This window comes from Hyperoodon ampullatus (assembly GCF_949752795.1).
Source record: "Hyperoodon ampullatus genome assembly, chromosome: 3".
NCBI classification, from domain to species: Eukaryota; Metazoa; Chordata; class Mammalia; order Artiodactyla; family Ziphiidae; genus Hyperoodon; species Hyperoodon ampullatus.
Window position 1 is genome coordinate 10,210,930 of NC_136916.1, and position 121,896 is coordinate 10,332,825.

At 45.0% G+C, this 121,896-nt stretch overlaps 2 protein-coding genes and 1 pseudogene across 3 annotated transcripts; all 3 read right to left on the reverse strand.

The window, feature by feature from the left end:
• Nucleotides 1–11,124: 11,124 nt before the first annotated feature.
• GJD4 (gap junction protein delta 4) lies at nucleotides 11,125–16,564 on the reverse strand (the record flags this gene model as incomplete). Its single annotated transcript, XM_079699048.1, has 2 exons — nucleotides 11,125–12,047; nucleotides 16,501–16,564. The coding sequence occupies 2 exons, from the start codon at nucleotides 16,562–16,564 to the stop codon at nucleotides 11,125–11,127; spliced, it is 987 nt and encodes a 328-aa protein (XP_079555174.1).
• A 22,055-nt stretch (nucleotides 16,565–38,619) lies between these two features.
• LOC307049469 (cyclin-Y-like) lies at nucleotides 38,620–53,706 on the reverse strand (annotated as a pseudogene). Its single transcript has 4 exons — nucleotides 53,541–53,706; nucleotides 42,675–42,925; nucleotides 39,131–39,293; nucleotides 38,620–38,670 (listed from the first exon to the last, which is right to left on the reverse strand). The product of its transcript is annotated as a cyclin-Y-like (transcript).
• A 1,459-nt stretch (nucleotides 53,707–55,165) lies between these two features.
• Nucleotides 55,166–121,675, reverse strand: GAD2 (glutamate decarboxylase 2; the record flags this gene model as incomplete). The annotated part of the gene is made up of 16 exons (XM_079700655.1): nucleotides 55,166–55,339; nucleotides 60,371–60,460; nucleotides 60,994–61,101; nucleotides 67,221–67,370; nucleotides 70,515–70,593; nucleotides 77,286–77,350; nucleotides 79,491–79,607; nucleotides 80,963–81,017; nucleotides 96,370–96,449; nucleotides 109,598–109,713; nucleotides 113,835–113,947; nucleotides 114,482–114,572; nucleotides 119,202–119,435; nucleotides 120,488–120,637; nucleotides 120,833–120,892; nucleotides 121,600–121,675. The coding sequence occupies 16 exons, from the start codon at nucleotides 121,673–121,675 to the stop codon at nucleotides 55,166–55,168; spliced, it is 1,758 nt and encodes a 585-aa protein (XP_079556781.1).
• Between the last annotated feature and the right edge of the window lie 221 nt (nucleotides 121,676–121,896).

Below are 121,896 nucleotides of genomic sequence, written 5' to 3' on the forward strand. Positions count from 1 at the left end.
GTTTTGGGAGTCAGATCTATTAATAAATTCCTGCTGCAGTTTCCTTCACTGTGTGGCCTTGAGAAAGTTACCAGTGAGCCTTGGTTTCCTTATCTGTCAGATGGTACCCTCAGGGCTACTGAGACGATCAAGTGACCAGACCTGTGCTCTTGGCATGCAGTAGACACTCAGTTAATGCCCTTCTCCTCCAGCCAGAGGGACACAGGCTGATCTCTTGTGCGGGTCCTTGGTCAGCTTCCTTCTCCGTTCCCTACGGCAGCTGTTCCAGACTTTCTCCAAACACACTTGCCCACAGACACTCCCCACGCTCCCGTGAGCATCCCGGCTGCCCCGCCCTGACCCCCTTACCTCTGGTCTCCAAGGAGACGTCCCCCCTCCACTCAGGGCCGATCCCTCACCTGCATTCTTTGTCTGATCCTCCATCAGGTCGAATAGCTGTTCTGTGACTGATTCCTCTTTATCTCATGTCTTCAAACCTTCCTTCTGTGCTGCCATCTCCCCATAGTTTTAAGTTTCTCCTATGTTAAAATTAACTTGAAAAACTGCCTATTGAACACCTACCTGGCGCCAGACACTATGCCCTATATTGGGGCTACAGTGGGGAACTTGGAGTTTATTGTACCTTCCCTAACTTTTCATTTGTACACTGAGCCCCACTATCTATCCTGTAGGGGGGTTATGACAGATTCAATCAGAAAATCCAGACAGGGGAATTCCCTGGCAGTCCAGTGGTTAGGATTCATCATTTTCACTGCCAGGGCCTGGGTTCAATCCCTGGTCAGGGAACTAAGATCCTGCAAGCCACATGGAGCAGCCAACAAAAGAAAATCCAGGCAGGGCAGGTAGTAAGCAAGGTCACCAGCTAAGGTGGGAGTAGGGAAGAAGAGTTTAAAATGGTTGATGGGAAGCTAACTAAGAAAACATGGAGTTGGGGGGACAGTGGTGGGGACCCTACTGGAGACTGTGACTTATAGTGGCACCAGTTTGGGTGCTTGGACCAAGCTCTCCAGAAAGGCCAGCCGCTGGGCAGCCCCTTTAGGCCACCGCCCTGGCCCTCTTCTCTCCCCAGCACTCTACCCACTACTGCTGGGGCATCATGTCCATGTGTGTCTGGAAAGTAAAAGTGGCAATAAAAGATATCAGCATGATGACATTTAAATAATATTTCCCCCCCAAAAAAAAGGTAAATTTCATCTGAGAAAAAGACAATCTGGCAACGAGAACAAACAATGGAAGCAACAACATAAGGACACTTAAACGAAAGACCAGGTTTGGTATCAACTCATGCCTATAGAAATAATGTTCAGTAAATAAGTAATTCTGCTCTATCCACCAAATCAGGTGCAGGATGCCAGACCCTTCCCCCTGCCAACGACACAGAAATACAAGGAATGGGGGACACGGCGCACATTGGGCCGCCCTGGGGTGTAGTAAATATGATACATCCCATCAGAGGCTTTGGGTGGAGACCCAGGTGGTGTCAGAAAGGAGGACACAGAAGGAACGAGTTTAGAGTTTTAAAGGAATATATAACGGATATCTGACAACTTCTGGAATACTGCGGATCCGCTGTTTGTCCCACCGACTCAGTCTCTGCTCAGGGTGAATAATCGGGGCTGCTTTGCTAGGAGGTCTGGTTGTTATGAGGAGACAAGGGACTCACTCCCTTAGAAGTGACCATAGGGATCCTGATGGTCTTGCTGACACCGTTGGCTCTCTTCCTGTCCCTTAGGGGTTGCCAGAAGCAGAGGATAGAGCGTGGGCACGAATGCCCAAGGATCTGATAGCAGCTCTACGTTGATTATTCCCAAATCTGTCTCCTGCCAAACACCTCTGAGCTCTGGTCCAGTAAGACCGAGTTCCAGCTGGGCATCTCCTGAACGCTCCACAGACAACTCAACCTCGGCACTTCCAAACCAGAAACCATCAGCATCCATCTTCCACCAGGGTTTCCTCTTTGGCGAAAGTTACCAAGTACCCAGGATCTCATCCCTCATCCTCATTCCCCAACCCCACCAATCAGAGCGGTGCAGATTCCACCGCCTCTCGACAGCTCGACAGCTCGTCAGCATCCTTACTTCCAGGCATACCTGGGTCTGGGGGCTGCCAAGTTGAAATAAAGTAGAGTGGCAGAAGAGCCCATGTACAGGGCAAGACTAGCTCTTAATCAGGACAGCTGGGAGCCACAAGCTGAAAAACACAGAATTGTGTTTTTGAGTTTAATGTGGACTGAAATTTATTCCGGAAAGGCAATTTCCTCAAGCATGAGGGAAAATCGTGATTTAAATAATTACAACCTGGAATGCACTGAAACACACCTAGCTGATCAAGTTCTTTGAAAAGTTGGCCCAACTTATAAATCTTACTGGATTTAAATTCTCTAATAGGTAAGGATGACTATTTTACTAACTGGTTAATTACTAAAATGTAACTAACATGTGTCACTGTGACTCAGTTCCATGCCCAAGGTCAACTTCACTGACAGACTTAGTGGGGAACTCAGATATGCCATCTACCTGGAGGGAACTCCCCCAAGTTCTAGACAAAGCATGACAGAGAAATGGCATCTTCAGGGTTAGCATTTTAAATTCAACCCACGAAATTATGGAAGCATCACAAATGGTCTGCCTGGAGTCAAAAGTGGTTTAATAGTTGAGAATGTATGCAAACTTTAATAAAAGTTTCCTGGAAATTTATCGTAAAGAAATAATCTAATAAGAGAAAAGGGCTGTGTGCCCATGCTATTTTATTGTCTAATATCAAAAAGCTAGAAGCACTTTATTCAACAGCAATCGGAATATTCCATAGCAGAGGCTGGGGTTGATGACCAGCATCGTCACTTGGTAGATTATTCCGCATCCATTCAAACGGCTGATAAAGATCAGAGAATCATAAACAATGTGTATGATTGGTGAGCAAGGGGGAAAAGCAGAATAAAAGTATTACAAGTGCAGTTATAAATTTTAACACCTAAGAAGCTAAGACTACAAAAAGATGATGATGTTGTGTTATAGAGGGAGGCTAGGGGCATTATTACAAAACTTCTATGTTCTTATATTTCCATTATAACTGTTTTAACTTCAAGAAATGTCTGCCGCTCTAACTTGTAATAAGAGAACTGTAGACCTCTCATACGGCCTCAAATACCACTATTCAAGACTTACTCAAAACCAACAAGGTCTTACTGGAGAGCACAGGGAACTATATTCAACATCTTGTAATAAACTATAATAGAAAAGAATATGAAAAAGAATATGTATATACGTATGTGTGTGTGAATATATATATGTAGGACTCACTCTATGGGGACTGTGCACCCTCTGTTCATTTGTTAACCTCCTAGAAAGCCTACACTATTGTCAACGTTCAGCTTTGTGAACAACAACCCCTTCTGTCTGACTGCCTTCAAGAAGGCATCCCGGAGCGATGGAAGGACCAAAACCAGCTGGGAGTGGGAAGGCTTGGCCACCAGCTGGCCAGATTTTATTAGATAAGTGACCTCACCTTCCTGGACCTTCATTTACCCAGGTGTAAAATTAGCTCATTAAGTTTGAGTCACTAAGGCCCCTGGCAGATGGAAGATTCCAAGATGATGAGATAGGTGTTGGAGGGAATGGGCTTGGTAGGCCTCCTGCGGGTGCAGTCTAGGGGAGGAGCCGCGGCCAGCAGGGCAGTGAGCAGGTAAGTACCTGAGGGAGGGGCACCTGAAGGGCCCAGGAAGGTGCGGTGGCTTGGCACCCGAGGCTCAGCCACCACGTGCGTAACGGAGGTGGCCCAATTCCTCTACTTTGAGAAGTTTTGCCATTCAGCTCAATGGTGGTTTATTTATAAACAACAGAAATTTTATAATGAAATATCCAAGTCTGAACCATGACATTTAATTTTTAAGCATATGTTGCCTGCATTTATTCCCCAATTGTCTCATCAAAAGACATCCTCCAAATCAAGGATGGTCTTTCCTTATCTTTCTCTTGTAACTAATCTCTTGCCTTGTATAAGGTACCAGACATATTAAAGATGCTCGATAAATACGTGGACATAACAAGTCATCTTCCATATTTACATTTATCTTTCTTCTGAAAGGTGACATTTTTTTTTAATAGATGAGGAAACAAAGACAAACAAAAAAAGCTACTGTTCCCAGAGCCCTCAGCTGGTGGGAGAATGGAAACATTTCCTTGTCCCTGGAGTACAGGCTTCATGATATTCTCAACTGCTCTCTGAAGAACAACTCTGGGCACAGAACAAAACGTGATGATTTTGTTTAGCATAAGACTTTATTTCCTTCTAATGGCCAGTCCCGCAAACCACGTCTATGAAATGACTGAATTTTTGTTTCTGAAGGAAATGGCCCTAGATATGCTCAGTGTAAACTTTAATAATGCGTGAGGCTTTTTTCAGATCAAATACCCCAGGTGAAGAAGACCAATTTATAGACATTTAATTGCCTCTCAAATACTATTTCTGAGGTCAAAAGCACTTTAAACTTCTAAAGCACAAGAAAAGGAAAACAAATTCTTAAACACAAAATAACACATCATTTCATAAACCCAGGGGGAAAAAAACCTCAGGCACCTTTGCAGATACCTTATTTGACAAGTTACAGCCGCAAGGGAATTTTTGTGGCTGTTTAGCAAGCAGCTGGAAGGAAGAATAGTAAATGAAGAGAGAGATTTGCATCTGTTGGCATGTCCACTACACAGCTTCCTGGGTAGTCACACTGCAAGGTTTGCAGGATCCACTCTGAACTCCACCTCTGAGGGTCTCAGCTGTCATCTTTTATTACAAATCCACATCTCAGGCCAAACGTTTGCAGTTTGCAGCCTGATCACGTGAAAGCCAGGGAAGTGGGCAATCAGACACCATAGGCAAAAATAAAGTAAATTAGAAATAAGGGGCTGCCTCTCAACCCCAGGAGGATGAATCATTGTCTTGTTAAATTATCTCTTTCCCAGGAAGCCAGAGTGCCCACAATTTCTCCATTAGCCCTAATTTCTCACCCCGTTTTCCAAAGTTAACCTAATACAATTCCCAGATCTGCTGCTGAGATTTCTGAAATCCTGCTCTTTCTGGGCGGGGATAAGCAAGAACAGAACAGAGTGAAAATGGTCAAGAGACCACCACCAGAAATAAATTACCATTTTGGTGCTTAGAAATATTACATCCTAAATATGGTCCAAGAGAGGCCTCTGCTGGTCAGAAAGGATGTGGGGAGGAGGTTGGGAGCATCCCTGCGTCTGCGGACATCTTCCTCCTCATGCAAATGTCATATCAGCACAAATTCCTGGAGAGACCTGTTTAGAGTCATCTGTCAAGCATGGGTGAACCCACCGCCCCGGACACACCTCACACAGGGCTCTGTTCTCTTGCCGGGGGGCATACACTTCCAGGATCTCATCTGAACTTCCCAACAAGCCCACAAAGGCAGTCCTTACATGCTCCTTTCAGGGCGGAGAAAATCAAAGTTCACAGGAATTGGAGGAGTTATTTGAACTGGAACAATGGCCTTTAGCTAGAACTCTTCCCATCGGTTTGCTGGCCTCTCAGGTGATAAGCTGATTTTCTTTTTTCTCTTAGCCTCATAGAAAGAAACAAAACCAAGAGATTAAATGCGAGGTGCAGAGCTGATGCTCAATAAATACTGGTTAATCAATGTAGCTCCATTGATTTGAAATCTCATTTCTCACCCTATTGATAAAGCACACACAGGGGCTGTGTGGAAAGCAGGAAGCACCTGCCAGAGGAGGGAGGGAGGGCTGCAGGGAAAAGAACCCTCCCCAGCAACCTCTGGGCAGGGCGACTGGCTGGGAGCCTGGGATGTGGACGCCAGTCGGCCAGAGGCACATGCTATACTATCACTGCATCCTTTACACGGGTCATGTACTTCTGTGCTCCACCTGTCTGGGGAAGGAGGAGACTCTTCCTAAAATCTAGTTTTTGCATTTGATTTTGAATTTCCTGAATTCTCCATGAAACGCATTTCATCCGAGTTAGCTTCTGAGAAAACTTAGTCATTTCTTTCGGCCCGATTTTCTGCCACTCACATCTCTCTCTTGGGTCACAGCGCAGAGGAGAAAGCTGCCTGAGCAAAGTCGTCCATCACCCTATGATGGACAGGAGGGAGGAAAAATATACATTCATCTATTTCCAATGTGCGGGGTGGGGGTGGGGGAGAGACATCTGTTTCCTTTCTAGGAGACATTTCTCCCACAGAACAACCAAAACACAGCTGGCAGGGCTCAGGGGCTCGGCTGCCAGCGGGGTCCAGCAGTTGGGATGCTGAATTAGTGGTGGCGGCATCTCCACAGCAGGGGGCGACCCCGGACAAGCCTTCACTGCAAAACACCAGCCTCCTCCTCACTTCCTGCCAGAAACCAGATTCACACTCAGAAAATTCACAGTGGTTCTCGCAGCGGATTTTAGCATCCTACGAAAAAAGAGTCGTGTTTACTCATTCCGTAAATAATCCCTCTCTCGGCCGAGCACGAGTGTCATCTCACTGATGCTCACACTCTCTCTTGCGCATCTGTCTCAGGGGCAGCCAGGGTCAGGCGTGGTGGTTCAGACCTGGGCTCCACCAGCTGGTGCCCACCACAGCCAGGACACTGACCGGGAAGATCTCTGGAAAGCTAACCTAGAAAGCTAGACTTAGACAGCATCTAACGAGCCATTCATACTGAGCAAAGACCATCGCTGTGCACTTAAACCCATTAAGATCCTTTCTCATCTGAAACGCACATATCTGAGACGGCCGTTCCCAGTACAAGAGACTTGGGTCCCAGGCCCTTTTCCATGAGCTCTCGTCATCCTCGTCACCTGCTTTCTCCTCTCTGCGGGCCCAGTGCGTCCTGTGCAGGGACCCGAGCCAACAACCTCGCTTAGCTCCCCTCCTGAGACTGGTTCGCTGGCCACTGAGAATGCATTAAATCCCTCCCACGGGGCAGGTACCCAGGGCATGGGTGCCACCTGAGGCAAATACTGGACAGCTGTTGGCCCCAACTTTTCCTCCTTCTTCCCAGACAGTCATCTCTCACTATCCGCTGGGAACTGGTTCCAAAATCCGAAGGTGCTCCAGTCTCGTATATGAAATGGCCTAGTATTCACATGTAACCTAAGCACATCCTCCCTTATGCTTTAAACCATCTCTAGGTGACTTATAACTCCTAATACGATATAAGTGCTATGTAAATAATTATAAATACAATGTAAATGCTATGTAAATAGTTGCCTGCATGCGGCAAATTCAAGTGTTGCTTTTTGGAACTTTCTGGAATTTTTTTTTTTTAATTCTTAGATCCATGGTTGGTTGAATTCAATCCATCCATGGATGCAGAGGACCAGCCGTATACCTAGGCCACCCTTCACAGCCTTCCAAGCAGTCAGGACCGAGTTCTAGCCAAGTGTGCCCTGTGCCCTCTCCAGACCTGGCCTTGGAACCAGTCTGATCTCTTCCACAGCAGACGGAAGATGGTAGAGCCTGGGATGGAAGGATCCCTGAGTCACCACACAGAGGAAAGCTGCCCATCAATCAGATAACTTGACTCTGTACTTTATGAAACTTCTGTGTTAAATGTTTAAGACTGGGGTGACCTGTTGCAGCAGCTACAATTACCTTACCTCCTGCTGCCTCTACCTTGGGCACTGGGTGACTCAGAAACACTCTGTGGGAGGAACACAAGCCCGTGAACCATCCTGCATTCACCCAGCATGCCAAAGGTGCAGAGAGGCAGACCAAAATCTTGGAAAGGAGGATGATAGCCACACGATTTTCACCGTTTTTTACCTTTTGGATACAGCCTGAGATTTTTTTCCCCTCCCCTTAGATGACTAGAAAAGATCTTCAGGACTTCCCTGGTGGCGCAGTGGTTAAGAACCTGCCCGCCAATGCAGGGGACACAGGTTCAAGCCCTGGGCCAGGAAGATCCCACATGCCACGGAGCAACTAAGCCCATGCGCCACAACTACTGAGCCTGAGCTCTACAGCCCATGCACCACAACTACTGAAGCCCCCACGCCTACAGCCCGTGCTCCAAAACAAGAGAAGCCAGGGCTTCCCTGGTGGCGCAGTGGTTGAGAGTCTGCCTGCCGATGCAGGGGATGCGGGTTCGTGCCCCGGTCCAGGAAGATCCCACATGCCGCGGAGCGGCTGGGCCCGTGAGCCATGGCCGCTGAGCCTGCGCGTCTGGAGCCTGTGCTCCACAACGGGAGAGGCCACAACAGTGAGAGGCCCGCGTACCGCAAAAAAAACAAAACAAAAAACAAAAAACAAAACAAGAGAAGCCACCACAGTGAGAAGCCCGCGCACCGCAACGAAGAGTAGCCCCCGCTCTCCACAACTAGACAAAGTCCATGCGCAGCAATAAAGACCCAACGCAGCCAAAAATAAATAAATAAATAATTTTTTTAAAAAAAGAAAGAAAAGATCTTCAAAGGCTTCAAAACCTCAGTTCTGAACCAGGGGAGATGTACAGTGGCCCGTGAGAGCAAAGAGAAGAGGAGGGTCACCCCCTGTGCGTGTTCTGACAAGGTGGCCACCATCATGCTGACACCACCAACCATGCTCCAGAATGCTTGAAGCCTCTTCTGCAACCTTGCTCTCAGAGCGAGGGGTCACAGCAGATGACCCCACGTCTGTCCACGCAGCCTCTGCCATCTCTCAGCAGAGTGGGGAGCTGGTGAGTCGTCCTCATCGCCCCCTTTCATGAGGTCCGCATCTCTCTTCCATGGCAGCTCTCCCCGGGACAAGCAGGTCTCTCCTGCTCTGACCATTTTCATTTACGGAAACCTGTGCTCAGGCAGGTAGAGGATGGACAGGTCTGATAAACCAGCCCCTACTGAGGTTAAAAGGATACCCATCACTGGTGGATTCCTAACCATGTAAGAACACTAAGGAATCATCTAGTCCGGGCCCTCATCCCTTAGAGAAGGAAATTGAGGCTCAAAGGAAGGGAGTGACCTGCCAAGAAATGATGCACATGGGGGCAGAACCCACATGTCTTATCCTTGACTCCACACCTCTCCCCCTCTCTTGGCCTCCATCACTCTGAATGGATTTTACAGTTTTCCATGGAAAAAACTTCAAGGCTCTGATAGTGGGATTTGGGACATCAGCAGAGAGGCCAAAGCAGCCCTTCCCAGTGCCACCCAAACACAGGCACCATCTGTACACCCAAACCCAAGCATGGACTCATAAGACTCATAGGAGAACAGGGCCCAGTTTTCTCTGGGGCCATGGCTGGGAGGGAGTCACCGCTCAGGCCTCACCACCTTCCTTTCCTAGCTGTCATCTGGGAGCCCTGCGTGGGCACACCTACCAATATTTGTTAATTTCATTTCCTTTCTTCACTCAACATTATCAAGGCTCACATTGGGGTATTGAGGGGCCTATGGAACTTATTTTTAAAATAGCAATGAAGCCCCTAGAGAATTCTTATGTCTTTAAGACTGTGGCCAACCTTGGAAGTCCACCAGAACTGTATGCTGCAAGGGACAAGAACCAGATTTGGCCCTGAATACTTCAGGAATATCAGGCACAAAAATCACACTTACTGAGCACTTGCTATGTGCCAGACGTCAATCCAAATACTGAAGGAAGGGGTCTGAGTCATGGTTCGCGGTTATCGATGGATCGAGAAGCAATTGAGAGACAGAGAGTGGGAGAGAGATTTACTGCAGGGGCTAAAAGCAGGTACATCAGGGCTTCCCTGGTGGCGCAGTGGTTGAGAGTCTGCCTGCCGAGGCAGGGGACACGGGTTCGTGCCCCGGTCTGGGAAGATCATTCATTCAAGGAGCTTTATGCCAAAACCAATTTTGGATGATTTTTTTTAAAGTTTTAACCAATGGCTTTGATACCCTGTAGATAGATCAAGGAGGATGTCATTCCCCATCCCAGCTGATATTTCACTGTCAAAGTCATCTTTAGAACAGTTAAAAGTGCCCAGTGGTTCCCTGGGTGCCTTGGTTCACTCTTTTTTTTTTTTTACTATTTGCTGGCATGGAGGGCAGTTCCTCTTCCTCAGCGCTGGGGGTTTGGGGACCAGAGGTTCTTCATCCGTTCTGGGGGGACACCCAGTGGCTCTTCCTCGCCGGAAGAGGAGCAGGCTTACCCCCTCTTTCTGCTGCACTGTGTCTTCCGCGTGGCAGCTGAAGGCAGCACGGAAGCTCTAACAGACTCACGCTCCAACTGGACAGCACCTGGACCGAAACCAGGGCAAGCGGAGGAGAGCACAGGGGCTCCCCTGAGAGGTGAGACTGTTGTGACTCTAGGGTACCCCCACCCCCAGAGCATCAGCACAGACCACAAGGCTGGAACACCCGCAGCATTCCACATCTGCTCCCCTGGGACATGAAGCTCCCCCCTCAGGGCAGCCCGCACTGTATGACTGTCTCAAGGACACAGAGCCGGGACTGGAAGCCATGTGGCAACTCTAGGCCTGTCAGCAGCAGCCAGAGTGCCCCCCTCTGCTCAGTGAGGACAGCCACCCAGCCAACAGCCCAGCGACAGTAAAGCAAGCCAGCGGCCACCCTTCATCCTGTGCACCTCACACCCACATGCAATAACAACCCAAGATGCCCCCCAAAAGACCCCAAAGTTTTTAGTCATATTTCCTGCATTTGTGGTTTCTCCTTTAACACAGTGAAGTAGGAAGTGTGATATGGCAACGCAATCAGCATTAATTTTATTAAAGGGGTTTGGAGAAGTTAAACTAATATCCCTCTATGGATGACGTGCATAACAGATGCCCTTTTTGAATAAGCAGAAAAACAAACCAAAACAAACAACAACAACAAACCGTCAAAATAATTCACCCGAAAACATTAAAATATTCATGAGCTCTGTAAATCCAAAGAACGTGCTTTTCAAGCCCATACTGCGGTAAAATAAGACAACAGAACTGGAGTGCGACAAACTCATGGACCTGAGGCTCGCCGGTTAATCCTTGGAGCTTCCATCCGCATTTGAACGCCAAGTGCAGGGTTCCCCAGAAGGCTTCATCTACATTAAATCCCTGCTGCGCTGCACCGGAGCCTCTCGGGAAGTCGGTCTGTCCCGCCAGCTCACCTTTCTGCGGGTCGATGTTCTCGGTCCTGGTCGCCGCGCTCCCGGGGCGGGACGCCGGCCGCTCACACCCACTCGGACTTGCTGGGGCCCGGGAGCGCGGCGCTTGGCGCGCAGGGGCGCTCCTCCCACCCCGGGGCCGCTGCTCCCGGCCCGGCCCCGCGCGGCTGGTTGCTGGCTGAGGACAGCGCGTCGCTCTCGTCCTCCCCTGGCAGCTCCGGGTGCCCCGGCTCGGTGGGCTCCGCTGCGGGGCTGTACGCGCCCTGCCCTCCAGTCCGCAGGCCCCGGCGAGCGCGCGCCCCACGTCCCTCGTGCGCCCCGTGTCCCTCCCGCGCCGCACTCCCCGCCCCTTGACATGGCCTCCTCCGGGCCCCGCCGTGTCGCCTGCGCGTCTCCCAGCGCACGCTGCAGACCAGGTCGGCGACACTGAGCAACAAGGACAGCGCGCAGACCGCCCAGACGAAAAGCATCAGGATGGACTTCTCCGTGGGCCGAGAGACGTAACAGTCCACCACACTGGTGCAAGGAGGGTGCGTGCACGAGAATCTCTTGGGGACCAAGAATCCGAAGAGGAGGTAATGCAGGGCACCGAAAGCTGCCTCCGTCAGGGTCCGGAGGCAGAGGTGGACCACGTAGCCCGAGGAGAAGTCTGGCACCGGCAGGCAGCGCCTGGCCCCCGGGGTCCGTTCAGGGCCGTCGTGGTCCTCCGAGTCATCATCCAGCCAGCGGGATCCACGTGCCGCCAGCTCGGCTCCTTTGTGCAGCACGTAGACACTGAAGACCGCGGATGGAAGGAGAACAGACACGCTCTGGATCAGCCAGAACCGCAGGTGGGACACGGGGGCGAAGATGTCGTAGCAAACGTTGGCGCATCCGGGCTGCAGAGTATTGCACACGAACCTCTCCTGCTCATCCTGGTAGACCGGCGACCCGGCCAGGATGAGCACCCCCATCCTCAGCAGCACCATGAAGATAAGCCAGATCTTCCCTGGAAAGAGGAAACCGGAAGGGCACCATCACAGCCATACAAACACATCTCCTCCCAGCAACAGTTTTAAACCTTTACTGGTGCTGAGCCTGGAGAACTAAGTGTGTACGCATGTGTTTTAGTCACAGCAACAGTATCAGCCTGTTAGCTCATTGGACGAATGTCTAATGAGCACTTACAAGGTGTCGGACAGTGTGTTCAACTAGGCACACCTCGGAGATACGGCGGGTTCAGGTCCAGACCACCCCCCAAAAAGCGAGTCACACGGATCTTTTGGTTTCCCAGTGCACATAAAAGCTATGTTTCCACTATACCTTGGTCTATTAAGCATGCAATAGCATGATAAAAAACAATGCACATACCTTAAGTAAAAAATACTTTGTTGCTAAAAATTGCTAACCATCCTCTGAGCCTTCAGCCACTGGTGGTAGTAACATCAAAGATCACCGATCATCAGAATAAATGTAATAACAATGAAAAAGTTGGAAATATTGTGAGAATTACCAAAATGTGACACACAGACATGAAGTGAGCAAATGCTGTAGGAAAAATGGCGCCAATACACTTGCTTGAGGCAGGGTTGCCACAAACCTTCAACTGTTAAAAAAAAAAATGCAGTATCTGAGAAGCACCATAAAACGAGGTATGCCTGTGCGTGTTTGTAAAATGCTTTGAAATTGGCAGATTTAAAGAAGCATGGATACTAAAATGTTTAATCTAGGTCGGCTAGTTCAGAGTTTGGGCTGAAAGTTCTAGAAAGAAAATTGGGTGGATGTAAATAAAGTCTTCCTCTTAAAAATAGTGAACTTTTTCAAGGATGTTAGTGCATTCCTATAACTGTGTGTAGCAAATACAAGCTACTAATTTCAGTGAGTTTTCTCTATGGTAAGAGTCCACACGATCTTAATGTAATTGGTGGGCTCTGTAGCCCTTTCATGTTGCTCTGTAGCCCTTGAAATCGAATTTCTTGAAGAACATTCAGTTTTTTAGACTCTTCAATAATTCAGAACTCCTTCCCCCCCTATTCCAGCTATTATGAATTGAAGTTTGTCTTTCTTCAATTTATCATGAATAAATGAGGCTAACATAGAAATCAAAATAAACTTCCAAGTCCTATTTTCATTTCATGAGTCAACTATTTTGGAGTGTGTTGAAGACCCAGTCAAAATAATTTGTAAATATTCTGTTTTGTGATGAGATACAGAAATCACCACCTGACATCAGAAAAACTAAACTCTTATAAATGAAGGCAGTTCAACTCAAGGACTGTGTGACCATTATGTGATAAAGTCATTAACTCAAACTTTTAAAACCAAGTTGGCTTCGTCTAAAAAGCAATGAGGGTCTGAGCGAAGAACAGACGCCCTCCTGCGACCTACACGCAGAGGCGGGGCCAAATCCAAAGCTGAGACCCGGGAGCTGTGAGAACAAAGAAGAGAAAGGGAAACCTCTCCCAGCAGCCTCAGAAGCAGCGGATTAAAGCTCCACAATCAACTTGATGTACCCTGCATCTGTGGAATACATGAATAGACAACAAATCATCCCAAATTGAGGAGCCAGGAGTCAGTACTGTGCCTCTGAGGTGGGAGAGCCAACTTCAGGACACTGGTCCACAAGAGACCTCCCAGCTCCACATAATATCAAACGGCGAAAATCTTCCAGAGATCTCCATCTCAACACCAGCACCCAGCTTCACTCAACGACCAGCAAGCTACAGTGCTGGACACCCTATGCCAAACAACTAGCAAGACAGGAACACAACGCCACCCATTAGCAGAGAGGTGGCCTAAAATCATAAAAAGTCTGCAGACACCCCAAAACACACCACCAGACGTGGACCTGCCCACCAGAAAGACAAGATCCAGCCTCATCCACCAGAACACAGGCACTAGTCCCCTCGACCAGGAAACCTACACAACCCACTAAACCAACCTTAGCCACTGGGGACAGACACCAAAAACAACAGGAACTACGAACCTGCAGCCGGCAAAAAGGAGACCCCAAACACAGTAACATAAGCAAAATGAGAAGACAGAAAAACACACAGCAGGAGAAGGAGCAAGATAAAAACCCACCAGACCTAACAAATGAAGAGGTAATAGGCAGTCTATCTGAAAAAGAATTCAGAATAATGATAGTAAAGATGATCCAAAATCTTGGAAATAGAATAGACAAAATGCAAGAAACAGTTAACAAGGACCTAGTAGAACTAAAGATGAATCAAGCATCGATTAAAAACACAATAAATGAAATGAAAAATACTCTAGATGGGATCAATAGCAGAATAACTGAGGCAGAAGAACGGATAAGTGAGGTGGAAGATAAAATAGTGGAAATAACTAATGCAGAGCAAAATAAAGAGAAAAGAATGAAAAGAACAGAGGACAATATCAGAGACCTCTGGGACAACATTAAACGCACCAACATTCGAATTATAGGGGTTCCAGAAGAAGAAGAGAAAAAGAAAGGGACTGAGAAAATATTTGAAGAGATTATAGTTGAAAACTTCCCTAATATGGGAAAGGAAATAGTTAATCAAGTCCAAGAAGCACAGAGAGTCCCATACAGAATAAATCCAAGGAGAAATACGCCAAGACACATATTAATCAAACTGTCAAAAATTAAACACAAAGAAATCATATTAAAAGCAGCAAGGCAAAAACAACAAATAACACACAAGGGAATCCCCATCAGGATAACAGCTGATCTCTCAGCAGAAACTCTACAAGCCAGAAGGGAGTGGCAGGACATAATTAAAGTGATGAAGGAGAGAAACCTGCAACCAAGATTACTCTACCCAGCAAGGATCTCATTCAGATTTGATGGAGAAATTAAAACGTTTACAGACAAGCAAAAGCTGAGAGAGTTCAGCACCACCAAACCAGCTTTACAACAAATGCTAAAGGAACTTCTCTAGGCAAGAAACACAACAGAAGGAAAAGACCTACAATAACGAACCCAAAACAATTAAGAAAATGGGAATAGGAACATACATATCGATAATTACCTTAAATGTAAATGGACTAAACGCTCCCACCAAAAGACACAGATTGGCTGAATGGATACAAAAACAAGACCCATATATATGCTGTCTACAAGAGACCCACTTCAGACCTAGAGACACATACAGACTGAAAGTAAGGGGATGGAAAAAGATATTCCATGCAAATGGAAACCAAAAGAAAGCTGGAGTAGCAATTCTCATATCAGACAAAATAGACTTTAAAATAAAGACTACTAGAAGAGACAAAGAAGGACACTACATAATGATCAAGGGATCGATCCAAGAAGAAGATATAACAATTGTAAATATTTATGCACCCAACATAGGAGCACCTCAATACATAAGGCAAACACTAACAGCCATAAAAGGAGAAATCGACAGTAACACAATCATAGTAGGGGACTTTAACACCCCACTTTCACCAATGGACAGATCATCCAAAATGAAAATAAATAAGGAAACACAAGCTTTAAATGATACATTAAACAAGATGGACTTAAAAAAAAAAAAAAAAAAAAAAAAAACAAGTGGATTCTCACAGAACACTGCCACAAGCTGAAAACAGACAAGCCCAGCAAGATGCAGCTGGCTGACCAGACTGAGGTCTAAGATCAGGGAAGCACTCTGAGAGCAACTCCAAGCCAAGCAGGAGGAGATCACGAGGAATGAGACCAACAACTAAAGCTCTCCATCTCTTGTCTGTACACAGTGGCCTCTGCAATTGTATAGATCCAGTGTTCGATAAAACAAGCCTTTATCTGCCTGAGGTGGAAAAAGTGAATTGCATTTATTTTTCTGTCAGCTCTTTGGATATATTGAACATTCAACCAATAAAAAATCTGTGTCTTTTTCAAAAAAAAAAAAAATAAAAAAAAATAAAAAGCAATGAGGAAGAAAAATATCAACCACTTCACAGACATATTTTAATCCTTTTCTCAATCCCCTTTACTAGGATACCCATACCTCTCTGAAAAGTTAACTTGGCTGCACCAAAATCAGAAAATGTATTACTTTCTTTGTCAAAAAAATAAAAATTAACTAAAATTGGGATTTGGTTTAAAGTGCACAGAGAACTTACTAATCTTTACAAATGGAGCTTCAAGGATAAACCCTAAAAAGACGAAAAAGAAAGCTTACTCAAGGCATGAATTTCTCTTTGACTGTATTGTTCCTTTTCCTTAATGTAGCCAGAGAAGAGTCACACAAAGATACCCCTCCCATCTGCTCAGCCCCCAATGTCAGCAAAAAGACTCCCCTTGAGAGAAACATCGCTCACTCCCAAAACGTCCTTAAAGGATGGGGGAGCCTCCTTAAATAATGGAGAATTAGAGGAAAGCTTGAGCCCTGGCTCCCTGTCCTCTAGGGATAGGCAGGCCTTACTCATGGGGGAGGGCCAGGAAAAGTGACCCAAGGCAGAACCAGTGTTCTGCAGGGCTTGGCGCTACTCACCCACCATGGTCACGTTGCAGTTTAGGGTGATGACGAGGAACCCCAGCAGGTCCAGCTGGCCCATGCTTTCAGGGGGTCACAGACTCAAGGTGGCTAGAGACTTCCAGAGCCTGTGTTCTCCAAGGAGGTGGGAAATCTTTGCAGGGAAAAATGTATCTTAGCTATGAAAGACTCCCAGGTGAGAGCTGGAGATACAAAAGGGAAGATTCAAGCCCAGGAGCACAAGGTCGTTCTTCTGTCTCCAATGGAGACGGTCCCGAGCCGTGTGAGGCAAAGCCTTCCTGACAACTGCAGTGACCAGAGGCCAGAAGCAGCCGTCTCTCATCGCGGCTATTCTTACCCTCTTGGGACATTCCAGGCCCTTGGCAGTGCTCACGTGTCTCCACCAGGAGAGCTGATGCTTCAGGATATAAGAGAAGTGATGACGTTCATCCCAAGAAAGAAAAGTTCTGTTAACCAGCCAAGTCTCTATTAAAAAAGGCGTTTCCTCCTTGAAAACATTTCCACACCCACTTCTTCACTGCTGAAAGAAGCGCTAAAATGTCCATATTTCGTCTCTTCTATGAAGCATAACCCACCATAACTCGAGCCCCAGAGGATCTTGTCCTCAACTCTGAATTCCTATACCACGGGCGCCAGCAGGAATCTGCACCTGGGATGCGTGCCCCAGCGTTAGGCTGTGACACAGTCATTCCGTAGCTGCCTCCTGTCTGGCTTAGTGACGAGAGTCCTTCACTCAGAGACAAAGGACCTGGATGCAAAACTGGGGGCAGCCACCTGGTCACCAGGAGTCACTGAATCTCCCGATAGCCTTGTCTTGCAGTGGGGTTTGTGGGAGACAGACATGAAATGATGGTGTTAAGAGCACCTAGCATGCAGAGGGTGTGCAAAACTCGAATCAGTGGCATTTCCGTCCCTAGCTGGCCCCAAAGACCTTCATAGATGATGTCCTCCTTTTGTATCTCCCGGCCCCATCGAGCCCAGGGCTGGTGCCATTTAATCAGCTTAACAAATGTCCATTAAATTTGTCATAAAATATCACCATCTGGACCTGCTGACATCAATCACAGTTGTATCAAAATCCTCTCGTGGCTGCCACCTTTCTATCTGGGAAGAGCCCATCCTGCAAGGCTGGGGGTCTATCCTCAGAGTGGAATTTGTGAACTTTAAAAGGAATGATTTCAATTTTCCATGAAAGCTATTCTTGATATCCTACCTTTTCTCCATTTCTGATCTATTCTTGACTTTAGTAATAACCCTAGAAAGAGTCCCCAAGGAAGAGTACAACAAAGATGCTTTCATCTTCATGCACAGGACGTTTCCACCCACAGAAAACATTTTGACCCCCTTGAAAGGAACAGTAGTTTTGCTATATTTTAGTCAAACGCTTTGACACGAACAATGAAATTTAGAGAGATTGTAGTCACATTAAAATTTTGAAGTACTTGTTTCAAGGGTTCAAGTATAAAATAAAGGAAAATATCTTCACTTCCTAATAGACCGTTCAGGTTATTGGCTTAAAAATGGAAAGACCAGGAAAGCAATGACTGAATTTTGCTGTATGATATAAATAGCCTATTCTGCACGGGGATTGAATTAGAATGTTGAGACCTTGAGCAAATCACTAGGGCTTTTCGTGCCTCAGTTTTCTCATCAGTGAAGTAGAAAAAAAAAAGTGCCTTTTACCTAGACAGAGTGGCTGTGACATGCAAAGTGAGATCATAGGCATGAAAATGGTTTTAAGATATAAAGAATTACGCGTGGGAGTGGCTGGTGGTGCATCTCAGGGTCTGCTCCTCTGGGTCCCCGCCCTCAGCCTCTCCTTTTGCTCCCACAGCATCTTCTGGCTGCCAGTCCCCTCCCCCTCCTTCATCACTTTGCCCTCCCTCCTCTAAGTCTACCTGGTCCCCATTCTGTCTCTCTTCCTCTCTCTCCTTTGTTTCCTCTCTCTCCTGCTAGAGGGCATCTTGTTTTTCCTGGAAATACTAACCCCTTGTGGCTGCCAGAAACAAGATGGGGACAGAGAAGAGGGGCTGTAACTGAAGCATCAGATACTACCTCTCCCTCCATAAAATCACCCCAGAATCGATGGGGAACTCTGATTCGCGTGTCTGTGGGGTGGAGAGAATATCCAGGGGAGTCCTGCACTCGGCCCAATGGAAAAGAAACCCAGCAGGAGTCAGGGACACTTCTGCCTTCCCCCTTTTCCTTTTCTTTTTCCTTTTTCCATACTGACTTCTGAGATGTGCATCTGTCCACTAAACCATATCACCCACAAGACAGTGCAGACTGGTCCCCATGGGGAATACAAACCCCCCCAAATTCCATTCTCCACAGACTTGCTGATTCATGCAGATTTAGAAAATACCTTAAAATCCACTCAGTCCCCTTTCCTTATTTTCCTAATCTTGAAATTAAAGGTATAGCTCAGACCACCAGCCTCAGTAGAGCGCTTACATGACATTCGGTGTCCCTGCCCTGGCCAGAGAATGTTTGAGCCATGAAACATTAAAAGTACAAAAAAGTTTTCAACTCTCCAGAATGTGAAAGAACTTCAATTATCTGCACAGTACAATGTTAGCACTTCAAGTATTTGAAATTGTACTTTTTTAACTTTTTCATGGAAGTCTTTCTAAGACACCGTTGGAATCTAAGCAGAGGGGCAGGACTGGCTATACAGGTAGAAGGGATGCCCGGGTACCAAGAGTCACTTAGAATCAGGCTTTCCTGATGAAGAAAACACAAGTCTCCACCACCAGCTTGCTTTTTGTTCCCAGGTGTCGGGCAGTAAGTCAGAACACCCTTCCTGAGCGCTGTGGTCTGAATGTTTGTGTCCCCTCAAAATTCAAACTTTGAAATCCCAACCCCCAAGGTGATGATATTCGGAGGTGAGACCTTTGGAGGTGATTTATGGAATGAGTGCCCTTTTGAAAGAGGCCGGAGAAAGCTTATTCTCCCAGAACTGTGAGAAATGAATTTCTATTGTATCTGAACCACCTAGTGTATAGCATTTTGTGATAGCAGCCCGAATGGAATAAGACACTGTGGTATCAGCTGAAATGGAATCCAACAGATGTTCTCACCATCCAGGCAGGAGGGAGGCATCCTCTTACTCGCTACTGTTACTATTGATGTGCTGTGAGTTATGGGTGCCTTTTAAAATATGATTGCTAGTGTGACAAACACAGTTCAGTCCATATTTGCTAAGCACCTACCACGTCTCAGGCACTGTTCTCGGCACAGAGAATGAAACAAATTGCTGCCCTCGTTGAACTTACATTCTAGTGGAAAGGACAGACAGTAAACAAGGGAAGTATCTTCAGCAAAGTGAATTACTCATTCGATGGTGGTAAGTGCTGGAGAGGAAAATAAAGTGGAGATGGGAGTAAAGGATGCCCAGGAGTAGTAGGGCGGCCAGAGACAACCTTGCGAAGGAGGGCACATCTGAGCCAGGACTGAGGCAGGGGAGGGAGGGAGTCCTCGAAATCCCTACTCTCTTGTCTAATTTGCCCAGACCCAGGCCTACGTAGCAAAAGTTACTAAATGGTCCCCAATCCTTTCCAGGGCCTGTGTGTGCACCATGTGACACAGTGCAACCTCTCAGGACCCTCACTGAACATGTGGGTCCGAGGGTGAAGCAGTGGGACCACCCTGCAGAGCAGGGACCAGGGACGCAGTGGAGCCGTTCCCCGGCATCCAGCATGGGGTGGCTGCACCTGCCACAGATACACCTGGGGGATTTTTTGTTTTCAGTTCACATCCAAACAGTTCAAAATTCTTCATCAAAACAGTCGCCGGTAGTTAGGGAAAGACTACAGACTTCCAGGTCAGAGGGTCTGGATTCTGACCTGGTTCCAAACACATACCAGTGTTTGACCCTGAGCAAACATTAACCCATCTGAGCTTGTTTTCTTGTCTTCACAGAACTGAGGACTCATTCCTTCCAAATGTATTGAGGCCCCTCCTAAGAACTCTGTCAAGTCTTGAGAATGCAAACTGAAGATTGGGATTGAGACATACACACTACTATATATAAAATAGATAACTAATAAGGACCTCCTATATAGCACAGGGAACTCTACTCAATACTCCGTAATGGCCTATATGGGAAAAGAATGTAAAAAAGAGTGGATATATCTATTTTTTAAACATCTTTATTGGAGCATAATAGCTTTACAATGGTGTGTTAGTTTCTGCTTTATAACAAAGTGAATCAGCTATACGTATACATATATCCCCATATCTCTTCCCTCTCGCATCTCCCTCCCTCTCACCCTCCCTAACCCACCGCTCTAGGTGGTCACAAAGCACCGAGTTGATCTCCCTGTGCTATGCGGCTGCTTCCCACTAGCTATCTACCTTACGTTTGGTAGTGTATATATGTCCATGCCACTCTCTCACTTCGTCCCAGCTTACCCTTCCCCCTCCCTGTACCCTCAAGTCCATTCTCTAGTAGGTCTGCATCTTTATTCCCGTCTTGCCCCTAGGTTCTTCTGACCAATTTTTTTTTTTTTAGATTCCATATATATGTGTTAGCAGACAGTATTTGCTTTTCTCTTTCTGACTTACTCCACTCTGTATGACAGTCTCTAGGTCCATCCACCTCACTACAAATACCTCAGTTTCGTTTCTTTTTATGGCTGAGTAATATTCCATTGTATATATGTGCCACATCTTCTTTATCCATTCATCTGTCGATGGACACTTAGGTTGCTTCCATGTCCTGGCTATTGTAAATAGAGCTGCAATGAATATTTTGGTACATGACTCTTTTTGAATTATGGTTTTCTCAGGGTATATGCCCAGGAGTGGGATTACTGGGTCGTATGGTAGTTCTATTTTTAGTTTTTTAAGGAAGCTCCATACTGTTCTCCATAGTGGCTGTATCAATTTACATTCCCACCAACAGTGCAAGAGGGTTCCCTTTTCTCCACACCCTCTCCAGCATTTATTGTTTGTAGATTTTTTCATCATGGCCATTCTGACTGGTGTGAGATGATACCTCATTGTAGTTTTGATTTGCATTTCTCTAATGATTAGTGATGTTGAGCATTCTTTCATGTGTTTGTTGGCAATCTGTATATCTTCTTTGGAGAAATGTCTATTTAGGTCTTCTGCCCAGTTTTGGATTGGGTTGTTTGTTTTATTGATATTGAGCTGCATGAGTTGCTTGTATGTTTTGGAGATTAATCCTTTGTCAGTTGCTTCATTTGCAAATATTTTCTCCCATTCTGAGGGTTGTCTTTTCGTCTTGTTTATGGTTTCCTTTGCTGTGCAAAAGCTTTTAAGTTTTATTAGGCCCCACTTGTTTATTTTTGTTTTTATTTCCATTTCTCTAGGAGGTGGGTCAAAAAGGATCTTGCTGTGATTTATGTCATAGAGTGTTCTGCCTATGTTTTCCTCTAAGAGTTTGATGGTGTCTGGCCTTACATTTAGGTCTTTAATCCATTTTGAGTTTATTTTTGTGTATGGTGTTAGGGAGTGTTCTAATTTCATTCTTTTACATGTAGCTGTCCAGTTTTCCCAGCACCACTTATTGAAGAGGCTGTCTTTTCTCCACTGTATGTTCTTGCCTCCTTTATCAAAGGTAAGGTGACCATATGTGCGTGGGTTTACCTCTGGGCTTTCTATCCTGTTCTATTGATCTATATTTCTGTTTTTGTGCCAGTACCACACTGTCTTGATTACTGTAGCTTTGTAGTATAGTCTGAAGTCAGGGAGCCTGATTCCTCCAGCTCCGTTTTTCTTTCTCAAGATTGCTTTGGCTATTCAGGTTCTTTTGTGTCTCCATACAAATTGTGAATTTTTTTGTTCTAGTTCTGTGAAAAATGCCAGTGGTAGTTTGATATGGATATATATATTTGTATAACAGATTCACTTTGCTGTACACCTGAAACTAACACAACACTGTAAATCAATTATACCGTGATGTGCTCCTGCTTCAGCAGAAAAAGAATGTGAAAATGCAGGAAAGGAGAGGGAATGCGGGAGGGGCAAAGTAGGGGGAGGGGAGTAAGAGGTACCAACTACTATGTATAAACTGAGCTACAAGGATGTACTGTACAACACAGGAGTACAGCCAATATTTTATAATATCTGTAAATGGAGTAGAACATTTAAAATTGTGAATCACTATATTGTACACCTGTAACATATAATATTGCACAGCAACTGTACTTCAATTAAAAATAAATAAATAAGCAGTAAAGGAGCAGTTACAGTGCAGCGTGATGGGGGCTGCTTTGGGGGAACACAAGAGGGCACCCTACTCCCAGGGTTCAGGGAAGACCCCCCCCACCCTGGGGGAGGTGGGGGAAGAAGCCAGGTAGCCAGGATCTGAAAGCAGGTTGTGAGGTTAGTCACCAAATTCCTCCCCAAGTTCATGACTTGCCCTTATTATTTTGGAAAAGTTAGTGGAAAACTGGAAAGTGAAAGCGATACAACAGTGACCAGAAGTGAAGTTCTGAGTCAGAGGTGGGGTCCCTGGGGAGAACCAGAGAGATGCTCGGGACTCCACCAAGAGTTACTTAGACCTCAGCCAGTTAGCTGTGTTCAATCTAGAGGAGAAAGATCAAGATGAGAAGTGCCTCTTAAACACAAAATATGTTTAGGGATTCCTTTTTAAAAACCCTCCAGGAACAATAAGATGGTATTGATCTCTCCCATATGGAATGGAATGCGCATTTGCAGACAGGCGCTGGGTAGGAAAACAGGAGCTCCTTTCTAGACAGACCTGGAGAGCGTACACTTCAAACTCACACGTCCCAACAGTCCAAGCTTTTCCCCAGTCAGTTCTCTCTCTGGGTGAGTGACACCAAGATCCATCTCACCCAAGCCAAAATCCCAGGGCTCAACTTGCTTGAAACACTTAAACTTTTTTTATTTTTACTGCTTCCCCTCTGCAGTGGCCCACCGCCTCTGGGACCAGGTTCAGCTGTGCCCACCAAGCCCCAGAGGCCTGCTCCACTCCCACATCCCACCCTTCGGGCAGCTCCTGGGATCTCTGCTGCTTCTAGACCTGCCACAGCTGTTGCCTCCTTTCGGGGCGTCTTGCCCTCTCTGGCTGGTTTCCAGAGACTTCCTTCCCCTTCGCCAAGGTCAGGGTCGGTGCCCTAGTGGGCGCGCAGGTGGCATCCGTGCTCGTCTCGTGGCTGGGACCCTGGACGTCATCAGTGGTTGGTTTCCCCAGCCCCGCCATCACCACCCCGGCCCGGCAGACACAGCCAGAAGCCGGCCATTGAGCCTTCTTTACCCTCTGCTTCTGGGCTGGGAGTCAGTTCTCCTTAAGGATCAGAAGAGAGAACACAAGAAAAGATGTGGATTTGAGTCTTAGGCCCATCACTGATGCTGGGTCTTATTTCCTCTGCTGTAAAACAGAGATAATCATAGCACCAGCCTCTCATGTCGTTAATCAAATGAAATGAGCTAAACCATGTAAACTGCCTGACACACTGGCAACGGTCAATCATGGGAGCTCAGAGTTCACAGTTTCCTGCCTCTCCTACTTCTCTCAATCGTACATCTTCTGCGTAAAGGGTTGGCCCTTGTTTGGCGTGGCCAATGCGCTAGAGGGGTTCTTTCCCTTTGCTCAGTGACAGGGGCACTCACCACACACCAGAGGTTGTGTCTTGCACTTTGAGCTCTTCCTGACTCAATATTCCTTGGGATCAGACATTTGGCATGAATTATTATTATTTTTTTTTTGTGGTACGCAGGCCTCTCACTGTTGTGGCCTCTCCCGTTGCGGAGCACAGGCTCCGGATGCGCAGGCTCAGCGGCCATGGCTCAGGGGCCCAGCCGCTCCACGGCATATGGGATCTTCCCGGACCGGGACACGAACCCGTGTCCCCTGCATCGGCAGGCGGACTCTCAACCACTGTGCCACCAGGGGAGACCTGGCATGAACTCTTTTGCCCCAACTTTCCTGTGTTGAGCCCAGAAGCTTTAGGGGTCCTGAAGTTTGTCCAAATCCTAATGGCCCAGAGCCTCTGTGGATTGCATTGTTTCTCTGAGAAAACAGAATCCTGTGCCCCTGAGGTTCCCCAGACATCACTGGAAGCCCCGCTGCATGGAGCAGACTTGTCCCAGAAGGCATGCCGACCAGCCCTATGTCTGGGCCACCTGCGTGTAAGGCAGAGTCTGACCACACTGGGCCCCAAATGTCCCACAGATGACTAGCTCGTCTCTGGGTTTGGAACAAGTGTGTGCTTTGTCTTTGAAAACATTTTGAGTCACAAATATTTGTTTTATTTTTACATTTGTTTTTCTCCAATAAAGGTAGCTGAAAGAGAGAGAGAGAGAGCTGTGTTCATTATTTCTCTCTCTGGATAATGGAGAGGCGGTTTCAGGCCCTGAGTAGGACCTCCTGCCTCAGAAACCTCTACCTCTTGTTCAGTATCACATGGTAAATGCTTGCCGTCCTTTGGCTTTTACAAGTGATGACAATGAAAGCCTCTGGAAGAGGCAACACACAAATCCTCACCAGTCACCTTCACTAGAGACTGAGTCCAGAAGCACCGGTCCTGGAAGCAGGCTTTTCTGTGAAGGTGAGGATCTCGGTTAGGGAAGAGGTGTCAACGGAGTGTCGTCATAAACACGCACCCACGTTACCAAGCAGTTCAGGTTTGTTAGCGCTTGTATTTTCCTTTTATGTTTTAGGTAATGGGGGTTGAGGTGGGGAGGAAGGGAGGGAGGGAGGAAAGAATGAAGGAAGGGAGGGAGGGAGGGAGGGAGGGAAGGAGGGAGACACTGGGTGGCTGTGACTGTGAGTCCAGGATTAGATGGACAAATCTTGTCAGAAGCACACACTAGTCCCCAGTCCCCTGTGTGTGTGTCTCTGCCTGTTCTTGACCATGAAATGCTAGGAGGGGGAATGAAGGAATTCAATCTATTTTAAAACTCAACAACTGTTAAACGCTAACCCCCCAAGCATTCAAAACACTTTAATTTGGGACGAGTGATGAGCCTGTTTGTTGAATGAAGGATATATTCGGAAGCCCCCGACAGTGGTGTCTGGACGAGCAGGCGACAGGGAATTCCTCTCTGAGCCAAGGTCCTCCCCACCCACTGGCGATGGAAGGGACAGGGGTCTCCTCAGACAGTGTTTTCAGGTCAAGTTTTCTCCTACGGGAGAAATTAAGGAAGGAGGGAACATGCATCTCATTAGCTGCAGTGTGGCTGGTTCCACCTGGACCTCCAGGGAAACCGGCCAGGCCATGACCACACTGTACTCACCTGTGAAAGCGAAGACAGACCACAAAGCAGAGAAAGTCAGTGTGAGGAAATGGACAGGAGGGAAGATAGAGTGATGGGTGATACGGCAGAGTGGGATCGGACGGCAAAGCATCACTTTATATCTAAGGGTGTGATCCAGGTAGGAGCAGGGTCCTCACAGAGACAGGAGGCAGGCCCGCCCCGGCCAGGGCACACATTCCCTCCCTGGATGGTGCTAGGTCACCCAGCTTGTGGGCGGAGGAGCTGGAACTCAACACAGGGCCCGCTATCAAAGCCCTTCGCCCTCCGCCCCTTAAGTGCGATGGCCTCAGCCAAGGAGAGAACAGATTCTGGGAGGGGCCACGAGAGGAAGCTGGAGGAGTTGTTTTGTTTTGTTTTCTAAAGAAGGTACTAGAGAGCTTGTTGAGTCCTTCTGAAAAAGAGTGAGGGTTTCATCCAACAATAATATATTGACATCTACTCCGTGCCAGACACTGGGCCAGGTTTAGGGACGTAGGTGAGTAAGACACAGCCCTTCCCTTCAAGGACAGGGAGACAAGGACTTTTCTACCCGTAAGAATAGTGACCAACTTTCCAGATTCCAAGAAAGCTAAGACATGGTCAAGTAACAGTAATGAATGATGGGCCTGTAATAGAGGCACAAAGAGGGTGCGAAGGAGAAAATGAGTATCTGCAATGTGTGCATGTGTGCGTGTGTATGTGCGTGTGTGTGTGCACACTAGAGAGAGAGAGAGAGAGAGAAAGAGAGAGAGAGATTATAGATGAAGAACACAGGGTTCTTTGACATCACGTGACTGCCTAAGCCCACACGCTGTCAGTGCAAGGCTGGGACTCCACCCCACATTATTTGACCCCAAAGTCCCTGGTGTTTCCATGTGACACAGAGCTGGGAACAACTGGGGAAACTGGGGAAGATCCAAAGAGAAGCTCTCACTCTCAGCCGAGCCCAGAACAGACATCCCTCTGGGCCTCTGCTTTTCCTTTCTGGAATGAGCTAAGCTCACAGAAGTTTTGTTTGGTGAGCTACTTTCATCTTTCTTGGAAAGAAGTGGCATAAATAAATTCAATCATTTATTAAAAGGCAACAAAGAGCCCCTCCTGTTAGCTGAGTTGGGATTTCTGGAAAGGCTCTTTTAGGGGGTAATCCATTCTAATCCCAGCACTACCTCCAGACAGTTTCCTTGAAAAGATTGAGTTGTGTGTACAAAGTGAATCTTTAAGAATGATTTTTCCCAAGGTGTGGCTCTGGTCTCATCTTAAGTGGGGCTTTACTGGCTTAATTAACCATAATGAGTGTGAATCACCCCGAGAATGAATCTTTTTTTATAACTATTCTCCTTATCTGAGTGTACTGATGCCTCAGCCTGCATCGAGAAGAGTTGAAAGCAAGGGGCCTGCAGTAGCTCATCACAAGCCTTCTTGGGACCCCAGCGTTGATCTCTGGTCTCATGTCATGTTAACAGTGATCCTCCTCCAGTTCTGTGGGTTCTAGCTGAACCTGGGACGGGGGTGGTCATGTAGCCATTTGGGCATAGCCTGGATGACTAAGCAGTTACTATGATGTTTGTAAGGCCGAGCACTAATCCTTCAAGGTGGAAAACAGCCAACAAGAGCTTAATGATTTATTTGATTCAAAAATTGAAAGGCAGAAGTTTAAGGAAAATACATAAGACATACCTCTTAATATTTTAATCTGTGCGTATGTGTTCTGTATTTCAGCCCTATTGTGAGCTCTTTGAGGTCAAAGCCAAATCTGTTAAGCTGTTTTCCTGTCACCCCAAAAACATCCCAGGGTAGTTCCCTTAATCAATCTATGGTGATAAAGATGGCCTTGCAAATAGCTGTGTAGTATTTTCCTTTTTAATTTAAAACAGCCACTACAACTGTTGTTTTTTCCTAGTTGACTGGTTTCATGTAATTTGAAATTTTGTTATCAGATGCATACATATTAAGATTTTTATGTCTTCTTGATGAATTGACCCTTTTATCACTGTGAAATGTCCCTGTTCATCTCTAGTAATATTCCGTTTCCTGAAGTATATTTTTCTGGTGTTAATATAGCCATTCTCCTCATTATATTTGTTTTCTCTTAAATTCTTGAGTATATTTAGAATAACTGGTCTTAAAGTCCTTATCTGCACATGGAAGCAACCTAAGTGTCCATCGACAGATGAACAGATAAAGGAGATGTGACACATATATACAATGGAATATTATTCAGCCATAGAAAGATACGAAATTGAGTTATTTGTAGTGAGGTGTATGGACCTAGAGTCTGTCATACAGAGTGAAGTAAATCAGAAAGAGAAAAACAAATACTGTATGCTAACACATATATATGGAATCTAAAAAAAAGAAAAAAATGGTCAGAAGAACCTAGGGGCAAGACGGGAATAAAGATGCAGACCTACCAGAGAATGGACTTGAGGATACGGGGAGGGGGAAGGGTAAGCTGGAACGAAGTGAGAGAGTGGCATGGACATATATACACTACCAAATGTAAAACAGATAGCTAGTGGGAAGCAGCCACATAGCACAGGGAGATCAGCTCGGTGCTTTGTGACCACCTAGAGGGGTGGGATAGGGAGGGTGGGAGGGAGATGCAAGAGAGAGGGGATATGGGGATATACGTATACATAGAGCTGATTCACTTTGTTATACCTCAGAAACTAACACAACACTGTAAATCAATTATACTCCAATAAAAATGTTAAAGAAAAAAAAAAGAAAAGAAAGAAAAAGATTATATTCTTGATGTGGGAGCTAATCCTGCCTGTCCTCTCCCTTCTCCGCATCGCTGACCCCAGACCCAGGCTGAAAGATGAGGCACTCCTCCCTTCCCAGTGGTGTTAACATTTCAATTGAAAGGTGATCTAGTAACATGGTTAAAGGCATAAATATATTTTGAAACCAATGTGCCAAGCTTCATAATCCAAGTTTCATCACTTATACTATGTTGGACTTTGGAAAAGTTACTAAACATCTCTGTGCCTCTGTTTTCTTGTCTAGAAACATGGATAAGTAATAATGCCTTATGAGGGTTGTGGTGAAAATTAAACGTGTTGTTAATTTTTAAGTGTTTAGAGTGGTGTTGGCAAACAGAAGCTTCTGTGTAAGTTTTGGCTGTTATATCCTGCCAGGTCTTAGTTAATGCATATATGAACATAAAACGGTCCCACTGATTCTGACCATCTCAACATTCACTCTGTGTCCTTGACAAACCTGTGTCTTCGTTTAAAACTCAGAGCAGACACAGAAAAGTGGAATCATGCTTCATAAAAGAGGAAACCAAAACAGAGGAAGGGATTGGCCTTCCCAGAATCAGCAGGTTTGTCAATGCTGGACCCGGGTCTTGAGCCCACATCAGCCTGGTGCCCAGGCCATGGCCCTTCCACTGGGCTCCAAGTCAACATAGGGAGGCCCCTCAGACATAGTCCTCAGTGTATCTCAGGGGTTTTCCGTTTTAGTCTCACACAAAACTGCAAGAGAACTTATATTTTCCTACTAAATATGTTGCATAGAGAAGGAAACAGAGGCTCAGAGAGTAAGAAATTTCCTCAAGGTTAAACATCAAGCAACCATAGGCATTTGAACCCAGGTCAACAGAATTTCACAAGCCCATGCCTTAAGTTCTTCACTATGCTGCTTCCATCTATGTTGAATTTTTAACAAAAGTAGATTTGCACTAAATTTCATGTTCTGGTATCTTGCTCTTTTGCTTAATAATAAATTGGAGACCTTTTCCATGCCAAATTAAAAAAAAAAGTCCTTGTCTGTTAATTCCATCTTCTGGAACTACTATGTCTGGGTCTATTGACATTGAGTGGTTTTTCTCTTCAATATGAGTCACACATTTTTCTGCTTCTTCACATGTCTAGTTATTTTTATTGAATGCTGGACATTGTGTATGCTACATTGTTAGATGTCTGGATTTTATCTTCATTCAAAAATGTTGAATTTTGATTTGACAGACAATTGAGTTATTTGAGGATTAGCTTGATATTTCTGAGACTCATTTTTTTTAACATCTTTATTGGAGTATTATTGCATTACAGTGGCGTGTTAGTTTCTTCTTTATAACAAAGTGAATCAGCTATACATATACATATATCCCCATACCTCCTTCTGAGACTCATTTTAAGCTGTCAGAGTGAATTCAGTTTGGCCCTACTACTAAGGTATTACATTTCTAGAGCCTTTATTGAATTTCCCAGGGGTTTAACAAGGTATCCTCACTCTGGCTGGATGGAATTTAAATGTCTTCCTATCCTATGTGAGACCTAGGAATTGTTCAGCTTAAAAAGCTTCCTCGAAGTTGCTTATTTCCTGACAGTATAGAGTTTTTCTCTTTACATGTAGAGCTCAGTATTCAGTCAAAGACTCAGGGAAATTCTATGCACATTTCTGGGGTTCTATATAGCTTCCTCTAATCTGTCTTCTCAACTCAGTAAGGCCTCCATGCTCTGCTTAGGTTTCCCCTGGGAGCACTCCAAAAACTGCCTCCAGACAAAAAGCTAGAAGTATCATCAGGGTGACTTCATTTGTTTCCCTTACGTCAGGGACCACAGTCTTTTGCTGTCTATTTTCAACATCTGAAAGCTTTTACTTCACCTATTGCATCCAGTTTTCTAAGTTACTCACAGTGAGAGGTCTAGTCCAGTATCATTTATTCTGTCATGACTGTGGGCAGAAACCCTGCTTAATGGTCTGTGTCAACCTTGACCCCAATTTCCCTTTACCCTGAGGACATAGAGAAACAGCAAGATTTTTCCTCCCATTAATCTTTCATCTATTCTTGCTATATGGAGCTGTGTACTTGCTGTCAGGGCTCTGCAAACAACTTCACCTGAAGCATTCTAACCAGGCCGTGAAAATGATAGACGAACCTGGGTATAACCACCTAGGGAGCCGACCTGTGTACCCTTAGGAAAGAAAGAGATATGAAAAGCGAGAGAATGAAGAGGAGGAAGAGCAAGGGGAAGAGAAAGAGGCAAATAAATTACAAAAGAAGAACAGACAAGGAAAAGAACAAGAACTTTAAATCTCCACGAATTAAGTTTTTCAAAAGAATAAGAACACTTACGCCTCAGCCCTGAGGCTCACCAGGATTGCTGTGAGCAGTAGGGACTAGAAAAGGGGCCAAAATATGTCTTTTGGATCATTGCATTTTCTCCCTTTTGCAAGGAAGGGCATATTTATGCTAAGAAATCCTTACAATAAGACAGTGAAATGTGATGGTGATAGGGAAAATATTCTAACTTAATAAATTTTAAAAAATGCAAAGTTATCAAATGAAGACAACGGATTTTGGAATTGGAGTGAAGAGGTGTTGAGTGCTGGAGACATCGGTTGCGACTTGAGCCTGTTTCTAAATAAGTGTTCTAGCTGTGCTGAATAATACAGCCCAGGCAAAGTGGCTCCTCTCAGCTTCCGTAGCAAAAACGGCTCACTGCGTGTACTTTATGACAGCAGTAAATAACCCACCCTAAAAGACAACAGGGATTGAGTTATTCCTTCTTACTTGCATTTCTGATTTCTTACTTGCATTCCAGACTTAGCTCTTTGGAAACAAAACCCATACTGTTGCCAAAGTTGCTAGAGTTATGCTAGTTATCAAAAGTGATGGTATTTTTTCTGACAAAAGACAGCTGGAAATTTAATGTGCTTTTTTTGTTAACATTGTAGTTTTTTGTTTGTTTTTGGCTTAGTGGGGGGAAAATTGCCCTTCATCGGTAAAAAGCCTCAGCAATCGGACTGAACAGTCTGGGAATTGCAGGGAATTTCCTGGGAGTGTTTTTCTACCATTTTTCAGGGACAAGCAAAATCTAAAACTAGTTGTTTCTTGTTTCTCCTTTTTTGTTAAATTGGGTCACTAAGGCAGATCAGGAGTTGAAGATGTGAAACGATGTCTCAAAGTACAGCTATTTCAACATGGCCGTTGTCAGCAGTTTAAGTGACCAAATACATGCATGAGCTCCTGACATTAACTATATGAATGCTTTCTCTATTTGGAGCTGAGAAAAGAAAAGCCTTCCCTAAAGGACGATTTCAAGCAAGAATTTCTTTTAGCCACCAACACGTGTGTTTGCTGGATCTTCCTGGTCCATCCACCCCTCTCCATAGTGAGAGCAGCTCGGAAGGAGGGAAAACTCATTGATTCTAAACTAAGGCTGGGATCACTGAAGGTGTGGGAGCCGGTCAGTACCTGCGGGGGTGGGTGCATTTTCTGATCCATACCCTCAGAAGGAGGATCTAAAGAGAGCAGGGGTATGCCGGTGCCTCCTGTCTCTAACGCGTCTGTGACCGGTGGCACCCTAACGGGAATGATGCCTGTGTCCTGGGGGAGCTGGAGCACACAGCGGCCACACCATGACTGGGCTCAGGCCCTAATGAGTGCCGTTCAGTTCCTGACTTCCATTCTGAAGTCCAAGGCGGAGAGGAGCCAGCTGGCAACACCAGCAGCTGATAGTGGAAGGGGAGGGTGGTATCTTCAGGTGGGGAAATACATGAAGAAAGAGAACACCACGGGCAGTGCCATCTAAGTATTTATAACCTCATGAGAGAAAGGCACACACTAGACAGAGAAAGGAGTCAGAAGTCACTGTCCCAACGCCTTCAGACATCAAAGAGCAAAAGTAATGAAGTTAAGGAAAGTGTCATGGGCTAAACTGTGTCCGCTCCCCGCCACACCCCAGCCCAGACATTCATATGTTGTAGCCCTAACCCCCAGGACCTCATAATGTGACTGAATTTGGAGATAGGGCCTTTAAAGAGGCAATTAAGTTAGAATGAGGCCACTGGGGTGGGACCTAATCCAATCTGACTGCTGTCCTTATGAGAAAAGGAGATTAGGACACACAGGATATAAAAAAATTAATAAGTAACAGAAGCCTCAATTGAATGGAATCAGGAGACCAGCAGGGGGAGCCCTCACAGCCAGCGATGATAGCAGATCCCAAAAGGAAGAAGAAAGACTCCGCCTCTTTCCTGGCAGGGCTCAGCCAATGAGAAGCCACGGACTCTTTGTTTACTGTAGCCATCACACCCACTTCCTTTTCCTCCCTATAAAAGCATCCTCCTTCCTTTGCTGTGCAGGGTCTTGCACACGGCTCACCATGGTTGTGGACCCCAAACTGCAATTCTCTGCTGATCCGCCAGGGAATTCCTGAGGGTAGAGGGATTTGGAGCGAGAATTTAAGAATCTGACAGGCCTGAGTTTGAATCCTTGCTGTATCACCCTCAAGTTCATAAAACTTCTCTTCATCTAAGTTTCCTCAACTAGAAACTGGGGGAAATAAAAGCACTGCCCAGGAGAATTGGGGAATTTGAAAATAGTGCAAGATGTGATGCTCAAAATTGTTTCTTTGAAACTTAAGGTCTGATGGTGGTTTTTCAGGGCTTGCTAAGTGGGTGGAATGTCTTCCACTAAAGCAGACCCATCCTTGTGTCTCTGTCCCACATATACTGGGGTTCCAGAGGGGAGTACGTCGTGGGAAAGGGCCATGCAGCTGGCATTAGGCAGTGACAGCCACTGTCGTGCCCATCTGGCATGAGCATGCAGGGACAGGGCAGCTGGGACTAGTATTGAAACATGGGTCACACTGGTGGCCCCAGCCCATTGGCCCCAGGGCATCACACAGGAGAGCTGACAGATGCGGAGAAGGCCTCTGCGCCCGGACCACGGACATCCCAGACTCACACTCCTCTATCTCACAACCACGTGTGCAAACTGAAGTTGACTGTGGTTCAGCAGGCAAAGTGCTGCTCGGGGATGGGGTGTGTCTGAAACCATCAAAATCCTAGTTTTCAGACTCACAGACATAAAGAACAGACTTGTGGTTGCCAAGGGGGCAGGGAGAGGGATGGACTGGGAGTTTGGGGTTAGTAGGTGCAAACTATTACATTTAGAATGGATAAACAACAAGGTCCTACTGTATAGCACAGGGAACTAGATCTAATCTGGTGAGATAAACCATAATGGAAAAGAATAGGAAAAAAGAATGTATATATGTGTATAACTGAGTCACTTTTCTGTACAGCAGAGATCAGCATATTGTAAATCAACTATACTTCAATTTAAAAAAAATTGGAAAAATTATTATTATATATGTGCATATATATATATATATACATATATATATATATCCTTCATTTAACCAAGACTTGAGAAAAGGTAAAGTTGATGCTCAAATGTAGTAACCATATGAGCCTAGTTTTCTGAGATAACAACTCCCTTATATTCTCTATGCACTTTATTTGTTTTCTGTTTTATAAGTCCTACCGCATATGTCTTTTTGTAAATTTCTTCAACCCCTTTATTGGGAAGATTCAGGTTAAAATTTTCAATAAACACTGAATATGAAATCAGTCAATCAATCCATCCTAGTTTTCTCCCAGAGAGTTTCGTGACCTCAGTCACTCATCTGTCAAGTGTGTATGTTGGACAAGATGCTCCCTAAGGCCCTTCCTAAGGGTTGTTTTATGCTCACATGTGCAGAACAGCAGCTAGCGGGGGAGGTGGTCAGGTCTGGCCCAGGACAGGATGGAGCCAGCTGGCTTCTCTCCTCGGCCAGGAAGGCGGCGGGTCAGTGTCAGCGTACCTGTGCGTCCCGCCCGCCCAGACCCGGCTCAGAGACAGGTAAATGCTCCAACGGGGCAGGAAGACCTTTGCCTGGAAGCCAGAGGGACAACGTGCTGCTACCAAACCACTAGCTCTGTCAAGACTGTGTCGCAGCCAGTGGGTGACTTGGACAGAATCTATGGGCTCCAGAGAGTGAGCAATACCAGCCTCCCAGGTGGGGCTCGGCCCGAGCACCCGAACCCCACTCTGTGCTCGAACTCCCACTCCCCTGCCTGCATCCAGGCCCAGCACCGACGTAGAAGATGTGGAGCGGGTCCCCGGCACACACACACACAGAGCACACGTCCACACGAGTGCCCGGTGCTCGGGATCTGGGAATTGAGCTGCAAGGCATCCAGGCCGGGGGCTCCCCTGAAATCCCTAGCAGAACCCAGAGAAGGGGGGAACAGGTCGTTTATAGTGGACGGCAGCTGGCATGAGCATGCAGGGGCTGCGTCTGGAGGCATATGGGATCTTAGTTCCCTGATCAGGGATCTAACCTGCGCCCCCTGCAGTGGAAGCACAGAGTCTTAACCCCTGGACCATCAGGAAAGTCCCTGGTCTCCAGGCCTTTTGATGCTGGCAGTGAGGCCTGGGGCAAGGAGAGGGGACACTCGTTACCAGTGTCTTTGCGAACGGTGAATAGGAGCTGGTGCCAGAGGCCTTGATTCTGCCACTCTGATGACAACAGCGGGAAGACGTGCAGGTGGGCAGGCACCCGCTCAGGAGAGAAAGCAAATCTGTCTCCAGCCCACAGGGTCAGGGCCTTGCTCACCTGGTGAGCAGTCAGGCTCTTCCCCATCAAATCCACGGCCACGCTGCCCTTTCCACACGTGGCCGCCACCCTTCAAGGTTGTCTTCCTCAGACTGAGCAGAAAGCCCCGGCCGTGGAACTGGCCCTGCCCACTGGCTGAGGCCCTGCCCTCTGGAACCCGGGTGGCACTTACCCCACCTGCCATTTTCTCCACTCAACCCTTCAGAGTTCAATTCCCCAGGCCCTCCCGGCACAGGAGAAGCTGGCACCAGCGCTGAGACGGACAAGACAGAACAGCCTTTGTTTCCGAGAGCTCACAGCGGGGAGGGGATGAACAGCTTCTGGTTATTTGGCCACAGCAGCAAGGATCCATCAGAACTGGTTTAGGACGCATTCTCACCGGTCAGGAAGGACTGAAATCCCTGAGCCCCACGCTCTCTGACACCCCAGGTAAGATCCCCTTGGCTCAGAGACGCCCCCTGGCAGCCATCCCTTCCCCAGAGCAGCAAGTTCCGTCTTCTGTTACGGGAGGGAGGTAGGCTGTAAGAGAAGCAGCAGGTGCTCTCAGCCGATGGCAGGCAGAGCAGTGACCAAAACACGAAGGCCAACAGCGAGCTGCGGTGGCAGGGAGGGGTCAGTGCGATTCCAGAGGAGGTGGCAGAAAAGGCCGCTGAAGGGATGACTTCTGAGCTGAGACGTGAATAGTGAGGAAGCAGCAGCCATACTGAGACACCCAGTGACAGCCATGGCCTGGGCATATTTTGAGCGAGAAAATGTGCCTCAGACTTAAAAATGAGAATTCCAAAGTACAGAAAAAGAAAACCACGGTCCAGCAGTACCCCTGCAGGCCAGAGGAGAGGCCGTGGCCTCAGGGGAGGGGACGGCTGGGGCCACCTATGAAATCCCCAGAGTCCAGCCTCTCTAAAGCACTCAAGCTGAGACCTGATGGGAAGGGAGTCACCGGAAGCCGAGCCAATGCTTCGAAACAGCCGTGCCTGGAGTCCGCGGGATGCTGTGAGCAGACTGGGCCCACCATTTGTGTGGCATCTGGATTTAGCAGCTATAAAAATAACAGTCCTATATGGCGCTCATGCTGGTAGGTACTGCTAAGCCTTCTTAAAAGGCTCAAAGAGTGCAGCTGTCTCCCCGCCAAGGACAAGGCTCTGGAGATTCCGGTGACGGGTGGGACCTGCCCAGGAGACGGTTTTAGGGGCAGCTGGAGACAGGCTGGGGCTGATGCTACAACCTTTACCAAGTCCCTCTGCCCTCCTGACTGCAGCCCATCTGGGAACTGTGGGGACCAGGTCTGCTCCGCCCCATCAGGGAGCTGCCCAGGGCACGGGTGAGAAGAAAGCTCTGTGAGTCGGAAGCACCTAACATGAGGCAGCAGCGTCATGTCTCTGGGGGAAAAGCTACGTTTGAGATACTGTTCAGACGTCCCTGGCTGACTTCCAAAGTCTTTGATGTTTGCATGTGCGTCTCTACCGAGGGGAAGGTCTCCCTAGCGCTGGGCCTCAGCAATGCCCAGACAGAAGGAAGGAGCGGGGAGAGGAGGTATGGAGGGGGGCGGGGGAGGGGGAGAGGGCTGATGCGCGGGGAGGAGGGACGGGGAGGACTCCTGAGTGGAACCCCCTCCTTCTCCAGGTGTATCCAGATCCCACACACGTTCCGTTCCCTAAGGCACCCCCAAGGCCGGCTCTGGCTCGGTTCTCTGACCTCCCTCCTTCCCTCCGGGGCCACACTCGGGGTGCGGGGGGATGTGAAGACGGGGCCAGGGAGCTGAGACGCCGAGGGCCATGCCGGGTCCTCGCCGTGAGGGCGGCAGGGCGGGCTGCCTTCCACAGGGTGGCCACGGCAGGCCTCTGGGACGAAGTGACAGCTGAGGGGCATCGGAATGAGAAGAGTTTCTCATGCAAATCCGTGGGGGGAAATGTGCCAGACAGAAATCACAGCTCAGAGAAAGGTCCTCAGTCGGGACAGGACCGGGTGACAGGAATCCCCCGGATGGAGGGGGCAGTGGAAAGGCGGTGCAGACGGATGTGTTTACATCAGGAATACGGTGCATCCCGTCCGGCCCTTTTCCAAGGAGCACTGAGCATTTTCTCTATTTAGGTTTTGCACGTCTCTCAGGTTCCTGGAGCTGCGGCAACAAACTGCCACACTCTGGATGGCTTCCAACAGCAGAACTTGACTTTCTCACGGTTCTGGAGGCTGGAAGTCGGGAATCAAGGCATTGGCCACGCTCTCTCCAGGCTCTAGGGAAGACCCCTTCCTTGCCTCTCCCACTCCAGTCTCTGCTGTCACCGTGTGGTCTTGTCCTCATGTCTCCGGTCTCCGTCTCCTTAGAAGGACACTGGTAATGGATTCAGGACCCACCCTAATCCAGTGCGACCTCATCTGCAAATACCCCCTCTCCAAACAGGTCACACTTGCAGGTCTGAGACTGGAATAAATTTGCGGCGGGGGCAAGACCCAGACACTATAGCACTTGACAGGTTTTTCCCTGAGCAGGGGCACTGGGAGGCCATGGAGTGCAGTGGTTAAACACAAGCTCTATGGTCTGGCTTCCTGGCTTCCAGGCTCTACAAGCTTGTGAGTGGGCCCAGGGCAAGACTGTTCTCCTCTCCAAGCCTAAGCATTCTTGTCTGGGAATAATAATAGCAGCTACCCCCTCAAACCAAGGTGAAGATTACATGAGTTAACATATGCTAAAAAAAGAAAGAAAGAAAGAAAAATGTATGCAAAGTGCTTAAGTTGCGCTGGACACATTGTAAGGCGATACTTGTGTTCTTCGGTTGCTTATACTTTGTTGCAATTTTGAATGGCACTTTTTCTCCATTATATTCTCTAATGGTTATTGCCGGTGACTTGGAAAACTATCAATTTGGGTATAGTGATCTTGTACCTGCCATCTATTAGAATTCTTAGTAACCATTTTCCAGTTGCTTCTCCTAGATTTTCCTGGTAGTAATCACATTAGCTTCAAGATACTAAAAAATTACTGAAGTATGACATTAACTAAATGATTGTAGAGCCCCATGAACTGGCATTCAAGAAGCACTTTCTACACATTCTTCTCTCCAGAGACAGGCTCAGAGACTCTGCTACATTCCCCAATCATGATAAAGACATGTGTCTACTTTCTTGACATGTCAGAACCGTTGTCTGGACCAAAGCAATACAGCTTTACGAGGGCAGGGGCCACGGGTCTGAGTCCTGATCTATCCCCATTATGGGCGAAGCCTGGTAGATACAGGTGCTCGGTGCATTGACTAACTTCATGAACAGATAATCTCCAATCAAAACGACTGACAGGACAGGCTTCCAGGCTGTCACACGGCGAGAACCCTGTCTCGTCCCCTCGTGCTGGCTGCTCCTTCCCACGTCTGATCCGTGACCAGCACCCAGCCCTTCCCTTCGTTAGGTACCAAGGCAGGATCCATGCTCCCCGTGCGGTGCTGGCATGAAGATGCAGAAACTCTCACCTGTGAGCCTTCCTGTCCCCATACTTTCAGCCGTCAAAAGTCAGATGGGAAGAGCTAGGTGCAAGTGCAAAGCTGAGCTACACACAAGTATAAGACACAAGAGTCACACAGCTTAACAGCGACGGCCCGAAACCCAGGCCAAGACCAATGGGGCTGGCCCCAGATCTAACAGGGCTGTGAAGAAAATACTTTGAAAACATGAAAAATAAAAGCAGAATTAAACCTTTTTTGGATTCCCAATCATAGGGTCATCTGGTATCTTTTTCCTTACAAAAGTGCATGCTGGGAAACACATTTTTGTGGGGGCTCACTTTTTTAAAACAGGAGTTTAAAAAAAACTTGTTTAATTTAAAAAAATAGAATCAATGCACATGAAATAAAAACCGATATTAAGAAGGTTATTAAAAATATGAGGCTGTATAAATGAAATCCAAGGCACCTCGTCATTATTTTACAACGACACGCAGTGGCCAGAACGACCTTGAACGCACAGCTCCCTTGGCAGCACAGCACCCGCGGAGCACCGACGCCTCTTACCTCCAGCTTGTGGGCCCGCTCCCTGCTCAGGGCCTTCGAGGGGAAGCTCTGGTTGTTGGCTTCCGCCAGAGAACGAAGATCAAAATAAAACTTGACATAAACACTGGACGGCACGTTGATGTTGAACTGGAGCAATTCGAGGAACTGTCGCTCCAGCTCGTTCCTGCAGAGAAAGACAGAAATGCACAGCTCAGCCGCCGTCCCCACCCGCGGCCGCCTGGGCAGGCTACTGGACACAGCCAAGTCCACCGGGCCCAGTGCCCGGAAGGATGAGGGCTGATTAACTGGGATGATCACCAGAAAGTGCTTCAGGGCGACCCTGACACTGAGACTGAGCGCGTCTGTGCGCACGCGCACACACACAGACACACGCACACACACACATATATACACGGCAGGCTCTGGCCTCACCTCTCCATGTGAACCATCGGCTCAAACAGGGGGCAGAAGACGCAGTCGAGAGCCGTCAAGTGGAGTCCAGTGAGGGCGGACAGCAGCCTGGAGGACCGCCCTTCCCGGGAGGAGACGGTGGGGACGCGCTGACCGGCTTCCTCGGGACCGCGGGAGGGGAGGTGGCTCCCCAGCCCCAGCGCACACCCATCACCTGCAGGGCACGTGAGGACACCCTGTGGGCCCACCCGTCTGATACGGCAAGTCTGGGTGGGCCCGAGAACGTGCATCCCTAACACTCCCGCGAGCTGCTTCTGGGCCCGCCCGCACGCCGAGAACCACTCGACAACAGCGCCCGGTCCATAAGGGAGCCAAGCCACTTAGAGCTGGATGAAGACGAACCACGGCGGCCAGAATGCATCTGAAAACTTCCCGTCTGCAGGCCTACTTCTCTGTAGTTACTGCGGGGAGGAGGGGGGTGGAAGCGTGCTCAGCGACAGGTCTGTCTGGGAGCCCTGGTCCTGGGCCACCTCCCCGGGCAGCACCCCGGGCTCACTTCTGTCCTTTATCACAGTCTCCCCGCCTTGTCTCCTCGGAGCCAGAAACCGTGACATGTGATGGTGCAGCCTGGCCCCAGCTCAGCACCTGACATGCGGTTGGTGCTCCACAATTCCTGTTACTGAAAGGAGCGGCCCAGGATCAGCCTGGGCGGCGGGATCCAAGGAAGGCTTCCCGGAAGTGAGAGCTGACCTAAGACCCGGAAGCGACCAGCTCCGGCGGGGAGGAGCCAGGTGGGGGCGGGCTGCTTCTGGCGGGGGCGGGGCGGAGCAGCCCGTCAGCTCCCGGCTAGGGGCCCCATGCAGCCTTTCGAGCCTGTCTAGCGCTGCTGTGACAACGGGGGCGGGAGCACTGACGTGGCAGGGAGGTTGGGAGGTGAGCAGGGTGGCTGGTGCCCCGACGGCAGCTCCCAGGCAGATCAGAAGCGAGAAACCTCAGCAAGTCGTTATCGAAGGCCTGGGCGCCTCGGAGGGAGAAACCAAGACGTCATATCCAGGTCATTTAATCGGAGGGGCTGCTTCGATGCAGCTTCGAGAAAGGAGTAAAGCCCCAAATGTGTGTGTTGTGCTACACTTTAAACTTTTAATGACTTGTATTTATGCCTCCTTTACGTGAGACTTAAGAGGTCATCCTGTGAAATACTGGAACCCAGATAAGATTTTAACAAGGTGTGTCAAAAATACCGCTAAGGCAGAAGCGCTCTCTCCTGGACGACGTGGGAGCTGCCTGTGGACCGACTGCCGCCCTGTGGCCAAGAGGCGCCACTGCAGATCCCATTCTCCAACGCCAGGAGGAAAACCTTGCTTTTAGTATAAACGTTAAGAGAACTAGTCTGCTCTTCCTGCCCCAAATGGTATCTAGACACCACTGTCTCTTGTTGAGGGTATAACTAGGATTAAAGTCAAGAGGAATCTGGTTTTGAACAAGGTGACGGTTTCCCAGGGTTCCTTAGGGAAAAAACAGCCTTTCTGAATATTTGTTTTCTTGAATGTTTCTGTTTAAGTTTGGGGGGAATAAAGATTTTAGAGCTGCTGTGTTTTCAAACTAAGGCAAGATTTAGAAAATAAAAATAATTCCCCAAATTTGAATTTTCAAATGGCAGCAGTACATCCTCCAGGGACATCAGACAGCTTGTTATGTGATAAACCATCAGAAAACTAACAGTGATGCAGGGAACGGGCTTGATGGATTTACCGCCCTCAAGGGGATAATTACGAAGAAATAGTCCTGACGTAAAGCTCTATAATAAATAAATTCAAGTCAATAAACAAAAAATATTTCAGAAATATTTTAGCTCAACGTTGTAAAGAAACCCAACTGAGCTGATGCCATTTAGCAACTTGCAAATGGAGCTCTAAAATGGAGTAAAGAGAGTTGTTTTCATCACCTAATGGCCTGTCGGCTTTTCTAGAAAAATGGGCTCACTTTAAAGACCAGCCACCAAGCAGCAATCCCACTTCTGGGCACAGACCCCAAAGAACAGAGAGCAGGGCCTCAGGGAGGTATCTGCACACCGGTGTTCATGTTCATGACAGTGTTACTCACAGCAGCTGAAAGGTGGAAGCAACCTACTTACTGTCTGGATGACAATTATCTTAGCAACTGTTTTCACCTTGAAATATAATCAAGAATTTTTTATATTTTTATTTTATTTTTCTTACTATCAAAAACTTCCTATTTGTCTTACTTTTTATAATAAAGAATGACAGGTGCAGAAAGGAGTCGTACAGGTCTGCAGCAGGAAAAGGCTCTGGCAAAAGACCCCAAAACACAAACAAGTGCTCCCAGGGCAGCACAAAAATGGGGTTCCCAGCGAACCAGCAACCAGAGGAAGCAGGGGCCAGGCTGAACAGGAGCCTGTAGTGGTCACTGAGTCCAGGGACTTGGATGTGGACTGGGACACAGTGGAACCTGCTCCAGCTCAGAGCTTCTTCAAGGAAGCCAGACAAACAAGACCAGAAAAATATTAGCAAGAATGGTGTCAGAAAGGCCTGTAAACCGTAAGGAAATATAAGAAGTTCAACCTGATTAAGTGTTTCCAAAACAGCTCCTTTCTCCCGAGAGCCTCTAACCCCACCTCCTGTACACCCAGCCCCCAGGATGCAGCTAAGTGTGAGCTCAGGATGGTGCCCTGAGAGAGGAGAACACGCAGCCTGACCAGGATGCACAGGGGACCTCGGGGACAGAACATTCATTTTAAGCAGGTGAACTTGCAAAATGTGACAAAAGCAGTCAAATTTTACCTTCTCTCTGAAACTGAAGAGAAACAAGTAACATTTTAGCCCATCTGCTGCCTGTCATCAGTTTGCAGTGTGTACAGAGCTGGGATGAACCTCACCGTGGACGGAGAGCAGGAAGGTAAAGGAAGGTTCGCCTAGAATACAGTTTCAGTGACCAGTTTAACAAACCAGAAGGTGTCACCAGTACCGGTTCGGGACCCACAGGATGAGAAATACAGGTTTTTGCAAATCCTATCCGCAACCGTGTCCTTTCTCGGCCAGCACACAACAGACGTGCAGTCACAGTCACTCACTCCACGCTGTGCACGTCCACAAGGGGTCGGGTTTCTTCTGCAGAGGCCCCCGGCCGCACTCACACGTCCTCCACTGTGCTGTCCTTCAGGATCTGGCAGTGGTCCACGTTCCACTACTGCCTGGTCGTCCCACGCCTTGGAGGCCAGCAGGATGGCCCCCAGAACAATCCTCTCCCAGTTGGCCGGACAGATGTCAATCTATGCGTACGTTAGAAGCCTTTCGAGGTACACCCGGAAGGCACGAGCACGCCAGCGCCCGGTGACCTGCCTTGTTCCCGCTCCACACCCGCCAACACACGCAAACCAACTCCCAGCTGTTCACCGCACTCCCCAGCTCAACTTTAAACAGGCGCTGACGGCCTGATCACACTTACTTTAAGAAGTCAAAGGGCTCAACGGGTCTGAGGGAAAATGGGCTGAGAGGCACACTCCGTAACTGGACGTGTGGATGAGGCCGGACCTTAGGACTCCGGGGCAGGAACATGTTCTAGGAGCCGTGGGTTAATTTCTCACTCTACCAACTGTGACATCAACACGCATTCAACAAACCACCAACGAGCCAACAAGGAGAACAAAGTGTGTGAAGGGAAGAAACCGATTTTTTCCATCTGTAGTTGTTTCTAAATTAAACTTTTTATTTTGAGGTGATTGTAGATTTATAGGCAGTGTTGATAAACCTATTTTTTTCATTATTATGGTAAAATACACATAAGATTTACCACTTAACCATTTCCAGTGTATAGTTCTGTGGCATTAAGAACAGTCACCGTGCTGTGAAATCACCACCATCCATCTCTATTTCTAGAACTTTTTCATCTTCCCAAATTGAAATTCTGTACCTATTACAACTCCCCAGTTCTCCTCCCCCAGCCCCTGGCACCCACCTTTCTACTTTCTGCCTCTTGGCTATGACTACTCTAGGTACCTTACATAGGTGGAATCACAGTGTATTTGTCCTTTTTTGATTGGCTTCTTTCACTGAGCATAATGTTCCACGTTGCAGCATGTGTCAACATTTCCTTCCTTTTCAAGGCTGAATAATGATCCATTTTAGGTACAAACCACATTTTGTTTATCCATCATCCACTGATGGACATTTGAGTGGTTTCCTCTTTCAGCTACTGTGAATAATGTTGCTGTGAACGCTGATGTACAATCATCTGTTCGAGCCTCTGCTTTTGATTTTTTCGGGTATACACCCAGAAGTGGAACTGCTGGATCATATTATAATCTATGTTTAACTTTTTGAACCCCCATACTATCTTCCACAGCAGCTGAACCATTTACATCCCCACCGGCAATGCACAAGGGTTACAATGTTTCCACATCCTTGCCAACACTTGTTGTTTTCTGGGTTTTTTAAAAAAATTATTGTCATCCTAAAGGGTGTGAAGTAGTTGGGTTTTTTGGGGTTTTTTTTGCGGTACACGGGCCTCTCACTGCTGTGGCCTCTCCCGTTGCGGAGCACAGGCTCTGGACATGCAGGCTCAGTGGACATGGCTCACGGGCCCAGTTGCTCCGTGGCATGTGGGATCTTCCCAGACTGGGACACGAACCTGTGTCCCCTGCATCGGCAGGTGGACTCTCAACCACTACGCCACCAGGGAAGCCCTCTTTTCTTTTCTTTTAATATGAATTTTATTTCCAAGTACTTTTCAACTCCTGGATTTCCATTTGGTGCTCTGGCTGATTCAATCAACCCCTTGGATCACATGACTCCCATATAGTAAACCAGCCCCCTAAATCACGTGACTCCCATTAACTCAATCATCTTCCTTAAATCTCCTGATGCCAGGGGGGTGGGCTGTCCCCTCCTGGGGTTCAAGCCTCTGAGCCACCTAATAGATTTTCAAGACCTTTTGAGGACAGGCATAGCCAGGGCCCTACTGTATAGCTGTGTAGGGGTGCAGGGCTCACCACTAGGGGGAGATATTCAGCCCATGATGTGGATGGTGCCTCTGGAAATACGTAAATATGTAAAACAGCAGCTCTGGCATGAAGTCTCATTCATCTTTAAACTCTCTGTCCCTGGCAAACAAGAGATATACAGTAAATATTTGTTGAATCAATCAGGAGTTTTGTTTAATTTTTTTAAACAATGCTGTCAGCTCCTTTCTCTCACAAACATTTTGTCCATTCAAGCAGTTTTTGACAAAGCCACACTCCTAATGGGACATTTTAATCTCTCTCTCTCAAAAACAGACATACAGAGCAGAAACTATATGGATATTTAGCATTCAAGTGAATATTTATTAGATGCCTATCATGTTTCTGGAACTACTCTTTAGGCTCAAGATTAGAGCAGAGAAAAGAATAAGCAAAAATCCCTGGTATTGCAGTTATATTCCAGTGAACATAGAGGATTTAAATAGCAATTTTACAATTAGATTACATATACGTGTATATAAGTATCATACATAACATACAGATATAAACCTTGAAAATTTTGTGCATATATAAAATGGTAATTTTATATCTACATATGTATGTGCACATATATTGATATATGAGCATACATACATATACACACACATAGAAATTTGTATCCATATACAAGTGACCATTAATATTTATGTAGTTAATCATATACTTGGCTAGACAGTAAATGTCACTAAATTCTATTATACAGGCTCCATTTCCAACTATGGTTCACTACAACTAGAAAATAACAAGAGGATAGCCAAAAACAACTCACCACATGAAAATTAAGAGTACTATATAATCTTCTACATCTTTTGATATAGATCAACATATTTCATGTGTAAAAGAAAAATCAAAACTAAAATTACAGACAGTTAAGAAGTCAACGGCAATGATATTCCCATAGATATTAGTACCTATGGAAAAGGGGGAGAGCTGTACGCAGAAGAAAATCTGTAGATTGAAATGCATTTACTAGGAAAGGTCAAGACAGAGTGTAAAATTAGGGAGGCCAATTAGAAGGTGGCTGCTGCCTTTGGTGTGGGGGGCAGCTTTCTCTAGCCCGTGCCTGAGGCAGATGAAGGTGGAACGAGATTCTTCCTAAGCTGTGTGGGGTGCGGGAGGCGAAGACTCGTGGATTCTGTCCCTTGTTGCCGAGGCTTTCCATGCTCACGTGAGTCACCGCTTTGCAGCAAAGGCAGCCGCAGTGGCATCTGTCCGCCTGGGGGCCTCTGTCTCAGGTGGCTACTGCTCGCCAGCTAATAGGTGATGATCTGATCTGCCCCTGGCGGGCCCTTCTCTAAATCGAATCCAATAAAGTCCTTATAAACGAGTTTACTGGAATGAAACCTGCTTCCATGTGCTTCAACCAACCCCTGGCTCTTTTTGCAGAAGTGCCTGGTCTCAGTGGATGTTTTATTTAAACAAAGAAACCCCAAATCAAAGCCCCCTTAGTTTATAGGAAGAGCTACTCTGGGTAGCAAACAATCACACTTATAACGAATATGTGGATCCGGTTGACTTGCCCGCAGCAGTTCCATCAGGAGGTGATTCTAATACCACAGGGCAGTCACAGCACAGAGTTGGGGAAAGAAGAGAACAGTCACTGGCCACTTCCTGTTGCCAAGGGCCTTACAGATACTTTCTCATTGAAGCCTTTCAATCCCCTGCAATAAGTATCACTAACCCAATTTTACAGATGAGGAAAAGACATTCAGAATTTATCTGAGAAGGGACAATGTATTACTGAGGAATAGGGAATTTATCAGGAAGAATGGAAGGGGCTTGTGGCATTTTGCAATATCTGCTTCAGGGTCAGAGTGAGTCCAAGACAAAAGAAGTAAGGCAGGCCTTGCCTGTTCCTCCATCCCTGGATTCCCTCAGTGATCACTGCTCTAATTATCAAATTAATGGTGTCAGTGGGTTGGAGACCATCACGCAGTGGATTTACTCCTAGACTGAATCATTTCATAATAAATTATCATAACTTGTTGTGACAGGAGCAGCGAGAACCAATCAATACCAGAATTTAATTTCCCACCCATGCCTAACTAGAGATGCTCATTCTGGAGAGATATTTTACCTGAAACTCCATCCACCCTTTTAAAAAAGTGAAGTGAAGGGATGCTTTGTTTTTGCAACTATAACAAGCACCTACACAGAAAGAAGGAAATGTTTTCTTTGCTTCTTGGCTGCTAAGGAATAATGGTAAGCATCTGCTCTTTCCTGGACACACACCAGCCTGAGCCCAGCCAGGTGTGGAGATGCACAGTGAGGGGTGGTCTCTCCCTCTAGAACATGTCTCAACAGTACAGAGGGAATGGAGACCTTATGCAACACTTTTTTTTTTTTGGTGGTGCCACCCACTGGTTGTGGGATCTTAGTTCCCCAACCAGGGATCGAACCGGGGCCCTCGGCCCTGAGAACGTGGGTCCTAACCCCTGGACCACCAGGGAAGTCCGGCAACAATTTAAATAAAATGAATACTAACAAAAATCCCTCTTCTTCACGATCTTGATCTCCACCATCCTAAAACAGTTATTTAAGGAAAGAAAGAGAAGGCAAAAGCCTTAGCAGTAAGATTTCCTTTGGCCCAACTAAAATGTGAATTGAGGGCTTCCCCGGTGGCACAGTGGTTGAGAGTCTGCCTGCTGATGTAGGGGACACGGGTTCGTGCCGCAGTCCGGGAAGATCCCACGTGCCACGGACTAGCTGGGCCCGTGAGCCATGGCCGCTGAGCCTGCGCATCCGGACCCTGTGCTCCGCAACGGGAGAGGCCACAACAGTGAGAAGCCCGTGTACCAAAAAAAAAAAAAAAAAAAATGTGAATTGAAAGAAAGTCTTGGAATCTCTCCTTTTCTCACGTCTGTGTAATTGAGTTTCCTCGGAATTCACAGTTACCGTGTTTAAGTCAATTAAAATTCCTCTTGGACGTCATTTCCTTGGCAACTGTAATAAGCTTTTAATTACTTTTTCACAGCCAAAAGCCTCAGTTCTGACACTGTAACTGAGACCCCAAACATTTTTTCCAGAAGTGGGAAACAGGATTCCAAGTAGAGAATCCCGCTTTTTGTGTGTTTGTGTTTTTCTGTGCATGTGCTACAAGGCCAGGACTAATGGCAGCAGATCCCGGGCAGGGGTGGCCTTCAGTGCAGATCTTTTAGTGCTTCTTTGCTACTTGCTGTTTTTTGTTTGTTTTTTTTTTTTTTTTTTGCGGTACGCGGGCCTCTCACTGTTGTGGCCTCTCCCGTTGCGGAGCACAGGCTCCGGACACGCAGGCTCAGTGGCCATGGCTCACGGGCCCAGCCACTCCGCGGCGTGTGGGATCTTCCCAGACCGGGGCACGAACCCGTGTCCCCTGCATCGGCAGGCGGACTCTCAACCACTGCGCCACCAGGGAAGCCCTTAGGTTCTAATATCTTAAAGTGGTTCCCTGGGAGGGAAAAAGAATCTCATTGTTTTGCACATCCAGAGTGGAGCCAAAGATGGCACTTGTCTGGGTAAAGTGCAATAAAATGCAAGCAACCAAGTACGAGGAGTCTAATGCCAAGAGATGTTGGGATGTGTGTGGATTTGAAAATGAAAATATTATTGGGGCATCAGTAGCTTCTCACAACATGTAAACTAACTAACCATAGTCTTTCAAAGCTTTCAGTCTAGCTTACAAATCTTCCAGTCAATTTAAATAGTATTTATTAAAAGCTAAGTGTCATGCAATGGAGTTTGGGGGTGGGGAGAATTGGAAAGATTTCATGGCATTAGTGGTTCTCAGATTTGTGGTTTATAGGAAAAATGCAGTTAGCAGAGTTGCTAACTCTTTCTCTCGCCAAATAAGATATCATTGCTATCATTTTAGAAATGACAGGGCATTGATGAATGAGAGCAACAATGAAATGCATCAAGGGCATAATCTGAGATGAGAGACTGGCTTCCGCGGTACGAAACCCCTTCCTTCCTCATCGTGAACTTCTTATTCTGCTCCAAACTAGAGACTTCTTCCTTCTCCCTGGGTCCTCGGGCCAGAGTTTGCAAAACTTTGGACGGACGATCTTTCAGAGTCTCTGCAGGTCTCTAAGCCTGTGATCAGAAGACCTGTCTTTGCCCTCAAAGTGAAACAGAAAGACTAGATTCACAGATGAGAAATGGCTGGACAACAGTTTCAAGGCAACAGGGATGCCAGTGAGTGGCAGGTGACACAGATGAAGCCCTTAGAATCGCGGTGTATTTACTTGGGGGCCCGTGAGGGAGGCTTTGGGGGAAAGGGGAAACCGAGTCAGGGCTTTTCAGGGATAGTATTTTCTTCTAATGAAAATGGGAGCAGCTCCCTTGGATTGGGCTTCTGGGAGCGGACTAGGCGAGCCCAGCTGTGAGAAAGGGCCATAGCACCCTCAGGAAGGAGCAGGCAGATCTGGGGTGATCCAATATATTCTGATATATTCACTTACTTGGCCCTTGGTCTATGTCCATCCACCCTCTCAGCCCCGCACGTCAAAAGTTTTATCCCATCTTTACTTTCACATGCAATCCTCTGCTCTGTCTATGGCAGAAAATTGTCCATTTGTAGTTATTTCATCCTTTTAGAGCAATTTTTATTTGACATTTTCCTGGGAAATCGCTAGTGTACCCATCACTTGGGGGCTGGAAGAACCAGTTGCAGAATGAATGGCAAGCTGAAGAGGTGGTGACAGGAGCACAGAGCTACTCCCTGGGGCCTCCCCAGCCTCCCTGCCCTGGCCTTTCCTCTTTCCAAGCCTCTCCATTTCATGGTGGAATTCAACAGGTATGCCTGTTAACCAACCAAGTATTCACAAGATGCTTTTGTAGCACCACTATTGGTGTTGAAGGGACTCGGCCCCTCCAGTTCTCCTTAAGCTTGAACACTGAGCTAGTGTTTGCTTTTGTTTTGTGTCAATAACTGAAATAAATTAGAATTTTATTGTTGGACCACCAAGTCCATTAAATTATACTGGATGTGTGTGTGTGTGTGTGTGTGTGCACGCACTTTGATCTGTGTGGTTATATGTGTGTATGTGGGTGTGTATATGTCTTATATTAGATACATAACGTATATATAAGTGCTGTTTGTGCTATGAATTCAGTTTGACTTTAGAAAATGGCTATACCTCTCTGAGCTTCCTTTGTCCCACTCATAAAATAAAGGCGCTGGATTAATATATGAAAACATCTGGCACATGGTAGCCTGTCAGTAAAGGTTAGCTGAATTAATTAATGCATCTAAGGACCCTTCCAGGTTTATAAACCTGTCATCTTAAACCACCTTCCACCTACATCTTTCCTTTGGCGATCAAGTAGTCCCAACTCATTTCTCAGCTGAGGAAATGGGCTTGGCGGAGAACATGTCCCACACCAGGCGCAGAGCCGGTGACGGTATGGATGGAGTGCCTTCTACCTGTAGGAGAGCACCAGAGATCGGAGAGTCTCGTCAGGGCATGTGTGTGATTAGAGGGAGGCCAGGAAGGAAGGGTGATGACACAGAAGCATAAGAAACAGACTCTGCTTATGATCAACATTGGGCGAGCAGAGGAAAATGCAGGAGAGGACGTTTCCAGCCTCAACCTGTTACGTACGAATACTGCTGACCAAGCGAAAGTAGGGAATTCAGAGGACGCTGAGCATCGAAGGAGACAGCAAGAGCTGGTTTATCGAATTCACGTCCAATTACCAGCGTTAGGATAATAACGAGATTTGTTGCACGCTATTGGGTACAAAGCACTGCACAAACTGCTAACATATTATTTAAGCCGCACAAGAATCTGTGAAGATTACTGTTATAACAACGTCCATGAAGATGCAAGGAGTTTCGGGAGATTCTTCCCAGCCTGAGGGAACAATGGAAACCAAGGCATGAATGTCGAGCTGTTCCCTCTATATTCGGCTGGTGTCCATCGGTTCCCCTATAAGCAATATTGAAAATTTCCAGAAACTTCATCTCTTATACCCTTCCCACCCCCCGCCTCCATTTGTCTGCTTGAAGTATCAATACTATCTCTTCACTCCAGACTAATACCTTTAAGGGCATCTCAAGCTCAAGCCCATAGGACAGCCTGGACCTGATAAGGCAAATCAGGATACATTCCACCAGTTAAATCCTCGTGACGTTATAGCTTTTAACCTGCCTGCATTTCTTTTTTTTTTTTTTTTTTTTTTTTGTGGTACGCGGGCCCCTCACTGTTGTGGCCTCTCCCGTTGCGGAGCACAGGCTCAGGACACGCAGGCCCAGCGGCCATGGCTCACGGGCCCAGCCGCTCCGTGGCATGTGGGATCCTCCCGGACCGGGGCATGAACCCGTGTCCCCTGCATCGGCAGGCGGACTCTCAACCACTGCGCCACCAGGGAAGCCCCTGCCTGCATTTCTTAACCTCTAAAAGCACAGGAGGAAAGCCCCCAAACATGTGATACCTCCCAGAATCACAACCCACAGAGGTCCAGAAATAAACTCGACACAACGGAAGAAGATACACAACAGCCCACGCATAGCCTGCACGTATATTATACGGCGTTGCATTGAGCACTGGCATTGCATGCAGTATGTCCCAGCTGTCCTGAAATTCATGGGGGCCTCATTGGGCTTCCTGGGCACAGGCCATGGTCCATGGGTTTTGCTTTAGATCTGAGAATCCAGGCAATGAGATATTTGATATCATTATGGCATTATTATTATTATTATTATCATTTTACTTGGGATCATTGTATTGAGGGCTTTTTAAAAAAGATTCTTTATCTTTTACAGATTCACATGAAAATTATTCGCTGTTGGGAGGACACGGTGGGGGGGAAGGAGGGATGAAACAAGATTCAGCCTCCGAATTAGTAACGTTTGAAGCTGGGTGAAGCCTTCGTGGGAGGTTATTATACTTATTTTTCCCACTTCTGTGTGTACGTGAAATTTTCCATAATACATACATTTTTTGTTAAAGACGGGTCTGACTGAAGGAGAAATCAGAGTGGCCAAGCAATATCCTGCAGAAGCGACTGTGAAAGGAAGAGATTTTTTTCCCAGCAAAGACCCAAAGATGCTCTGAGCTCTGTGACAAGTGAAGGGCCTTTGATGCAGGCAATTCACTAGAAACGAGCCCCTCACACGGCCTGCAAAGCCGGAAATACACATCCAGAGCCTGAGATACGTCCACATTTACACATTTATTTGGATTTAGAGAAACAACACATAAAATACTTTGATCATACACAAGTTTATATTTGGTAAGAAGAACAGGTTGCCATGTGTTTATAGTTTTTATTGATTTCTGTCTTTAGTAACGGAGTGATGCTGGGGAGATGTCAATGTCTTTCAGAAACACTGATTGGGAACAGGACTTTGGCACAGGTAACTAATCAATACACAGCATTTGCACTTAGCATTTGAAAACAGGAGGGCACGTGCAAGATGATACCCACTGTTAGGTTCCTGGGTTCCTTGTCCTGCTGCTATATTTACACCCGTGCTTTCTTGGTCCCTATTCTGAGGAGTAGCACCTACTCCAAATCTTAGCAGGGACAGTGCCTGCAACGTTGGCAGTTTGTGACCCTCCATATTGGTTTCCTCTGTTCTCGGAGACACTGAAGTAGCATCCTCCTTGCATTTTGTGAAATCCCACAGTTCTCAAAGGAGATTTCTCAGCAGCGAGCGGAGCCGAGGGTATTCCCTATGAGAGCTGAGGTGGAGGGCACACCGTTTAGCAGAGAGAGGGCGGGTGAGAGATTTATGGGCACAGATGCGAATGTGGTTCTCAGAAAATCAGTACGGCTACCACACAGGAAAAGACACATCAATAATATATTGTACAAGCTTTCACAGCAAAACATGTTGATTTGCAACACTGTCAGTTCAGATCTAAAGTGCACAACCCCCATCTGAGGTGACGAGACAGTACTAGCAGTATAATAAAGGCAACACAGTTACACACACAACCGATTTCCTTTTCTTTCCTCACGTCCTTGAGACAGTTCAGGCAGTCAGTACCATTTATGTGTCTCCGATGGAGACATACCACACTTTTTTTTTCAAGTATTTAAAAATAATAAACACAATGTTGCTATCTAAATGAAAATGGCCATGTCAATTGTGATTAAAGCTAAAGCCAAACTTTTCTAATATTTGTGAAGAATGGTCCCACATAAAGGCCTTTGGCACTGGGAATTCGGCTAAAGTTCAAAACAATCTCCCTTCCTTCCTTCCTTCCTTCCTTCCTCCTTCCCTCCCTCCCTTTCTCTTGAGTACATTACAAACTTACTTTAAAGAATATTTATTAAACTACTGGGACTTTTCAGGCTTTCATTTACCTCCTTCCCTGGGTTACGTTTGGTAGCATTTCACTGCATAGGATTGAACAAGGCTCCCAGCAAACTTGGGGTAGAACCTGGAAGGCGCAGGGGGTTGGGGAAACAAGCTCTTGGTAAAAACTATTTTGCTGGAACTTCAAACACAGGCACAAAGGTTCCTCCTTTAAGTTCTGTCATACCGTCAAGTGAAAAAGCAGCCGCTTCTGATAGAGAATCTATAACCCTAGGTAGAAGCATCCTGGAGTAGAGAGGGATCTGTCCAGATCAGGGCACTGGGCTTCACCGTCTCCTCCAAGCAGGATGGCGGGTTTGATAATTAGTGTCTCTGCCTCTGAGATGGGGTCTGTGGCCTGAGGCTCACAATAGGTGGGCAGTTGTGTGCTTATTCTCCACAGCTAATTTCCAGAAAGGAAAGGAATGCTTGGCCATTAGACCCAGCCTAGAATGGGAGGCTTGCTCCTTCATGAAATTCTGGGGCACAGATAAAGCGTTTTCTTCTAATAGTCATAGGGAATCCATTTGCTTCCTAGACAGAGAGGGCCCAAAGCCATGTTCATCTCAAATATCAACGTTTTCATATATAACCTGGGAGAGAGAACGTAGGGTCAAGCTCAGGAAGCGTTCAGGTGGTTGGATCCCGTGGTCATATGAGAGGCCTTTTCTATTTGACGAATAGAAAAGAGGATGGGGTCCTCTTTCCTCCCTCACACCTATCATCTTCCTGACCACTGCTCTGACTGGGGCGCACAGAAAGGACGAATGTTCCTAAATGTGCATCCGCAGTCTGCATATACGGGTCCACTAGCTCTTTGACGCTGACAGTCTGTGCCCCATAAATATCTACGGGAGCTCTCGTTAGCTCATGTCTCTCCATCGGGTTTTCAGGGGCGGAAGGATGCTTTGAAAATACGATTTTGAATTCTAAGGAGCCTGTGATCGCTACATAGTCTGGTCACTTTGGGTCCGGATGGGAGACAGATGATCAAAGAAGGTCTTAAGATGCTGTCTCAAAATTCTAGGTGAGAAGCTCATTTCCTGAGAGGAAAATAACCACGAATGGAGTAGAAATTAAGTATGGGGAATCCCAGTGATGGGGAGCTTAGCAGGAGAGACTTTTGTGGGTCGGGATGGGGAGGGAATGGGAAAGAGCAATGACCCGGGAGGGGAACGACGCCTTCCTGGGCATCCAGGATGACATCATTATTCTCACACAGAGATCTAAGGCCAAGTTTAATTTTCTGGGCACACCACATCTGGAGTGTGTTTCATTCCTCTGCTCGGGCTGATTAGATTTTATTTTTATCTTCTCTAATGAATCCAAATGACTTAAGAAAAGAATACTGTTTGGGAAGATATCTCAAGAACCAGCATCAACCTTCTGTTCTAAACAGGCTGAACTGGAAAGCATACTAGAGACGATTACCCTAATTTAGTCTAAGATGAAGCGTGGCTGTCATGCCTACTGAGCGGGTCTACTAAGGTCCAGTGGATGGAAAACTTAAATGGGAAGTGAGTCTTATTGTTGAGCTGACCAATCATTTTAAAGAACTTGCAGTATCCTTTTGTGTCTGCTTTGTAATACTAACTTTAGAGATGTGATAAGTCATAAAACGAACAGAAAGAAGGCATCATACCTTTTAAGAATTTTGTGGGCTTATGTTTCAAAATAACTTTGCTAAGTGTTTTATTGTGCCTCCGTTAAAAGAAAGAGAAAAAAAATCTGGCTTAGTCTTTAATATCTGCCCCTGCAGTTTGTATAACCCATATAAAATAAAAATCTATATGTTACAAAATAGGATATCTTTTTAATATATATATTTTCCTTTTGTAAAATTATATGTATTTAAATATATTTGAAATGTTGCTATAGGTAAATTAGAAATTTTTTTTCTAATACTATGAAAAAGGCAAGAGTTTTTTTATTGTCAGCATACATTTTATATTTACTTTAGCCTTTTCACTGCACCCCAGAGAACCTTTTATGATTCAGGGGCAATTTGGCACTATTCAACCCTACTACTCTGAAGTGAAAATAAAGTTTGATTTGCACACTATATTAAAAGTAAGGGAAGTATTTGTAACAATTTTAAGCTTTTCCTTACTGATTAGAACACAGCCTTTTGTCACTAATTATTAGAGAGGTATTCTAAACTTAAGAAAGGATTTTTAAAAGGAGCAATGTTTGCTTGTTTTTGATTTTTAAACTGTACTCTACTTTGACACCACAATACAGAAGTAGATTTACTTTGGAACAAACTACAAATACATTTACACAGTGTGTGACAACTTAATTGTCTACCTAGAGAATTGAAACAGCTTAGTGAGCTAGGTTATTATAAATCTTGTCCAAGGCGTTCTATTTCTTCAATCAGGAAGTCAATGTCTTGGTGAGTGGCTGCGGGGTTTGAGATGACCATGCGGAAGAAATTGACCTTGTCTCCCAAGGGCTGGTAGCTCACCATTGTGGTCCCATACTCCATCATTCTGGCTTTAATCACTGGAGCCACCTGTGGAAGAGACCAGACCTCGACGGTGACTGTTTCTCCCAGGGACTCTTCCTTTCATGAAAGAACCCAATACCAAGTAGCATTTTTAGTTTTTAACTGAACAATCAGAACCATATTTGTCATCCCTTGAAGGAATTGCCTCTCACTTTTCTTGGGATCGGGGGGCTGGAGCAGTTTAATAGCTTCAAGATCTCGAAGGTGCTAAAAGGAATCATCAGTGGTAGGTTATCATCAGGAGCTTGACATCTTGACTTTCTGCTTAGTGTTTTGGGAGACCAAGAAGAATCTGATGTTGGTTCCAAGGCTAAAGAATTTGGCAATACAACATTTGGGGGATGGGTTTTTTCCCCTTCATTGGAAGTAATACATGGTTCACAGACTGGTTACCAAGATGTAAGGCTCACTATCAAGTGATGGGTGAAAATAAGCAGACTTTTGAGATCCTAAAGCTATTTTCCTTCTTGAGACCCTAAAGCTTCCTAGTTTCTTTTTATTCTCCTTTTGCATTAACTCAGTTTATAAGATGTTTGAAAAATATATTACCTAATAATCATGAAGAATCAGCTGAGGCAAAAAGCTGCACCCACAAGGATTTAACCTTACAGAATCAGATCACAGACAAGATTTTACCACATTTATGCCAGATGGATGATTACAGCCCTTGGTCCTCTATTGTGTATGAATTTAAGTTCGAACTCCAGTTCAGCACAAATGCCTGAGGACTCATCCAGTGCCCACCCAAATGAATCTGCAGCTCTGACAAGACCTACTTATTCAATATCCCTTGAATGTACCACACATATTTTTACCCCTTCACACTGGTCCTCAGTCTCACCATGTCACACTTGTTCTCTTTGCTTAGAATTCCTTTTCACTTCCAGTTTGTATCCTATGCAGACTCCAAGGCTCCACCACAGTCCTACACCCACTAGGAAGCCTTTCCTGACTTCTGCAGTCCATTAGCATATTTTCTCTAAGTTGTAAGTACATGATCCTTATCCATAGATTCTGTCTATATTCTAATTTCCTATCATCCCCTCAGTTATAAGAAAATCCACTTCATCTTTGTACTTCAACTGTAAGCTCCTGGAAGGCAGGGACAGTGTCCTTCACTTCTTTTATCAGGACAGCACTGTGTGCACGTGGAGGGCTCCCTGAGTCCTTATTGACTATAAAAAGTGGTATAAGAGGAAGAGCTCCTAGGATGAGGCAAACATTTTAAATTATGTCCAACTGTATGCAGGATCTGTCCACATATTTCACCACTGGAGTTTGTAAATATAACATTGATCTTTTAGGTTCGTTGCTGCAAATACCTAACCAGGAACGTAGATGTCTGGGAAGCTTTAGACTTATGTTAGATATTCATAGTCAGCAACTCAGTTCAATATGAGAACTATGCCTTCTATCACAGTTGTATTCATTTTAAATGAAGGATAGATTCAAATAGAATGGTGTTATAAACATGTGACTTTTGAATATCAACACTTACATAATCATTGGTTTGCAATGAGATTTTAATCCTCAAAGTACTCAATGTGAAAAATCAACATGGTTCCCCATCAGGACCAATTATTTGTTAGTTATGAGAGCCAAAGCCAAAGCCAGACTTGACCTTCATGTTCATTTCATCTTCACTTCACATCCTGAACCTAATTTCCTCACCTAAAAATGAATGTGGATGATGATCCCAACATTTAGATTTTCTGATTCTAGATGAACACGTTCTTACATCCCTTTCTGTTCCTTCCTTATTCCACAAGGAGGTAAAGAGGAATGTTCCTGTTGGATTGATCCTCTTTCACCCAAAGGATTAATGATGTATGCAGGGCATCAAGCTCATCCCAGGGAATAAATATAAAAAAGAATTTAAATATTTCAAGACTGGGATTAAGTTCTGAAAATGGATCTACTAGAATATTTTAGCCTAAGGACATGAAATGTATCACTTTGTGCTGTGAGGCATGGCAAGTCAGTGTGTTCCTGGGAAGAGAAATCCCAGATTAGAAAAAGAATTCCAAATCCATGTGTCTGCAGGAATTTAAGGAAAAAAATCACATAACTGTTCCTTAGTTTTATTTGTGCAATAAATCATGCTTGCTCTTTAGCACTGATAAAACAATGATAATGCTTTACTCAGTGAATTAAATTCTGATTTCGTTTTCATAGGCAATCCAAGTAAGAATACACAGGAATGGGATTAATTATTAAGGACATTCAACACAAATTTTTGAAATAAATGCAGATCAGAGGTCAACAGACTGACGGTAACAGCCATCATCCCAAACAGGTTTTGGCAGAAAGTAAGACTGAAACCCCCCCAGTGCCTAAAGCTAGCTGGGTTGGCAGAAATCACAGCCATCTAAATACATATGGCTTTTGGTTGCTTCCAGAAAATGCTGACGAACTAAAATTAGCAGGAACATGGAACATCTACTTCATTGCATAATCACTAATTGCAAGTTAAGAAGGAAAATAAGATTCTGACTATTCTGATGAGTATATAGCATTTTAATTTTTTTCGAGACTCTTTTTTTGGGGGTCACATTCTTGGGTTTGCTGAATAAAGGAAGTCAGTTAGGGAAAAAGGGGCTGCATGTTGAAGAATTCACTGAAGGCTCAATCAACAAGAGCTCTTTGGGGAGCCTTAAGAGTTTTAGGGTACCATTGTATCCTTCGTGCCATTAGCTTTTTCAATCCTTTAGAAAATAATAACCAGGGGACTCTTCCATAATTTAAATCCACATTTGTTTCCTCCAAAGAGGGCTCAGATTAAAGCATCATGAAATAATCTCACAAAGATATCACAGAAATGTATTTCTCACTATGTGTTATAAAACCTTTATGTTTTTACATCGTGGAAGGCTGAGAGAAATTTTGAAAAATCAAAAAGCAGAATAACCATAAATAAGGTATTTGAAAACATTAAAATCTCACCAATTAAATTTCCCATTACATTTAATAACATAGGTTTTAAAAAAGTCACTTTATATATGAGGCCAATCTACTTCTTTACCAATGTACTTTCTGTAATACTTTCTATAAACTTTTATTATTGTTTATTAGTATTTTTATTGAGGTATAGTTGATTTATAATATTATATGTTTCAGTGATTCACAAGTTTTAAAGGTTATACTCCATTTATAGTTATTATAAAATATTGGCTCTATTCCCTGTGCCGTACAATATATCCTTGTAGCTTATTTATTTTATACATAGTAGTTAGTACTTCTTTACTTCCCTACCCCTATCTTGTTTCTCCTTACCAATGTACTTTCAAATCCACTGTTGACCTTCTGAAAGGCCATCAGTCAGTATAGGACTATAAAAGCTGATAGAAGAGATGCAGATAATGATCAAATATAATAAAAATTAAAATTCAAGAAGATGATGAAGAAGAAAAAGAACAAGAAATACAAGAGGTGACCAACACAGTAAGTCCCCTACATACGAACGAGTGCCATTCCGAGAGCGCATTTGTAAGTCCAGTTTGCTCGTAAGTCCAGCAAGGTTAGCCTAGGTACTGAACTAACACAATCAGCTATATAGTACTGTACTGTAATAGGTTTATAATACTTTTCACACAAATAATACATAAAAAACAAACACAAAAAATAAAGACAACATTTTTAATCTTACAGTACAGTACCTTGAAAAGTATAGTAGTACCATACAACAGCTGGCATACAGGGGCTGGCATCTAGTGAACAGGCAAGAAGAGTTACTGACTGGAGGAGGGAGAGGAGGTGGGAGATGGCAGGGCTGAAGGATCGTCAGCAACAGGAGATGGAGGGCAAGCTGCAATGTCACTGACACCTGACGCTGATGGAATACATGTTCACATCTTTGAAAGTTCACAACTTGAAGGTTTGTATGCAGGGGACTTACTGTATGCCGCCTGGGACTCTTGTCTGATGAACACCTGCAGGACATCTCCTTGCCTCCCGCCTTGGTCTAATGCATGTCTATGCATGTGGTCCCGTCCCCATGGTGGTCCTGTCCCCATGGTGCCCCAGGCCTTCTGTGTCCACTTTGCCTCAGTGACAGTGGGCCATCTGTGCACTCACAGTCCTGACTGGAGCAGAAAATGCACCAACCAGATTCTCATCTTTCCCTCCCTCATGAAGCTGTGGCTGGGCTCGTTTTAGTGATAACCATTTGTTACCTTTATATCTGCCTTCAAGCCAAAGTGTGCACTGGGAAGACGTCTGTGATCCACTAGTAGGTTTCCTAAGTGTGTTTCCCTTCCCTATTCTGGAATATGTAAATGGCACGTTAGTTCAACAAACATTTTTGAGTGCCTATTGTATGCTGAGCCTTGTACTGGGCAAGAGGCCACAAAGAGTAATTCCATTGCCTTGTTAGGTCCAGAATTTAACTTCTCTTGTGGCCCAGAAGACTCCACATTTCCTCTCATTTTGGGTCTATGTCAGTACTGACCAAGAGAGCTTTATGTAACGATACAGATGTTTTCTGTCTGCACAATCTGATATATTAGTCTCGAGTCACAAGTTAAAATGTGTCTAACGTGACTGAGAAGTGAATTTTGAGTTGAATTTAATTTTAATTGATTTAGATTTAAATAACTACATGTAGCTATTCTACCATATTGGACAGTGCAGATGATTTATTTCACCTTAGTGCTTTTCCCTCTGGGATTGTGTGTGCGTGTGTGTGTGTGTGTGTGTGTGTGTGTGTGTGTGTGTCGATTTTACTGGCCCCTGGACATTGTGTTTTAAGGGTTTCGCACTTAGTAAGAAACTTTTCTGAAACTCTGAAAAACTATTGACACAAGCGAACAAAAGTTAACCTTAATATTTTATGTGTTCTAATGTTTTCATTTCTAATTCTGAATTGCTGAATTGACTAAGGCTGAGGATGGATTTCTCCTAAAGACATGCACATCTGTCTTAAGGATGACATGCACATCTGTCATAAGGATGACATGCACATCTGTCACAAGGATGACATGCACGTGAAAGGTCCATTACATACACCGAGGTACAGATCAGAGGAGCTCGCATCCTTACCTTAGAGAGGCGGCTCATTCTCTCTTCACTGTTGTCTAGAACACGCAAACTCGGAGGTACATACCAGAAGCAGACGTTTGTGTGCTGAGGCTACGAAAAGGAAAGTAAGAGTCACGCTCAGCCCAAGCTGGCAAATTTGAAAATTCCGAGGACATTTCAAATCTATTCTGCAGCTTCTGGATACAATCCTGCTTTTTACATTTGTAATCACCTTTGGAGTGCCTGATTTTCACACCATTATACAGAGTTATTTTTTGTGAGTTTGATTTTTACCCTCTCACCCCTGCTTCTCCTTTGTAATGGTCCCATTTACCTGGACAGTACATTCTTTTTTTTTTTGCGGTACGTGGGCTTCTCACTGTTGTGGCCTCTCCCGTTGCGGAGCACAGGCTCTGGACGCGCAGGCCCAGCGGCCATGGCTCACGGGCCCAGGCACTCCGCGGCATGTGGGATCTTTCCGGACCGGGGCACGAACCCGTGTCCCCTGCATCGGCAGGCGGACTCTCAACCACTGCGCCACCAGGGAAGCCCAGTACATTCTTAACATCAAAAAATACTAGTGATAAGAATTGGACTGGACTAAACTTTGGAGTTTAGATTTCTGTAGAAATCAGAATACATACCTTTCCATCAAACACCATTTCATAACCTTCTCGGTTTTTGATGATATTGTATAAATACTCTGCCAGCTCCAAACACTTATCAATATGTGCTTCAAACCCAGCGGTCCCCTAAGTGAGAGAAGAAGAAGAAAGCTTAGCAGGCTGAGAAAGGTGGGCGAGCTCTCAGGTGAGATGCGGAGACGAATCTCTCTGGACACTGGTGGCCTTTCTGCCCCTTTGGTCTCAGCTCTGCGCCAGCACTTTCCTGACATAAGACTGTATTACTAGAGGCTTTTCTGGCCATTATTTCTCCTTGAATGCTCTCCCCGTCAGGTGCTTTTGTTCCGTTTCATCATCACCGCTCTCCGTGGCACAATCCCTTTCTTTCCGAGCCTCCATTCCCCAGGCAATTATTTTGATTACTCGAGGGGAAAATTTGCCTCTGCCACTCAGAGGAGTAATTATGGAAGTCATTAATGACCGGAGGGCTGGCTATCCTTTTCTTGTGGATAAGAAGCATCATCAGAGACACACCCCACCGCCAGGATGCCTGCTTAGTCCCTGGCCATCAGGTGAATTTGTCATTTCCAGACCCCACTTTTGTTCACCGGTGTACCCCCCATTATAGAACAAATAAGGTAGGTGCTCAATGAATATCTGTTGGACAAACGAATGACAGTCCCTTGAGGGACACACAGATGCTTTGTTAGCCCGTCATTCTGCAAAGCTTATTAGATTTCTCCTTTGGGGATAAACGGCTCATGTGTCTGTAATGGGCGAACATTATCACAGAGGTCTTTAGTTTCCAGCTCTTGGAAGCCCAGGATCTGGACTTGGGAAAAACAACACAACAGCCTTGGACTGGAGCTATTTAACTGACAACAGGACACACTAGGGAATTACTTTTCAACACGGCTTTACTCCTAAGTCCTTTGGTGTTTGTGGAGTGCTCAGGGGAAGCTTAGAGAAACAGCTAATGCTCATCCCAGGAACTTAGAACAGGTCTACCAGTGACTAATCCAACCTGGCATCTAGAGGAAGCAATTATAATACAGATAAGATGGGCCCACTTTCCTGTTAACACAGTCTCATCGTCCCAGCCAAAGGGGGAATCTGGCAGAGCCAGTGACTTGTAACCTCTGAAACGTGTTTAAGAACAAGCTGCAGTAAAGAGGTCTGATGGGTTCAGAAATTCATTTCTTTGGAGACCGCCACCCTTGCTGACTGGCTCCTGTTGACTCCAAGGACCCAGCTGATGCCTGTACGTTCAGGCCAGCACCCCTGTGCTCCATGAGTCTGTGAGTGCCAAGGATTTAGGATTGCTTTGGGCCGAACTGGCAGTTTGGGTCCACTTGGGGTGGACCTTAGGTAAGAGGGAGGGGAGTTTATTGTTCTCCAAACTGGATCCTTTGGACCAGCCTAGAGTTGGACTTCATCTCGCATGGACCTGATCCAGGATATGTCCAGGACCAGTATGACTCTGACCTTGTCCAACCATATGGCCTTGGCTAACCTCTCTGGTCACATGGGAGTGACGGTGCCTGTCTGATTTCCCACACAGAGACGTAGCAAGGTGAAATGAACGCTCTGAAAATGAGTGTGATTGTATTGCAAAGGGAGTGGGGTTACCACGGACGGGATGGGAGTCCTCCAGCCTTTGCTAGTCTGGGACTTCACTCTGGAGGTGCTCAGGGGTAATCTGACTGCCCCCCTCAGACGAAGGCTAAAGAGGTAGAGGGGGAGTGACGCAGGAGCTCCAATGTGCCCTTCGAAGCCTGGGGCTCCTCCTTTCAAATGGGGTATTTATGGGAATAAGATCTATATTTTATTTTCAAGGTTTTACAGGTTTTTAGGAGATGCTCCAAAATGCATTCGTTTATCAAATGCTTGTTGAATCATTATATACCACACAGCTCTTCTTATGAAAATGACAAAGACACATATAAAACCTTATCAGGCATCACATCGCCGTGACCTGAGTCGCTGTGATGGAAGCTGAAGCTTCAGAGGAGCACTTGTGGGTGGAAGACAGGATCCCAGCATCAGGCTACACTCAAGGAGCTTTGGGACGAAGATGTCTTATCTTATCCCTCACCCACACACACCCAGGATGGGTTTAGATGCACCCACTCAGGCCCTCTCTCTTCTCATCTGGATGGTAGCACCCTAATTTTCCTTCAGTCAACTGAGACTCCCTACTAGCTCAGAATATGCCCTTTAGCCCCTGCCTGACCTTCCTCCTGGGATGTCCTTCTCCCAGCTCTGCTGGTCAAAATCCAGGTTATTCTACCATCCTGTTCACGACCCATCTCGAAGATCACCTCCTTATAAATCATTCTTGGCTTCCAAACTAGGACTGAACTCTCCATTCTTTAACTCTTCAAGGTGTGTCTGTGTTTCATTTATAACCAGTTGTGCTCTGTCTTTTGTGATGGTCATTGGAGCACTTCTCTTTCCTGCCTGGAGAACTGAAGTCCCCCAGCTCCATTCAGCACCAGGCACAATAACAGATGCTCAGGATCCACTTATTAAAATAAATGAATATTTTAGAGAGAAAGGGAACATTCAGTCACTCAACAAAGAGTGCCACACATCCATTTCCCCTTAATAGTTTTCTCCTGTTATTTTTTTCCCTCAGCCATTTGCCAACCCCTCTGTTATCTACATTTTAATTACAGAGGCCAATCATAGAAAACTATAAGGAAATCTGCCAATTTGCATAATCATATACAAACACGAAGATTTACGGTAAAAACTCAATAGTTACGTATTAAGCCATCACTGCAGGCCTAAAAAAGGGGACTCCTTTTAAGGTTTTGGGTTTTTTTTTTTTATGTCTACCCGTGAGTTTTAACCACTGAGGAAATCTGTCAAGATGAAAAATAATCAAGTCCTAGGATCCTCTAATAAAATTCAGACAAAATAAATGGTCTACCCAATGAGAACAGAGTTGAGGGCAGACACAGTGTCTTTGCCAGTGCAAGGCTTGCAAATCATACCACCATCCAGGACACCTCTTAGCATCCCACATCAGGAGGCTCAATATTTTTTTTTTGCATTAATCTGGTCCAATCAAGTTGTCTTGGATTTAACATGATGGCCATCTTCAGTGCATTTAGCTCCGTTTTCTATCAACAGGTGAAAGAATTGTAATTTATACTTAGGTCAATATTTTTCATGTGGTTTATCTTACTAAGGAGAAAATGCAGATTCACTGGAACATGTATTCTCCAGGTGTATCTGATAACAGAGGGTTTGCTGATTAATGCCACATTCCTCCTCATTACAGTAAGTCCCCTAGAAATGAACAAGTTCTGTTCCGAGAGTGCATTCATAAGTCCAATCTGTCCATAACTCCAACAAGGTTAGCCTAGGTACCCAACTAACTCAATCAGCTATATAGTACTGTACTGTAAAAGGTTTACAATACTTTTAACAAATAATACATAAGAAACAAACACAGAAAATAGTACTGTACAGTAAAGTACACAAAAGCACAACCACTTGTAGAGGAGGCACGCACGTGACAATGTACACCAGACACGTGAACTAACTTACGTGACTGGACATGTGAATGCATGTTCGCATCTTTGAAAGTTTGTAGCTTAAAGGTTCGTATGTAGAGGACTTACTGTACTGCTTCGGCAGATGCAAAATAGAATGACATGGCCAACTCTCTTATGGCTCTCCTGAGGAGTGGGTACTTCTCCTGCCCTGTCTGGCATTACTACAGAGTTAGGGGTGTTGGATGGTAATTATCCTCACCCTGGATGTGGATTGTAGGGCTGAGCTTATTACTTTAATAATTATTATCATTTCATTTTTTTAAAATGCAGCTTTAAGTTGAAAGACAATGGACGTTTTTGCTGTTTAGCTGTCTAGATACTTAAGGGTTTGTGTAAGGAATTTAAAAAATATGTGTCCATGTCTTCTAAGTAACTCAAATTCTCACTTGTAATTCTTCACTGTCATCTATTTCTGCATTTTAAGCATAAATAATGTGTTGACTTTCATTAATTACAAAGTTATCAGTGTGCCTTCATTTTTATTCACACCTTACATATGAATGTTAGAAAATGAATTATTCCTTTACACAAACATGATGTACGTGAAATAATTACTTGAAAATATTTTAAATTCTGGACGATGATAATGTATAATATTGAACTATTTTTCAGTGCAAAAAAAAAATGTGTCCATAAGTTACGTAGCCACTGCGATTTTTCTCTTTCTCTCTCTCTCTTTTTATCCCCTCTTCTGGTGCCTGTATTTCAGCCCTTTAGAAACTGGATCCTTTGCCTTTATTTCAAGCTTCATTTGGTCCTGCTGTTTAATTCACACCTGATGTCCTCCGAGTGATTCTCTGAGAACCAGCCGGCTGCACCACACTGGCAGGGAGGTTTCCGATGGAAAAGCAGCAGCAGGAACCGATGAACAGTGTCAGAAACATTTTTGTATAAATATAGCTAATGATCATCATTTTAATAAAAACACCAGGGGAACAAGAGACAAAAAGAGTGATACTGGACAATGTTTAGGGACCAAGCTTTCTTCAGTAGTAGCTGATGTTTACCTTTGTCATTTTACAGTTCCCACAAATCAATGAAATGAAAAACCTGCTCATTTTAAAACAGCCTGAGAGTACACTAATAATCTAGGTTCTCGATTGATTTATTTTTGCCAAATGAAAGTGTTATTGCCTACAGAATGAGTCTTGTCTTGGGCGGTGGGGACCAGATACCTATCCTTGTCAGGCTCTCAACTTTCAAAAGAGGAAAGGGAAGGGGTCCCCTGCCCAGCTCAAGGGATTTGACCTCACTCATCACCCACCTTTATGGGGCAGTAACTCACCTTGGGCCTCACTCCAGGTAGCTGTCTGATCCTTAGCAATACTTAGAGAAAACTCAACTGGGGCAAATACCGTTATGGAGGCTTGTTTGAAGACCATGTAGCCTAGCCATCCCCGGAAACCATCTAAGAGTTATTTGTGCATTAAGCAAAAGGCATATGCTCATATAATAGTTTTTAAGACAGTCTTTCTAGTTAAACTGCCCTTTTCCAGGATGGGTTTAAAGAAGATTCCATAAAATAGTTGTGGACTGCATTGTTTCACTCCCAAGCCCCCTCTTTTTCTTGTTAGCCATCCGCCTCTCTGAACTGTTTGAGTCGATTCAGTTTGCTTTGAACACTTTTATAAACACCGGCATATGGACTGGGTGCTGTGGACGTGGGCCATACCTCTTTACACAGACCTGAGGAAGGACCCATTCGGTGGTCTCATCCAGCAGACCAAGTTATTTGCTTGTTCCTATGGTGCTGAACCTGTTACCTCTTTGTGTAGGCTACTTAGAAAGCTAAGAGCCAAATTTGTGGACCATTTCCCAAACACACAGGACCTCAGGGCATGCCAGCTTCCCTCTCATCTCTCCCTTTGTCAGGTTTCTCTCACGTACTCTTTTAGCAGTTGGATTTTTCTAGCAGTTGGGTTTTTCCAGTGTCCCCGCTGGCTCTGGCCATTGCCTCCTGTGGGAGATTAATGAAACCAGGTGGAAAGTCACTGATTTGTGACATGTAAGTTAGGAATCTGGCCAAAATGAAAAATAGAATCTTTGACCCTTCCAGCCTGCTTACATTTAACCGCACACGTATGCTCTTTGAAAGCTATAATTAGGTCCAGCCAGTGGTGCACACCATTAGTTACAGAGTTCCATTTCTGAAAGAGGGGTGATCATCTACCGTTAAATTCTGAGGTAAATAGAGAAACCGAACCAAAAGAGGTCACTAGTTAGTTCCAGAGTTTTTGAAAGAAGCTTTATAACTAGAGGTTACCCTGTGAAATGTCAAAAATAAACTATCGTGCTGGGTTTTTTCTTTTTCCTTTTTATTCTCCAAACAAAAAGACTGCATTTAACCTGCCCAAAGAATCAATCACTGGGTAAAAAACAAGAGTTGGGACAAGAACAACAATGAAACACTTCTTAGGAATCCAGAGGTTCTGCCGTATAAAGCAACATGTATTGGTTTTCTAGATGAGTGAGGAGTAGAAGCAATTAGGTTTAAAAGAAAGAAAACACTCAATGGGTTTTCTTATATTCTTGTCCGTGTGATAACTAGATCTAGGATTCAAGAAACTTAATCTTGGGTAAATAATTTTCAACTTGCAAATCAATCTTTAACATGTCATAATAAGGGTCACCAGATATAGTGTCTGTTTTTAGTCGACATTCAGCCGATCCCAGTGTGCTCACCTTTGCTCTCCACATTAGCCAGAGTTTAAAAACATCAACGTGACGTCCGCACTGTAAGGCCTTATCTCCAGTGTCGTAGGACAGGTCGTAGTGTTTATCTTGCTGAAAGAGGTAGGAGGCATGCATCTGGTTGCAACTCTGCATCAATCCCTAGAAGAGAAGAGAAAACTTAGGAAACTCTACTGACTTTATTAGGTATTCTATTAGATTTACATTGTGATGGAAATTATTAAGAAAAAAAAATAAAGGAAAGAGGCACTGAATATCCTGGAGAAAGAATCAAATGAGAAAAAAAATGAGGCCAATATCTCGACAGGATGGGCTGTTGTGATAGGTCAAGTCTATAGGATAAATGGCTAAGGGTCAGCTGTCACCAGAGGTTAACAACAGGGCATATATGTACTTTTACTCCCCTTTTTAAGAGAAGGCATTTATCTTTCTTAAAATCTGTTGATTATTTTACTGAAGCTTTCCAATACCCTTTATTGTGGCTGGTTATTAATAATCCCCATCTTACAGATGAGACTGAATTTCAAAAACTTCATGTAAGCTGCTCTGTAAATTACACCTAGAAATGGAACAGTTGGGATGTAAATCAAGGTCAGGTGAATTTCAGTGAGAAGGCATTTATTTTTAAAAAAGTCAATCAGAGTATAATGTTCATTGGGAGAATATCCTGAGGTTCTGGTTTTGTTGTAAGCAAACTATTTTGGAAACTCTTTGGTTTTGTAAAATATTATTGGTATGATTCTTCTACTGTTTCGTTCATATTTAGTTCAAGTACTTTATCATTTAGCTATAAGGGTTTGAGTTCTTTATGGATATCATAGTTTTTAAGACAGTTCGTTGCTATCATTTTTATAAGCTAAAATCTAAAAAAATAAAGACATTGCTACTCTGGGGTCTTCAACAGGGAATCTTTCAGATGTCACACTCCTCTCTCAAGAGTGGTTAAAGCTTGAGCACTGTGGGGTTTTTTTGTTTGTTTGTTTGTTTGCGATATGCGGGCCTCTCACTGTTGTGACCTCTCCCATTGTGGAGCACAGGCTCCGGACGCGCAGGCTCAGCGGCCATGGCTCGTGGGCCCAGTCGCTCCGCAGCATGTGGGATCTTCCAGAATTGGGGCACGAACCCATTTCCCCTGCATCGGCAGGTGGACCCTCAACCACTGCGCTACCAGGTAAGCCCAAGCACTGTGTTTTCATACTCATTTGCTAATGGTAGTTACAGTAGAAAGTTTCATTGTCAATTACCAGTAATTTGCCCTTGCACCACGAGCTTACTATGGAAAATGGGTGGCAAAGTGATTGAACTATTCCAAAGACCAGTGAATGAATCATGTTCTCTGACTAAAACAGCATCATTAATCTCCTCACCACATTGCAATTTGTCTCGAACCACAGGAAGCCCTTGACGCTTTGGTAATCCACAGTGTGATTGTGATTTTACAGAAACTTTGGCATTTACTTTTTTATTTCATGACTCACGACAAGAGAAGAAAAGACTAAACTGTGATCATTTCGTTGAAGTTAGAAGGGAGAGCCCTTTTTAAAAGTTCTCCAAACTAAAACAGAATGCAACTAAAATTTGATCTAGGTCCTGAAAGACCAGACCGAGTGTCCAGATGGTAGACAACAGAACTGGGCTCAGTCTGGTAGTCTGGCCTTCTTATTCAGTGGAATTCATTAAGTAATTTTTTCTTGAGACTAGCAGAAATTCAATACAATGCAATTGTAACAGAGCAGTAGAATGACATTGAATTGGACTTGAAAAGCAATGAGACTGAAAATTGCAATTGGTGCATCTATTTTGTTTCACAGTCACAGAAACTTAGCACCATTTTCCCCCAGCCATGCAAGCTCATGCTTAGGTGCTATCAATCCTAAGGGAGACCACTCAGGGAGTGCGGAATGATGGACAGACCAGACCAGCTTCTACTGGGATAGGAAAAGCAACGCAAAGCACATGACCTCTAGAAGGTGGGACAGGACCAGCCTCACTGTACAAAAGGGTAAGTAAAAGTCACATAGAGGTGAGACAGTGTCCTGATTCTGAGCCATTATATCCTAAACTATTTAAAATACGTGAATAGCTGCTGGCTGTAAAACAGTTGCCGTCAAAGAAATTCCCCTGGTCAAGTACACTTTGGAAACTATCATAAATACCTTCTTTTTAGATATTTATAATATATATCAGCAACTGAAGGCTCTGATATGCCCTGAAGTAATGAAACTTGTTTTTAACTCTTTAAGCTAATATATCCCAAGCTTTTTGAAAACCGAGAACTCTCTTAACACAGAATACTTAATACCATCTTATAGCATTCCTTCCCCTCCCCCCCCTTTTTTGGCTACACCACAAGGCATGCGGGATCTTAGTTCCCCGAACAGGGGTCAAACCCATGTCTCCTGCAGTGGAAGCACCGAGTCTTAACCACTGGATCTCCAGGGAAGTTCCTATTCCTTCCCCTTCTATCTCTCTGTCCTCTTACTAATAAGTGCTTGCCCAATGTCCATTCAGTCACCTCCCCTGATGATGAATTTATTCCTACATAAGTAATTCATTACCGGTTGGGCAGCTTAATTTTTAGAAAAGCATTCCTTTTATTGATCCCAAGTCAGGTCTCAAATCATGGTAATTCTGATTTTACCATCAAAGCTGTACCATCCAGTGTTACTAACCCAGCTCCCTGAAGCGTCAACAAAAACGAATGTCTCCCACTTGAGACATTTATGCTGCAAAGGCTTCCTTCCTCTCAGCCCTTTAAATTAACTTTTTTTTAGATGAAACATCTTTAGTTCCTTCAACCACCTCTCTTCCCTGTTAACTAATGTTCCTCACTGTTCGAGCTCTAGCTTGATGGGGTTCCCTGTATGATTTGACACTAACCTAAGCAAACCACTCCAGGTGTGGTTTAACCAAAGGACAGTGGGGAACTGCCACCTCCCTCATCCTGAAGCTCCACCTCTTTTATCCCATTACTATTTTTTGAATGGTATTTCTCTCTTGACCCACCGTTGACCCTGCAGAGTACAACCTAATGTCCTACGCCTTTTTCACAAGTACAACAATTTAGCCATTCATGGAACACGCCTGTCTTGTCTTGTCAAAACACAACCATCCTATATTTGGACAGAAAGGCAGGACCTTACAATTATCCTAATTAACAATCTCCCCTTTTTATGGATGCGGCTCACTGTTCCAGCCTGTGAAATCATGCTGGTTTTGTCCCTGCACACATTTACTCTATACAACCCCACCTACGGGCCGGGCCACGCGTCAGGACAGACGTACCTCTTCCTTAACCAGGAGAGCGGAGCACTGCAAAGGGACGCCCATCATCTTGTGTGGATTCCATGTCACAGAGTTGGCCCTAAAGGAAAGAAATCACGGTAAGAGGGTGGGACCCGTGACGGGCACAGAGGACCCTGCGATGGGCAACAGAGCTCAAGGTTCTTGGCACTGTTTCTCAGACTCCAGCATGACATTCATGTACACAATGAGAAGTGGACTCTTCAATCTGCAACTTTTTCTTTGTCTGCAGAGACAGTAGGTGAGGGCTAGTATCTCCATTCAGCCTCCATGGTGGTCTGAGGACCTCTCTGAGTGACTGGGATCATCCAGTCCAGGGTCCCTCCTGTGGTCACCATGGAGCCGGGCACCAGGCAGGGGCTCTCATGTGCCTCCAGTGTCCCTGCTTCTGACACAACAGCCCTGACCTGGAGCTCAGAGCACTGGCTCATTCCACAGCTGAACTTCGTTCTCTTCCCAGCCTAGTTCCCCCTTATTCCCAGTCAATTACCAAATGCCTCAAATGTGTCCTTTCGTAACAGCTTCTAGCTCATCGCCTGCTTCCACCTCTTGTCTCATCCAGAGATATCCTTCTGGACCGCAGGGGAGATGAGCTACGGCTCCTACAGCAGCCTTCAATCTATTTTGTCCCAACGTACTTGATACATAGAATGCTCTCCCATCAGTAATAGCGATTCTCAGCTCAGGGGTTCATGCTATTTGAAAAGCCTAAACCATAGTCCTGGTACAGAGTCCTTTAATAATAATCATTATTATTATTATTATTTTAATCTGGATATATTGTCTTAACTGATGCTTGGTTTCCATTTCATCCTCCGCCCGGTACCATAGTTATTTTCTAGCTCTGTTTACGGCCCTCTTCTCTTTCCTTTTGCCTCCGGCCTAAATTCCAAACTGCGGAGTATGGCTCATGGTGTCCACACAGGTGACCCCAGGCCACGGGGCCAGTCTTGAGTCCTGTCAGTTTGCCGTACCACTTTCCATCACACCAGAGTATGTTTTGTTCTCAGGAAATTCTATTCTCATGCTCCTGAGTCTCCTAGTGCTATTTCCTCTTCCTAGAATGTCATCTCCCGTTGCTTCACTTGGTTAAATCCCACTTATTTTTTAAGGCCGATCAAGTAGGGTCTCTGCAGCCTTCTTCAACTCCCCGCTGTGTTCTTCCAAACCCCTCCTCCCCCAGCTCCCGGGAAAGCAGCTACTCTCTTCACAGGAGTCTCTGCGCATGTCTTCTCAGAGACAGAGAATCCTTGAGGAAGAGCCTCAGGAACGCGACCTTGGCATAAACAGACTCACGGGAGGAAGGAAAGCAGTAGGACCATCCGTGACAGCTGTCTCCAGGGTGCTGCACGTTGCTGGCCCTCTCCTGGCTGAGCAACAGACTGGGGCTCACCCTGTTCCCGGCACTCAAGGTGTGACAACCTTGGGAAGAAATGAGATGCTGGGAAAGATCCCATTCATCGAGGTGATGAATGGTGGTCATCACTGGCCAGTCAGAGAACACTTACTGGCCTGGGGATCTTATCTGAAGGGATGAATAGTCCAGCTCATTGTCTGGTCTTTCTTTATCTTTGACACTGGCTGTCAGATGTGTTGGAATCAGGGAAAGAAGCGAAGGCAGTTCATGGCCAGATGGCTACACCCCTGCACGGTGGACTAAAAGACTTCAGGAATAATCATTTAAAAACAAAAACTGATATTGAAAAGCTCCTTCTAGGAAAACTTCTCCTTGCTCTTTAGAATGACCCTGGAGTCAAGAAACCTGGGCTCTGAGCTGTAGGAAAACAGTGGTTAAGGGAGGGGAGCTCGAGTTTGTATTCAGCTTCTATCACTTCCTAGCTGTGCGACCTTAAGCAGGTTACTTAACCTCTCTGTGCCTTGATTTCCTTGTCTCTAAAAGGAGAATAATGGTAAATTGTTTGGGTAAAGGGCTTATAACTGTGTCCAACACACAGTAAACATCAATTAAGTTTGGCTCTTGCTACTGATTTCAACTCTATCATTCACAAGCTTTGTGACACTGGGCACACATACACTGTCATTCTGTACACTCTATAATATTCTATAGCTAGATGCCTGATCCTGATGAAACGCAGCTTTCTCAGTAATGGCACCTGATGGAGAAGAAGATAGCTGTTCTCCACGGCTCTGACTGAGGGTGTTTATTTCCCTGCAGCGGCCCATTTGTCTTTCTAGACTAGAAGCTGCCAAGACGCACACTGACCGGTCACTGAATTCTCTCAGAGGGGCTGCTTCATAAAGGTGCAAAAAGATGCACAGAGTGATTCAAAGACAGGGCATTAGTTTACTGGAGAAATGTTAGCAATTTGGGAAAAAACAGCCTCGGGTTCATTTCAAAATGTTTTGCCGTGGGATTCAGTCCTCTGTGATTTTCCGGAAGTCGGAGAGAGCTGAGCCCCCTTGGGCCGTTTTGAGACATATCCCAGTGCCCTCGTTGGCACCTCAAACTCAGACGATCCCAAGTGAACTCGTTAACTTGCTCCCTCCTCATCCTTCAGGTCTTCCCTCTCTCCTCTATCCTGGACCTCGATTCCTCGCACCCGTTTCCTCCCAAGCGTCCAGCTCCCAAACCTTAGTGTTTTGGTTTCATTCTCTTTTTTTCCCTCTACTGATATCACCCCTTGCAGTTTTTTTTTTAATTCTGTATAAAGCACTTTATTCTGTAGTACTTTGGTGCTAGATTGTGTGTGTGTGTGTGTGTGTGTGTGTGTGTGTGTGTGTGTATGAGAATCATTTGGAAAATTTTCAGTATTCACATGCTAACTACATTTACTATGTATTTACTATTGACAGGCACTGCTCTAATTGATTCAGATGGATTAATTTATCTAATCCATACAACAGTAACCCTGTGAGGTACATACTGTTATTGTACCCGTTTTAAAGATGGAGAGACACCCTGCCCAAGGGTACACAACCAGCAATTGGGATTCAAGCCATTGCCTGTCTACACAGGGTCCTTGCTCTAACCATGACCTAATGCCACAGGTATTCACTCAAAACCCTGGAGAGTGTGCAGTGTTTCCTTGGGATGTGACTGGTATATGCATATTGAAAAAGTTCCCCAGGCACTTTTGATATACTCCCAGAATGATGGTGGTAGACTCTTGATGCAAAACACCTTTGAGAAAGGTCTTTTATATGCAACAAGCTAAAGTTAGCTCAATCAAAGACGTATCCAAAAAAACTGTCCCTCACACTTTTCAATATGATATACAAAACTGTAAAATCTGTCAAAGAGGAAACTCTCTGGAATTTCCTAAAATATTGGAAAGTACAGCAAGGCAAAAAAAAAAAAAGCATTAGATGCAAATCGTGCTTCAGCATCTGTAACACCTGGTGTTCTTAGTGTAACTTCAGTGCGACTTCTCTATATACACACACAAGATAGTTCAGAAGCAAGTAAAGGAAGCAGAAGCAGCGGTTCTTTAAATTACACTGAAGAGCAGGTCTCTGACCGTGCATCCTGCCCCCGATAAAGCAACTCTCCTGGGTTCATGGCCTCCTTGCCCTCGCTGCTGCTGCTGCGGCTCCTGTGGTTCCCACCCGCAGCATCTCTCCCCTCCGCTACCTCCTGCACCTGGACCTCTGTGATATGCCCAGTAGCTTCTAGCCAGTCCTGGCCTCCTTCTCCTCTTGAAGCCAGAGGAGCCCTTCCAAAGCGCAGGTAATGCCACTCATCTCCTCGGACCCGCACTATGGCTGCTACGGCAGGGCCTTTCCTGGTTTTCTCCCAAACCTGAGAAACAGAACTTTCTCCGTGCGTAATAATGGCTCACACAGCAGTGATGCTCAGCTCAGGGGTTTACGGTGATCTGGACTTGGCTCTGCGGCCAGGCCCTCCGCTGAGACTCACTGGGCAGGACTTCTTCTGGAGCCTCCACTAGCTCCCTGGTCACTGCCATGAATCCGTCTCAGTCTCCAAGCAGACCTGTCTGAACTATCGCCAAGGATCCTCTCGAACCCCCGTGCCCCTCCCCTTCACCTTCACACCCTTCCTCTGCTTCTGCCTGATGAGGCTCCACTGCCCGCCCCCGGGGGAAGGCTTCCTCTCCTCTAATAACCCTGGTTAGAAGGAATGATCCATCTCTTGAGCCTTTAATTCCTCTGCCTTGAATTTGTAATCCACGGTTGACTGCAGTCTCCCTACTAGATTCTAAACCCTTTGAAGACAGGCTTCGTGTTGTACTTGACTTTGTGCCCGCGCTGTGCCTTGCGGTGTGGCTTGCCTGTGACAGAGGTCCGGTAACCGAGTTTCAGGAGTGGGAGTGAGAGTAATAATCGGTAATTCGGCAGAACCTGTGCTGGAACCTTCAGCTTGGCCAGAAAGTCTTGAGAGTGGACCACAACAACGGGCTCTTCCAGATACACAGCAGCCTGCTGCCAGGAGGGATTAAAGAAGGGTCCCTTACAGTACCCAGAAACATGCTCTGGAGTGCCAGGGCTCCTGGCACTCTCTCAGCCACAGCATCCCTAAATAGCTTGACACTGTTTTCAGGGAAGAAAGGTGCTTTCTGAGAACTGGGTTGGCTCTCGAAGGGGATGCCAGGCAGGGCTCCGGGTGCTTGTGCCATTTTGTTATGAGGATGGTACTCTGGGATCCCTGTGACCACTGGTGCACCTCTGGATTTGGCGACAGGAATCGACCACAGATTTCCTCCACTTTAGAGAGAGTCCTAGTGCTTGGAAAAACATAACATCTCAAGTGAGGCAAATTTCTTTCCTAAACGTGTGTCCATGCACGTTATGGCCAGAGGTGTCCCGTGGCCTTACAATCTTATTCACCAAAGAAGTGTGCCTGTGGCTGATGAGTCACTGAGATGGATTCTCTCAGATCAATGGATGGCTGAGGGGGTTCGGCTCAAACCCTCCGACCAAGGATCGAACTCGTGCCCCCTGCAGTGGAAGCTCGGAGTCCTAATCACTGGACCGCCGGGAAGTCCCGACAGTCCCTCGTTTTTAAAAAAGACTTCCTGTTTGGCTATTCCACTTAGCAGATTTACTTACAACACAGTTTCAAGAATTGTGGCAATTAGAGAGGCCGCTATGTCCCATGACAAATGTTCTAAGCTTTGCTCCAAAAGTCTTTAGTCTTTAGTACAAAAGCACATCGGTGTTTATCTTTCCAAGGCCCACGGTAGGTGAGTTAGTGAGCTTTCAGGTAATCATTGGTCGAGGGGGCTCCATGGCTGGCCATCAGCACTTGGAGTCACAGCTGGTGTGAAAGGTACGGTAACAGCCTCTCACTTTTTGGGCTGCTCAATTTAAAGGGACTCAAAGACGAGGAGGTTCTGTGTCCAGGCCACTTCTCTCGATAGCACGTCAATTGAATTCTTGTTCTGATCCTCTGAACAGGCACCTTCTGAATGGTTCTCTCTTCTTCATTCTCTCTCACTGTTTAGCTCACTGCCTCGTCCTTAAGCTTCTGGTTTCAGGCGGATCTTCATGAAAAAAGGAATTCAGCCCAATGGACCAGAGGCAGAGACCTAAAGCTGGCTCCCTCTGGGAAGGGGCCGTGCCTGTCCTCATCCACTCACACCTGAACTGACACCTGCAGTCAGAGGGCAGGCAGCAGACTCAGAGACACAACCCTGCTGACCTGGGCCTGGGCTGGCCTGACAAGCCTTCTTTCTGCTAAGGCGGCAGAGTGCCCCAGACTTTGCCTCTGCCCTCCTTCCGCACCCACGGCTTCTCTATGTGTGGGTGGGCCTGGATGTCACACAGCCCACCCTGCCATTCATTCTGGCCCGGCTGCCCTGCCTGCCCAGTGCTCCCAGATGCTTCTGAGCTCCACCTGCCTCTCTTCTACAGAAATTGTGCCAAGATGTCCAGAGGCAGAGCCAGGGGGAAACTCTTCCTGGGCAGCATCTGGCTACTGGGCAGGGCACAGTGGGCAGTGGGCAGCCCTGGATGAATCCAGGCTTTCTCAGTTGCCCGGAGTGTCAGAGCTCACCACTGTCCTTGACCTGCCATGTTGTGAGGGGAGAACCAGGAACTCTGAGCTCCCTCTGCACGTGGGCCAGAACTAAAGGCTGAGGCTGATTTTGCATTCTGTAATTCTTTTCCTTTTTCCTTTGGCCCTGAGTAGGCTTTACACTAATCAAAAATTATTTCCTTTGTATTTTGCAGCTTTTCTCAATGGTCTACTGCTTAGTCTCTGAATAAAAGGTGCTTTGCAGCATCAAACAGAGCTACACCAGAAACATTATTATGGGGATGAAACTATCAGATGATGTTATCACAAGCAGGTTTCACTGTAAGTAAAGGGGCCATGTTAAACCCCAAACTCCTCTTTCAACGCTGATAAATTACAATGTGCTTATTTGCTTCACAAAATTATTTATTGGTTTCTTTAAAGCAGTGGATATTATCCTCTCATGAAACATGAAAGCTGTATATCTCCCTAGAAAACAGTGGACGGCCTGAAGTTTAAACAGTTTTGGTAGTTGGTTCAGAGATCCCAGGAAGGTCATTCCTGAGTCCTCTGTCCAACCATGGAGGCCAGTTAGGAATCTCTATGTTTGAGAAACATTCAACTTGGGTCACTTGGTATGGGATTTAATTTCTTCGTTGTCTACACATAATATTCATGCATACATGAGCACATAAGGCACGCAGGCACTGCACAGAATGGGCTCATCTGTACACCAAAAGTTCTTGGAAATTGGGTGTAATTTGCTTTTCATATTCAGCTTTCACACTTTAGGTTGTTAACAAGAAAAATGTGTGTACCTCTCCACGCCGCTCAGTTTCCACTTGTGTTTCCGGGACATCAGTAATCCCCCACCCCAAGCTGCCTGGAAAAGGGAGAGCATACCAAAAAAAAAAGGCAGTGTTTTTAATTATCAGGATTTCTAGAGTTTGGTGTCTTCTGGAACAGCAAGCATTACATAGGGTGAAAGGTACAGCCTCAACCCCAGGTAACTTGGAGACTGGCCACTAGACTTCCAAAGGTTAAATTGGGGGGCTATTCTAAGGTCTCAGGCTCCACTTTAGATTTCTATGGATGTAAAGGGCCAAACATTTCCTCAGTCTGCATGAGAAGGAGAAAGATCCTCCCCCAACCCATCACCACCACTCAGTCTTACAGTCTTAGTGAGGCTCATAATCTCAGAACTAGAAACCCTAGTATCTCCACAGTTTAGAATAGATAAGATGGGCTGGGACCCTTTAAACTGCTTTCAAGTTGCAAGGAAAACTCTTTTTGACAAGTCTGCATGATTCCAGGGGGAGGAGACACCTTCCAAGCCTATTTTACTGATGTGTAATTTTGGATAAGATAAACCAAAAGCCAAAACAAAACTAACAGCCAAAAAAAAAAAAGCAAGCAGGCAAGATTTGTATCAGCCAATTAGTTGAGCAATAAAGAATGTGCCCCTTGATGTAAAGATGGAGATTCATTGGAAAATGTTAACATTCTTTGGGTGTAAAAATAATCCTGGGATAATTTTAAAGAAAAAAACTGGGTCTAATTGCATTCTTTTCTTTGTTGTAATTTCAGTCCTTTTACACTTTGAAAAATTATCCAATTTTCCAAATGTGTAATATTTTAAGATTTTTTTCCAGTTTAATTATAGAATTATAAACAGTAAGGATAATGAGTGGTAAATCTGATATGTTTCAAAGAAAGCTAATACAACTGGTTAAAAGATCTCCTACTTCTATTTTAAGTAGAAATTCTGGAGGAGAGCCTACTGCATCTGCTGGCTGGGGACACACATTGCTGCTTTTAAGGCTGTCAGGATAATCCTCTTCCTGAATCAGCTAGTGAGGTTTCATAGCCTCTCCAGTTCCAAGACCCAGGTCACTGATGGTACTTGGGTCTGTCAACCTTTTCTCAGTGTCTTCATGTGTGAACTAAAGGGGTCTCTGGTAGGCTAAAGAACAACTCACACTGTGAATCAGGGAAGGAAAAGAAGACTGGAAACTGTGGTGCAGGATAACTCTGGGGTAATGGAAATTTACCTAACTTAGCCTCTGGAGGCTTTCTGCTCATGAAGAAAGAGGAATTAATTTGGTCTGAATGCTTACTATAAAGCCAAAATGATCTACTCAAAAGAGTCTACTCTATAACATAAGCCTCTTGCACCAAAATGTAAATCAACTTATGCTTCCTGCATCGAGAAAGTCTCACAGTGGAAAACACATCAGCTGAACCAAGCATTGTGCTTAGAGATGATTTGGCACTGATTCCTTATCTCATGGTGGGTCCTAGACAGTTTGCAGAGAGCAGCTGATCTTGGAGCCACACTTGGAGTCATACCAGTCTAAACTTTAATCCCTTTAATCTGTCTTTCTAAAAGTTGACATTTTTTTTTCATTTGGAAATGTCTTGATGGGTGCATCTCCATTATTTTTTGGTGTGACTAACCCTGAAGTCAAAACATCTCATATATAGTTTATCTTACTAGCGGACCAAGATAAAAAATTGGAAATTTGGATTCATATTTCCTAGCAAGTTGTCAAGTCCACTTTCCTCTTTGATTATACTAGTCTCTGACTTGAGCTGAATTTTTTCATCCATTGGATTTCCTATATAAATGCAACTCCTATTTACTCTTTGGACCATTCTCATAGGGAAGTAAGCTTTGCATGTGTGTGACTGTGTGTGTGTGTACATAGGCCATATTCCTCCTTGGACATTATGGTCCAATGAATTGAGAACTAAGTGCCCAGCTCAGGTCCTGGTCATAGAAATAAGAATATTATCCTGTTGGGAAAGTTAAGGCATAATCAGCCTCAGACTGCTTCCAGCGAACGTTATGTACTGTGTGACTTGTGTACTACTTTGTCTCTGTGATTTTTAAAAGCTTAACTATCATCATCCTGAAAATAAACTCCTAAAGTAAAAATATAGAGAGAATATATTTCATTCCATGAGCTCCAGGTGAAAAATGTGCAAAGACATTTTAGTGTCAGTCCCTATGGGATACTTACATCCACGTGCATCCAGATCTTATACTTTTTGCAAATGTCAGCAACAGCTAACAGGGGATCGAATGCTCCATACACGGTGGTCCCAGCCGTGGCACTCACAAGGAAAGGGACAAATCCCTGTGCAAATGAGAGAGCCCCAAATATTGTAAAATGGGGGGGTCAAAGGATTCTTTTAAAAAGCTCATTAAAAAAAAAACAGTGGACATTCTCCTCCTATCATACACATCTGCATTTTTGGAACCATCAGGAGGGCTAACAACACCTTGGAGCCTAGTAGGAATGATGCTCGTTTTCCTGGGTCTAGGTTCTCCAGGCCATTCTGTCGGCCCTGCCAGTTGCCTTATGAGAACAGACTTCTGGTTCTCAGAAGAGACTACATTGGACTCAGAGGTGAGTAAGCTTCGTGGTGCCCACAAACCACTGATATATTACAGGGAGACTTTCTGCCCGTCCCTACCCCACCCCCGCTTACTTTTCTAATCTTCCTTTTTCATAACAGGGCCTCTGAACGTAATAAATCTTCCAGAGTGAGCAGTCAAGAGGACAAAGGGAAGAAATCTGACCAGCCCATTATTCCTATTTGGAGTCTCAGAGGAGAGAATTCACTTGGGGCTAAACAGTAAGCCATGACTTTTATCTTTCTAAGTTGGCTCAGTCTGTCTGGCCGTGGCTAAATGAAAATTGATAGAAATAAGAGGCCACTGCTGAAAGATGGCCCAGGAATGCCTCAAATTCATGATGGAACCTGACGTTACAGAGTCAGTCTTTAGGTGGCAGCAAAGGTTTATGTGACTAGAAGTGGTTCCAGTACTAGGACAAGGGGAAAGGATGCGGCTGCCACTTTGTAGGGGGGAAAAGGGCATATGAAAATTAATAATTATTCCTGAGATCCTAATAGTACAATTCGTGTGTTATATCGTTGAACTAAGAACTGTAGATTAGATCTACTAAAAGCTCTGGCCTGTGAACCATCCAGGGATGTAAATGACTTCCTAGAGCTTTGTAGGAATTTTTAGCAGGTCTTCAGAAATTGTCCCTTCTAAAAACAAGTACTGAATTGCTTCCTGAAAAATAAGGTGTTTGAAGGGCCAACACATCAGCATGTGTCTAGGCAGGAAATATGGGCCCTTTTCAAATAACCACACACAGTAACTCCCATATGCTAAATTAGCTTCCTGGGATTTTCCCCTTGTGAATACGGTCTTTCCAATGTGTCTGTTTAATGCCAATCCTCATCACATGGGAAGAAAAATCCTTTGGAAACTGTTACAGTATCACTGTGTATGGTATTTATTCAGTAACTTAGACTTTTTCAAAGCAGAGCCTATCACTCAGAGAAATAAGTAATGACAATGCAAAATTCCATATTCTCTTTTAAAAATAAAACAAAAATGTGTTCTCTACTGGATGGAAACAGAAATACATACCGTCAGCTTGTTATGGGCTGGATAAAGCTCCCTTCAAAAACTTACTTTTTGTTTGGCTTCAAGGATCCTTCTTTCAAGATCAGATGCGATCATTTTCCCCCTGAAAGGAAAATAAGTATATCAAGTTTGCTTCGAATAATTTCCTTTGTTGTCTTTACAAGGAGCCGCAGGAGGGTAGAAGTCCAACCTTAAATCATTGATAATAATGGTCAGTTAGAACAACTCCTCGGTTGTTTCCAGAAAGAAAGGCATTTCCTCCCTGAATGATGCTGGACTGTAATTTCTGACACGTTTAGGAGATGCCCGACCTCACTGTCCACATGTCTCTCCACTCTGCACAGAGCCTGCTTTTTAGGTCATTTCTTAATTCGATTAAAACAAACCTGCTTTGGAGCAAGACTTTTGGCAATGAAAGCAGAGTTCAGAAAAAGATTTGCATTCCAAATCTTCCAGTGAATGGACCTGCAATTTCACATACAGATGAAACGCCAAGAAGAGAAAATCCGCTCTGAATCATTTGGATGAAAATACTGTCAAAAGCTACCTAATTACATTCCAAGGGCTAAAAGCACAAAGCAGGCCAAGAACTCATGGACTCAAATGTCAAACAGGCAGACAGGCATTGGAGAAAGAAACATCCTTTCATCTCTGAAATGTTTCTTTCCTAAAATAGAAACACAGATAGTACTTTGCTTACTATAAAACCTCACTATTCTCCAATAAAGATGTTAAAAAAAACCCTCACTATTATAATAATCAAAGGAGTTGATTTCTACAAGAAGTTAGATGTGGCTAGATGTGTGATCTTAGTCAAGTTACTGAATTTCCCTGTGCGTATTATGGAGTTATGAGGATTAAATGACTTAATAAATGCAAAAAAATTTTTTAAGTGCTTGGCATATGGGAAGTATTCCATAAATGTTAGCTTTTATTGTTGAGATGGTCACTATGCGTTATGACATTCCTACCCCAAGATTTTGGGGAAAAAAAACCAAGCAAAGGACAGAGTAGCTGCATGTTACTGGAGGCTGTGAACTATTCTTTAAACTAAAATAGCTCTCTTGACATTGCTAAACTGGCTAAACTTTTCACATCTGGGCCATTGATCTAGGTTTGTAGAAGACAATTTGGAAAAATAAATGATGGGGAGGCGTTTGTCACAATAAATGGTTGGGGAAGCTACTGGCATTTAGGGGACAGTGAGGTTTTGGAATGTGTCACTAGCTCCACAGTCATTTGTGGTGGTCCTTGTGATTTTAGGTAGATATAGATTTAGACACAGGGCTAGCATTTGGGCTACTCCATTAGAGCTTCTAGTGTGGTCTCACTTAAGCTCTACCTATTGAAATATGTTGTCTTATTATAAACTACTTCTCTAACTGTGCTCCTTTTTAAAAAAATTTATTTATTTATTTTATTTATTTATTTTTGGCTGCGTTGGGTCTTCGTTGCTGTGCAGGCTTTCTCTAGTTGCGGCGAGCGGGGGCTACTCTTTGTTGCGGTGCGCGGGCTTCTCATTTTTGTGGCTTCTCTTGCTGCGGAGCACTGGCTCTAGGTGTGCAGGCTTCAGTAGCTGCGGCATGCGAGCTCAGTAGTTGTGGCTCATGGGCTCTAGAGCGCAGGCTCAGTAGTTGTGGCGCATGGGCTTAGCTGCTCCGCAGCATGTGGGATCCTCCCGGGCGAGGGCTTGAACCCGTGTCCCCTGCATTGGCAGGTGGATTCTTAACCACTGTGCCACCAGGGAAGCCCCTAACCTTGCTCCTTTTCATAAAAATAATTTGGGCACAGTGAGTAGGTAAGTTATATTTTCTACAATTTTCATTTCAGGCTAGCAAAGAAGGTATTACATAATAGTTGGCATATAAAGTAGACATTGGGTCTGAAAGCATGGAGAACCACTGAGTTTTGTGAGGCTGTTTTCCAAAGAAAGGTAGTTAAAAGGCAATTACCTGGCAATGGCAATGGACACATCACCAGTGATTAGTCAGTTGGGCTGCAATGGAACAAAGGGCATTATATTTGGTGCTGAGGGTATGACTCTAATTCAGAGCAGCCCACCTTTGGGGAACTTCTGTGAGATGGGCCTCTGAAGGAGGGCAGAGGGAATGGAAGGGCAGGCTTTGGGGCGGGGGGTCGGGGAAGGGGCTCTGGAGGCCCTTTCATGCCCTACGTGTCTCCCTATACTTCACAGCTTGGCTTGGGAGCATCCCTCAAAGCTGTGATTTTTCAGCCTCTCCTAGATCTGGCTGTGCTAAAACACCTTGCTCCACCGTGACAGAAACAAAAAGTTCAAATTTCAGAGGACATTCAGGTCTTATATTTACCTTTTACATCAAGTTTTAAATGCATTAAAATTGCCGTAGTATTTTTGTAGGCAAACATAAAAACTGAGAGAGAGAATTCTCAGAAATTGTTTGCAAGTCCCAAATGTTACCTAGTCTACCACAACTAACCTTCTCTTCCTTGGAGCGTTTTGGGGAGACTGGCCTGACAATCGCTATTTGCTCACTAATCACATCTGGATATTTTGTGAAGCCCAGGCAGTAAGACCTCATGGAGAAGTAACAGATTAGGGGATGTCAGAATTGCAAGGGGCTCTAGACCTCTTTCTAGTCTAATTGTCTCCTTTTTCAAATGAGGAAACAGGACAAGACAGTCACCTGTGTGACAGCCCAGGATCAGGTAAAGGCTGGCTTTACCTAGAAAGAAAATGCCAAGCTTCCAGAACAAACTCAAAGGGCCAAACATATAGGAAACCTCTTTAGAAAGGTTATTGTCTTTTAACATAAGATAAATCCTTTGAGATGATATCTGGCTTTCATGGATCGGAGGTGTCATTCAAACCTGCTGGGAAAACAGTAATGAACATACAGTCTGTCCCATTTCCATATCAGGGCAGGGAGAAGGGACGGCCTTGTCCAATAATCAAGTCCAAGTGTTCGCTTCTCGCAGAGTGGAAAGCTCTGGGTGTGCTCTTAACAGGTAGGCTCCAGACTTTGCCAGGCATTTGGCCATCCAAGCCCGTATTTGTTTTGTCCACTTAGGAACCCAGAGCCTGGCACACTGTGGGTGGCCGATTGACATCTGTTGGAGGTATGTGAGTAGAAGGAAAAAGTTTCACCCTAGGACTATATTAATATGTTCACGTTACCTTAGAGACTGACAAGACCACTAGTATGGGGGCCCCTGGAGACAAAACTTTTCATCTCTCCAATTAGAATTGGATGAATTACTTTACAACAATGGTTTGTAAAATTTAGCATACATAAAAGTCATCTGTGTATGCCTTTAACATGTATACTCCTTGGCCCTGCTCTTAGGGATTTTGATTCAGGAGGTCAGGTATAGGGCCCGGGAATCAATTCATTCTACAAATTAATTTATTGAGGCCTCATTATGCGCCAAACACTGTTAGGGGTATGGGGCACCAGGGTAAACAGGCCAGCTTTTACTCTCCAGGGCTTACACGCTAACAAGGGAGATGAACAGAGACAAGTAAATAGACAAACACGCATAGCAATCTGCGTCTCTAACAAGGAGATGGTGATACAGGCAGACCGAGGTCCACATGTTGAGAAACACTGCCTTAGAAATGGAAGTTTTCACCTGGTAGGTATTTCAATAATTGTGTAACACATTAGCCAAGCACTTTCCACAGGACCCAGGGTTTTGAGCCATCACGGCTGTAGGGCAGCGAGGTGCGGAAGTGGCATTGTGCCTCCCCGCCTGCCCATGGGCTGTGGAGGGAGAGAGAGCTGGGTGACACCCAGCAGGCTCCTCTGAGGATCAGAAGCTGTCTGGCAGTCCTGGCTTTTCCAGACAAGCATGTCTTGGTGCAGGGCAGCTTTGGATGACAGCTGTTGCATCACATATGTCTGGTCTAGAGGTATTTCCATAGCAAAAATGCATATCTCTTATGCTTACCCATGCAGTCTTTAAGTGCCCAATTAAGCTGTGACTGATGCTTTGCGATGATCTCTCTGTTAGGTGTTAGTGTTTAAGAAAGAACTGCCATTAAGGTGAGGACTGTTGAACCAGACTGCTGCTTTGGCTGTGGCTGTTGGAACTGAGATTCTTGATTTTGTGACAGTCTTTAAAAATTCATATGATGCTCTCACCGTCATGTATACGGAAGTCAAAACCTTACCTTGTACACGTAAAACTTTTATAAATACGATAAACCAATGATACCTCAATAAATTTAAAAAAAAGAAAATTAAAAAAGATTCATGTGATGCTATAGGGTCAGATAACTTCATGAAGTTGTCTGGGCAAAATCCCACACTGCCAGCTAGAGCTGCCAGCTGGAAGAACCTTCTCTTTGTGGAAAGAAGCAAAAGGCACAGATTACCCCGTGTGCGGACTTTGGACCCACATGCATGGCTATCTTCCCGTGGCTCTGATGGGAAAAACGATCTTACCAAAAGAAGCACGTTACTGGGGAATGTAGATCTCTGGGCAGGCAACCAAAAACGGTCACAAATCGGGTGCCTGAGCCTTTGGTGACCCTGATCCTTGGCCCTGCTGAACTATAATAATTCTACCAACCTTTCCTAAGTGCTTAGAGCTTGGCTCTGTTCACAGAGATTTGTGTGCAAAGAAGAAAGGACGCGTGATCCTTCGCGTTGGAAATTGACTAATGTTACGACCACTGTTGATAGCAGCAGCCCCCGCAGTGATAACGAATTACCAGTTTTAGAAGCAGTCCCTGTACTATGCCTTACTCCTGATCTTTGCCACTCATGCCAACCCCGCAAGAGCATTTTTACTGTCCTTACGCTGCAGATAAGGAAACTAAGGCTCATCGAAGCGGACGAATGTGGCTAAAAGCTTGGAATGTGGAGACAGTAACCAGGTTTCCGCTCCAGACCCTATGCTACTTGTGTGTATTTGAAGAATTCAGTTCCTCTGTTTACTCATTTATAAATTGATATTACTAGTACTTCCCTCACAAGGTTTACATGAGGATTGAATGACACAGTAAATATCAAACACTGTAAAGCACTAAGTATAAAACCCTGCCTAGCATATAGTAAGCGGTCAATGCATGTTAGTCTCATTGTTATTACTAGTAGTACTAGCATCGTGTGACTTGCAGGATGCCACACAGTTAGTAGGGGCAGATTTCAAACTTAGAGCTGTATTCTGACATCAGATCCCAGGGTTCTCAGTGCTGCACAATAAATGTCTTCCGAAGCATTTAGGGGGTTTATTAAAAAAATGCCTGCTACCTTGACTTAACAAGAAACCTTTCAGGTTGAGTCCTAGGATTGTAATGATGTAGGTAGTATTTCCACTATGGTTTCTTGGAAGCCCCCTGGACTGAGTAGTTCCTTGATCCTAGTTCTTATTGCTGTTGGTACTGATTAGTAAAATAAGAAAAACATAGACCCTCCCACTAAAACTTATCACTCTATCATCCTTAGATGATATTGCTCTATGTAGCCCCCAAAGGCTACATGAGTAACAGAAACCTGCTAGTTTTTTGTTTTTGTTTTTTAACTAGTCAGTGCTTAGCAAGACTATTTCTTTAACATTGATTGTAATGTAGATTAAGCAAGGGGAATTCATGGACTGAAGTGAATTTTCAAATTGCCTGGACTGTGTGGTGACTTGACAATTTGCGTGGATTGACTTGGAAAAAAAATGTTGCAGGAGTTATACGGTAAAACATTCTCGGGGACTACCTTGGGGAAAAGAGCTCCGTGTGTGTCCTCATGGCTGCTACCCATGGGATAACTTATCCTAGGAAGGGCTCGTAAGATAAAATGATAAACAGCAGTCAAAACAGGTCATTCAGGAAGCACTGGCATTACAAAACCAAGCCCTTCGCAAAAAAAAATTTACCATAATTATAAACAGTGAACTTCCTTGGTCCCTTTAAAATAGAGTTTGATTTGGGAAAAGAACTTTATAATAATGAACTGTATTTTTCTCCTTTAAGATTTGTCTTCCAATATGCACAATGGGATCCCTTGGCATTATGGTCAGGATATGGGAACAGGATGTTTTTGGTGATTTTTGTGTCTAATTCTAGTAATTAAAAGAATTTGAAAAGGAATAGATACATGTATATGTATAACTGAATCACTTTGCTGTACACCTGAAACTAACACATCATGGTTAATCAACTATACAAAAAAAAATTTACATTTTCCAAAAGCACTGACTTTTACTTACTCCCTAGAGTGATGGGCAACTGAGGACTCCAACCATGATGTAGTAAAGAGTTATTTTCATATGAAAATATGAAACCTTATCGCTGCCACTAGGAATTAACATTGGGGCTGAGAGGGAAGTAGATGACGAGGGAAACTGTGTGGGCAGGAAGGGATGCTGGTGATCTCTCATCACCCCTCCTCCTCCCCAAACTACCATTCCTCTTCCCTGGACATGTTGGTACAGAGAAGAAAAGGATCATGATAAGAAGTTCAAAGGACTTCCCTAGTGGTCCAGTGGTTAAGACTCCATGCTTCCAATGCAGGGGGCACGGGTTCAATCCCCGGTCAGGGAACTAAGATCCCATGTACCTTGTGGCGTGGCCAAAAAAGAAGTTCAATTTACCATGTAAGAAACCATGCTTGGCTATTCTAAATAACTTTCGAGTCAAAGAGGAAATCAAAACTGTACTTCCAGAACATTAAAAATTAATGACATGGGAATAGGACATATAAAAATATGAGAAGCACCCTAAATCGTTCTCAGAGGAAAACGTTTAGCCTGACATGCTTTTGAAATTAAGTAACAGGGAATTAAAAATAACTAAACATATTTCATTCAGGAAGCTAGGAAAATAACAAACAACGTAAGCAGAAAGCATGAGACAAGTTTTTTCAGTGATTTAGAAACTTTATAAAGTAAACCAAATTAATAAATTCAAAAGCTCATATATTGAAAAGATCAATGAATATACAAATATCTGATTAGTCTAATAAAAAAGAGAGAAAATGTAACATTTGAAATGAGAAAGAAGGTTATAAAGGTATTTTAATATTACAAAATAATTCTATGTAGAGCTTTATGAGTTTCAAAGAAATGGGAACCTGGAAAAATAATTCTAAGGTACAACTGGATGAGAATAATTGAAGAGATGAATATTAACATGTGCTAAGAATGGAGAAGATGAGGGGCACCTTCAAGATGGCAGAGGAGTAAGACGTGGAGGTCACCTTCCTCCCCACAGATACATCAAAAATGCATCCACCTGATGAACAACTCCTACAGAACACCTACTGAACGCTGGCAGAAGACCTCAGACTTCCCAAAAGGCAAGAAACTCCCCATGTACCTGGGTGGGGCAAAAGGAAAAACAGAGAAAAAAGAATAGGGACAGGACCTGCCCCTCAGGGAGGGAGCTGTGAAGGAGGAAAGGTTTCCACACACTAGGAAGCACCTTCACTGGCAGAGATGGGGGGTGGGGAGGGGGAAACTTCGGAGCCGCGGAGGAGAGCGCAGCAACAGGGGTGCGGAGGGCAAAGCAGAGAGATTCCCACACAGAGGATCGGTGCCGACCGGCACTCACCAGCCCGAGAGGCTTGTCTGCTCACCCGCTGGGGCGGGTGGGGGCTGGGAGATGAGGCTCGGGCTTCGGAGCTCAGATCCCAGGGAGAGGACTGGGGTTGGCTGTGTGAACACAGCCTGAAGGGGGCTAGTGCGCCACGGCTAGCCAGGGGGGAGTCCAGGAAAAAGTCTGGACCTGCCTAAGAGGCAAGAGAACATTGTTTCAGGGTGTGCGAGGAGAGGGGATTCAGAGCTCCAGAGACGGGCACGAGCCACGGCTATCAGCGTGGACACCAGAGATGGGCATGAGATGCTAAGGCTGCTGGTGCAGCCACCAAGAAGCCTGTGCGCAAGCACAGGTCACTATCCACACCTCACCTCCCAGGAGCCTGTGCAGCCTGCCACTGCCAGGTTACCCACTCTCACGACTATTATTCAACATAGTTTTGGAAGTTTTAGCCACAGCAATCAGAGAAGAAAAAGAAATAAAAGGAATCCAAATTGGAAAAGAAGAAGTAAAACCGTCACTTGTTGCAGATGACATGATACTATAAATAGAGAATCCTGAAGATGCTACCAGAAAACTACTAGAGCTAATGAATGAATTTGGTAAAATAGCAGGATACAAAATTAATGCACAGAAATCTCTTGCATTCCTATACACTCATGATGAAAATTCTGAAAGAGAAATTAAGGAAACACTCCCATTTATCACTGCAACAAAAAGAATAAAGTACCTAGGAATAAACCTACCTAAGGACACAAAAGATCTGTATGCAGAAAACTATAAGACACTGATGAAAGAAATTAAAGATGATACAAACAGAGGGAGACATATACCATGTTCTTGGATTGGAAGAATCAACATTGTGAAAATGACTATACTACCCAAAGCAATCTACAGATTCAATGCAATCCCTATCAAGCTACCAATGGCATTTTTCACAGAACTAGAACAAAAAATTTTACAATTTGCATGGAAACACAAAAGACCCTGAATAGCCAAAGGAATCTTGAGAAAGAAAAACGGAGCTGGAGAATTAGGCTCCCTGACTTCAGACTATACTACAAAGCTACAGTAATCAAGACAGTGTGGTACTGGCACAAAAACAGAAATATAGATCAATGGAACAGGATAGAAAGCCCAGAGGTAAACCCACACACATATGGTCACCGTATCTTTGATAAAGGAGGCGGGAATATACAATGGAGAAAAGACGGCCTCTTCAAAAAGTGGTGCTGGGAAAACTGGACAGCTACATGTAAAAGAATGAAATTAGAACATTCCCTAACACCATACGCAAAAATAAACTGGAAATGGGTTAAAGACCTAAATGTAAGGCCAGACACTATAAAACTCTTAGAGGAAAACATAGGCAGAACTCTCTATGACATATATCACAGCAAGATCCTTTTGGACCCACCTCCTAGAGAAATGGAAATAAAAACAAAGATAAACAAATGGGACCTAATGAAACTTCAAAGCTTTTGCACAGCAAAGGAAACCATAAACAAGATGAAAAGACAACCCTCAGAATGGGAGAAAATATTTGCAAATGAAGCAACTGACAAAGGATTAATCTCCGAAATTTACAAGCAGCTCATGCAGCACAATATCAAAAAAACAAACAACCCAATCCAAAAATGGGCAGAAGATCTAAATAGACATTTCTCCAAAGAAGATATACAGATTGCCAAGAAACACATGAAAGGATGCTCAACATCACTAATCATTAGAGAAATGCAAATCAAAACTACAATGAGGTATCACCTCTCACCTCACATGGTCAGAATGGCCATCATCAAAAAATCTACGAACAATAAATGTTGGAGAGGGTGTGGAGAAAAGGGAACCCTCTTGCACTGTTGGTGAGAATGTAAATTGATACAGCCACTATAGAGAACAGTATGGAGGTTCCTTAAAAAACTAAAAATAGAACTACCATACAACACAGCAATCCCACTACTGGGCAAATACCCTGAGAAAACCATAATTCAAAAAGAGTAAAAAAAAGAGAACATACCACAATGTTCATTGCAGCACTATTTACTAGCTAGGACATGGAAGCAACCTAAGTGTCCATCGACAGATGAATGGATAAAGAAGATGTGGCACATATATACAATGGAATATTACTCAGCCATAAAAAGAAACGAAATTGAGTTATTTGTAGTGAGGTGGACGGACCTAGAGTCTGTCATACAGAGTGAAGTAAGTCAGAAAGAGAAAAACAAATACCATATGCTAAGTCATATATATGGAATAAAAAAAAAAATGGTTCTGAAGAACCTAGGGGCAGGACAGGAATAAAGACGCAGATGTAGAGAATGGACTTGAGGACACCGGGAGGGGGAAGGGTAAGCTGGGATGAAGTGAGAGAGTGACATGGACATATATACACTACCAAACGTAAAATAGATAGCTAGTGGGAAGCAGCCGCATAGCACAGGGAGATCAGCTCGGTGCTTTGTGACCACCTAGAGGGGTGGGATAGGGAGGGTGGGAGGGAGACACAAGAGGGAGGGGATATGGGGGTATATGTATATGTATAGCTGATATACTTTGTTATAAAGCAGAAACTAACAGACCATTGTAAAGCAATTATATTCCAATAAAGATGTTAAAAAAAAGTGGTTAAAATAGTAAAAAAAAAAAAAAAAGAGTCATGTACCACAATGTTCATTGCAGCTCTATTTACAATAGCCAGGACATGGAAGCAACCTAAGTGTCCATCGACAGATGAATGGATAAAGAAGATGTGGCACAAATATACAATGGAATATTACTCAGCCATAAAAAGAAACGAAATTGAGTTATTTGTAGTGAGGTGGATGGACCTAGAGTCTGTCATACAGAGTGAAGTAAGTCAGAATGAGAAAAACAAATACTGTATGCTAACACATACAGTTACATGTTACTATTAGCTACATCCTAACAGTTCGTTAGGATAGCTATTGTCAAAAAGACAAGAAAAAACCAATGTTGGTAAGTTTGTAGAGAAAAGGAAACCTTTGTACACTCTTGGGGGGAATGTAAATTAATACGGCCACAACGGAAACAGTATGGTTGGAGTTCCTCAAAAATTAAAAGTAGAAATACAATGTGATCTATGAATCCCACTCCTTGGTAATTATCCAAAGGAAATGAAATCAATATTTCAAAGAGATATGTGTACTCCCATGTTAATTCCAGCGTTATTCACAATGGACAAGATTAGGAAACAACCTAAAGTGTCCTTCAACAGAGGAATCAGCCATAAAAAAGAAGGAACTTCTGACATTTGCTACAACATGATGAACCTTGAGACATTCATTGTGCTAAGTGAAACAAGTTAATCACAAAAAGACAAAAAGGAGTGAGGTACTGAAAGCAGTCAAATTCATAGACACAGAAAGTAGAATGGCAGTTGCCAGGGGCTGGGGGGAAGGAGAGTGGAGAGTTTTTAATGGGTATAGACTTTCAGTTTGGCAAGATGAAAAGAGTTTTGGAGATAGAAAGCAGTGATGGCAGCCCAACAATGTGACCACATCGCTGACCTGTACACTTAAAAAAGGTTAAGAAGGGGGCTTCCCTGGTGGCACAGTGGTTGAGAGTCCGCCTGCCGATTCAGGGACACGGGTTCGTGCCCCGGTCCGGGAAGATCCCACATGCCGTGGAGCGGCTGGGCCCGTGAGCCATGGCCGCTGAGCCTGCGCGTCCGGAGCCTGTGCTCCGCAACGGGAGAGGCCACAACAGTGAGAGGCCCGCGTATGGCAAAAAAAAAAAAGGTTAAGAGGGTAAATTTTATGTGTATTTCACCACAACTTAAAAAAATTGGAAAACACAAAAAAAGAAGGGACCATGCTTAATTGTTGAACACTTGGAGTTCTCTTCTGACTCAACCCCTGATTCTTCACTTCCCAGCTATGTGACCTTGGACCTGTCACACCCTGCCAAGACCATGAGTCAAATGGAGAAAAGAAACCACGTCATACTGTTTAAGACTACTGTGTATATAGAAACTCTTCACAAGCTATGTCAGCACCAGGGAAATGTGAGGGAACATACTTCTGTGTCTCTAATAAACAAATTAATTAGAGCAACTGTGTAAGGTGCTTAGGACTGTGCCTGGCGTATAATAAACACTCCATATGTGTCAGCAATTATTATTTTAGAATCCTTCCTGATATAGGACGTAATGAAGCACAGACACTGCTAGCATCTCTGAATTCTCTGCATCCAAACGCATAGGAGATATGACACTCAGGGGGCTCCCCACAGCCCTGAGCAATAATAATCGATTCAGGGTGAAGTCTGTCTTATTACAGTGCCCTCAGTAGCTCCCTGAGGACCAGAAAGCTAATTCGCTTCCCTTCTGCCTCCAGGCACTGGCCACAACTCAGCTAATTTAATAAAAGAGTATAATGACCCCAGATTGTTTATACTTTCAATTGTTTACATCAATTGTGTGATAAAGTGTGGTACTTCACAAGAGCAGGGAAATGTAACTGTAATTGACAAAGCTAAGTGATCAATTGAAAGAACTAAAAATGTATACAAAAGCATAAGTAGTTAATTTTTGTGGTATAAAAGTGTTGATCAAAATAGCTAACAGAATTCTTGTGTTACAAGGGAGCTAGGAAGGCTGGTGGCTCTTCTAGTCGTGTGCCAACCAGGCATCACGTATCTTGGTCAGACTTATTTTCTGTAAGGTTTAACAGCAATTTACTAGTAATTTAGGTAAGTGAAAGGGAACCCTGAAGGAGCAAGTGATGGAGAAATCGAAGAGAATGGAAGAGAATGTCAGAGAGAATTACTTTCTTAAAGTACCTGTAAGTCCATACTGATAATAAATAACAGAGACATACAGATAGACTGACAGACAGACAGAGACAGAGAAAGAGAGATGGAGAGAGAGAGAAAAAGGGAAAGGAAAGTTCTTCCTTACAGTAGAATGAAAGGAACTAGTAAACTTAGAAGGAATGACGGAGTTAGAAAATCACTATTTTGCAACCATCATAATAATAATTCAGGCAAGAATCATCAATGGATGAGAAACTACCAAACGAATGTTTTAGGAGGAACACAATATTTATATAGTCTTAAAGCATCCCCTACAGATATTTATTAACTGCAAAGTAGAGAATAGTCATTTTACAGTGGAGAGACCTGGCAGGCACCACCTTAACCAATAGGCAAGCGGACATTACTCCTGATCAGATGCACTTGAGAAGACAGGCATCGCCTCCCTGGAATTCCTGCCCAAAATGCATCGCCTGAATCTAACCATGAGGAAATGTCAGACAAAGCCAAATTAAGAAATATTCTGGGGCTTCCCTGGTGGCGCAGTGGTTGAGAGTCCGCCTGCCGATGCAGGGGACGCGAGTTCGTGCCCTGGTCCGGGAGGATCCCACATGCTGCGGAGCGGCTGGGCCCGTGAGCCATGGCCGCTGAGCCTGCGCGTCCGGAGCCTGTGCTCCGCAACGGGAGACGCCACAACAATGAGAAGCCCGCATAAAGCAAAAACAAAAAAAAAAAAAAAAAAAAAAAAGAAATATTCTGCAAAATAAATGGTTTATACTCTTCAAAATATCAATGTCATGAAAAACAAAGGAAGGATGAGGACATGTTCCAGATTAAAGGGGAATAAAAAGGCATGACAACTAAGTGAAATCTGTGATCCTGGACAGGGAAAAAAAAATAGCTCCAAAGGATAGTATTGGGACAATTGATGAAATTTGAATAGGGTGTATAGGTTAAATAATAGTCTTGTGTCAAGGTCAAATTTCCTGATTTTGATAATTGGACTGTGATTATGTAAGTGAATATCCTTGTTATCAAAAAATACGCATTGAAGTATTAAGGGGTAAAAAGGGCATGTCTGCAGGGAATTCTCAAATGGTTGAGAAAAAATTATATCTATAATATACAAATAAGTTATGCATGTAATAGTCATTACATTCAACATGTAATATTAAATTGCATACATGGAGAGAAAGAGTGATCAAGCAAATATGTCAGAATGTTAACAATTGGTGAATCGGGGTGAGGGTGTATGAGAGTTCTTGTTACTCTCCTTGTAATTTTTCTTTGTTTGAAATTATTCGCAAAAATACAAAGTTAAAAAAAAAAGAAGGCTGGATGAATAAATGTCCAAGAACCCTTCCAACTCTGAGGGCTTCCCGACTGAAATCCATTAGCAGCTGGTCGGCGCAGCAACAGCCCAGAGCCCTGCCCCCTCCGCCCCCCGCCAGCCCTCCCTAAACCTCGTCCCTGTCCTTCCATCACCACTCCTGTTTCCCCCTCTGTCTCCTTCCCATTTTATAATGTAAGATGATTTCAGACTTCTTGTGAGCTCTTGAGAGGAAGATCCTACATAATTGTAGCCAAAAGAATAAGGAACTCACAAAGGAAATGAAAGCTCGTCTATTGTATCCCTTTTTTTTTCATATAATGCACATCTCATCTCGAGCAGACCCTTCACTGCACAGTTAAATACACCTTGAGTTCCCTTCCTTAAAACAACCAAACCAAAACCATCCTGGACTCGACATCTTCTCCGTCCAGCTTCTGCCCTACCACCTTCGCTTCGCGGCTCCACCTCTAGAAACGTCTGCCTTCCATCTCCGTTTCCCCTCCCCTCACTGTTCCACCCTCACGCCTCTACTGAAGCTGTTCCAGCCAGTCTCGCCAGCCACCTTCTCATCAGGAAAGCTGAGGGGCAGTTGGTGACCCTCGTTTCATCTATTGGTGGCATTTGCTGCTGTGAACTACTCCTTCTAGAAACACGCTCATGGCCCTCATGGCCCCGGGTCCTGATTCTTCTCCAACAACTCTGGCTGTTGCTTCTCAGTCTCCACTGCAGGCCCCTCTGAGTCTGCCTGTCCCCGAAATGGGGATGCTCCTGAGCTCTTTCCCAGGCCACTCTGCATGGCTCCCACTGTACAACTGCTATTCCCAGTTGCCTACCTGACACCCTCACTTGGACGTCTCATCTCATAAGCTCTTCACACTCGGCAGCTCCAAATCTAAACTTTTCACTTGGAGGGGGCTCCCTGCCTCAGAGAATAGCACCGCGAGGGCTTAGCTGGTGAGCCCGAAGCCTGGCGTTCCCCCTCGACTTACCTCTCAACCTGCACACTCACCGGTCGGTCAGTAATTCCTGTCAGTTCCAGCACTTCATCTCCTCTGCTCCACCTCAGGGGAGCCCGCCATCCTTCTGACGTCACTACATCTCCCCACTTAGGCCACACACAGTCAGGGAACTGGGATTCCACCTTATGCTATTCTAGAGCCTAGTGACATGGTGAGCAGTCATAAATGTCTGCCTAATAAATATATATGAATAAATAAATGGTGAAATGAGTGGCATCCTTTTAATTTAGTGGAATTTCTTACTCCATCCTTTAAAGACTAAATGTATTTTCTTATATTAATACTTTAACCTCCCCTCCACCTTTTTCCAGAGTACCTACAAAGTTTGGGTGCCGATGAAGACGGATTTTTCCTAAGAGAGCTCTTTGGCTCAGGCACTGAGTTGACGAGGTGCTGGGGGCATTATTTACCTCTTGCTCCCTCAACTGTCCCCTCTCCTGTAATCACGCCATCAAGTTCACACAATCTATGGTGGCTGGAATGATGACACCTCCATAAATCAGTTCTCAACCTGCTGGTTGTTGCTTAAGTGCCCAGGTGACTAATGTCCTTCTGTGCCTTCTTGGTGCAGAATATTTTGATTGATTTAACAAAGGTTCTGATTCAGTCAAAGGCTGTGAATGCATTAGTGGCTTGGAGGAACAATGTCCCAGGACTCCAAGCAAGAGTGAAAAGGAAACAGCAAAGGCCAGCAGCTGGGATGGGGGCAGGTTTGCTGTTCTACAGTCATTGCCTGTTTTCGGACTTTAGTCCTTTTAAGATGTATGTGTAGAATTTGAAAACTGCTAACCAACAAGGGTTGCAGATTCATGCTCACCTTTCGTCACATTTAATCAGAATCACACTGTCTGTTCCAATGCCCAAGGCTGCAGCTCCTTTCTTGAGAGAAAAATGGCTCTGTAAAAGAAAGTACATTTGTATCATTAATTAGTTGCATACAAAGTCAAGATCCATTCCCTTGGCTGTTCTTTTCTTCTCAGTCTGTTCCTCCAAAGCCTGGATTGCTGAGAGAAGATGGCATCCTTCACTTAACATTTTTTTTCAATTGTGGTGAAATTCACACAACACAGAATTTACCGTCTTAACCATTTTAAGTGTACAGCTCAGCGGCACTGAGTACATTCACGTTGTTGTGCGACCATCACTACCGTCTATCTCCTTAACTCTTGATCATCTTGCAAAACTGAAACTTTGTATCCACTAAACAACAACTCCCCATTCCCCCCTCCCCAGCCCCTGGTGACTACCATTCTATTTTCTATCTCTATGAATTTGACTACTTTAGTACCTCATGTAAGTGGAACCATACAATAATTATTTTCTGTGACTGGCTTATTTCACGAGCATAATGTCCTCAAGTTCGTCCATGTTGTAGCATGTCTCGGAATCTCCTCCCTTCTGAATGCTCAGTCATATTCATTTTATGTATACACAGCGATCTGTTTTTTCATTCATGCATCAATGGACACCTGGGTTGCTTCTACCTTTTGGCCACTGTGAATAATGCTGCTATGAACATGGATGTACAAATATCTCCTTGACCCTTGCTTTTAATTCTTTTGGGTATATATACCCAGAAGTGGAACTGCTGGATCATATGGTAATTCTGTCTTTGAGGAACTGCTCTATGTTTTTCCATAAAGCTGCACCATTTTACTTTCTCACCCACAGTGCACAACTGTTCCAATTTCTCCATACCCTTGTCAATGGTTGTTGTTTTCTGTTTTTCGATAATAGTCATTCAGATGGGTGTGGGGTGCTACTTCATTATGATTTTGCTTTGTATTTCTCTAATCATTAGTGATGTTGTGCATCTTTTCATGTGCTTATTGGCCATTTGTACATCTTCTTTGGAGAAATGTCTATACAAGTTCTTTGCCCTTTTTTGAAGGGGGCTGGTTGGGGTTTTTTTGTTGTTGAATTCGCTTGGGCTTTTGCATGAAGATAACAAGACCCTGGAAATTATCAAAGAACCTCTTACCCCAACACACAGTAACCTATGCCAATCTCACATACAAGGCATAAGAACACAGCAACAGCAGCTGTGTATTGTATGGCTCCCAGACTTATATTTTGCTACCCAGAGATTACATTCAGTTTCTTTCGAGTTCAGTGAAATTGTGTGCACTCAAGTAAGAGAAGCTGGCCTGAAATCCAGCACTCTTCATCCCAGACTCATTGGAGGGGCTGTCTGTTGTGGAGATGACTGTCCAGCCCAGGGTGTGATCAGGAAGGAGGCATCAGTCACTGGCTTGGCAAACAGCGCCTGTGGAAAGGCCACCCTGACAGGCCACCACTGAATCTTTGTTTGTGATTTTGGTTATTGATTCCAGGGAAGAATCCGAATGTCAATGGCTGTAATCACTGTGCAATCTGGAGAGTGGAGAGGGGCCTAACCTAGCCCAGCTGTACTGCATCTGTGAGCAGCCTCTTACTATTAACTACAGATCATTAAGCTGTCCAAAAGGAGAGCTGCTTCCTCAATTTACATCACCAAAGGGTTGCTGACTGGAATTTTAAATGATGGCTCCAGAGTGTACTCTCCTCGAATGCCTGCTTTTGACTCTGAATTCTTTTTCTTTTTTTAAATTAATTTTTATTGGAGTATAGTTGCTTTACAATGCTGTGTGAGTTTCTGCTGTATAGCAAAGTAAATCAGCTACACATATACATATATCCCCTCTTTTTTGGATTTCCTTCCCATTTAGGTCACCACAGAGCACTGAGTAGAGTTCCCTGTGCTATACAGTAGGTTCTCATTAGTTTCTATTTTATACATAGTATCAATAGGGTATATGTCAATGGCTCCTCTGAATTCTTAAATATGCAGCCTAGGAACTGTTAACACGCACATTTCTAGGGGGTGTGGCTAGTAAGCAAGAAGAAATCACATTCATAACAGCAGCCAATACTGTAAACCAATAAATGAGGCACTGAATAGAGGAGCTCTAAAAGCCCCGTGTAGCTAAGAGGAGAGATGGGAAAGGATCATTAGTCTCATTTTACAACCTTAGGAAGACAGCATGGAGAATCCTTAGGAAGATACCTGGGAACTAGGAAAGCTTAATTGGAAAGATACGTGATTCCTCCACCAAAAAAAGTGTTCTCTCTTACATAGGTACTGGATCCCTGGGCCATCCCAGAAAGAAGATGCTCAGGGGAAAACAGCACTAATCTGTGCCAGGAGGGCACAGAATCGAGGTGCCAGCTGCCCCACTGAGCAAGCGTGCACTACTCAGACTAGGCCCCTCAGTGAATGAGTTTGTAAGCACTGTTAAAATCAAACACAAATGGAGACTTGAATATTCCCTGAGCAGACAAACCAGTTTAGTCAGAGAAGCAAAGCTTAATTTAGCTGATTTTGCAAGACAAGTGAGGCTCACTTGACCTGGGTCACTTCTCGCTTAACGCCTCTGAAAATTGTGAGACTTAAATTGTTCTCCCCGATTCATATGAGGGAACCACTAACCAATTCCCTTTCATTTAAGAAAATTCTAATATTGCAACCAATCACTGGGAAGAATCAACAGTCACTGCCTCCACGTTATATAAGCTGCTTTGTAAAATCTACCTCTGAGTCTCCTTCCACGTTTTGGTTGGAGTGCTCATGGTTTGCAAACTGTCTTTTTGGTACGTGTGAAACAGGGAAGAGCAAAATCTGACTCCATGTTGGACCTGTTTCTTTTAGTTCAACCTTTGCTTTTCGTTGCTTTTGTTACTGTAATCAATAAAAGGATGCTATCTATAACTGTAAGCATACATAATGGCCTGCCTCAGGAACCCTGCCCCCCTCTGCCTGAATGTTAAACTAAAGTGCCTTTGTTCAGCTCACAGGGAGACATTCTGACCTGTGAAAGGCTACAGAAAAGAAGAAATTAACACATCCCCTCCCCAGTGCTGGCCAAGCCAGGAGATATTTTGCAAGACTTATGGCCTTTTTACTTTACTTCCTCACCTCCTCCCCCTCTCTGTTCTATAAAAGAAACTGGCATCCAGACCCCAATAAGTTGGTATTCTGGGATGCTAATCCACCATCTTCTCAGACACCTGGCTTTCTGAATGAAGTCACTATTCCTTGCCTCAACACCTCGTCTCCCAATTATTGGCCTGTCCTGCAGCAAGCAGACTGAGCTTGGATTTGGTAACATGTGTACCATAAACTTTTACTAATTATGACTTCGGTGATTCATTGGTTTTGTTTCTGTTTTTTTCCTTCCTGAACTTTTGACGGCACTAAAGAGTTAAATGGCCCCCCGGGGGTAAGTAAGAGATCTGGTGCACCCGGTCAATGCGAAGAAGTAGTCTTGTCTGGTCTTTAATGAGGAAGAATGGGGATTCTCAAATGAGGAGCAATTACCTAGGATAATGGATCACCATACCAAATGCTGCAGGTTTAAAGGAAAAACACTTGCCGGGACACGAAGCTTCAAGATGGGGAACAAAGGAATGAAAAAGAAAATTAGGTACCAAACAGTGAGTTTGTTTACATTTTCAGGAGAGGGAGCAGGGAAATAGCTAAATGTTATCCATCAATAGCCAGGGACCTAAGAGAGAAGGCACTTGAGTGGAAAAAAAAAAGACACTTCCGAGTGACGAAGAGACCGTGAAGACAGCTTAAATGGCAGGGCTCCCTGTGCTGGTGAGAACATGTGAGGAGAATCATTCTTACTCCTTGGCACCATGTTTAATGGAACCACCTGTTGATAAATCAGAGCAGAGAGGGCAGCGTCCTGGAGGCTGAGGACCCTGGGAACCAGGTATCTAGAGAGAGCTCAGAGGATGCTTGGTCACAAGCAGAGGGAGTTAGGGACACGTGGCATGGCGGGTTCACATCTGAAGGGCTGTGCCAGGATGGGGGTAGATGCTCCGGGGGACTTCAGAAGGTAAAACCATGAACACAAATTGGAAGCTACAAGGATTCTGTTGCATCCCCAAATCATCAGGGCTCTTGTAATGACCAGTTGTTCATCAAGGGAATGGCTGGGGGATGAGTTAACGAAGAGCCCCCTCCCCCCACCCTGATTCTGGAAAAATAACATAGACCCCTGATAGAATCTAGTGGTTACTTAGGACTAAATCATATTTCTATTCAAGGGTAATAGACATTAAAACCCATATGATTTTTATTTTACACTAAATGAAAAACTCAAGGTTGAAGATTAATTTCTCCATCTTTTAAAAAATATCATAAGTAATCTAGATATGGGCTATATAATTCAGCTGATATTTTAACTGGGTGCAATTAAATATGGGATTTTACAGATATAGAATAATTGTAATTTTAAAAGAAGCAAGCTTTGGGGCTTGAGTGGGATGAGATTATCCAGAGTAAGAAGGTGTGAGAATGAGAGCCCATCCCACCCATCCCCATGACTGGAGAATATGCCTATAGGGATCTTTCTTCTTTAATGGGGACAATAAATGTCTCCTGTCTTTAGGCATGGTGGGAGAATGGTAGAAAGCTCTGAAACAAAGCATTTTGGTCTCTTGCCATGCCGGTTTCTCCTCCTCTATTACAATTGAGATAAGCAGTTTAGAAAGCCGCCTTAATTCTTTCAAGCCATTGTCGGTCACATCCAGATATTTAACCGAGGTTCGGCTTCAGCTGCCTTGTGGGCCGCAGGGTTTCAGGGAAAGCGTCTGAGGCTCCGGGGACACAAAGATGATCAAGACGGCCCTCAGTAGCCAGCTATCGCCCCTACCTCATCTCCCTCTTCCTCTCCCCTCTTGCTCTCTACCTGGTGGTAGTGGCCTTCCTGGTCTTTTGGGAGCTGCTAAATTTGTTCTTGCCTCTGGACCTTTTTACTTGCTGTTGCATTTCTTAGAAAACCCTTCTCTCATCTATGCAAGTGGCTCCCTGCCTCATTTGATGCAGGTCTCTGCTATAGATCACCTCCACAGACACCTTTCACGACCATGTTGCAAAATAGCCCATTACCATGTCACTGTCTTGTCACCACCTGACATGAGAGTAAATATTTATTAGTCTAACTGTCTTTCCCCTACTAGGATAGGCTGCGTGAGGGCAAAGACTTTGTTGAAATAGTTAACAAACATCTATTGAATTTGACCATGTGCACAGAGAACAAGTTCAGGGAAATATCCACTCTTTGCTGCCATAAATCTCTGGCCACACTGTTGACGTGTGGCTTTGGTGACTGGGGCCAGATGATGGTGGGCTAAATGCACCCCGGTGCCTCTTATCTATGGCCTATTCTAAAAGCACATCCAAGTGGCTATATGTATATGTATAGCTGATTCACTTTGCTGTACACCTGAAACTAACACAAGACTGTAAATCAACTATACTCCAATAAAAATTTTTAAAAAAGAAATTGTTCTATGGATATTTGCATATTCACTTATGCTAGTAATAATTATAATAAAGGGTAATAGTTGAAACAACAACAACAAAACTAAACTAAAATAAAAGCATGTCCAGAGGTCTTCTTGGCACCCACCCCAGACAGCCTCCCATGGGGTCCTTCCCAAGCAGGAAGCAGTCGTAGGCCCTTCTAACCAGACGAGCTGCTTGGGGGAAAGAAAGAAGCAACCCAAAGACTTCAAACAAAGAGAAAGGACACACTAGGCTGGAATACTCAGCTCCTAACTCTCTGACAGTCTATCAAACCTTTACCTCTTAGCTCTAAGCTCTATCGATCATCCCTGGATTGGATCCTTTTGTACCAACAGCCTTTCCCTTTGTGGGTGGAGTGAATGGCACGTGTGTGTAGGAACACAGAACACAGGTGGATGGATTACGCATCGTTACACGTCATGGATGCCCAGCAAGGAAATCTTGAAGTCCAACCTATGAAAGAGCCGGAATCTGCTCCTTTGACCCCTCCCCATACCCTGGAGCCCCCTCCCCCATCATCGATGATGGGACCAATAGTCTTTCCCTGTCGTCCTATTTCTCCACACCCCTTCCCGACACCCCCTAGTTTGCCTCCTATACTGTCTCAGAGAAACTGGTAGCTCTTGTTCTTGCTTCTGCTCATCAAATGGTCCAAAAGGGCACCCTGCTTTTGAAAGCATCTGATGTACAAAGAATCTTGCACTCTGGGAGACCGCCTCATTCATTTCTAATGATCATGATTTGGAGGGCAGCGGATTGCCCGCCACGTTCTTAGAGACTCCATGTGAGTCAGAGGTGATATGGATCTGCACACAAGGCATTTCTGTGAAGCTGCTACCTCATTATTTGCCCTCAAAGCTATAGTTTAAAGTTACCTCAGTGTGAGTTTGTGCCCTAAGTATATTTTAAAAGAAAGGGATGGTGTGTACCAGGATTAAGTAGACCCAACGGGCATGTGTGGTGACAAACATGAACACCAGCACTAAGCATGTATGCAGTCACAGGAAAGCAATTATTTCCATGATTTTAGGATCCTGAGAAGAGTGAAATGAAAATGTGTAGTGGAAAGAGGTCATTTGGCATGGAAACAACCTAAATGTCCACCAACAGATGAATGAATAAAGAAGATGTGGTACGTAAAAACAATGGAACATTAGCCATTAAAAAAAATGAAATAACGCCACCTGCAGCAACATGGATGGACCTAGAAATTATCACACTAAGTGAAGTAAGTCAGACAGAGAAAGACAGATACCGTATGGTATCACTTATATGTGGAATCTAAAATACGACACAAATGAACTTATCTGTGACACAGAAACAGACTCCCAGACAGAGAACAGATCTGTGGTTACCAAGGAGGGGGAGGTGGGGAGGGATGGATTGGGACTCAGGAATTAGCAGATGCAAACTAGTATATATAGGATGGATAAACAACAAGGTCCTACTGTATAGCACAGGGAACTATACTCAGTATCCTGTGATAAACCATCATGGAAAGGAATATGAAGATTTTATATATATAATGGAATTGCTTTGCTGTAGAGCAGAAATTAACACAACATTGTAAATCAACTATACTTCAATTTAAAAAATTTTTTAAAAAAGCAAGAGGTCATTTGAGATAAAATGGCTCTGGTTAGTCAAGTTATTCTCTCATTCTGAACCACTGTTTGCTCAGCTGCAAGGATGAATCCCTCTCTTGTTGGTGTGAGAAGTGTAGCTACTGCAATGGGAAGGACCTACAGGTCGCCCAGCATCAACAGATGCTCACAAAGTTGTGGCCCTTCCAATTTTCCAGCCTCACGCCTAATGTGATGCCATCCTCAGGTCTCTCTGGGTACCTTGAGCAGAATTGTGTTAATTCATTAAATAAATTTAAATTACACGTTAATTCACTTTGTCTTAAAATAAACATATGTCATATTGGAGCATGTAAAAAAATCTCAAAATCATACAAGTAACAATAGAGAATCCAAACTCTCCCAAAGCTGTGAATCCTTGGGCATTGCTTCATATTTTGGGAGAGGGGCCATTATCCATCTTAAGAAAATAACTGGCCCCAAATATGCCTTCATCTCGCCTCCTGGAGACGTTCAGCTCTCTACCCATCAGGACACCAGTGGGTGGCTGGTTACTAGGGCAGTGTTAGTGCCATTTGCGGAGTGTTTACTAAAGGCCAGGTACTGTATTATCTCACTTCATCCTCCCAACAACTACATGAGCTGGCTATTATAGTCCCTGCTTTACAGATGAGGAAGAAATGAAGTAGGTAATCCAAAGTCACGTCCTGGAAACTGGCAGAGCAGGGCCTATCATCATTTCTAGTCCATTCCAAAGCTTACGGGCTTCATCCACTAACCTGAAGAAAAATAGGTCTATCCAGTGACTCCCGACCTGGCACTTGGAGCAAGGGAGAGTCACCCACAGGTGAGGAATGTGACCTCAGGGGCACTGGGAGGGGTGACCGTCCTCTTCTTATTTGTCTCTTCTCTGACAGTACAATGCCTGCTCCTTGAGAATGTCTCCTCATTCCTTTGTCTCCTATTGCAGTGAAAATACCCCCAGGAGAGGCAACACTTAGATTTCACAATCATATACATGGCTCTCAGGTTCTTTCCTAAGAGTAGGTTTTGATGGGATTGGGTAGAGGAGAAGATGACACAGGGGTGATGAGGACCCTACAAGGAAAAGGAGGGAGGAACGCAGAGGCGGAGGACCGGGTGCCAGGGGTGAAGTGAATCTGGTTCACTAGGTCACTTACTGAAAGTTCGGTCAGTGTTTCTGTCTAATGAGAAGCATGACATGGGAGCTTTTTCCGAGCTGCCTGGGTCACCATTTATTTTTTTGCTTTAGTTTTTAACAGAAAGGACATCTATTTTTTGGAATTGAAACCCTCTCAAAAAGTGTGGTTATATGAAAACATCTTTCTAAAGCAAATTATGAGAATCACCTCCCCATGGAAGTGGGCTGAGGTCACGAGGGCCCTCGGCAGAACACTGGTGACAGCTTCCAGGAGCCGTGGACCTGAGCTGAGCCTGGCGTGTTAAGAGTGGAATGAGTTAGTTATGGTGATTTGCCTGAAAGACCCCAGTGTCTGTTGTGATTATAAGGAACATTTTTCCTAGATGCGATTATGCTGTTTCACGGAAGTTATTTCTGGAAGAGCTTGTGTCACATGAAGAAATAAGAGGAATTTGGAATTAAGCTCACGGTTGGGGCTTTCAGAAGATTTAGAGAGAGAGAGAGATGCGAATTACTGAGCTGGGATCTTAGCTTTCCTCTATACTTCCTTTCAAGACAGGACCTAAAAGTCATCAGATTAATTTTTGCCAAGCTCTTCTATCACTGAGTTTGATGAGATCCCAGCAAAGGATGAGTATTGAACCAGATAATCTTTAAGATCCCTTCCAACTTTGTGATTCTACATTTTGGAGGAAAATCATCTTGGAGCTGCTAACTCATAAACGCTATCTCTTGTTTCAACTCAGTGATTTATGTTCTTCTGTTCTTCATCGCAATACTATTTGTTTGATTTAGTCCTATGCGAATTTCAAGAAAACGGTTTGAGTCGAAAAAACAAACCCAGCTTGTCCTGCTTATCAGCTAGGGAAAGTTCTAGTCTGTTTTGGTGGCCGGAAAAGTGATGGGTAGCCTTGTGGGATGTGGCAGAGACAGAGTGAAGTGTCATCTAGAAAACAAAAGATGACCCTTTGCTTTCTGAGCATGTGAAGTTTCTGGCTGGGTGCTGGAGGATGACAGTTTCTCAACCCCATTTTCATCTCTATGGCACTAACCACACCCAGTTATAAACTCTGTGCTCAGAATAGGAGAAAGGACAGTAACTGGACCTGGTTCAATAGATCAGGAAACTGTATTAGCATTAGAATAACCAACATGAAGAAAACGGGATTTGCGAAAAGATGCTTCAAGTGAATGCAGAACAGCCAGCTAGAGTGGCGATCAGGTCAGCCAGCCTAGGAGCTGAAAGGGCAGTGTTGGGATTGTTGGAAAACTGAGGCTCTAGAGCTGATGCTGCCATTGACTGGACACGAAACTTTGGGCAAAACATCTTCCACCTCTGGGGCTTGGCTTCTTCATCCATAAAACAAGGTGTTGTTTTCAAGTTACCTAATATTTATGTAGAGCTCCCTATGTCCCAGGCACTGAGGGAAGTGTTTTTTAAGGCTCTTATTTGATTCTCCAACAGTCTTGGGCCTTGGAAACTCTCCAAGAGCATAAAGAGAGACCGTAACCGAAGCAGCTCCTGCCTTGGCCATTGGCCTCCCCTTTCCCCACAGGATCCACACAGCAGCCCCCCATCAGCCTTCTCCCTGCAGGTCAAGGGATTCCGGAAGGAAACCTCCACGCAGAGATGGAAACAGGCCTGGAGAAAAGGCATTTGAGAACTGACATGGCAATTTTCTTTCTTTAGCCTGGGAAGATCTATTTCTGGGGCTGATGGGGACAGTGACTGTGAAATCCGAAAAGACTAAGGAAAGATCTGGCCTGGCCTGAAGGTAGAAGGAGCGGTACTAAAGGATGAACAGGGTGGAATGGCCCTGAGGTCTGGAGCCCAGCAGCAACTAGACACGGGCGTTGTGCTACCTCTTAACTTGGAGCTTCAAGGCAGGACTCACTTTTAAGGGCTCATCTGTCCAGAATGGTTTGGATCAAGTGCCCCAGGAGACATGGGAGCTCTTTAAATCAAGCTCTAAAAGCCCTTCCCAGCCCAACCTATGGGTATCAAGGAGGATTTGTGTGTGTGTGTGTGTGACATGGAGAAGGAACAGTTTAGCATCACCTTCACGTAAAGAAAAAAGCTCTTGGTGGAAATCTGACTCAGGAAGGTATAAAATGTTAAAGCAATTGATCCTCTGTGGTTTATAAAACTCTGTCGCTGTATCTTTTAATCTGGTTTCTGCACTGGTAGCTGGGGCAAGGCCCTCACTGGTCTGGGAGTCAGGAAATCTGATTAATTCTGGCTCTACCTATATAACTAACTGCAGCCTCTTCATTTAAAAAAAAATGCTGAGAACAATCTCTGTTTTGCCGGGCACACAAGGCTGTTGTTGAATCAGATGAACTTGTGTCTATCAGAAGCTGGAAATGGTCCATAGCAATCAGATATAAGGTCTTGTACATTGGAAGTATAGTTCATCTGTCAAAACAATCTTTGAGTTAGAAACGACTGGTACTTTAGGTTCATAATTTTCAAATGTTCTTCCGTAATTATGGGCACAGATAGAAATACCAGAAGGAGGAGGGAGAATCGAATGGTTGCCATAGTCATTTCTTTCTGAATCACCTGTCTTTTCTTGGAAAATGGAGAAAGCGATCGAAGTTGACAATATCAAGAAACAAAGGCATAGCAAAATTATCCTCAGATCACACGACCTGGACTTTCTGAGCAACGTTGAGTGAACTTACATCCAACTTGAGCCCAAGAAACTCGTGCAGAAATCAGAGAGCACAAGGAACTTGCTGATAGGTCAACCTCATTTCAGGATTTGGAAACAGCACGAAAACCAAAGGAAGAAGATGCCAATATAAGATCACCTGGGCTTTTTAGTCTGAGAATACAGTAACACGTAACTATTTAGGGATCCAAATCCACTTTAGGGAAATCGTAATTGGAAGACAAATTACCTTATGTTTTTCCACCCATGAAGTAGCTGAGAAATGAGAGTTATCTCATGGTGGGGACCTAGGCTTGGTAGGATGAATGATGTGGCCCCCCCCAAAGATGTCCACATCCTAATCCCTTAAACCTGTGACTATGTTACCTTACATGGCAAAGGGGACTTTGAAGATGTGATGAAGGACCTTGAGATGAAAGATTATCCTGTGTTACCAGGGTATAATCACAAGAGAAAGAGGGAGACAGGAGAATCAGGGCCAGCGAAGGAGATGGAAGCAGAGGTCAGAGGCGGGGTCGAGGGGGTTGGAAGACCTGCTGCTGCTGGTTTTGAAGATGGAAGAAGTGGCCCTGACCCAAGGCAGGCAAGCAGCCTCTAGAAACTGGAAAGGCAAGGAAATGGATTCTCTCCTACAATATCCAGAAGGAACACAGCCCTGCCTGACCTACTGCAGATTTCTGACCTCCAGAACGGCAGGATAATGAATTCATGTTGTTTTAAGCCCTGAAGTTTGTAGTAATTTGTTCCAGCAGCAATAGGAAAGTAAAACATCAGAGGCTGCTAAATTTGATGCCTATAAATCGGGGAAAGGCATTAAATTAAAATGCTGTAACATGACTGAAGGCAAGATGCTAAAGATGCTAAAGATAAATCATTTGTTTCCTTTAATTCCATGGCTAGTGGAGTGGTTGTGAATTGTATTCACTGGCTTCCAATCGGTACCTGCCTTTTGTTTCCTTGTTATGACACACACACACACACACACACACACACACACACACACACACACATGTAAAATAGGAGAAAGAAAAGTTCTATAGTAGATCTGAGTCCTTCCCCATCTCCTAGCTCCCCGGCCCTCAGAGGGCTTTTCAATCTCTGAGGCAATTGTTTCCTAGACTCTAGGCTACCTGGAAGCAGATGTCGTGAAGGAACAATCTTAGAAATTTATGCAGCAGGTGATGCTTACGAACACCTGTCAAGAATAGACTCTGGTTCCCTGCAGGTCACATGTGGCAGGACAGTTTGGAACCAAGACCTTGCTCAAACAGCTGCTCTGTGGCTTTGAACTTGTGTGCTGCATTGCCCTGGCACATGCGAGAAAGATGGTGGCTTGGCAGGCTAAAGCTCTTTGGCTTCATTTATGTGCACAGGATGGGCCATTTTTCCAGTGCCTAAGTCGTAGTAGGAACGAGGGCATTAACTCTTTAAAGGCCACGGAAGGAATGTGAAGCACCATTCCCTGGAGCGCCAAACTCTCAGCGTCCTGCCTGGACAGAAGCCTGGCAGTAGACAGGAGCCTGTGCTTGGCTGAGACAGATCCGGCCCAGAGATGAGATAGGACAGTCACTACACCATTTCTCTACAGTGATAAAACCCCTGGTTAAGTCAGCCGCAAAAGTGTCTCAAGGGGGCTTCCCTGGTGGCGCAGTGGTTGAGAGTCCGCCTGCCGATGCAGGGGACGCGGGTTCGTGTCCCGGTCCGGGAAGATCCCACATGCCGCGGAGCGGCTGGGCCCGTGAGCCATGGCCGCTGAGCCTGCGCGTCCGGAGCCTGTGCTCCGCAATGGGAGAGGCCACAACAGTGAGAGGCCCGCGTACCGCAAAAAAAAAAAAAAACAAAAAAAAAGTGTCTCAAGGAACCAAGAGGGTAGAATATCTGATCGGAACTTTATAACAGAAAGACTGTATCAACAGGGTGCTTGGGAGTTCTGAGTTATATAGGCACAGCACTGATGATGCACTGAGCTCACGGTTACTCTACCCTCTCTCCTCCTCCCATTCCCCCAGCACGTGACATTATTACAGAGAAGTAAGTAAAGGAATGAGGGGTAAAAGCATTCTGCTTTCTCTTTGAGCATTTTCTTGAATTTCAAAGACAAAGGAGCTCACCCCATTTTACCACCCAGCTGATCTCTCCCCTCATTCTCTCCCAAGAAGTATCTTCTGGAAAGAGAAACCATGGGGTAAAGTATTTCCAGATACCATCTCTTTAACCGGGGCTTTAAGGAATATAACCTTAAACTGGGAAAGAACGCTGACACCTACGTGCTCAGATGTGAAGGCAATGAGCCTGGGGACCGCAGCCATCCCTTTCTCCTTGACTTCAGGGAACATCTTAAAGCGCGCAATCAGCATAGCGTACATGTTGGATATAGCGCCACCTAAAGGGCAGAGCAACACCGGTTACCTCTTCTAGTCATGGTCAACATCGTCATTTCACATGCAAGCAACGTTCCTTATTTCCATTGACCTACAGTCCTCCTTGGACACAGGAGAATACCTTCTTACTGGCTGTCCTTTGAGTTGAATCCACAGACTCAAAGGCACTAGCTAAGAGGGCCCAGAGAAGGAGCATTTAGCCCAACTCTAGGATGGATGCCAGCCCTCCACACCCACCTCTGTCACTGGGGAACTGCAGTTGACTCTGCTCTTGCTAGGAGCCCTTTGAAGAGGCTTTTAAGAACTTAAAAAGTGTTGCCTTCCTTCTCGGCTTGACAGTGTGGTCATTCTGCACTAGGCCTGTGATAAACTTATATCCTCATGGAGAGGACATTTCTTTTCATTTCAGCTCATGCAATGCCTCGCACTTGGACTGAGAAATATCAGTTGCTATTAATGAGGTGGACTGTTAACAGTCCTTATAGGATGAGGATAAACATCCAAGCCCCTCTCATCATATTCATCTGTTAATTCCCCCCACATGGTTCTTCCCTCTCAATGACAGCATTGAAATATAATTTTAATGCTTAAAATTTCATAATTATAGGAAGATACACAACAAAGGGAATTTTAAGTCCATACTGAATTACTATTCATGTGTCATCCTAAGGTTGTCAAGGATTTCATACCATAAGATCTGTATCTTATAAGTAGAGTCTCATTTGACAAGCAAAGAAAAGTGAGCTTCTCCCCAGGATTGTTGGAAAGTTTAGGATTTTTGCGAACCAGGTGAAAGACAGATTGTTGCGAATGCACCTGAATATGCTGGTGTGGGAGCCGTGAGACCACGAGGCAGAGTGAAGACACAGCGAGCACCCCCAGCCCACAGGGGGAGGCGCCCGGGCTGTACCATCCCGTGAGTTCTCTGAGCTCTTTTCCCTTCTGGTGGCTGTGGAGGAGGGTTCTCCGTACCAAGCTGGATGGCCCACGCAGGGCCATGACTCTGCCTTGTCTCTGCCCTGGACTCTGATGCAAGCAGGCAACCTGGCAAAGAGCAGTAGTCACCCAGAGCCTGGCTTTGTCATCAGTCAGAATGAGGGCAATCCCTACCTCTTGTGGACCCCAGAGACATAGAACAAATAGAATCCAGGTCAAGCCTGCTCTGAGCAGGCACCTTGTCTAAAAGGCTGACTGTGCAGGATGCTGGTGGGCAAAGGACCAGCTTTTAAAGGAAGTTTCATTCTAGCTCATGGTTTCTCCATCCTGGCACTCAGGGTTATTTCAGGCTGGATAATTCCTTATGGTGGGGCTTCTCTGGGCATCCCTGGCCTCTACCCACCAGAGGCCAGTAGGACTACATGCCCCCCACCCCCAATGAGTTGTGACAATCAAAAATTTCTCCAGAGACACTGCCAAATATCCCCTGGGGACAAAATAGCTCCCAGTTGAGAACCGCTACCCTAGTTCTTTTTAGAGAGGCTGGGGAGAAAGGAGAGAGGAAGCCAAAGGGGAAGATGGACACGGAGAGAGTGCACTTCTCAGGACAACTGTCCAGGGAGTCCCACTCTGCATCTCATGGCTCAGTCATTCTCCATCTAAAGGTTCAGCCAGGGCTTCCCTGGTGGCGCAGTGGTTGAGAGTCCACCTGCCAATGCAGGGACCACGGGTTCATGTCCCAGTCTGGGAAGATCCCACATGCCGCGGAGCGGCTGGACCCGTGAGCCATGGTCGCTGAGCCTGCGCGTCCGGAGCCTGTGCTCCGCAATGGGAGAGGCCACAACAGTGAGAGGCCCGCGTACCGCAAAAAATAAATAAATAAATAAATAAATAAATAAAAATAAAGGTTCAGCCGTCCGGAGAGGGATGAAGAGGCTCCTGGGTCTCTGGACAGAGCAGACTGCGCTGTGTCACACAGGCAGGAGGACAGATGCATGAGCCCTATGCGCTCGTCTTTCCCAGGAATCTCCCAGAGAAAGGGTGCAAAAACAAGACCCGAAACATTCTGAAAATCCTGTTAGATGCGAAAAGGTTTGTGAATAAGTCAAGATTTCCCTGAGCGGTGACGTTCTCCAGTTCCCTCTGGCTCCCGGCTGAGGGTCACATCCTGTAAACAGATTTCTTCTACAAGTCTCAAAGGACTTTCCATGAAGCATGTCGCCTCTGGCTGTTACCGATGGAGGTGTAAGGAAACTGGGCTGTGCTATAGATTCAAGCACAGACCTAACTCTTCATGTCTAGTCCCAGGCAATGGGACTCTCAGGTCTCAGGCACAGAGATGTGTGATTTCCCTTATGTGCACCCCTTAAATCATAAGACCCTTTCTCCAGGAATAAGGCTGGATGCTACCCAGAAAGGCATCCATTAACAAGTGAGGATGCTATGATCCATCTCTCCTCTGTAACGCCTTGTAGAAAGCAGGGCAGAAACAGGTTGCTAATGACCTTTTCTTTTGTCCCCTCCAATTGTGCAAGGTCTACATTACACTGTAGCCTGGCATCTATGGCTTCCATCTTGGGGTCAGAGCATGTGGGTCTTCAGGATCTAAGGAAGGAGCCTCAGGATCAAGTTCTAGTCTCTTCTACCTGATCATTCCCCACCACTGATGAGGGTGGCAGCCCTTAGTCCATACCTGGCTTAGCAGAACTGCCAAAGAGGAGTCTTTCTCTGGCTGTGTATTTTCTGGGGCAGGTGGGTCCCAAGACCAGCCAGGTAAGTTAGGCCTGGCCCAACCCCGCTTAGTCACCTTTTCCGGGGCCACAGGAGCAGCTGTTCTCTTCCCACTCTTGGGAACCATTAAAAGAGAGCCCAAGGTGCTCCTGGTTCCCTCAGGACAGCTCAATCACACAACCGATCTTACAAGAGAAGGAAGAATAAAGGTAGAAACAATGTTGATCTCTGTACCCTACCCAGTTCCTCATGAAAAAACACCTTAAGAGCATCAGTTCCAGTTAATGACAAACTTCCCTCAATTGGGGATGGTTTTCCAAAGGAACACTAAATACTCAGTTCCCTACAAAATAAAGCTAGCTTAAAATTCATCACGGCAGGTGTTCAATGACTTTAAATTTAAAAAGGCAAATTTTCCCTTTCATTTAACTAACACATTTTCCTTCAGCACCTGAAAACATATGCTCTAGCTTTAAAAACAGAAAATAAAATAGCCGATCTGAGCTTGTAGATAAAGCTGCTTAATTTAAGACTTGGCCCTGAGGCCACTGTTACTCATCATTTCTTCCTTCTGCCTTCTTTTCACTTTCTCTCTCCCTCATCATCCCCTTGTCTTTGTAGATTTGCTGAAGAGGGAGCATGACTTGGCCTTTGCTCTGCCTGACACAACGGCAGGTGTGGCTCTGGCCTCCCCAGTAGGGTCAGTCTCCGTGGACTGAGCCCTGGGGCAGTAACACCCATTCTGAAGACCCCTCTCTTGCCGCTGAAGAGGTGACAGTCTGCACGCCAGCTTTCCTTTCCACGGGTCAGTGACTCTCTCTCTTCCCACTGCCTTCCTAACTTTTATTTCATCTCTGCATCAAACCAAGGTCACGCACACAGACCCCGGAACCAAAAGCAGGACTTTCTGTCTCAGGTTGATTTTCTTGGCTGGAAGAGGTGTAAATAACGGAGCTTAGAATGCAATGGCTGGTGATAAAAGGCAGGATGGGAAAGACTGGAAAGATTGAATGACATCATAAAGAAGCAAAAGAATGAGAAACCTCTTGAAGAAGTCGTCACCCTCTCTTTTAGCTCTAAGAAACTCCTCCTTTCACTGATGCTTGGGAGAGTGAAATCCCCTTATTCTATAATTCCCTTATTAGGAATCTTTCCTCCTCTGTTCCACACGATCCATACATCCTATGTGTAGGATCACAGTAGAAGTACTGGGTTAATATCATTGCTGATGATGCTCTTTTCAAACACAAATAATTAATATTCAAGCATGGTGTAGTTGGCTTGGAGGTGTGGTCAATGGTCACATGCACTTAATCACATTCATTCTTTTGATCAGTATATAGCCTATTTAACCTAATGCAGAAACACAGACTAGATATATAATCATTTCTAGGTTCATAATAAGGCATGACATATCAGAAGAAAAAACACAAAGAAAGGTTAAAATATCATATACCAGGAGAAAATATCCCATCGCCAGAGCCCCCAGGCCAGCCAATGATTTCTCTCATTTTCTTTAGCGTGACGTATTCCAAAAGCACAAATACTGGAGCAATTTCATAGGTGAACCTGAAATGTAGTAATGGCCACATTTTATGTCTGTAACTCAAAGGAATAATTCATCATTACAATATCTACAGACCAATTTCAATCTACAGAACAATTTACCATTATAGCACTGAGCGGAGAGGAAAATGTTTTGCTCGGTTTTCTATATTCCTAAAGTCAAGAGCTTCAATCATTGGCTTAATGAGCAAGGGTCATTTATCACAGTGAATAAATATATTGCAGAGTAACATTATAACACTATCTAAAAGAAAACATCTGGTCCCATTGCTCTCATATTATAAATAATTATAAATCCAACATGCCCCAAAATGTCCCTTTGGTGTTTAGAACATGGTGTATAACTTTGATTGCATGAAAGATATATCAGGACTATCTTTTAAGCTAAAGTAAACATCCATACTCCTCTGAAGTTCGTCTCACTATTTTAGGGGCTACTTAATAAAAAGAGATTTTTCACATGAGAGGTAGAATAAAGATTATGGAATCTCATTAATAATTATCCTGGATTACACAGAAACACATTTAGCTACTTACATGTTAGTGTTTGCTGTTGATGTCAGCCAGTCTGCTGCTAATCCAACCATATCCAGTCCTGTAGAAAGTTGATTGAAATATCTGGGATGCCCTGAATTAGACAGAACACCAGAATCAGGATGAATCCAATGAAAATAAATGCTTCCAAAACACATGATTTCTCTAGCTAAAGAACCTTGAAAGATCCTTCAGTAATAGGAAATCCATACTCAGAAACCCATCTCTCTCTCTCTCTCTCTCTCTCTCTCTCTCTCTCTCTCTCTCTCACACACACACACACACACACACACACACGCACACACATCCCAAAGGAGCATTTCCTTTAACAAGAGAAACTGTTTTGGGTTTTGATATTTCTTAAAACACACTCTAAAAATCTTCCTTTAAACATACCCTATAAAAAATATAATAATCGTGATTTGCAATGTGGACACTAGTTTATTTTCTAGCATTCTTTCAATATATTTGCAAACTCAAATGCCGGCGCAATCCAAAGCTGTTCAAAGACAGGCGACTTCTTGTTTACACTTGTGCTGTTAAAGAAAATCCTTTTCCCTTGAAGTCGTCCTGGGAATCAGTCATGTACCATGACATCCGCCAGGCATGCTAACATCCATGGTAATATCAGTGACGAATGGCTGATGATCAGAAAAGACAAGGCAAAAATGAGAAAATAGGACACTCTACTGAGTGCTTTGCCCTGGACTCAAAAGGTGATGACTGTCTAAAGATGGTATGAACAGACCTAATTGTCAATTCTTTTCTGTCTGAATATTCGATCATAAACAACAGAGCTCCTTTGTAGTTGCAATTCAAAATAAAGCTAAGTAAGTCAACATCACTGTCTTGTCAACAAGATACATGAAGGTATAGTCAATGGACTGATCAGTCTATTAGCCAGGCTTATCTAATTAACTTCTGGATTCCTCTAAAACTCTCTAAAGGGGTTGACACACAAACACTCCTGAGGCTGTTATTTAAAATGTGATTGTAAAGATCTCATTAGAATTCCATTTCCTTGTCTTGCTCCACACAAGCCTATCTATAAATCTGTGATTTGTTTAGCAGCAAACATTTTGGAAGATTAACAATTATGGAAATAGCCTCTGATGAAAAGGCATCTGCCACTTACTGGACACCTGTCTGAAGCCTGGGGATGTGAGAGTCTCTCATGCCACCATGGACAAAACAAGATAAAGGAAGGCAATGGGGAAAGCAGAGACAAAAGTCAGCACAAAGCTTATCTCGGGACCAGGACCAGAGCATTCTCTTATCAGCCGCGGGCATGTGGCCAGACAATGAGACCCCCGAGAAAAGACAGGAGCTGGGAAAGAGCCCATGTTAAAGAGATTGGGGTTTGGGCAGCTCTCGTTCATTCTCCCGCATTGTTTTACCTCCCTTTGGCCCTGCACGGTGCCCTTCAAGCTTTTTGCTCTGATGCTGACCCCGTCCGTCTGCGCATCCACAGAAAGGGAAAGAGGCTTCCCGCGTACTCCTCTCTGCCTCATTGCTCCCCATTTCATTAGCGCTCACAGCTGAAATCATAGCCCTCTTCTCCCTCCTGAGGCCCCTTCATTTCTCTTTCCCTAAGCCATTTCTTTGAAGCGAGGAAATTCATAAGGATTGGCAAATCTATCCATTAATCAACTCTCCCAACTCACATGCATTTTCTGGACAAATCTGGTATCTATGATCACACACTAACTCTATGGAAACGTTGGCATGAAAACCTCTGCATGAAATTGAGAGGGATCCTAAGATATGTGTTGTGCCCCAGGTAATCAGAAGGTCAATTCACCCTGATGACTTCGGGAAACTGTGGAAAGAGCTTTGATGCTTCATTTGCTTGGCTTCTTTCTTCCATAAATTTTTGACCTTGGTCTATTTCACCTAAATCTCTCCTGCCTCAAAATCTGCATTCACTGATAACGATGTGGAAACATGCAGGGAGATGCTTTGACAAATCACAACAACGTGTCCTCTTGATTTCTGCAGAAATATTATATTTGCTCACTTCCCATGAACCTATAGGCTGCCGCTGAATCCAGGTAGGGTTCCCTGAGACCTGCCTGCCTGCTGTCCTAGCCGCTACTGCTGCTGCCCCCCAACCCCGTGTTGTGAGCCAGCGCCCGGCCAAGGATCGGGTGGCCACGCACTGCCGCGGAGACAGCGAGTTTGAAACCAGAGATTAGAGCTGCTCCCGCCTCTGGACCGCTCCCCACAGATCAGCAAATGAGCCAGGAAGGATGTGCAGACTCTGTGCACAGCCAGCCGCAGGCAGCTCTGACCCTGGTGTCCGTTGGGAAGGGGCCCCAAGTCGGTCCAGGCTGCTGTCTCTGGACCTGCGACACACACCCAAGGATGGCCTGGTTTACTGATGCTACAATGCCTTTGTCTCATGGCTGAGTTCAGAGATTCAAGGCAAGATTAAGCCCTCCACCACCCCACCCCACCACTAGCAAACCCAATGACCCTAGCAAACGTTAATTATTCCAGAATTTTATCATTCTCTGCACTTCTCAGTTTTCTTTTGCAACATTCCTTACAGAGGTAATTTTAACAATGCATGAAGACTTCCCCCCTGCCCCTCACTTCTCTCTAAGCCTGGAGTCCAAGTGGAAATTAGGTTAAGGACTCTCAGTAGAAAGCAGATGATAACATGCATTTGATAAAAGAATCTTCTGAGGAGCATTAGCACGCCTAATGGTAGCAGTGATGGTAACTGCTTCACAGACCCTAAATAGTACTAGTCGTCAAATACAAGTTACAGCATGAAACCTATAAACATGCCAGTCAGAAAGGAAGGCGACAGCTGTTAATTACTTGAAATGCTATTGGGGGTGGGGGGAAGGACCAGAAGACTACATATGTTATGAATAATACTGATACTGAATTAATATTGATATGCCTTGGTCAGAAATCCAGCTCAATCATACTTTTTCTGACCTTTAAATAAAATGCATTAGAGCTACACTGACCAACAGTTTCACAAGCATTATGGCAAAATCTAAGTGTTGAGTTGGCCCATCTTTTCCCGACACTAAATGGAACATTGACAGACAGAACTATTACTATCATTGACCTGCAATTTCCATTATCTTAACTCTTTAAATTGCATTTCAAACACCACCAGCTTTTAAGGATGAAGATGTGAAACATTTTTATAGATTCTTTTTGGTTTGGTAACAATCAAAATAATAGGTAGCAATTTACTGTTAGTGTATTTAAATATTAGGTTGGGGAATAGGTCAAATAAAAATGAATTAAAAGCATTGCTCAGGTTTGCACCTACAGATACATGAAAATCAGGAAGAAAAACCATCTTTAGTACCTAGTACATACATCATGTGGAATCTCTGTGAATATAATTGAGAATGAAATCTAAGAAGTCTTCAAAACTCATACTCCATAGATTGAGTCTGATAGAAATCTCCGAGTTAAATTATTTTCCCCATGTATCTAATTCTAAGTCTATACTTTCACAAAAGTGGATAATAATAGTATGGGAAATCAATTTCCTTAGGCTTCTATGTATATCTTTCCTCTCTGTTGCTAAAAAGAACGCGCAAAAACAAAAATAAAACCAAACAAAACAAAGGGCTAAAAGTCACATGGCAAACATTCTTAAAATCTGTTGTTGATTAGAATGATACTGATAATTCATGAAATTCAAAACTTGCAAAGAAAAAGATTGTTTCTAGGGCAATTATTATTTTGTGATATTTTACGTATTTATTTGTTAGCAAATCTTTTTTAAGGCTAAAAATCAATTTAGATCCACAAGGTCTCCCCTCCCCCCAACTTCATTCACGTTTATTTTTTATTGCTTTAATGAAGTGTAGTGCCACCGTATATCAGGATGATTAGAGGCAAAGTAGAAAATGAAGGGGTAATCATAACCTGGGGAGATGAATAGCTGACTTTGTGTAGATAAAATAAAAGCTTAGAGTGCACCCACATAAATGTTACACCTGGGGCTATAAAATCGATAGAGTATGAAGAATACTATAAAAAAGCAATAAATACAAAATAGACGAAAAATGTTTGCCCTTACAGATATCTGATTCCCCTCTATCTCTTTTTTCTTTGTCTTATATACAGAATGGTTAGGAAGCATGAACATCCTTGTATAACATGGCTGAATTGTTAAGCTAGTTTGATTGTGTTTTCTTTTGTGTACATTTATTTAAAAATAGAGGGAACCTGGAGTTCATATCTGAAGTCTTGGTCATTTGAGACAATGCCAAACTATTATCCTGCTGCTTCAACCATTACATGGATGGTTTGTCCAATTTCTGATGCTTTCTATGCCAAGGAAATACCAGCACTGCACTGGTATTTGGGCTTTTGTTTGGATCATGCCTTTTGCGCTTTCATTTCTAGATTCCCTTTCTTTATTTTTGGTCAGTTCTACAGGCCTCTGCTGACAAATGGTTGCTTCTACATCAGTGATTAATTTCCATGGTCAAATAGTGCAGTGTAAAATCTGATGATTTATACTTAGATAACGTTTCTGACATTATCAACTTCACAAGCATGAACAGTAACGGCAAAGGGTGCTATTGATGTTAATCATTCTCATCATGACTATTTTCTTAAATGACGAAAATAACTTTGTAAATCTGAAATTATCACTAACTCCATAAAATAAAACATTTTTATAGAAAAAATTAAAGCTTTAAAAGAAAAAAGAGCTTTATTATTTCTGATTGGACAATACCTGTTTTAATTGCATATTTTAGAGTTGTTTGGCAATGCATCAAAATTTCCTCCAAATTTTGTGGTTGGTCTGCCAATCCCCAGTTATATTCTTGAAGAAGCTCATTGGGGTAATGGAAGTCAATCACTTTGGTCGATCTATCGAAACTTTTCACCACATACTGAAGCAAAATGTCCATAACATCTTGCAGAAATGCCAAAGTGGGTCTTTCTCCATCACACGCTGGTAGCAGGTCTAAAGAATGGAATCAAAATGCCACATTTTAATTTTACAATGAAACTATCCAGGGAAAGTTTGTCAGCTGACAATTTCTCTTTGAACCGAGACATTTTACATTAAAAAAAAAAATCTTCTGGAAACGATAGCATTTTCTTTAAAGAGGAGGGATTCTTCAAAGATGAAGGAATGAAAAAAATTACGATTTCTCTCCCAACCCCAAATTATTTCTTGCATTTCAGTTAACTTGGTTGCTTTCTTCCTTTCTTATTTCCTTTCTTTTTCTTTCTTTCTTTTTTTTTTAAGAGACTATGCCTCCACTCATTTGTTTTACCGGCGTTCCCGCTAAATGTTATTTCTCAGTAAACCATCTTAAATGATCACGGAAACACTTCAAGTCAGGAATGTTTGAGGAATGCCTTTGGGCAAATCAGGCAAAATGGATCATGCTATGTTAGGATCTCTGGCCTATTACGAAAGCCCACTGTTTTCAAAGACAGCGTGTGTGTGTGTGTGTGTGTGTGTGTGTGTGTGGTGTGTGTGTGTGTGTGTGTGTGTGTGCGTGCGCGCGCGCGTACGTTTGGGTGACCGCGTGTGTAAGCGCAAGGGAGTAAAACCGCGCGCAGGTCTCACGTGAATCGTTCTCCTGTGAAAGCACAGCTACAAATTACTGTTGCGATCTAAAGACCTAGAAAGTCTCAGCAATTTTGAACTGGAAACCGCGTCCCACCCGAGGCCTCAGCGGCACCGAGGAGCGGACCTGGAGCCAGGGCGCGCGCGGGCGCCTCGGCCACCGCAGACCCGAGGGCGGCGCCCGGCCGAGAGCTCCGCGGCCCCGGAGCTCCCTTGGAACGCGGGCGCCCAGCGCCCAGCAGGGGCCGGGGTCGGCGTCGGACCGAGGGGGCAGGCCCAGCCTTTCTCGCTGTCGGCTGAAGGTTCTCCTAAGGTCCGCTTCCGCCCTCCACCTCGACGCCCCGGCTCAGGCTCCCGGCGCGGGGTCCCTCCTGGCCGCGGTGGGCGGGGCAGGGCGAGGGGCAGTGTCTCCCCGTGGCCGCGCGAGGCGCCTTTACCTGTTGCGTGTAGAAACGCGTAGTTGACCCCCGCTTTGGGGCAGCTGCAGGGCTTCTGGTTGCAGGCGCAGGCGGCCTTGCGGGAGGCGGCCCTCGGGGGCTGGATCCCGCCGCTCTCCGCCGGCTTCTCGGCGTCCCCGTAGAGCAGGGCTGGGCAAGGACACGGAGCGCGGACCTCGGTCAGCCGCCCGCCGGCCCGGCTCCCAGCACCCCGCCCGTCCCCGGCCAAAAATCAAGAATGTCCGACCCTCGATGGGATGCGGAGGTGAGAAGGCGCCTTTGCCCCCCGCGGGCTCCGAGGCGCCCGGCCACGTCCGCCTCCCGCCCCCGGGCACCGGCACTCACCGCACAGCTTGTTTCCGATGCCGCCCGTGAACCTCTGAGCCACCTGACACCAGGCCCTCGCTGCAAGTACAGACAGGCAGGAGGAGGGCGAGGCCGTAAGAAAAGAGCAGAAAGACGTGTGAAATTTCCTTCTTTGTGAACGACGTCAACGTCAACGGGGTCCGGGAAAGGCTGCCTGCGGCCCCGCACAGCGGGCAGGTGCGGGAGGCGCGCGGGAGCCTGGCGGCCCGGCCCGACCCTCGGTTCGCTGATTTGTTCCCCAAGGAGCGGCCCACACTGTGGCCCTTTGCACTGCCTTCCAGGTGCCACTCGGTTAGGGCAAAGTCCCCTTCCCGCCTCGCTTGGGCGACTTCTCCTAGACACCGAGGCTGTCCATTTCCTCCCAGGCTCTCCTAACAGGCAGAGAATTCTCCCCCCTTTCCAGTTTTTCTTTTCCCCACCGCCACTCCGTCCCTCTCCAGGGTCCAGACACGACGATGGCGGCAGTGCCCCAGGCCCGCGAGTTCGGCGTCCAGGAGACGCCGCCGTGTTTTGGGGGCTCTCCCAGATTTCAGCGGAAAGGCCCAGAGATTCTCTGGGCATCTTCGCAGGGGATAAGAGCCTGTGGGGGCTTTGGTCTCTTGGGTCATCAGGGACACACCCCGAGGGCAGGGCTAAGCGTCCGAAGTTTCCCACTGCAAGTGGAAAAACCTCTTTCAATCTTCCCCAGCCCCGCAAACCCCAGTCCACCCGCAAAGCTCGCCTCCTGCAGGTCCCGGTTCTCCTACCTGTGCCAGGGTGCTCGGGATCCCCGGAACCATCTTCAGATGCGAAGGACCAAAAGCCGGAGCCGGGAGATGCCATCGGCTCTGCGAGGCTGGAGCAGGACGCCTCCGAATGCGAACTGTCGGCGAGCTGCCCTCCGATCCGCCCTGCACACGCGCGCGTGCGTGTGTGTGTGTGAGTGTGCGTGTGTGTGTGGCGGGATGAGGACACCGCGCGGGAACCGGCGCGGCCGCCCCGCAGAGGGTGGGTGTCACACAGGGACAGGAAACGTGCGTGTCTGCGGGTGCGTGCGCGCGTGT